The sequence below is a fragment of the Equus caballus genome, chromosome 24, assembly GCF_041296265.1.
Source record: "Equus caballus isolate H_3958 breed thoroughbred chromosome 24, TB-T2T, whole genome shotgun sequence".
Taxonomy (NCBI): Eukaryota; Metazoa; Chordata; class Mammalia; order Perissodactyla; family Equidae; genus Equus; species Equus caballus.
The window spans coordinates 55,484,500-55,624,551 of NC_091707.1; the positions used below are offsets into that span (position 1 = coordinate 55,484,500).

At 54.3% G+C, this 140,052-nt stretch overlaps 2 protein-coding genes and 9 non-coding genes across 16 annotated transcripts; 10 read left to right on the forward strand and 1 right to left on the reverse strand.

Moving 5' to 3' along the window:
- The first annotated feature begins 51,223 nt into the window (after nt 1-51,223).
- On the forward strand, nt 51,224-87,899 carry LOC100629324 (uncharacterized). Of its 6 annotated transcripts, none has more exons than XR_001379746.3 (7): nt 51,224-52,970; nt 55,494-55,596; nt 55,813-56,528; nt 58,199-58,312; nt 62,915-63,083; nt 71,707-71,782; nt 87,528-87,899. XR_001379746.3 is itself a non-coding variant. In XM_070249451.1 (6 exons), exons 3-6 carry the CDS (start codon nt 62,773-62,775, stop codon nt 87,645-87,647), a joined length of 414 nt encoding a protein of 137 aa, XP_070105552.1. In that variant the 5' UTR covers nt 51,224-52,970; nt 55,494-55,596; nt 55,813-62,772; the 3' UTR covers nt 87,648-87,899. The 6 variants fall into 6 exon arrangements, 2 of the variants coding, with proteins under 2 accessions (XP_070105552.1, XP_070105553.1); XR_011431965.1 differs by lacking the exon at nt 87,528-87,899 and adding an exon at nt 72,125-74,040; XR_011431966.1 differs by having other exon boundaries at nt 52,859-52,970; nt 55,494-55,634.
- Nucleotides 78,973-79,067, forward strand: MIR770 (microRNA mir-770). Its single transcript, NR_033045.1, has one exon. It is a non-coding gene; the product is annotated as a microRNA mir-770 (primary transcript).
- Nucleotides 87,900-96,278: 8,379 nt separating the features above from the next.
- Nucleotides 96,279-96,367, forward strand: MIR493B (microRNA mir-493b). The gene has a single exon (NR_033034.1). It is a non-coding gene; the product is annotated as a microRNA mir-493b (primary transcript).
- A 10,707-nt stretch (nt 96,368-107,074) lies between these two features.
- On the forward strand, nt 107,075-107,166 carry MIR337 (microRNA mir-337). Its single transcript, NR_033011.1, has one exon. It is a non-coding gene; the product is annotated as a microRNA mir-337 (primary transcript).
- A 5,067-nt stretch (nt 107,167-112,233) lies between these two features.
- RTL1 (retrotransposon Gag like 1) lies at nt 112,234-117,118 on the reverse strand. Its single transcript, XM_023628401.2, has one exon. The coding sequence runs from the start codon at nt 116,680-116,682 to the stop codon at nt 112,633-112,635; it is 4,050 nt and encodes a 1,349-aa protein (XP_023484169.1). The 5' UTR covers nt 116,683-117,118; the 3' UTR covers nt 112,234-112,632.
- On the forward strand, nt 112,941-113,029 carry MIR431 (microRNA mir-431). Its single transcript, NR_033028.1, has one exon. It is a non-coding gene; the product is annotated as a microRNA mir-431 (primary transcript).
- MIR433 (microRNA mir-433) lies at nt 113,816-113,939 on the forward strand. Its single transcript, NR_033030.1, has one exon. It is a non-coding gene; the product is annotated as a microRNA mir-433 (primary transcript).
- MIR127 (microRNA mir-127) lies at nt 114,926-114,995 on the forward strand. Its single transcript, NR_033004.1, has one exon. It is a non-coding gene; the product is annotated as a microRNA mir-127 (primary transcript).
- On the forward strand, nt 116,406-116,494 carry MIR432 (microRNA mir-432). The gene has a single exon (NR_033029.1). It is a non-coding gene; the product is annotated as a microRNA mir-432 (primary transcript).
- Nucleotides 116,606-116,667, forward strand: MIR136 (microRNA mir-136). Its single transcript, NR_033006.1, has one exon. It is a non-coding gene; the product is annotated as a microRNA mir-136 (primary transcript).
- Nucleotides 117,119-128,728: 11,610 nt separating the features above from the next.
- On the forward strand, nt 128,729-128,807 carry LOC111770508 (small nucleolar RNA SNORD112). Its single transcript, XR_002803779.1, has one exon. It is a non-coding gene; the product is annotated as a small nucleolar RNA SNORD112 (small nucleolar RNA).
- The last annotated feature ends 11,245 nt before the right edge of the window (nt 128,808-140,052 follow it).

The following is a 140,052-nucleotide window of genomic DNA, read 5'->3' on the forward strand; positions in this document are numbered from 1 at the left end:
AAGAGGGAATCTCTGTCAGGCTGCCTCTAGACGTCACCTGCTCCCTCGGATCTCCTGGGTCTCCAGGCTGCCAGCCATCGGACTGGAACTATAACATCAGATCCCCTAGGTCTTGACCTCGGGTTCACACTGCAAATTTGGACATGGACGGCCTCCATAAGCATGTGAGCCACTGCCTTACAATAAATCCTTTTTTGTGTATATATGTGTCCTATTGGTTCTCTTTCTCTGGAGAGCCCTGACTAGTGTTCGGGACGTATGAATTCCAGTCAAGATGAATCACTGCCTTTTCCGGGGTAGAAGTGTCCCATATATAGTCAATTTGCCACCAAGTGGCTGGCAGCCTCCTTGAAGGATGAGCTCAGTGTTGGTCTCTGTTGCTGGCAGGTTGAGCAATCAGCCCTGGTCAGTGGGAGGCCACGCTGCTGGGACCACGGCTACTCTGGTCATATGCCCTGTCCACACCGAGGCGGCCAATGACAGAGGCTGGCTGACATCAGCTGTCTTGTCCCCTCAGGGATGTGTTGCCTCTTCTGCTGTAGATGCTCTCAGGTGGTGTCCACCTGCCACACGCAGAGATCTTCCCACAGCATGCCATCTCCTCGAGCCTGCCCCACACCTCTTCCTCGGGTCTTCTCATCTTTCTCTTTCTGGGTCCCTGAGAAGCCAGTCACACCATTTGTCACCGCTCAAGAATCCGTATGTATTCTAACCTTGAGCCATTATTCTTTCCATACAAAGTGGATGACAGGGTGCACCTCCTGACCTCCGTCCTGTGGGAGGCTCTCCCCTCGCCACCGCCTTAACTGATGTGGTAAGTCATCAAGGACTGGCTTAGCTTCCACCTGGCTCTCTGTCTCTTCGGACACTTGCTTTGGAGCCCTGAGCCATCATGTAAGAAATCCACCTACTCTAATGCTTCTTGTGGGATAGACCACATGGAGAGACACATCAAGATAGAGAGAGATGCCCAAGAACACCGGCTGTTCCAGCGCCCAACTGTTTGCCTTCCCAGCCCACGGGCCAGGCGTGTTAGTGGGCGAGCCTGCAGGTGATCCCAGTCCCGGCCCTGGCCCTGACGTACCGGATCTGCCCAGGTTCAGAGCTCTACATCCTTATAATTAAGGCCCGGGCCAGACCCTCAGCTCTCTCTGCCCTCCAGCTGCAGGAGGTGAGAGTCTCTAATTTCCATGGTGCTAAGGAGACCTTCTGGTTGTCTTAATTAGCCTTTAATTGGTGATTAACCACCCTCAGCCTTTGCTTGTCTTCCTCCAACGCTTCAGTTGCCCCCAGCAACAGCCATCCAATTCCATAGGCAGTAGGATGACTATTTCCCTGGTTCTTCTCAAATACCTGATGCCTTCTGCTCTCCTGGGCATTCTTTTCTGATCGTCTTAATTGCTCATCTACCTCATGCCAGGAGCTCTCAATGCTCCCCTATCACCAGTGATAGAGTCCTCATTGCCAGCCATCTGGTGGCTGAGCCAGCTCCAAAATCCCATTTCAGAGATACTTGGACCACTCCTGGTACCATCTGTTGCAGGTCGGGTCCCTGGCATCGCATCTCAGAGATGAAAATTTGCGTGCAGGAAGTCTATTGGAAGACCAACCGATCGGGGGTGGGGGTGTGAAGGAAGTGGGATTTGGCAGAAGAGGTTGAGCCGCAACAGAGTCACGGCAAGGGCCTCAGTTGATCCCACAGGGGTCTCTGGCTTGGGGATGGCCCGTCAGAGTTGTCCCACATTAGAGAAAAGGGTGCCAAGCCTTTTTATCCCCACACCCACTGGTCATTATCTCTGGGCTGCCCCTGACTGGTAAGGGCGTGTGACCGTGGGTGACGCAGGTCTGTTTGGATGAGGGCAACCCGCAGGGAGGATCAGGTGAGAAATACATGCCAACAACACCCTAGCAGCTGGAGAATGAGTGCCCCAGGCCTGGGGTGGTGGGCGGCGAATCTGGCCAGTGCACCAGAGCAGCTGCGTTCACGGTGAGATTCTCTCTCTACACCTGATATTGGGTTAAAACCCAAGTTTGGACTCTAGGCTAGAGACCTGAGATACATTCCTGGAACTCCTAGAAGAAACAATCATAAGACCACCCACTTGGCCATCAGTCTTCACGGGCTGTACGTGCCATGTTCTGAAAGTTTGAAGTTTGCAGTAATAAAGGCTGTGACTTCTTTTTAATGCTGGGAAAAATGAAAGTCTCAAAGCTCCACATCCAGGGGCACCTAAGACAGGAAGAAATAGGGGATTCCTCTTTTAAAATAACACTGTACACATTGCATTTATCAAATTCTATATTCATTCACTTGTTTATTAGCCAAGACTTTTAAGTACCTACCATGCACCAGATACTATACTATGAGTTGAAAATACGCTTCCCGCGGGGTTGTTTTGACAACCAACCATCCAGCTCTGGGGAACCACTCAGTGAGAGCTTGGTGGGGCTGTCAGTCACAGGTCTCTGCTCCCTCCCCCTCTGGATGGTCATGGAACACGACCCCCCAGAAACAGTCCTAAGCTGGGACAGTCCATGTCCTTCCCTTATGTTGATAGGCAGAAGCAGGGAGAAAACAGACCCCTTCCACTGGAAATTAACCTGAAAAAATACGAGCATAGGGTTCCTAGAGGAAGCATCTGTGGTAGGAAGGAAAAATGAGGGAAGTCCTGAGAGAAGCAGAGATAAGAAGGAAGGAGTAAGGAGAGATGGCAGGAGGGAGAGAGAGAGAGAAGAAAGAGTGTTTGAGCCCCTACATTTCACAACTTTGTAAATTCTGAAATTCTCTTTCTTTCTTAAGCTAGTTTGAGTTGTATTTCTGTTGCTGGCAATCCAAAGGGTCCTGTCTGGAGTCTGGCATTAGGGTCTGCAGCCCATCCCGGCTGTTGGCTTGTGCATGGCACGCACTTTCCGGTTTACCAAGAGCTCTCTGCACAGGATCCCTTCGCCCTGTGGGGTACAGACCACAGAGCATTTCTCTCCCTTTACACATGAGGACACGGGCTTTATGAGATTTTCAAAAGTGTGATGCTTGGGAAAATGTGTTATAAGCTGAACAATACTGTTCACATGGGACATTTAATTGCTGCTCGTAGTGAATCACTAACGTCACCTGCAAAATGGACATCTCACTCAGGACGCCTTCTGTGCCCTGGGCTCTTCAGGAAATGGCATTGGGTGCTCAAAGGCAGGGGTGGGGAGCCGGCCCAGTGGCGCAGCGGTTAAGTTAGCACGTTCTGCTTCGGTGGCCTGGGATTCGCTGGTTCAGATCCCGGGTGCGGACATGGCACCACTTGGCACGCCATGCTGCGGTAGGCGTCCCACATATAAAGTGGCGGAAGATGGGCATGGATGTTAGCTCAGGGTCAGTCTTCCCCAGCAAAAAGAGGAGGATTGGCAGCAGTTTGCTCAGGGATAATCTTCTTCTTCAAAAAAAAAGGCAGGGGTGGGTTTTCCACCTGTCTCAGAGGTATGTACGGTGAGGACTGTTGCATTTGCTGATGAAGGACATCCGATCCAAACAGCTGAAGGAAAGAGAGAGGAGATTGATTGACTTGTGTACGGAGGAGCCCAGGAATGGCTCAGCCAAGAGCAGCCCCTCTCTCACTTCTTGTGTGCCCTTTGTGCCTTCATTCTGTGTCTCCACTTGTCCCTCAGCAGCCCTGGGCACACGACCTACCAGCTGCAAGTTCAGAGAGGGATGATGTCTGCTTCCCAGGGGACACAAGTCCTAGCATCGATGGCCGTCGGCTTGGCTTGGGTTCCTGGACCTCTCGCACTGGCCAGGGGATGGACATTCTCCAGTCGGCTGGGCCCTGAAGTTGGGGCAGGGGGACTCAGCAAGGAGAGGGTTGTTCCCCTATAAAGAAGATGGAGGTGCTGCCAGCAGAAGGAAGGAGATAGTGGTTGAGTGAGCAAAACCCACCAATGCCCACTACAAGTCCTTCAGGACGGAGCATTTGCTCACTGGTGTATTCAGCATGTGCTCCCCAGCCCCCACGGAGCGCTGGACAGAGAGACACAAAGCTGGCACAATCCAGCTTGAAGACCCTTGTCTCTGGGGAAGACATGTGGCAGAACAGGACAAAGACAGCCTTTGGAGTTGGGCAAACCCACGTTTCATCACAGCTCCCCCACGTCCCAGGCATAAGTGCTCTGAGCCTCAGTTTCCCTAACTGTCAAACGGGCCATGCCAGAGTAAGCTGAGCTATCAAGGGTACAGTTCTTAATTCTGTGCCCGACGCACGGCTGGTGCTAGGCCACCGTTGTCCCTTCTTTGCTCCCTTCGAATTTTGTGTTTGGTTTTGCGTTTGAAAAGAACGGAAGCAGGGTGCAAGCGAGATTTCCAAATGCATGGCCGGTGGGTGAGGGGGGTGCGGGCCCTGGCAGTGCCCTCTCTTCTGGGACGCGTGCCCGCTCTCTGCCTGACGCGCCGTCACATCTCAGGCTCTGTCTGTCATGCTAGGTGCGTGTCCCTCTCCTTGACAAGGCAGCGTGATGGTGCTAACGAAGCTCCCGCTGCGAGCTCCGGTGCAGACCACTGGGCGCTCCCAGCCCCACCCGCCGGGCTCTCTCTCCCTCTTGCAAATAACAAGCACTGAGATGCTCTGTTCCTGTCAGAAGAAAATGAGACAGTCTTTATGTCCATTTACATCCAGGCTTTTAAAATTGCTTGGGGCACTCCTGCTCAGACACCCTTGAGTAAAAGGGGGGAAAAATTAGTGAAAAGTGGAATAATTTGAAGAAATTAGACCTAGTTTGTCCAAGATTAAGGATAGCTCTTAATGAAGTGGCCTGATCTGTCTTGCTGGGGGAAAAAAATCACTTCAGCCCTTAATTTTCTTAAGCATCCCTGTAAGAATGTATGTGCAAAGGCTTCTGGGGCTGTTTATTAGGTCGCTTTATTTTAATCACCCACGGCTGGGCTTGCCAGGAGAAATTGCAGGCGTTTCACTGAATTCTCAATCAGCCACTTGAAGAGCTCACCAGAACCTTCTCCAGAAGTCCACCAGATTCTCCAGAGGGGAGGAAATTTCCATTCTCTTCCATGACTTTGGACAGGCCAGGCCCAGGCGGCCCCCCTGAGAGGGGGTCCAGGACCCTCCCTGGCTGGACGCTTGGGGGGGGTCCAGATCCCTCAGAGACCCTATAGTCCCCACAGAGTGTATTTGCTCCCCAGTTCCATGAGACAGTGGGAAGGGGACAGGTGAGGGGCTCACGAGGGTCTGGGAGCAGGGAGAGGGGAAGAACATTCTAGAAGCTCACAAAGAAAGGAACAGGAGGCTTGGAGTAGCTGTGGGGTTGGGGCAGACATCTCTGAGGAGACGGCAGGTTCGCAGACATGAGGATGGCAGGAGGTAGCAGGCATGAGCAGGCGTGGCCCAGGATGGGAAGCATGGAGGGTGAAGGCCCAGGAAAGGCAAGTGCAGAGCCCTGTGGGGGGAGGCAGGGAGCGGGGGCCAGACCAGGCTGGAGAAGCCAGCGGGGCCTGATCCTGCAGCGCTCATCAGCTGGTTGATTTTATTCCTGGGGTTTTAAGACTCGCTCTGATTGACGGTTTTCAGGGGTGTGTTGACAGCTGGGTGGAGCCCGTATCCAGGAGGTGGGAGCGGAGGCTGGCTGGTGTGAGGGGGTTGTGGCTGCATCCACGTGCAGGACCTGGCTGGGCGGGGGGACAGCGACAAGTGGGCAGACTTGAGAGCCCTTCCATGGAGGCTCGTGAAATTGCCATGTTCGAAGGCAGCAATTACATGAAGTCAAACCCAGAATTTGGGACGTGGAATGAAAATGTTTGGTGATGGACAGGTGTGTGTGTGTGTGTGTGTGTGTGTGTGTGTGTGTGTGCTGGGTGCCACTCAGGTGGTTCATGAGAAGATCTGACTAGAGAATGATTCACAAGATGTTAAGATAATCAACAAGAGATGGTATAGCACCTGTAGCTGACCAATGGCAGGGAGTTGTCACACTCACGCACGAACACACACACAGCCCCCTGAACCACCTGAGTGGGATTCTGCTTTCCGTCAGGACTCTGGTACCCTCCAAACGTACACCTCAGCACATGCGCGCACACACACACACACACACACACACACACACACACACCTGTCCATCACCAAACATTTTCATTCCACGTCCCCAATTCTGGGTTTGACTTCATGTAATTGCTACCTTCATGGTCAGAAGGGGCGTGCAATCCTCACTGCCAGGACCAGGAGCAGGGAAGAAATGCCCAGCATTCTGCCCTGCCCTGTCTCCAGCTGGTGCCTCCACCAGGAAGTCCACCAGAGTCCACAGAAGGGCCCGGACCACCCAGGCCCACAGGGCAGCCCGAGGGCTCAGAGCCCAGGGGAGGGGTGGCCTCCAGCCTGCGGAGTATTGCTGTGCTGCGAACATCTGAATATCCGTTTCTCTCTCCGACTGGGGGCTCCATCCCTATCCCAGCCTGGATGAAGGACGGCTGCCAGGCCATAAATCAACACGCCGCTTCCTGCGCGAGCACGTCTCGCTGCGGGAGAAATGTCAGCCGTGCGCTGGGGGACATCTCTGCTGATTACACCCGCTTGGGACTCAAACGCCACTCAGACCCTGCTTTGCAGGGGGCCCACCCGCTCTGGGTTCACTCCCCTTCCTCTTCACCCTGCTCTGTGCCCCGGGGTGTTCATGAGGCTGGCACACTTATTCCTCCCCGCGGGGTCCTCCCCAGCACCGGGAACTGTTCCCTTGCTGGCCCTGGGGTCCCCGGTGGAACACACTCACTGGAATTGCCCCTGGCGGGGGCAGAGGGAACACCTTCCCTGTCCCCTCCCACACCTTCCTAAATGGTCCCTCTCATTTCCGATTCCTCCAGTATGCGTCTGCTTTCTGCGGGACCCTCACTGATCCAGCGGCTATAGTTTTTAATGAGGTGGATGCTGGAGAGAGGGATGTGGCTGCTGGTGTGGGAGGTGAGGGGCAGCCCTGGGCAGGGGACCAGGACATGGGAGGGGGTGCTGGGGAGAGGCAGTTGGCCGTGCAGACAGCCTGGTGAGTCTGGGGCCAACACAGCGTACTCCTCTCTGAACCCTGCTGTCCCTATGACCACGATGCCCCTGGGAGGGGCAGGCGAGAGGAGAAGGTCGGGGTGGCCCGGTGTCCACTGAGGAGAGCATCCTTCCAGGATGAGGAAGCAGAGTCCACGGGCTGCCAAGCCAGGAGGGACTGAGCAGGCCAAGTCTATGTCCAGCCTCCAGGCCAGGCTGCCCCCCCCCCCCCAATACTGTCAATCTTCTTTGAAAGGCCCCGGGATTAGGTTTGCCCATTCAAACCAGCTGCCTGCCCTCCTGCCCCTGGCCCCGACTCTGGGCCCCCCGGGATGTGGCAGACCAGTCAGCCTCTCTGCCAAGGCCATCTGGGCCCAGTTAGGCCTGCAGCCTGGGGCCAGAGGCGCCGTTGCCAGGAGAGGGTCCCAGTGGGGGCCTGGGGGTGTCCCGCAGCTCTGGGAGGTCCCGGCTGGGCCTCCACACGATGGCAGCATGCACGCACTGAAGCCCGCTGGGCTGCCTGGTCTGGGCCGGGACCCAGCACCACCCTCGGCTCTCTGGCCCTGCTCCCCGCTTTCTGCGGCTGCTGCCACTCAGACATCATCCCACATGCTGTCTGGGAAAGCTTCGCAAGGCATCTCCTCCATCACCTGGTGCCCCTGGGCCCACCAACACCTCTCAGGCCCCAGGCCCTTCACATGCAGCCTATCCACAGGGAGGGCACCCCCAAGGCGGGCAGGGGGAGACGCGGGGATCGAGGGCCTCTGGTGCCTGGCACAGGCTCGGCTGGGGCACTGTCCACATGGCCCAGGGCCTCCCCAGCCTGGCTGGCCTGACCTCCCCATCCCGAGGCCAGATCCAGGCCTGAGGGCACTGGTCGGGTTGCCCAGGGAACAAGTGTCTCCCTGAGAAAGGTCATGTGCTGGGGGGTCCAGTGGGGGTCCATCCAGGAAGAATGGGTAGATCTGCCTGCAGGGCAGACGGGAAGGAGACTGGCCAAAGAGCCCCACTTGGAAGCTACATCCAACCAGGGCCGGCTCCCCGGAAGCAGCCCGGCCCGCGGGCCGCGCGCGGGCTGTCTTGCCCCAACCTGCTTCTCCATCTCCCTTCTGGCTCCTGATCCCCACCAGCTTCAGCATCTCCTCCTGGCTCCCTCGAGAACTGCACGTCCTCTTTGATTCACTTCTCCTCCTTCCTGTGGTACTTTGCACCCCAAATCCCCTCTGCCCTCTGTCTCCCCCACCATAAGCACCTCCACATCCTGTGGGACCCAGCACCAAGGCCAGAACCTTCTGCAGCCTTGGCCAGGACATCCCGCCAGCACAGGGAGACAGCAGCTGGACCCCAGAGCCTGCAGGTGCAATGAGAGGGGTGGGAAGGAAGGTGGGGGCAGCCGCAGGCACCTTCCCCAGACCAGGCAGGGACATGTGCGGTCACCAGGCAGGCAGTCCCGTGCTTCCACAGCGGGGTTCTCAGCCAGGAACGATTTTCCTCCAGGGGACATCGAGCAATGTCTAGAGACACTTTTGATGGTCACAACCAGATGCTACTGGCCTGTGGTGGGTGGAGGCCAGAGATGCTGCTGAACGTCCTGCACCGCACAGGACGGCCCCCACAGCACAGATGATCCAGCCCCAAGTGTCAGCAGGGCCAAGGTTGGGAAACCGCGCGGCACAGATGTAGAAACTGGGGCTCAGAGAGGGGCGTCCAGGGCCTTCTCTGCGCACTCAAGCTTCTTGGTCCAAAGGTCTTTCCTGTGCTCTGAGCCTCTTTTCCTCTTCGGGGCCTATTCTTAAGAACCAAAGACACGTCCCCATCCGGCCAAACTGGGCACAAAACTTCCTTCCCACCTGGTAGCCTTCAGGGCACCCTGATTCCCGGCCTGCTCAGCTTCTGTTGAGCCCAGAGCTTGGCCAGTGGACGCGGCGGGCAGACACCTGGGTCCCTGTATCCCTGTGCATCTCCCACGACCTCTCTGGGCTCAGTTTCCCTCTCTACAAAAGAGGTGGCTGGGGTCCAGGCCCTGGAGCTGGCAGCATGGGTGCAGCAATCCGTCATGCCAGGCTCACATGGGCGCTGACATCAGCCCCCCTGCTGTGGCAGCCACGTGCTCTGCTGATCTGGGAGTGAGCCCCACGGGCAGCACCTGCCTTATCGATAACTACCAGGCATACACGGGACACCGGGAATGTTTCAATGATCAGGTCGGTTCTGTTCCAGAAGATGCCTTACACACACCGAGGCTATTTTAGGGTGCCAGCGGGGCCCAGCCGGAGGGCCGGGGGCTCTTTACTGATCTGGTTACAGCCACGTGCAGGGACAGCAAATGCCACCGTTTCTGTTCCGTGCTGCAGCGGTAAGAAGGGCAGGTGGCACGACCCATATGCAGTGTCCTCGCTGCAGGCCCAGGACGAGGACGGAGGAAGGGTGCAGGGACAACCGGCAGGGGAAAGCTGAGCCCTTCAGAGCCACTCTGTGGTTCCCCTTGAGCTGCGTGCTCCCCCACACCCATGACAGCCTGGGGAAGATCACCCCCACAGCCCCCGGGGGCCTAGACGTGGGGGCCGTGGGGCAGAGAGGGAGGCATGTGGGGCCTCTCCGTTGGGCTCTCTGAGGCAGAGGCCATCTGATGCTTGGTCCCCTGCTTCCTGGCCCAGCCCGGCCCCTCCCTCTCTGCTGCTTCGTGGTGAGAGCAGCAAAGCCTCCCCCTTGGAGGGCTCTGTGAGAAGGTGCACTGAGAATGTTTGCATGGCAGAGGGGTCCCCGTGCCCCCTCCTGGGGGTCCTGGCTGTGGCATGTGCTCCCTGGAGCCTTCCCTCAGGGTGCCCCTCCCCACACCTGCCCACCGCCTCCATTGGCATGATCTAAGATTTCTAGAGGACTCTGTAGGGACAGCTGGAGGGTGAGGCAGCATTAGGAACTCATTGGCCCGTTACAGTGGGGTCTGTGTTGTCACATGGTGACCGGGGGCCTCTGTGCCAGGGCATCGGGCCACCGGGGGCCCTCTCCACCAGCCCGAGCACCGACTTCCCGCGCACCAGCCACCCGCAGTCTTCCTCCCAGCTCCCCTCTCCTTGCAGTGTCCCCGTGTCCTTCTCACACTCCAGTTTCAGATGACAAATTGCCCATTTTCCTCTTACAATGTGGGGACATGAGGGGCTGGAGGTCGTCCCCTCCCATTTTGTGGACACCTTGCTCTTTTCTCCAAGAGACATCCTGCCTGGACCCATCTAAATTCACTGGCCCTGAAACACCAGGACACCATGCGGCCCCACCCTGCTCTAGCGGCCTGGACTTTTCTCTCCGTCCTTCTCTTTGCCTCCAGCGGACTTTCGATGACCCCGAAGTTTCCCCTTGGCTTTCCTGCCGTGTCCCCCGAGTGCACAGGGGCGTGGGCAGAATTGGACGCTGAGTCCGATTTCCACCCCGAGATGCAATCAATTCGGGAAGCAGCCCAGAACGAGGTCACCCGTCCCAGTCACGAAGGCTGTGCCTCTTCTCCACCCAGAGACATAGTCGAGGCTGGCTTTCATCTATTTTAATTTGGTTGACAGACATCAGACCTAAAACAGATCTGCAGTTGGAAGGGGAAAATTCCTCAATGTTTTAATTTGCTCCATCCGACGTGAGCCAAAGAGGCCACCGGCTTACTTTTTCCAGCTCCCACCCCCTGGAGGAGAGCTTGTGTTCAAGTTGTCTCTGATACAGAACACCGCCTGTTCTCCGCGGCCCCTGGAATGGCTTGGCTCAGCGCATAAAAAAAGATCCTGACATTCTCTGTCCTCTTGACTCTTCCCAAAGTAGCATCTCCTGTGGGACAGTATCGCCTTGTAAGGGCAGCGAAGAGGCAGGGGCCGACGAGTGTGTAGTCAGATCACGGAGGGCATGGACAGCGGCGGGGACGGTCATAAACGGCCGGGGGATTATCCTCGGCTCTCGGAGAGTTCGGGAGTGGGGAGGAATGAGGCGAGGGTGCCAAGGGAGGGAGAGGTGTTGGTGTGTTTTTTGAATGCCAGAACTATAATTAAGGAGTGAGAGGATTCATGCTCGCCGTAACCAAGGCTGCAGGAGAAACCATGAAACCCAATCCCCCCAGGAGGCCGGGCTTGGACCCGCATGTGGCACCTCTTTGAAGCTTATTTCAGAGTCGAGCACATTTATCAAGGGTGCTGGGGCTCTGACAGCGTCAGGTGGCGTGTGGCCGTCTCGCGGTGCCCAAAGGAGCGCTCGCTCTCTTTCGTGCCACCTGTCCCGAGACTACCTCAAAAGACTCGAGGGACTTTCCAGAGTTCCGTGCGCGTGTGTGGGAGGGTCTGGTCTGAACAGAGGGCTTTCCAAGGGTGGGGGCCTGGGATACGGAGAAAGCTTCTAGAAGAGAGCTGACCAGAGCGGGGGTGGGTGGGAACTTCTGGTGGGTGGGTCAGACTGTGAGGGGAGGGGGTGCTCCTGGCCCTTCCCGTGGGTTTCAATGTGGCCTCCAAGTGGTGCAAACTCTTATGCTGTTGAATCCGGGTGCATGGGGGCTCGTTCATTCTTCTCTCCACCTTTGTGTCTGCTGGACACTTTTCATCATTAAAAAGTGTAAAAAGGGGCTGGACCGGTGGCGCAGTGGTTAAGTGCGCACGTTCCGCTTTGGCGGCCCGGGGTTCGCTGGTTCAGATCCCGGGTGCAGACGTGGTACCACTTGCCAAGCCATGCTGTGGCAGGCGTCCCACATATAAAGCAGAGGAAGATGGGCACGGATGTTAGCTCAGGGCCAGTCTTCCTCAGCAAAAAGAGGAGGATTGGCAGCAGATGTTAGCTCAGGGCTGATCTTCCTCAAAAAAAAAAAAAGGTGAAAAAAACCCCAAGTTGGCCCCGTCTTCCCTCACCCTGGGTGAGTGTCCGCGCTTGCCTTAGGCTCGTCAACCGCAGACCCGATCCTTGGAACGAGAAGTCAGAACTTCCGCCTCTTCCCTCCATCTCTGACCACATCCTCTGAGACAAATGATTCCTGGAGAATCCCACACAGACAGACTCGGTTGTGGCCAAGCCATGTGGTCATGCTGTTGCCACAGGCGTTGGCCAGAAGCCTTTCTTAGAAAGCCACGGGCTCGGTGTTCCCCCCATGCGAGGGCGTGGCCGTGCCCGTCACTGCGGCGGGACTGCTCTCTTCTGAGTTGCATCTGGAGGGAAAATGGGGTCCTGGAGTCCCCGCCAGGATGGCTGGAGCGGGAACCAAGCCGAGGGGGTTGCTTGTCTTTAAATGACCCCACTGTAGTCAACAGATGAGAAGAGCCTTTGAGCCAAATTTAGGGCAGGCCCCATTCTGCTCACGGGTATCCATGTTGCTCACAGGCACAGGCGACGGCACGACCTTGCAAAATCTCGGCTTAATTCCTGGCGCTCTGAAGGCCACCTCCTCTCTGAGGCTGGTGGTTACTGTGCTAATCAGCGAGGCCACAACCGCAATTAGACGTGACCGCTGGGGGAGCCGTGCCAGCCCAGCGTCCCCACGGGCCACCTCGAGCAGGCTCGCCGGGCACCAGGCACTCCCAAATGCCCTCGGGCAGGCTGAGTAGCGGAGTCTGCGCTCAGAGGGCAGGCCTGTTCCCCCTGCTTCCAAATTCAGGGGTCCCAGGTGGGGTGCCCCGTCTTCACCATGCCACAGATGGAGGCAAGGAGGCTGGCCCATGCCAAACTGTTCCCTCCCTGGAGCCTGGGGCCTCAGCAGGGGACCAGGACTAGCAATGTGGATGTCGAGAGGATGTTTCAACCTGGCACCCGGCCTTCCTCTCCCGGACTTTCGCCTCTGTTCATCTAGTGTCCCCTGGCAGGGCTACACCCAAGGCCCGCTCCAGGGCCAAAGCCCTGCTCTGAACTGTGGCCACACCCTCCAATCCTGCCCCCCAAATGGAGCAGATGTTCACACCTGCGGCCTCCTGACCCTGGTCCCCTCTCGGCTTCCCTTTGGGAGTCAGAGACTCTGGGCTTGGCAAGCACCCACTTTCTCAGAGGTATTTCCAGCAAGAAGACACTGCTCTGTATAAGGCCACACGAGTGCCTTCCAGCACCTTCTGGAGAGCTGGGCCCTTCTCCCTGCTCCTCCTCAAGATTCAGGCCAAGTCTCCGTGTCCCCTCCCAGGAAAGGCCTCCCCTGCTCTCCGTCTCAGCTGGACCCTCCAGAGGGGCTGATGTCCGTTCGCCTAAGGTTCCTCTCCCCTCCCTTGCCCTCCTCTCCAAATTCGCCAAAGGATACATATTCACACAGTGAACACACCGTGTAACCCACCCCTCACCCGGCACGTTGCTGCACCTCAGAAGCAGTCTCATGCTCTTCCCGGTCGTGACTGCTCCCCGAGGGGTGACCACCATTCCGACCTCTGACCCTCTAAGTCTGTTTAACCCACAGCTCAGTTTTGCTTGTGTGTGTTCCTTCTCTAAATGCATCGTGCCCCGTGCTCTCCCATATTTGTGGGACTGTCCGTGTGTCGGGTGGATGTGGAACCCTCGTCCTCGTCGCTCCGTGGTGTGCCGCGTGGGATCGCCCCCTCCAGCGCATGTGTGCGTGGGGCTGGGTTCTGGCGAGGCTGAGTCTGGCTGCTGTGACCGTTCGCGCCCGTCTGCTGGCAGAGGCTGGCAGAGTGGATGTGTCTAAATGTCCACCGAAACGGCTCTCTCGCGGCTCTCAACTGGTCTGACAAAGCGTTCGCCCTGGAGCTCCTCGCTTCCTTCGCGTCTCTGCACTGGACCCTGACCTCCGTGGGCTTCTTCGTGGCCCCGGCCCGGCGCTCGCCACGGTGCTTGCTGGGGCCAGAGCCCGGCAAATTGTAGCAACTGCTATTGTTGTCATCATCCCCTGTCAACAAGCATGTGGTCCTCATTTTACAAAGGGGGAAACTGAGGCTCAGTCCGTCTGACCCCAAAGTGCCTCTCACCCTGAACAGAGGGGAAATCAGGAACACACAGCATGACCTGCCCAGCACAAGAATCCTGGTCTAGGTGCCCTGAGACACCCTTGCTCTGCCCCAGAGGGACCTGAGAAGGAGGGACTTGTGGGTTGAGGGGTGGCCCAGACCTGGGGGCTCCGGCCCCAGGACTCGGCCCTGAACCTCAAGTCCACTTGCCCCTGCCCAGAAGCATGGCCATAGGGGCTGCTCAGAGGAGCTAGGCGGGGCCTGGAAGCAATAAAAACAGAGTAGACCATGTGGGGGTTGAGGGGCCTGTAGAGACTCAAGCGTGGCTCCTTCCTGCGCTAGCTCACCCACATTACAGAGCGCTGTGTTGCTATGGGGCGTTACTGGACCTGCGGGGGACGCAGAAAGAGATGGAACAGGTCCCACACCCCGGAAGGTGCTGAGCAGGCAGATTGAGCTGGTGGGGAACAGGGAGCAACTGAGGCAGAGGCAGAGGCAGAGAGCTTGATGGGGAGGCGGGCACCTGGGGGGGGGGGCGGGCAGTGGGAACCGGGGGCTTCGGGGTGAAGGTAGAGCCTGGGCTCGAAGGCCTTGCAGGAAGGAGGGCTGGGCAGGGGGCAGACTCAAGGGAATTTGAGGCCACTGGAGTTTTTATTAAAATTTTATTTTTTAGGATTTTAAAGAATTGTAGTAAAATATGCATAACTTAAAATTTACCATTTTAGCCATTTTTAAAAGTATAGCTCAATGGGACTAAGTACATTCACATTGTCAGGCAACCATCATCCCCATCCATCCCCAGGCCTTTTACATCTTCCCAAACGGAGACTCTGGCCCCAACTCACTCCCCGCCCCCCCAGCCCCTGGCCCCCTCCATTCTGCTCTCCGTCTCTATGAATGTGACCCTTCTAGAGACCTCTGGTAAGTGGAATCATACAGGATTGGACCTCTCGTAGCTGGCTTATGTCATTTCATATAACATCTTCAAAGTTCATCCATGTTACAGCACGTATCCGAATCTCATTTCTTTTTAAGACGATAATAGTCTATTGTATGTATAGACCAGACTTGTCTATCCATCCTGCCACCCACGGACGCCTGGGTTGCTCCCGCCTTTTGGCTACTGTGAATAGTGCTGCCACGAACACGGATGTGCACAGATCTGTGCAAACCCCTGCTTCCAGTCCCTTTGGGTGCACACCTAGGAGCGGAATGACATTTTAAAGCACAGAAGTTTGTGTCTTGTTTTGCCTTTCAGAAAGCCCAACTTGGGGCCATTTTGGAGGGTGGGTGACGCTGGAGGCAGGGCCTCTGGGATGGAGGCCGGGCACAGGCCCAGGGAAGAGACAATGAGGCCCGAGCTGGGCTGGGGGGTGGGGGAGGTGGGATGGGGTCTTTCTTTGAGCCAGCCGGGATGACACGCTGGCTGGGGGCGGCTGTGCGAGCAGAGAGCCCGGACTGCAGCTGGGCGGGCTGAGTGGCTGATAATGACTCCACGGTCCCAGATGCAGGGTGCGGGGCCTCCCTCGTTGGCAGGGAGGAAGAGGGAGATAATGAGTTCAATTTGGCCGATTTAATAATTTCTTCTCTGGTGAATTCAACAAACATTTCTGGCGGGGCCATTGTGAGCTCAGCGCTGTGCTGGATGCGCGGCTGCCGGCCGAGCGGGAGAGGTTGCTGCCCCCACCCCCTCCGCAGCTGGGGCCGCCCTGTAAACACACGCTTAGGACGCACCCGGATGGCAGGCGCCCACCGCACGCCTAGAGGAGGGGGACAGACGTGTTTCCAAGGAAAGAGAGGGAAGAATAGGGCTTTGCTGGGCAGGAAGAGGCTGGGGCATTGAGATCTGGGAAGGCCATTCTAAGCCCAAAAGGCCAGGGACGAGCATGGTGGTGACAGAGCACGTGTGTGAGGCAGGGAAGGGGAGAGGGGGTAGGAGGGAGGTGGGGTGGAGATCCTGGGGCCTTGCAGCCAGGCTGAGGGTTTGCACCTGACCAAGGTGCTAGGGTGTCATGGATTGTTCAAGTGAGAACATCACTTGAACATTTGGGTGGATGTCAGTGCTGTGGTCCAGTTGGTGAAGCTTTATGAACGGGCTAGTGAGAGGCGACGGGTGGGCCCAGGCCACAACAGCAGAGGGCAGGGGGAAGTGGGGCAGGAGAGCCCCCGGAAGCTCTCTGGGCTCAGTGGTGCAGATCAGGGTGGGTCAAGGGACCCACCCCCTCCCCTCGAACAGCTCAAGCAGGAGGGCCTCCTGCCAGCTGCTTGCAGCCCCTTGCTGGCTCTCCGAGGCACGGGCCCCATGTTGGAGAGAAAGCTCTGATAGGAGGCTGGCTTCAGCCTCCCCATGGGGCTCGTCCATCTCCCCAAGGGCCACGGGGCCCCAGCCTCCCCTCCGTGCTCGGGGCAGAGCAGTGGGGACAGCAGAAAGGCCCATCGGGGCGCTCCAAGTCCAGCTGAGAGGAGGGAGCGGCCACACAGAGCCCCGGTGGGGTTGGGAGCTGGGGTGGTGACAGAACACTTATGAAGCCGGGGGCCTGTGACCCGGACTGGGCCGGGTCAGCAGCCCCACGCGCGGGGCCATGCACCTGCTCTGCGCGGGCAGTGACCACGGTGTGTGGAGGTGCGCGGGCTCACTCTGGGCGGCGGAGGATTAGCGTCCATTCAGAGTGGGTCAGGTGCACGGGGCCTTTGTTCCGACCTGTGTGCCTTTTGTCCCCGCCTGCAGAATGCCCAAGCTGCATGATGTCACTTCAGACGCATTAAGCTGGAACAGCTCAAAATTGAATAATTAATTACACTCAGCTTCAATCGCAGTGACTAATTGATCAGGGCTTGCCAGCAGACACCTGGACGGGATTAACTGTGCACAATGAGGGCTGCAGGCAGGTGGCACAGACCCTCCGGACCCCAATCCCTGTGCGCGACTTAATTAAGACTGACTTGATTTCTCTATTCTTGCTGGAGATCTCGGGCAGGCCCCATCCCAGGATCAGGGGCTGTGTGTGGGCTGGGCGCTCGACGTGGACACACGGGTGCTGCCTGAGGTCTAGAAAGATGCTGGCCTCGGGGCCCTGACCACTGGGCATGTCCTCTTCTAGGTCCAGGACCAAATCCTGGCTCCACCCCAGGGGAAGCATTGACTCTCACAGAACCCCCTCATCTGTCAAATGGAGGCTGTCACTACCATTGTGCCCAGCACCGTGCACGGCCCTGAGTGTGCGCTGCTTCTGTCAATGGGATTGCTGGGCCCCCTGGGAAGGTTGCCCCTACTCGCACCAACCTTGTTTGGCTGCAGCCAGAGCAGCAGTCATCCCAGCTGTGCAGACCCTTGTTCACCCCCTGGAGAAATCATTTCTCCTTCAAGGCTCCCCTTGCGGACATTACTGCCTCCTCAGCTGTCCTGTGTCACATTCTCGTGTACACAGCAGCATCTGGCTATTTGGGGGCCTGGCTCACAGTTCTGTTTTCTGGAATTCACAGCTATGTGAATGGCACATCCAGCTCCTGCAAAGCACCAACATGTATAGTTGGGTAGGTTGTGCACTGCACAATTCAGACTTTGCCATGTGCGGTGCGATGCATGATTGCACAATGGGGCGGCCCAGCCCGTGTTTGCCCTGCAGAGTTCCCTGCTCTCTGTCTATCTCCTCACTGTTTCCTAGTCTTCTTAATTTCAATCACCTCTGTCTCCGTGCCATCTCAGCCCTATTCCCAGAGCCGTATCCCGAGGTGGAACTGCCGTGCAGAAATCACAAATCCCACGCCTCACTTTCCGCCCTGCTGGCTCCCAGCGTGCCTGCTGGTCCGAGTGGAGAGCCCTTTGTCTCCTGGGGCCTCCACTTGTTGGCATGCCCTCAAGCCTTGTTTCCACCCTTGGCCCCTCTCACAGCTCCTTTCCCTCAGCCTGGAGACCTTGGGAGACTCCCCCGCCCTTCAGGACTCAGGCTCCTCCCTCAGCTGCCCCTCAGCCTCATCTCTCAGGTGGGGTCTGCGTTGCCTTGGTTCAACTCCACATGGCATGCACGTCCCCCGCTACCTCTGCTCCCCCTGTTGCGCCAAACAATCTTCTCAGGCTCTGTGGCCAATCCAGCCGACACTCTCCATCTTCATCACATCCGAGGCACCTGTGGCCTTGGACACTGCCACCTCCCTGACCCTGCTGACGGTCTCTGCTTTCCTCGAGCGTCACCCGCCTGGCCTCCAGCCTCCGCCCGCTCTGCTCGTCACTGTTGTGATTGCCCGAGCTCCCGCCCTTGGCCTTCCACACTTGCCAGGTGGCCAGCCAGCAGTCGACCTCGACTAGCTTATTTTGTTTCTTGCCTGTTCTTTGTCATAATCAAATTCTTCTCCCTCTGAAGAATGGGAACCTCCGGGTATGTGGATGGCAGTGTCTTTGCCCTCCCTTGGGGTGCAGAGAGTTGCTCCGGCCATCCAGCTCTCTCAGTCTCCCCTCCTCCTTGCCTTCACTTCCGGCACATTCCACAGCCCCAGGGGCCCAGGTGCTGGAGTGCCCAGTACACTGGAGCAGGGATTTGCCAATCTCCAGGACCAAAAGCCACATGGGGTCCATGTCCCTTCTCAGCCTCCAGGCCTTGTGTCAGGTGGCACCACGGCGGTGTGTGCCGCTCCCCCACACCCGCAGCATTGCCCGTGGAGCGTGTCGGTACAATTTCCCCTCGCTTTCCTGGCAAAAATCAAAGGTGGCTGGTTGTGAATTTCTTAAGACAGAGGGAGGAGGAGACCTGAGAGTGAGTCGTCCTTTAACTGTGTGTCTTTGTCACGATTGCAGCCCCTATGGATCCCTGAGTGAGAGCTGGGGGCAGACCAGGCATCCGCTGATCCACAGACAATGGGGTCCATTATCTCCCTCTGGGGGCACTTTCGGAGGCATGTGCCCTGCCGTCCACCCACTTCCAGAAAGAAAGGAATGGCTCTGCCAATCTAAACAGAAGCCGTCCCTGGACAATGTCCTCCCCGGTGCCCGGCCTGGCTGGCAGAGAGAGGCCGGCTGAGCACGCGAGTCTGTGTCCAGCGTGGTGGGCATGCCGTCCAGCGGGCAGGCCACGTGCTGGGGGCGTTCCCAACCTGGATGTGCAGATGCGTGGTGATGGGCACGTGGCCAGAGCCCACAGGGTAGGGAGGGGGCACTTTCCTGGCTCCAGGATTTTACCCAAAGGTAAGTAACTTGTTTCTAATCTCTATTTCCATGTAACAGAAGTGGCACTGGCTTGTTGTAACAGATTCAAATAGACAAGAATGTTTGCTCCCCAAAAGGAGTCTGGTAAACTGGCTGCTGTGGCACTTCCCAAATATTTTTAGGCATATACAGTCATTTAACTAAATATGTGCATATGCGCACTTTTTTCTTTTTTAACAGACGGGATCATCCAAGCCGCACAGCTCTTCAGCTCGTCTTCGCTCTTGACAACTCGCGCAGCGTTTCCCAGGCCCGTACACGCCGCTCTGCTTCATCCTGTCTATCAAAGGAATAGTAAATAGTCTTCCTTAAATGGGTGTCACGACGGTTCACCCAGCCATTTCTCTAATGATGGACAAAGAGGTCGCTGCAATTTTTTATAATTACAAATAGTGCCAGTGGGGAAAAAAAAAGGCCCCGCACACTCTATGCGTTTCAGCGGAACCCAGCGAAAGGGCATTTGAAATGCTGCTTCTCAAAAGGTTACACCAACCTACACCCGATAATGGTATGCAATTTTAAAAAATAATATTAAAACCAGTGAGGCTATGGAATGGCATTCAAAGCAAAATTCACATAAATTTTTACACTTAATATCAGACCAGGAGGGAGACGCGCTGCCTCGCTCGCTCCCCTCACCCTCAGATATTCTCTAGGGGGCCGAGACTGCTCCGCAGTGTGATGATTCTGGGGGGAACATGCCCGCCATCTGTCTGTGTCCGAGGGTCCTGCGTGGCCCTCTGACTCCTCAATTATCAGTACCGGGCAGAGCTGACCCCACTGGGTGGTTTGTTGTGTTTCTTAAAGGACCCTTTTCAGGCAAGGTAACGTGCCTGAGGTTTCGGGAGGTGGGTTCTCTTGGACCAAATTCCATCTCCAAGGGGGATGCTGCTAAGCTTCCCAGAACAAACCAAAACTTTCTCCACTTTTCCTCTCCTCTACTGTCCCCACTCCCGAGGTACGTCCTGGGGGGCTCCCTGTGGCAGGATCAGTGGTGCCCCAACTCTTTCCAGCTCTCCCTCTTTGGTGGGAGTCCGACCCACCAGGACGGGCAGGAAGAAGGTTCTGTGTTTCTCTAGGTGGCAGAGCCCCTCACAAAGGATGCCTCTGCCGGGGTAGAGAGACGCATTGCAGACACGCGGTTATGTGGCTGGTGGCCACCTGCCTGGGCTCGTGGGGTAAACTTCTCTGCCCTCGGGCCACACTCACAGGGTTTTAAAACCAGGGTCACCAGGCCACTGCCCTGGACTGCTCCACTCAGGAGTCAAAGGTCATTCCAACACCTGCCGTGCTAGTTCTGGGCCGGCTGGGGCCCGGCGGTCCTGAGACAGTGTGTGCGTGCGGATGGAGGGCCCAGCACCACCATGCGCACACAGATGCCCCAAGAATGTTCTTCCTCTGGGAGGAAGTATCTAGTCTCCACTTGGTAGCACCAGTTTATCATGCTTTCTGCCTCAGTTTCCTCACCTAGAAGGTGGAGTTGATGACACCCATTCCACCTACCGCAGCATCTGGCACAGGGAAGGGGGCTCCAAATGGAGCTCAGGGCCAGTGTGGAGAGGACGTGTCTGCATCTCATTTTCTAACGGTTTGTCACTCAACCTGAATGAGAGCACAGACCTTGTGTGTCTCGGGGCCACCTCGCCTCTGCCTCCCAATACTTCCTGGAGCCCGGCTCAATCGCCCTTTGTAAGGGTATAGAGAAAGGAGCCCCGACCCACCTACCTCCTGGCCTGCGGGAAGATTAAATTCCTCATATGACATCTAGACAGTGAATGTCTCGGTCGGTCACTAGAGCCATCAACAAACACAAGTCTTTCATGACTGTGGCTGAATGGGGGTGCGTGGGAGGCCCCCAATGATTGACACAGAAGAAGCATTTTTACTAATTCGGCACGAAGTCGTGCGTGTGTGGGTAGGGGCACTGTCTTTTAGCGTGAATAGCACCCACCCCCCGGGCAAGCCCAGTCCAGCCCCAGGATCCAACTTTCTTATGTATTTATTTAAACCCTGCCTCATTCCGGAGAGAATTTAAGGCCTCGCCATGAATACCATCTTTGTGTGGCCTTCCAGCACCAAAGACCGGGAAACCCAAGCCAGGCACGTCTGGAGGTGGGGCCGCCATATGGCCTGAAGGCCCCGGCCCATCCCCCTGGGCTGCCACCCTACCCCCAGGCCAGCCGACCACGGGAGAGGGCCTCCCACAGCACCGTGTGTCCTGCTGTCCTTGGGAGCTCCCCATTCTGTGCTGCCCCAAACCTCCTCCAGGGCTCCCCAATCCTAGAAGAAGCAATTGCCAGGTTCCCTTTACTGGACGATAAAACAAACAGAAATTCTCTTTAAAACCCGTGGATGAAGCAAGGGCACTTTGGGGTCCGTGTACGTGCACACAAAGGCGCACTTGGGGCCTGGCGCTCTGAGAGGTGTGGCTGGGGGAGAAGGGGCTTGGGGGGACCTCCTGCCCAGGCTCTGTGCATGTCGTGTGGTCACTTGGAGGGAGGTACAGCCCGGCCCTTCTCCACGCGGGGTGTGGTGGATGGGCAGTGTCTGCACGCGGGGGTCTCCCTCACTGGAAACGTGCCTGGTTTTCAGGACGGTGATACCTGACCTGGAGCTGTCACTCCCTCTTGACTGGTCAAGATGTCCCATCGTCCTACCATTAGCTGTCCTCTGGGATCTGGAGGGTGGCACTTTGAAGTCTGAGGGATACCTGGAGCTGAGGAACTCAGATTCCTTTTAATAGCAGTTGGGGTGCACAGCCAGGATCTGGCATATTTGAACACGGATGGTCCTGCGGGGAAGATGGGAGCCGCGGCCGCCAGGGACCTCCGCAGGGAGGTGTCAGGTCCCTGGACAGGCTGCCCCCAGCCCCTCACCCCCAAATGAAGCAAGGGGCTGTGAGCTGGGGGCAGGCGGTGCCTGGAGACCTTCCCTTCCACCCTTGACCTCAAATCTGACATGCTCCGATCCCAAGACCTGCTGCCCCCAGGAGAATGGTGCAGCTTTCAAAGACTGTTCATGGGGAAAGAAGACGTCTGGGGACCGCTTGGCCTAGATGACTTCCCCCAAAGGCTCCCTCCGTGATTGCGCCCCCTACAGCTTCCGTGAGAGAACTGACGGGCGGCTGCAAGAACCAGGACTTTTTTGGGCCCGGTGTCGGCCAGTTATTAGGACAATAATCGTATGGGTTCAGCAATGGAAGGCAGAGCTGAAACCAGACCGCAGGCACACGCACATTCCATCCAGCTCTGTCCACTCCCCGCGGCGCCTGCACCCCTTGAGGCGGGGGACGTTTGGGTGGTCCCGCCACCTGTTGGAAGTGCTCAGATGCCTGTAACCCAAGCAGGGCCTGAAAATAGCTCGGGACATGGCACGCCACGTTGGCACTGCCCTTGGCCATCTGCTAGGAGGTCGCTTTGGCGTGGGACTTGAAAGGAGGACATTCGTGAACCCCAAAAGAGAGAAGTGATGGATTTTGGACAGAGACAGGCCTGAATGCAAAGACTGTGGGCGGGGCTGGTCTCCTGGGAGCCTTGGTACCAGCTTCTCTGGAATGGGGTGGGGACCTTCCTTGGGGGGTTGTTAAAAGCATCAGGGACGGCCCGTGTGGAGAGCGCCACTGAGTCCCCCGTGGGATGATGGTGTGCCCTGAGTCACATAGGGCGGTTAGAACCACCAGGCTTCCCAGACGGAGGACCGGCTACTTGGCCAGCTTCTGTGGTCTAAAGAAGGCCACCACTTTAGAGAAACCTTCTGGCGCTGTCCAGAGGTTTCAGGCCTTGGGCAGAAGGTCAGACGATGTCCACAGGTCCTGGGCTTTGGGCCGCCTGACTTTCTCCAACGACAGTGGTTTTCAGGCAAGGACCCTCACCTCCTACCCTTGCCCACCAGGGATGAAAGAGGCTCTTGGGGTGGGCTGAGGAGTGCTGGCAGAGCACGGGAGACTCCCCAGTGGTCCTGGCCACAAGTTAAATGTGCATGAATTCCTGTCACCTAAAATAGCCTGGGACATGGGACACGGCGCCAGGAAGCTCTTGTCCGACATCTCGGCAGCTGGTGGCTTCAGGCTGGGAATAAGCAACCATTATTAGCAGTTTCTATGGCCCTGGAGGGGAAGAGTGGGCACTCTGGATTGAGACAGTACTGGGCACCAGGGTGAAATCGGATCATTCTTGGCTGTGTGAACTCGAGCATGCAATTCCTAGCTCTGTGCCTCAGTTTCCTCAGCTGTAAAAGGGCAGTGAGCTGCCTTGTATGATTCTTGTAAGAATCAGGCACAACACGGATATGCAGTCTGCGATTGATAAAGGCCGTGCCCTGCCTCCCACCCGATGAAGGCCCTGCCAGGCCCCCCGAGCTGCAAATCAAAGAGGTCAGATCGTGAGCCCCACCGGGAAGAGCGGGCTGAGTCAGCTCTGCCACTCATGCGTCGGCTGGGGACCTTTAAAATCCGACGGAGGACAGCGGCTTTAGGCAGAAGTAAATCACAGGCTTCAGAGCACAGGGTGAATTTGCACGTGACAGTATTCCGGGTGATCTGGGTGGATGGGAGAGAGTAAGTGACATCGCGGGACTGTGGGAATGAGAAGGACGGCAAATTAGGGCACGTAGGAGAAGGGCAAGTCTTAAGGCCCGACGAACTGAGGAGCAGAGAAACGTGAGGCTCAGAGGACGTCGGTGACTTTCCCCAAACCCACGGTAACCAGTAGCTGAGCAGAAGCACAGGGCTAGGCCTCCCTGGTGCCAAAGCTGCCCTCATGTGCCACGGGCTTGGGACCCTGGAGGAGGCAGCCCCTGAACGTCCGCGAGGAAACCCCGCGGCTCCTCCTGGAGAGGCCGGGCCCTGCGGCGGCGCTGTGTCCTGTCTTGGTCTATTTTAGGGCCTCTGCTGAGGGCACAGGAAACCAGGCACACGGGCCCCAGGGCTGGGACCACCTGTCAGATCCCTCCCAGCTGAAGGCAGGGAGTGGATGATCCAAGGCCGGAAAGAGTCAAGGCCGCCGAGGAGCCTTCCCGATTTAGACCCACACGTCTGCAGCTCCAGGGCACAGTATCCTGCTGGGGACTCAGCGTGACCTATTTAGGAGGGACCCTTGCTGGAGACCCAGGCCAGCATCCCCTCAATCTTTCACTAAGCATCTCCGATGCCAGGAGGGAACGCGGCCGTGTTTACTTAGAAAGCCTGGAGGGAGACGGAGAGCTCTTTAGGGGCCCCGCTCTGTGCAGGCACGCCGCAGGGGGCCAGAAGTTAGGGGCTGGAGTCCAGGACACCCCTGGATACCACTCAACCAGGGAATTTGGGGAGCAGAGGTTTCGGGCGCTCAAGGGCGGCGAAGGGGACGCTTGCGGCTGGAGCACAGGCAGGCTCCGGGCCGGCCCTGTCGTTTGCTCCATCTGTCAGCTGAGTAATCAGGAACTCTGGCTCCTGATCTGTAAAATGGGGCCAAGAACCCACCCTTACCGGCCTCTTGAGGGGATTAACTGATACCCTGGCAGTTCCCCGGCTGGGGCAGTGCAGGTCCAGGCCGCGTGAGGCCCCAGTCTGCCCTGCCTGGGCCCCAGGCTGGCCCTTCTGTCCTGACAGGCTCCCTCGAGGTGGGAGCCCCCGCCCTCACTGTGGTGCAGCAGCAAGGGGGAGCTTCAGGAAGGACTTCTGCCGGGGAGCCTGGCCCTGCTGTGCCCCTCTCATGGACCCAGGCCCCCTTCCTGGCTAGAGGAAAAAGAGCAGTGGGTGAAAGCAGCATGCTGCAGGCAGAAACACCCTCCATGTTCCTGTCATTCTCCCTGAGCCCTCACCCACAGAGCTGCTGCCTCCTGCACCGGGGGAAACCTCTTTTTGGGGGCTGCCCTTTCCCTGCTGTCTTCACGACCACCACCCTCCCAATGCGGTTAGGATCTCCACACTTCTGTCCCTCCAGTCGTGAAGGCCATTACTATTGGCTGACTTCTTGGCAGTTCTGCCAAGCTGGGGTTTGTGTTTGTGATCCCCCCAAACAGTTTCTTGGTTTTCTGGAGAAAGTAAGGGGGCAAGCTATGGGGGTCCCCCCCACTAGTAGGTTTTGTCCTTCTTGGCAGGCTGGATGGAATCCTTACAATGGAATCTGTGGGGACAGTGGGTGGGTAGGGGGCCCCTGAGGAGGTGAGAAGTCTTCTTAGAAATGTCCTGCTGAACTGCCACTTCTGGTCAAGACAGAGTGACAGGGGACAGCTTTACTCTCCCACCTGAAGCCACCAAAAACAGTAGACAAAATATATGAAATGGGCTTTTCAAGGCATTGGACACAACTGAAATTTGGGAACAAATGAGATGAATCCCAGGATTGCCCCAGCTCACTTCCTCAGGAGATTTCCAGGGGGCGGTACAAGGATGGAAACTGAGGCAGGACCTGGAGGATCGGAGTGCAGGAGAGGGAGCTGAGGGGCTGGGGAGACGAGGCGGCTAGAGCTCTGAGGACACAGCACCAAGAGGGAGAGAAAGCCCCGGGGGTTGCAGAGGGTCCCCGAGTGTCCAGCAGAGGACTGAGCAGAGGCTGCCTGGGAGAAAACCAACTCAGGTGAGGAAAACCAACTTGCTCAAATCCAGGAATAAAAAAGAAATCTCAAACCATCCAAAAAAATTAGAGGGAACAGCGCCCGGCACTCACATAGAGTTGGGAATAGTATCTGTTTCTACCAACTGGACTGGAAAAACTCATATTCACAGTGTATTGAGTAGAATTCTCAAGAAAGTATTGCCGCAGCAGTTGGAAATAATTGGCCCTGGACTAAATGCTTTTTCAGGCCGGCCCAGCAAATCATAAGAAGAAGATCCGAAAGGATCAGGCTGTTTCCAGGTAACTTGACTGAATCTCAGAACAAAGCTCAGAATATTTATCAGAATACAAAGATATGCAGCACAAAAAGGTAAAACTCATAATATCTGGCATCCACCCAAGGTTTACCAGCCATTCAAAGAGGCGAGAATACACCACCCACAATGAGGACACTATTTAATTAACTGAAACCGACCCAGAACTTACACAGATGCTGGAATCAGCAGAAAAGGACACTGAAATAGTTATTATAATTGTATCCCATACGTTCAAAAGGATAAGTAGAGATGGAAGATACAAAAAAAAAAAAAAAAAAAGAAGAACCAAATTGAACTAGAGATAAAAACTACAGTGCGTGAGATGGAAATTTCACTGGGTGAGATCATTGACAGATTAAACATTGCAAAAGAAATGATAAGTGAACCTGAAGATTTTGTAATAGAAACTAACCAAAGTGAAACACACAGAGAAAATAACCCAAAAAGTTAACATAGTATCAATGAGTTGCAGGACAATTTCGAGCAGTTTAATATACAGGCAATGGCAGACCCTAAAAGAAAGGTCGGAAGAGGTGGATAGAAAAAATATTGGAAGAAATAGTGGCCAAAATTTTTCCAAATTTGATAAAAACTATAAACCCCCAGATCCAAGGAACTCAATGACGTCTAAGCACAAGAACAAGAAGAAAGCAACAGCAAAGCACGTCATAATCAAATTGCTCTAAACCAGTAATAAAGAAGAAAAGTCTCAAACCCAGTCAGAGGAAAAGACACGTTACATACAGAGGAACAAAAGTAAGAATGAATGCAGAGTTCTTATTAGAAACAACGCAAACAAGAAGACAACAGAGTGATGAGATTTAAGGTACTGAAGGAAAACCTGTCACTCAGAATACCTTCCCTGATACACCTGGGGAAAATATCTTGCAAGAACAAAGGTGAAGTAAAGCCTTTTTCAGATATACAAAAGCTGGAAGAATTTATCACCAACAGAGCTGCACCTCGAGAAATGTGAAAAAAGTCCTTCAGACACAAGAAAAATGGCATTAGTCAGAAATTTGAATCTATACAAACGAAAGAATACCAAAAATCATAACTACGTGGGCGAATAGTCAAGACTACTTTTTATTCTTTAAATTTCTTTAAAAGGTAATTGACAGTTAAAACAAAAACATTAACAATGCAGTGTCGGGTATATAGTACATGTAAATGTGAAATTTATGACAGTGATAGCATAGAGCTCTGCTGGGAGCGGAGTAATGACGTCTAGTATGTACGGTTCGGACGCTATATGTGGAGTATTTACTGAAGCTGGACTGAATACCATAAACGCTAAAGAATGACTAAAATAACAAATCTAGGAGTTATAGCTAATAAGCCCACAAAGGCGATAAACTGGAAGAATCAAAATAACAATTAGTCCTGGAAAAAGAGGAAAAAGAGAACAAAGAATTGATGGATCAAAGAGAAAGCAAATAGTAAGATGATCAGCTTACACTTAAGTAAAATTGCTAATCATATTAAACGTAAGTGGTCTAAACAGCCCCTTAGTAGACAAGCAAGACCCAATGTTGCTTACAACAAACGCATCTCAACTATAAAGACAAACAGGTAAAAAATAAAAGGATGGGAAGAGATATACCATGCTCACACTAATCTAAAGAAAGTTCAAGTAGTTATATTCATATCAGACAAGCAGATTTCAGAGCAAAGACTATCACAAGGGCTAAGAAGACTTCATTTGATAACGATAACGGAGTCATTAATCAAGAGGACACAGCAATCCCAAACATTTATACATCTAATAACAGAGCTTCAAAATACGTGAAACAAAGACTAAGACAACTACAAGGGGAAATAGCCAAATCTGCTATTATAGTTGGATATTTCGATATCCCCCTTTCAGTAAGTGGTAGAACAGTTAATAGGCAGAAAGACAGGAGGTAGAAAATCAGTAGGCATGTAGCAGACTTAACAGCACTATCAGGCAACTTGACATGACTGACATTTATAGCACACTCCACCGACAGCTGCAGAATACACATTCCTTTCAAGTGTACATGGAACATTTACAAAGATAGATCATATTCTGGGCCATAAAACAAGTATCAGTATGTTTAAAAGGATACAAGTCGTACAAAGTATATCCTCTGACCACAGTGGAATTAAATTAGAAATCAATTACAGAGCCATCTCTGTGAAATTCCTAAGCACTTGGAAACGAAGTAACACACTTTTAAATAACTCATGAGTCAAAGAGGAATAAAAAGGGAAAGCAGAAAGTATTTTGAATGGCATGAAAATTAAAATACAAGGTATCAGAATTAGTGGGCTGTCTCTCAAGCTGTACTACGGTGGGAATTTATGGCACCAAAAAAAAAAAAATGCCTTTATTAAAAAGAAGAAAGGTCTCAAATCAGTGACCTCCATTTCCAAATTAATAAGCTAGAAAAAGAATAGCAAATTAAATTCACAGTAAGCAGAGGAGAGGAAGTGATTAAGATCAAAATAGAAATCAGCGAACGATAAAACAGAAAATTGATAGAGAAATTCAATGAAAACAAAAGCTGATTCTTTAGAAGATCGAAAAATTGATAGTCCTCTAGCCAGGCTGATTAGGAAGAAAAGAAAATACAAATTACCAATATCAGGAATGAGAGAGCTGACATCACTACACAACTGTGGGTATTAACAGGATAACAAGGAAATATTATGGACAACTCTGTGCCTATAAATTCTGCAACTTATATTACATGGAAAAATTCTTTATAAGAAACAAACTATGAAAGCTCACCCAAGAAGAAATGGATAATCTAATTAGCTGGATATACATTAAAGAAATGGAATTTGTAGTTAAAAATGTTCCCACCTCAGAAAACCTCAGGCCCCAATGGCTTCCACAGAGAATTCCATCAAACATTTAAGGAAGAAATAATACCAAATCTACACAAACCCTTTGGAGAATTCGGGAGGAAGGACCACAGCTTAACTTACTCTATGAGACCAGCATCAACCCGATATGAAAATCAGATAAAGATATTACAGGAAAAGAGAACTATAGGCCAATATCCCTCATTAACACAGATGGAAAAATCGTTAGCAAAATTTGAGCAAACTGAATCAAACAACAAATACATAAAAAGGAAAACATTCGCGACCAAATGGAGTTTATACCAGGAATGCGGGACTGGTTTAACAATTGAAAATCAATCAATGTAATTCACCACATTAACGCACTAAAAAAAGAAAAACCATTAGAACATCTTAATAGACACGGGAAAAGCATTTAATCAAATTAAACATCCATTTGTGATTAAAAAAAACTCTCAGCAAACTAGGAATAGAACAGAACTTGCTCAACGTGACAAAACGCATCTACAAAAATACTACAGCTAATATGGTACTTAATGATGAGAGATCGAATGCTTTCCCCCTGAGAACAGTAACAAGAGAAGGCTGTCTGTTCTCACCATTTACACCGAACATCGTACTAGGGGTTCTAGTCTCTCCATTTGGGGAAAAAAAAAAAGAAAGAAAGAAAGAAAGGCATTCAGATGAGAAAGGAAGAAGTAAAACTCTTTATTCGTAGACGGCATGATCATCTATGTTGGAAATCTCATGGAATCTAGTACAACAAAGCTACTAGAATTGGTAACTGAGTTTAGCAAGATTACAGATTGCAAGATCAATCTAAAAATCAATTGTTTTTCTATACACTAGAACAAATAATCAGAAATTGAAATAGAAATGTCACTTACAATTACATTAAAATATATTAAGTACTTATGGATAAAGCTGATAAAAGACGTGAAAGATCTGTACAATGAAAACTACAAAACCGTTGAGAGAAATTAAAGACGTAAGTAAGTGGAGAGACAGCCCTTGTTCACGGGTTGGAAGACTCAATGTGAAGATGTCATCTCTCCCCAAATTAGTCACTAGATCAATACAATCGCAATCAAAATCCTGGCAGGATTTTAAAAAATAGTCATTGATAAATTCATTCCAAGCTGATTTTAAAATTCACGTGGTAACGTAAAGACCTCGAAGAGCCAAAGCAACTGTGAGAAGCAAGAATCAAGTTGGTAAGCTAACCGACTCGATTTCAGGGCTCCTGATGAAGCTATAGTTGTTAAAACAGTGTGACACTGGTACAAAGAGAGACAAAATAGACCAGCGGAACAGAACAGAGAATCGAGAAACAGACCACGCATAGATGAAGTCCTGGTTTGTTTGTTTTGTTTCGTTTTGCTGAGGAAGAGTCGCCCTGAGCTAACATCTGTGCCAAACTCCCTCTATTTTTTCGTATGTGGGCTGCCAGCACGGCACGGCTGCTAACAGAACAGTGTAGATCTGCACCTGGGAACCGAACCTGGGCTGCTGAAGCAGAGCATGCTGAAACTTAACAGCTAGGCCAGCGGGGCTGGCCCTGTGGGGTCCTGATTTTTGACAAAAGCGTAAAGTCAGTCCAGTGAAGAAAGGACAGTCTTTTCCACAAACGGTGCTGGAACAATAACATATCCATGTTCAAAAAGCCCGCTAATACACAGTGCACAACAAGTGCAAAATGCAACCTAGACCCAAATGGAAAACCTGAAACTATAAAACTTACTTTTTTTTTTTTTTGAGGAAGATTAGCCCTGAGTTAACATCTGCTGCCAATTCTCCTCTTTTTGCTGAGGAAGACTGGCCCTGAGCTAACATCCACGCCCATCTTCCTCTACTTTCTATGTGGGATGCCTACCACAGCACGGCTTGCTGAGCGGTACCATGTCTGCACCCGGGATCCGAATGCGTGAACCCCAGGCCGCCTAAGCGGAACATGCGCACTTAACTGCTGAGCCACTGGGCCGGCCCCTATGAAACTTTTAAAAGAACACATAGGAAAAAATCTTTGTGAGCTTGATTTAAGATTTCTTAGTTCCAACACCATAAAAGAACAAATTGATAAACTGGACTTTATCAAAATTTAAAACTTCTCTTCGAAAAACACTGTTAAGTCACAGACCAGGAGAAAATATTTGCAAAGCATATATTTGAAAAAGAACTTGCATCTGGACTATACAAAGACTCTCAAAGGGGCCGGCCCGGTGGCTAAGCAGTTAAGTTCTTGCGCTCTGCTTCAGCGGCCCAGGGTTTCGCTGGCTCAGATCCTGGGTGCAGACATGGCACCGCTCATCAGGCCACACTGAGGTGGCGTCCCACATGCCACAACTAGAAGGACCCACAACTAAAATATACAGCTATGTACCGGGGGGCTTTGGGGAGAAAGAGCAATTAAAAACAAAAAGATTGGCAACAGTTGTTAGTTCAGGTGCCAATCTTTAAAAAAGGAAAAAGACTGTCAAAGCTTAAATAATAAGAAAACAAACCACTCAGCTGAAAAACAGGCAAAATATAGGAGGATACACTTCACCAAAGAAGATATATGGATGGCAAATAAGTATGCAAAAACCTGTTCAATATCATTATTTACTAGGAAAGTGCCAGTTAAAACATCACAGGAGGCTATTACACAACTATTAAAATGGCAGATATTACAAAGACTGACTATATCAAGTTTTAGTGAGAAACTGGAATTGTCGTACACTGCTGAAGGGCATGTGCAAACATTGGAAAACAATCTAGAATTTTTCTTTTAAGTGAGAGACATGCACCATAGCCATTCCACTCCTATGTATCTGCCACCCACAAGAAAGGAAAGCCCGTGTCCACACAAAGATTCCCACATGAATGTTCAGAGTAGCTTTTTTACAATTGCCTCAAACTGGAAATAATCCAGATATCCCTCGACAGGTAAATAGATAAGCAAATGGTGATATAGCCCTAGGATGGAATACTACTCAGCAATAAAAAGGAATGATGTATTCACAGAGGCAACAACACGGATGAGTCTCAGAATGATTATGCTGGACGGGAGAAGCCGGGCTAAAATGAGTCCACGGCATACGATCCCATCTCTACAAAACCAAAGCCATAAAACTCAAACGAATCTACACAGGCAGAAAGCACATCGGTGTTGCCTGCGGAAGAGGAGTGTAGCAGGGAGAAATCACAAACTTTCGGGGGTGATGAATCCATTCCCTATCTTGACTGTGGGGATGGTTTCCTGGCTGTGTACACAAGTAAAAAGTTATCACTTCGCACAATTTAAATAGGTGTCAAGTCTACCTCAATAAAGCTAAAAAATGATGCTACAAAACCTCATCCTCTGGGATCCACAGGGAGGTAGTTCAGCACAGCTCCAGGCTTTCAGTGGGAAAGAAACTTCAGGAGTTACATTTAGAAGAGGCTCCTTTGCCCTCAGGAATTACATGCTGGGACTGGGAACTCTGGACCCTTCCACGCGCCCTGCTCCGCCCCTGACAAACACAGCTGGCTAAGTGTGGGTTCACCGGGGGATGGAAGGGTGAGTGAGGCCCTAGTACCTTCCACTGCCTCTGGGCTGTGTCTCCGTGGGGGCTCTCAGGGTGAGAGAGGGTCAGCATGAGGCTGGTGCACGTGTTTATATGGCACAGAAGTACCCAGAAACACTAAGAGACAAATATATACGTGCATCTTCCATCCACATCACTTTCAGATTCAATTTTGTCTGAAAATGCTCTGAAAGTCTTATAGGGCACCTGCCCCCAGAGCACGCTCCTGGCAGAGGGTGTCTCAGTGGGAAAGGAAACTCTAGATTGCCCTGTGTCTGGCTGTAAGGCTGTCCCCTGGAGCCTCTAACCAATGAGCAAACGGAGGAGTTTGCTGGTTCCAGAACCCCCTTCCTTTCTCCCCCAGGTGTGGACGGTAAGTGTGCGTCTCCATCCACCGGTACTGCGGGAGCTCCTGCTTTGCAGCTCCTTTCATGTTTTATTCACGAACTTCTCTAATGTTTAACTTTCTTGAGGACACAGGATGGATTACATTTGTAAAGTGTAAATTAAAATTGCACAGCTATTGTGAGGCCTAAACGGGGGAGGACTCCATCCAGGGCTTGTCTCCAGCTCCCTGCTGGGCCTGGTGCCTGGCCTGGGGGTGAAGCATCAACACGGGCTGGCTGCCCCCTGTCCTTCTGAGTTGGCAAAAGACTGGGGAAGCCACTAACCCAGGCAAGAAATGAAATGGGATGGGGAAAGGATGTGTCCCCAGGAAGCCCCAGGCAGTGCCCTGACCATACCCAAGCTCTGTCCTGAGCACAGGGCCTGGGCCAGAGGTATCCACTGGCAGTCCATGGGCTGCCCTTGGGTGCCATCTACACTGGCATCCTGCTGTTGGGGGGGCTCTTCCTCCTGACACCTGCCTCAGGGCCCACTGCTACCCTGTACCTACAAGGCCACCACCAAGTGTGACCTCCATTGCCTTCTTTTTTTCTTCAAGGATGTTGGGCCAGTGATGTCTGTGGGGTCACATGACTGAGTGGTGTCAGGGACTGTGTTCCATTGCTCAACCCCTGCTGCCTAGGCCAACCCTGACCCCTGGGCATTGACCCTGACACTGGCATTCCATTTGAGAAGCAGACACGTCTAGATCTCTGTGGCTGAAGAAGGTCAGAAGAAGGAAGTTCCCAATGTGAAAGTTCTGGGCCCTTGGAAAGCATGCCCTATTCTTGGCAGTTTGCAAGGGCCTAGCACAGAGCCAGGCCCAAGTCATCTTTCAAGAAGTCCCGCCTCCCTTCCCCCCTACCTCCCGCCCTACTTTCTTTCAAGCCCTTTTTGGGGTGACAGGGTCCCCTGGACCACTGGGGTTCACTGTCCAGAAGGAATCCTGGGGGCCCGGCATCTGGTGCGGCCCCCACCCTCCATCCTGCCCAGGAAGTCCTGCCTATGGCCTCCACCACCTCAGCTCCAGCAGAAACGCCACTCTGGGGAATTAGAATGTCCTCAGCCCAGACCGACAGGTGTCCGCCCGTGTGATTGGGGACACAAACTGCAGCCATCGGCCTGGGTTGCCAACCTTCCCCCTGAGACTCAAGGAAAGCTTGGGGCTATGATGGGGCCCAGCTCTCTAGAGGGCCCCGGGCAAATGGCCTCCTGGTCCTCCTTGGAAGCAGGGCACCTGGATCCCTAATCAGAGCTGATGGGGTGGGGGTGTGGGGAGGGAACCCGCTGGCCCCCTTCCCCGTCGACCATCCCCCCATAGTAGAGCCCAGGGGGTGAAAGAGGGGCAGGAAGTCATGTGTGGGGCTGTCGGGGGATCTGCAGACCTGCTCCCTGGATGCTGTGAGGCAAAAGCTGGCACCCAGGAACCACCACTCTGTTTCATTCTGGACCTGGGAGGGCCATCAAGCATTCCCCCTTCTCTTCGCATTTCTTGGGGGAGAAGACTGCAGGAGGAAGGGACAGAGAACCTGCATTAGGAGGGAGTCGCATCTCCTGAAGTCAGCAATGTCCCTCCTTCTCCCCAGCATTTCGGGGTTCGCCCTCCACCCTGGTCTCTGAAATCGACCTTCAGAGCAGAGCGGATCTGGGAGAGATAACTGCCTTCAGAAAACACAAAGGGGCTCCCTGTATCTGCCAGCACCTTCCCTGGTCTTCCCCTGAGGCCATGAGGAGACCCCTGGACCTGCGTAAAGTAGGGGGAGGGGCACCCTAAAACTGAGTGTGTCCCCTGCCCCTCCAGCGGTGACATGGAGCTCTATGGAGAAGCTCTACTCTCCAAGACCACCTTCCCATCCCATCACATCTGGAATACCAGAAACACAGCTGGCCCAGGGGTGCCCCAGGGGAGCAGGCTGGGGGAGGGTTAGAACTGGGGTACAAAATCGCGCTTCTCATGGTCACACACTCCTGCATTCTTTGCCTTTTGCATTGTGTTATTTGTTCTTGTCTTTTTTTTTTCAGTAACAAGAAACAAAAATTATTCTTGTAATTGTCTTAAAGGTTAAAATATTATGACAGTTCCCTGATTGGGCTGTTTGGAGAATTATGAGGCTCGAGGGAACATCAAAGTGGCTTTTGGGAGCTTTCTGACTGTGCAGGAAAAAGGACGGCCCTTCTGCCACCAGGTTCCTTTGTCTCAGATGTCCATGGGGAGTGCTTTGGTCCCCTAAGCTTGTCACTCATCAAATCCCTGCTACTGTCATCCTCCACGTGACAGACTCCTGGGAGGGCTCGTGTTCTGACGGCGTACTTGTCTTCGAGTGGAAGTGCTACTGATAAAGAACTTCAGGGGTGCGAGTTTTTTTTAGGAGATTCAGACTCTCCAGACCCGCTCCCACCCCAGGCACCCGCCTCCACCGGGGCTTGTACCCGCTGAACCCACCAGCTTCACATTAGTCCCTGAGATGCTCCTCACCCGTGCCCTCCCCAGTCTTGGTCTCTGGCCTCCCGTACCCCCCAACTTCACCTTCTCAGCGGCAGAGGCCTGGGACTGTCACAAAATGGGCGCACATCCTTAGCGCTCCCAGTGCGGGAAATCAAGCATCTTCTCTTTCGTGGTTCAGACATCTGCAATGTTGAAGAACAGAAGACGCCTCCCCAGGGACTGTCATGAGATTCAATGAAACAAATGCCGAGTAAAGACCCCTGAGATCGCAGCAGATTGTAGAGCAGGCGGCGACTGGGCGCACGGGGTCCCTGAAGAACTCTGCTCTGAGCGGAGCTGGAGGAGCGCCGCCAGCGCTGGGCCCCAGGAGAAGGCGGATGCTGCCCCGCTCTCAGCAGGGAGATTGCGGCCCCTCTCCCAGCCTGGGGCAAGGGCGGGGGCTTAGCCCAGGAAGTGGATGGAATTAAACGCCCCCAAGGGAGCAGGGTCTTTTGTCTGGGGGCAGCTCACTGCTGTTCCTTTAAGAAGGGGAAGAACTCACAAGCGCTCACCACAGCTTCCAACAAACAGAATTCAAGTTTTCTGGCCCCCTACCTGGTCGTGCTCCTTTGAAAATGTCTGATGGGGGGCTGGGAAGGTGGGGGCAGCCCTAGAGACATGTGGAGCCCTGAGAACTGGGGAATAGGGCCTCAGGTACCTGCAGGGGCCACCCCAAGACCGCCTGATGCCACTTGGTGCTTCTTGCCCACCACACTTACCCTTTGGGCAAATAGAGGGGGTCTTGATGCCCAAATGCGTAGGGGGGCTGCCTGGTGGCACTGGGGATGCAATGCACTGAAGGTCCCAGGCTTCAGATTGGCGGCTCTAATCGTTAGGAAGATTGTGAGAAGTGGCTCAGAGTGGCGGTGCTGCGGTTTGCTGCCGCGTGCCGCGGTACACCAGCTCCCTGGGCCGTGGGTACTGGCCACCCTCGCCCAGCTCGCGGTCCGGCATGGGTTGTCTCCCCACCATTCGTGGTGCCATGGTCACCTGGCTCCCATCACTGGCTGCGCTCTATTACCCACACGTTCTCGCGGTCCTCAGGATCCCTGTGACCTTGAGCGATCACGTGCCGTGGCTCCCCGCTTGGGAGACCCGCACCCTCTACAGTGCTAACACTGACCTCCTAGCTGCCGCCCTTTCCCCCATGCATTTGCTAAGGGGCAGGGAGGGGGGGTCCCAGAAATTGCTGTAGGCCTTTGGCCTGAAACTGTCCCCCGGAGGAGAGCCTGGCTGTGACCTCTGACTGTTTTCCCCCAGGTTTGTATGGCCTAGCCCTCCCCATGCATAAGACAGACCAGTTGGGGATTCTACAAAACTGGAGACTAGAAGACCCATTTCCTAGGTCTGCATGTTAAATAAATGCCATGGTCCATGGAAGCACTATACGGTGTAAGAGTGTGCCCCCTCAGGACCCCCGAAATCACTGATAGACGGAGTGGAGTTACGGAGGGACACTGCCCTGGCCTCTCCCCAGAGAGAGAAAAGGATTATATAGCTAGAATGACTTAGTAAGCGTCACTCCGAAAATCTGTGGATCCTAGTCTGTGGGCCACCATCAGGGAGAGTGCAATAAATACGTGCACCGCCCGCTCCCAGGCTGAATTTGGTAATTTCAATCTTAAACGGCCCCTTTAAGCCCGCCTGGAGAGACTCTGCTCCTTTAAGAAGAGACAACCCACCGGGTTGGAAAAGACCACACTGCTAAAAGAATTACCGTATTCCTGCCTTCCGGCAGCGGCTGCTCGGTAAATGGCTCTGTCTGCCTGAGGCCAGAGCACTGGGAGGGGCAAAGCACCTCAAAGGAGGATGATGCACCCACCACTGGGTCAAAGAGAGCACAGCTGCCCTTTTTTCAGCCCTGGGGGCTGTAGCATTGAGCTCTGGAACTCCTGATGAGGTTTGGCACCTTGTTCCCCTGGACCTCGAGAGCGCTGAGTCCAAGGGCAGCACTGGGCTGCTAGTGGCTAGCAAGTGAAGAGGGTTTTCATGCCCCAGGCCCTAAATCGAGATTGCAAACTTTGCCGGCCTGTGAGGCGTGACTTCCTGTGGGCTGTGGTTTGCCAGTGGCACGCGGTCCGGGGTCTGCCGGCACCCAGGACAGTAACCTGGCACACGGGCTGAGGCTCACTGTGGTTCCTCTGGTCTCCCTGCCCCACCCTGGCCAGACTGTGGTTTGTGTCCACAGTTTACTGTGGTTTCCCAGTATTCACTGGCGTTTGCTCAAATCTCAGATACTTGGGATGGCATGTGACCATTCCCCAGGTCCGGGGATGGGTTTCCAGCCGCACCAAAGTGCCCAGGGTCAGCTCTGTGCGTCTGTCGCCTAGGGTGAGGGAGCAAGAACAGTAGCAACCGCACGTCTCTCCAGGGTGACCTTGGTCAATTTCATCCCTAGAGCAGCTCCTTAGAGCCTGTTGGGGACGTCCTGTTCCTTTAAGAAAAGGAAACTCAAAAGCCAGCTGAATTCCGGAGGAGACTGCACTCCCCTTACTGTTTTGCAAATGACTCTCTCGGAAGGTGGTGAGGGTCAGCCCTGAAGTGGAGATCTGCAGCATACTTCTCCACTTTGAGTTCTGGGGTCCAAGGAGTTGAGTTTGGGGTCTCTCGGGAGGTTTGGCACCTACAACTTCACCCCAAGAGCATTAGCTACCCCTGCGGGCAAGCGCACAGCCTGCTGTCAGGCTGGGGTCCGCCAGTTGCCCGCGGTCCACAGGTTGCCCACCGCCCGCCAGTTGCCTGCGGTCCGCCGGTTGCCCGCGGTCCGCCGGTTGCCCGTGGTCCGCTGTCCTGTCGTCCCGCAGTGCTGTAACTGCCATACGGGGTTTGCCCTGACCCCCTGGGCTTCCCAGCCCTCTTTTGCTTGGTGGTAGTTCTCTGCAGCACAGCTCACTGCATTTCACCACCATTCACACTGGTTTGCAACTTCCTGGGTCTCTGCGATTGTCAAGTGCACGGGCGGGTTCTCATTGAGAGGTACCTGCCTGTAATTGCGCCAGCCCCAGTGGTCCTCGGGCAACTCTGCACCCTCTTGAGGATTTGCTGAAATTCTGCAGTCGAGACTGCTTCAGGCTTTTGTTCTAACTTGGGGAAACTGTTTGAGATGTCCTAAAGATCCAGTTCTCTTGCTGAGAGCCCATCTGGAGCCCCCATTCTTTTCCCTTAATGGTTTGTGTGGTCCTGGTCCCCCCCTGGTGAGTAAGACGAGCCAGGCTGGGACTCTCCAAAACTGGAGGACAAAAGACCCACTTCCTAGCATTGTTATATTGAATAAATGAAATAAGCATCAAGTTAATAGTTCCTGAAAACACTGAATCGTATGAGTGTGCCAAAACCAACCCCCTCAGGAACCACAAAACCCCTGATCCACAGATGGGGTGTGGCTGACCACACTGGCTTCTCTCTGTGCCTGAGGAGGGCACTGGAAGCAGACTGGCATTGCCTGGGTTGCTCCTAAAAGTCTTCCATGTGCTCTGTGGGCCCCTCACGCAGGGTGAATGAGAGGACAAGAAGTGGCAACTGACCTCCCCACCCAGAACTCGGTAAATTTCACCCTCAGAGTTGTTCCTTATACAGCTCTCCTGGGGACACACTGTTCCTTTAAGAAGAGAAAGACTGGCTAGAGTTGAAAAGACCAACTCTTCTGAACTCCAGGGTGGAGCTGCCCCCTACCAGGTCCTGCACTTTTGCAAATGGCTCTTCCCTGCAGTGGCCTGAGCAACTGGGGTCTGCCCCGGTCTGCCCCGAGGATGAGATCTGTGGCACCATTCTCCTTCAGGACTGGGGTCCGAGTTACCGAGTTTTGGGGACTAAGGAGATTTGGCACCTGTAGGTCCACCCTTTGAACAGAGAGAGCACCAGCTGTGCTGAGGGTGGGCCGCTGGGTGACTTGGGAGCCAGCACGATGTTTCATGCCCCAGACTGAAATCAGAGATTGCCAGGAATTGGCAGGTCTGTGAGAGGAGACTGCACTTGCCTGGCCCGAGTCTGCCAGTTGCCCGCAGTCTGCCAGTTACCCGCGGTCTGCCAGTTGCCCGCGGTCCGCCAGTTACCCGCGGTCCGCCAGTTGCCCGCGGTCCACTGCAACGTAATCCTGCAGCGCCATAATTGCCACCCTGGTCTGCCCTGACACCCTGGCTTCCTTGCCCTTCTTCGCCTAGATGTGTTTCTCTGCAGCACAGCTTGCTGTGATTCACCACAATTCGCCATGGTTCACGATTTCATGGGTCTCCACGACTCTCTCGGTTTATCTCATGGGTCTCCACGACTCCTGGGTCCTCGGTTATCTACGGCCCTTGGGCAACATTGTGCACAGTCTCAAGTATTTGCTGAAAGGCTGCAGCAAAATTGCTCCAGGCCCTTGTTCTGCACCTCCCCCAGCTGAAACTCTGCATTTCAAGAGGAATTGATACTTGACTCTCGGGTGACCCTCCCCCAAGGCTCTTGGTTACCAGTGAATTACCAGCCCTGGTGGGGGATGGTGGAGTTGGATGGTGCGCAGCCTCACCTCCCATTCCCAGGCGGACTTCAGCCCTCTGGGCTGCCTGAGCAGTGGAGGAGGAGATCCTGGGGGTCCTGTCAGTGCTTAGACATGATGCCATGCTGGGCGTCGTGCTCTTGCAGGCACAAGCCTGAGCTGTGTTGTGTGCTGCAGCCAGCCTCACTCTCCCCCCAACACACACGCACATGCTTGCACGCTCACACCACTCCATCCCTGAGATGGATCTCTACTGTTTCCTGGACCCCGAGGGGCAGGAACTCAAGTCCTGTGTTATTCTGAGGACGAGCAATTCTTGTTCCCCAGCACTGGGCAGAGCCCTGGGTCCTGCTTTTCTGGAAGGGAAGGCAACAGGCTGTCTGGAGACAGAGAGGCTGGTGAGGGGGAGGAACCGGGGTTCACCAGGAAGAGGGTCTGTGCCCCCGAAATTCCTGTCTCACTGGGATGAGGTTTTCACAACACTCGTGACTCTCGGTGAAGAAGTCACCCTTGAAGAATTCTCTGCCCCAGCCTTGCCCCACGCCCCGGGCCTCTCTGCAGCCTCCGTCATGACCTTGGTGGAGCAGACCTCTGGTCCTACGCACACAGCAAGCACAGGAAGTGCTCCAGCTAGCTGAGTGGTGCCCTTTTCCTTTTGACATTTGACCACTGACATTGGCCTGTTGCCAGTGACGCCAGGAGATACTATCCTGCAAGCCCCAGCACGGTGGGCCCCGCCACTCCCCGCTGTTCCCAGGCCCAGCTGCTACGCTCCTTATCTCCTGACATCTCCTTCTCAAGCCAGCGACTTCCTTGGGAGGAGTGAGGGAAGCGGCCTGGCTGTCCGCAGACTGGCCCTCATCTTAGTGCTGCCACATCAGAACTGAGAATTTGGGTGAAACTTTGGGCTTCCCGGGACCTCCGCTAAGGCATGCGTGAAAGGGGAGCATGGTAGCTCTGTTGCTCGGGATTTGGGGGTCAAAAAAAGAACGCAGGACCATACTGTGATCCCCCAAATCACAACAAATTGTAAGAGGAGGCCTGTGCTGGTTCCCCAGGGACCCCCACAGAGCCTTCCTCGCAGTGGTGTCAGATGGGCAGCCCCCCCTTCCCAGGCTCCAGGGGGCAGCATGGAACCTGCACGGCCTCTGGGATCTGTGGGCTTCTACTCCCAGCCTGGAGCAATTTGGGGTGCCACTTAGCCTGGGAGGTGATTGGATACGAACAAACTCCCCAAGGAGTGGTGGTCTCTGTCTGGGGGCTGCTCCCAGCCGGGGTTGCTCTGTTCCTTTAAGAAGGGGAAGAGCTCTCCAGTGGGAGTTTTCAGGCCCCCACCCGGGTCTTGTTAACTTGCAAATGACTGGGTCTGCGGTGGGGGTAGGGTGAGGCTGTGGCTGCCCTTCCCCCTTCCCCTGCTCAGCCCCAAGGACGGAAGAACGGGCTTCAGGGTCTGGGACTCTCAGAGGAGGCTGGCACCTGCACAGTTCACCCCAAGACCGCCTGAAGCCCCGTGGGCACTTCTTGCTGGACACGCTCATCCTCTGAGAAAATGGAAAGGGGACTTTGGGACGTGCCAATGCATTACTGGGCTGCTCGGTGGCCAGAAAATAGGGTAATTTGAATGCTATAGGCTCCAAATCAGTGATGAGGAACCTTTCGTGGGCCCCTGAGAGGCTCACAGTCGGGGAATGCTGAAACCTGCTGCAAGTTGACTTTCACAGATGCCGACAAAAGACGATGGGCTCTTTACTCTCATTTTCTGGCGCTGCTACATTATATTTGTCTCCGTGTTCAGCATCTGCCCCAATCAGACGATGATTCTCCTGGGCAGCCCCAGGAATCCCAGCCCCTCAGCCCCTTGTCCAGAGGTCACTTGGCTGGAGTGCTGTGGCTTGCTGGTCGCCCTCCTTGCATGCCACGCTGTGGCTCAGCAGGATGGCTGTCGCCGCCCATGGTCCCACGGTTGGCGGTGTGTGAACACCTGCTGCCCTTGCCGTGGGGCCCTTGTGTACACCCTCACAGATGCTCAGCTCCACAGCATTGGACACCACTCGGATCGCCAGGCTGGGGTTCACCGTGCATCACCGTGACTCCTTGTGTGCCGCGCACCTCACAGTGGCTTGGTCAATGACCCCAGGGCGACGTCATGCCCCCCCTGGTATTTGCTGGTGACTTGGGGTACGAACGGCTGCAGGCCTTTCTCTCAAGCTGGGAAACCGAGAGACCCAAAGTTCCTCTACGAAGGGGCACCTCAGACTGACTTCTGTGTGGGGCTCCCTACCCCACAATGCTGGCCAGGCTCAGAGTTGCCCCTCTCCCATGCCAAGTATGGGGGCGGCGTGTGGGCCTCATCACATCTGGAGGGAAGAGATAGATAACTCCCAGACTGGAACATTGCACCCGGGTGACCCCCCAACCTCCTTGGAGTCCTCTGTCACCTGCTTGGCTTAGAATGTGGCCAGAATCGTGTGGCCCTGAACCTTTGCGTGTTCTCTGCCTGCCTAGTGAGGGTGGGGGGCGGGAGCCATGTGAAAACAACACAACAGGGCCAACAGGTGCCTCCTGGCACAAATCCCAGGCGTGCTTCTCACTAGCTGTCTCTCTGTGCCTCAGTTTCCTTGTCTGTAAACAGGCATATGGAGTACCTTCCTCTTGGGTGAAGATTAGATGAGCCATTAATTGGTACGAAAGCCCTTAGCCCTGCACCCGGCACACAGGAAGTACACAGTCAGCCTTGTTTTCAGTTTGTGGATGGACCACAGCTCCATACCAGATACCCTCTGTTGCTCTGCCTCCTCTTATCCTTGCGCAATCATTTCTGCAGGAATCATTTCTAGAAAAAAAAGGCTGCGCTGAGACTCACGTGCATTTAAATGCTTGGTCTGTACGGCCAGAGTGCCTTCCAGAGAAGTCGTGCCTGGTTAGACCGCAGACACAGTGTAAAGCTGATGTGAGAACCTGTGTATGGTGGGGTGGGGGCGGCATTCAATGGCACGTCTTTCAATAGTTTAGCAAAAAGAACGTAGATCTTAAAAAACAAATGAGAGTCCTGCAGGGTCATTTTGATGTGGTCCAAATCAAGCATTATCCTTTGTACCTTCTGCAGAACCCCCTTGGGGGGATGCTGGTCTCTAGGACCCAGAGTCCCACTGGCCATCACCCCTGGCTGCAGGTTGGTGTGAGGGATGCTGGACAGTCACAAAGCTGAACTTGACCCAGTGAGAAAGGAAAGCAAAGACAGCCTGAGCACACGGTCTTGCTGGGGGCAAGCAGACCCTGGTACAGAGTAGGAGGGATGGAATCTTCACTTTATTTAGAGGGAACAAGTGTTCAAGTGTGAACACATCTCTGCACCTGTGCTCTGCTCAGCAAGGACTTCTACCTGAGGGCTGCCAGGTGGCGTGATCCTGGATCCTGCTTCGGGGACCCCTGCCCCAGCCTGCCAAGGGTGTAGACTTTGGGGTGAGGCCATCTTGACTTGAATCAAGGGGCTCCGGGAGCAGATGGTAAAGTCCTTCACATCTTGCTTCTGCCTTGCATTGCCTTCTGCTGGGGTTCGAACTGCAGGCCCAGCATCACCTTTAACATGTGGCAACGTGGCACCTACTCCTGCCAACCGCCCAGCCCTGTTTCCCTGAGACCTGCCGTGAGGCTGGGGGCCTGCCCTGGACTATCCCCAAGAGGCTGCGGGGTGAGCTGCTTCCTGTCTTCTGGGCCAGCACAGACCCTCACGCATTTCTTGGGTGGGAGGGACACAGCAGGTCCTGGCTTTGGGGCCGCCTTCCTGGATGCCAATCCTGCTCTTAACTCACAGGATGTGCAAGGACCCTGGGGAGGCCCGGAGTGACCAGGTTCCTCCAGCTGTGTGGGTCAGGGCTCCCTTCCTCTGTGCCGAGGCAGCCTTTGTTGGGGTATGTGACCCCAGGCCCCGGGACCGCCTTTTCTCCCAGCCCATGTTGCCCACCGGGTGGGACGTGGCACACGTACGCACGAGGGCAGCATGTCCACCAGGTTCTAGAGCAGCTGTTCCATCTTCTGATGTATTCATTTGGGGGTGCATTTGGGGGTGCTTGGTCTGCCAGCGAGCCCTGCTTTATGGACCACATGGACCCGACAACGATGTTCTAACAAGAGACGGCAATGATTGGAATGCGGAAACAGAACGGGCCTCTCTCAGGAGTTAGGGCCTTACTTCTGGCCCCCTTGATGGCCCAGATTTCCTCAGCCATGGTCATTCCCCGGTGGGGCTGGTCAGCATGTCCTCAGACAAGGCCGTGAGATGGGACAGGAAGGAGCCTTCCCATTCCACACGGACTTGCTCTTTCCTTGTGGAAACCCGACCCAGAGAGGGGACTTCAAGTGGGCTTGCCAGTGAACACCACCCCCTTCCCTCTTCTCTTCTCTCCACCTCCTGCCCCCACCCTCATCCCGGCTTCCTTTCCAGCTTGGTCGGACAGGGCAGCTCATATACAGCCCCCGGCCACTTCCTGACCCCCTCAGCCCAGATCCACTCAAATTTCTCCACATTAGAGCAGAGATCTGGGCTGTGGAAACCAGCCTGAGGCCGGGCCTGGGTCTCGCTGGCTGCCCAGGTTGTGTGTGAGGGCCCCGGGCGAACCCCCAAAGCAGAGGGCCAGGGTATACACTGAGGCCTTTCAGGGGCAGCTCAGGAAGGGCAGCCAGACAGTTTTGCTTGGATCCCCGGGGTGGCCACGTGGCCATATGTTCAATGCTCTGAGATGTCTGTGCCCTGAGCCCGCCAGAAGGTGACTTACAGCCGAAAGCAGGATTTGACCGGCTTCTGCTGTGGGGAGGCCCCTCAGAGTAAACAGTGAGAATTTCTGGGAAATGTACATAAGGCCAGACTGTCGGGAAAGGACGTGGGCCCAGAATTCCTGATACTCAGACCAGGCGAGAGGTGCCAGCCTTTCATGGCAGCCCAGCCCCCACTGGGCTCTCTCTTCTGGTTAAGTGACAATTCTCCACTTGTTGAATCCTCCTCCCAGGGAGGACGGGAGTGGCTCCCTCATCTCAGGGCCTGGACTGAGCATGCTGTCCACCTGAGATCCTGGAGCTCAGCCCGGCACACAGTAGGTGTGCAGCCCAGCTCCCCTGAGCTCTGGGAGGCAGGGAGCTTGTCCATCATTGTTCATTTTATTTCTAGCATCTAAGACAGTGCCAACCCCAGGCACCCAGTAAGTGTTTCTCGAGCCGAATGACTGAATGCATGAATAAAACTATCTAGAATTTGCCTTTTGAAGTTGACACTCAGTCTAAAGATGCAAAACCTGAGCTGGTATGTTTGGGGGTCAGCCCGTTCTGAGTGTGCTGGGCCTGGCTCCCCAGTCTGTGTGCCACCTACAAGGTGACTGGCCCAGAGAGAGCCTTGATGCCCCCAGCCGTGGATGTGGACCCTCAGGGTCCCCCGAATCATGCGGAAGGCTTTGTGGGTTTAAAGCCTGTTACCCTGTCTTATTCTGTGTTCAGAGCAGACCTGCAGCCTGAGTCCTGAGTTTCATATTTTTGCAAGAGGGAACGGGAGGCGCAGGGAGGCAACATGGGCAGGACCCTCCTCAAAGGGGAGGGGCAGGGGTCCCAGCGGCCTTCCTGAAGCCCTCCGGCCTGAAAGTGCACAGAGGTGAAGGTGTCTTCAGGTTGGGAGCCGGAGGCAGCAAGCAGGCCTCGGAAAGCTGGCTTCTGTTTGCTTTTCTTTATCCCAAATGTGCAAGGGCGGCTCCATTTACCTAAAGGCAGGCGCCTTCGAGCTCATCCTTTCCGCAAACACCTAAAGGGTATGTTGAACATCCGAGCTGTGTCTCGGAGGGCAAAGCGTTTGCAGAGTGTAAGCCTCAGCAAATCGGTAGACGGAGGCGAGGCCCGGAGACCCGCGGTGACTGGCGGTGGCCTTCTGGAATGATCCTCGGTGACCCAGTCACCCCCAGCGACCCGGATGGTGAAGTTGCCTCGAAGAGGGGGAAACAAAAGTCTTTGGTGGGCTGGGGCTGCATCGTGGCTCTACAAAGGGCACGCGACAGGGTACCTGGGTATCTGGGCTGCGCTCAGGGTCTTTGCTGCCGTCCCTGTCCTGGGATTCCTGGGACCAAGAGGCTCACAGCTCTCCTCTGCCAGGCCCAGAGTTGTTTGTCCTGAGCCAAGAGGCAGGGGCAAAGATTTTGTGCTCTGCATTCCTGCGGAAACGGTGGCTATTAGATCTATCAGATCTGGCCTCCCTGGGGACAGTGGGGCCATCTGCCCAGGGTGAGAGGATGCTGCTGGTTTCCTGAGCATCTGCTGGGTCCCAGGCACTGCTCTGAGGGCTTCCTGCCTGTCTCTACAGCCCTGGGAGGCAGGTACTGTTACTATTCCCATTTTACAGATGAAGAAACTGAGACACAAAGAGGCCTAAGGGACTCACCCAAAGTCACGCTGCAAGTAAGTGGTGGCATGAGAATTTGAGGGGGGTCTGACATCACAGTCTGCCTCCCCAGCCACCTCCCCTGCTGCCTCCTCGCCAGATGTTTGACGTCAGGCTGTTTGTGTCCTACCAGGTACAGGAGAACGGCAGGAAAGGGGGGAGGAGGCAGGCAAAGAGTTCTGGGAATATTTTTATCTTATCAGGAAGATCTGTTTTCCCACTGAGCTTGCAAACTGCATCTCACATTCCAGACTTTAAGACAGGAAGTCATACCAAGGAAGAGGGTTGGCATTTGTCGGTGGGGATGGGGGATGTTGGGCCAGGAGGCTGTGGGAGGGTGGCCAGCCCAGTCCACAGAGAGCCCCTGGGATTGTGGGGACTGGCAGAGCCCACGCCCAAAACTGCGAGGGGCAGCAGCCAAGCTCCTGACATTTTGGAGAAACCAGGGTCCAAGACTGTCCCACCCACACGAGAAGGGCACAGACGCATCATGGGCAGGGCAACAGGGCGTACACAGCACGGGCCTTTGCTCACTGACCTAGCATGTATATTGGATGTACTTTTTAAAAAAATTACAAAATGAATTTATGCTTCTTATAAAATAAATGCAAAGAGCTCGAAAAACAAAGAAGGTCTCTTCACCCACCCTCCATGTCCTATAGCCGAGGACCCATAGTGAATACAGCACACATTGCCATCCCCCACCTTTTATTGTCTTTTCCCTCCACTTTACAGATCACGAAAATGAGGTTCAGAGAGGTTAAGCAATTAACCCAAGGCCACACAGGTAGCAAGTGGACATGCACCTGAGGTCTGATCTGAGGGCCTGAACCATCCACCACCAGTCAAGACAGCTGGTCTACCCATGAGCTGAGAAAGGCGGCCAGCAGTCAGTGTTGTCATTACGGGGCTGTCATTCCCACGATTCAGGTGCCGGGTGTTACCGACTCGAGGCAGCCAGGGCTGCTGCACAGAGTGGCACCCGTCTGCACGCCCTGCTCTGCCCTCGGCTGGTTGCTCCTCTCCTTCCACCCCCAGGATAGCACCAGGAAGCATCGTCCCATCTCTTGGTGAAGACACTGCCCCCGTCCCCCAAGCCCTGGTGGCCTCTCATTGGCCGACGAGCTTCTGAGCCCTGTCTCAGGCAGGAGTGTGGGTCCTTCTGGCTTTTTGGTGAAAGCTACGGGGCTGGGTCCCATGTTTGCGGGGGGCCCTCCTCTGGGCACCGACTGTGACGTGGACATTGGCAACCTAGGGTGAATTAGGGAAGACTGCGTGCCCCCTGGAACCCCTGCCCACGGCCTCTTTGTGCATGGGGCCTCTAAAGGCAGAGTCTCCTGGGTGCCCTTGACTCTCCACAAGTCAGCTCGTGGCTTCTGGGTGAGCGCTGAGACCCAGACATCACCAGGCTTGGCCCAGGGAGGGGAGGCCGACTGTGGGCTCTGGAAGGATCCAGACCTCGAATGTTGAAACTGAAGGTGTGCTTGAAATCGGCCCCTTTCCCTTTGCCATTAAGAAGACAAGTCCTTGCTGGAGTCCTCACTGAAATCTGGTACAAATGTCTTCTCTTGGAGCCACTTGGGAGGGGAGACAGTTTTTCAACCGTCAGCGATCTTTTAGTTAAAAAAAAAAAAAAAAAAAGGCAAACTTTCCAGTCCTGTTCTACCTGGAATACATTTTCTCCTGGGGGGCCCCTCCCCAGGCTTCTGCAGTTCTCTGTCAACACGGAAAAGCCAGCCCCATCCCTAGCCGCAGGCAGCTGAATGGAGCAGTTCTTTGCTCCTTCGAAGGAAATATTTCCATGGAGTTGGGCCAAGAAAACCCCTCGCGTGAATCTGGGGCTAGCCCACGCCCAAAGCCGGGGGGGGGGGGGGGCGGTGGTGGTGGGCAGGGCCGTGCCGTGTGGCCACCTTTTCCTGGTGTCAGCATGCGACTTTCAAAACCCAACTCGTGGCAGTGGCCTGCCTCGTCCCCTCGTCAGTGGGCTTCTCTTGGTCCCTCCCGGAGGAATGAAGCCATTACAGTTCACTCTCTTACCACTTTGGAATTAGCTCGCCTCTGGGGTAGGTTGAGGAGAGCGCTTCCAGAAGGCAGGCGTGGCTTTGGGGCTGCCCCCGGCCCCTGTGCCCACCCCATGCTTGAACGTCCCTGGCCCCGGACTGTGCCTTGAGCTACTTGGAAAGGGAGTCCTGAGTCTCTTGATTTTTATTTACTTATTAGAAAAATATTTCATGTTGGAGGTCCCTAAGGAAGAGGCGCAGCTGGTTGGTCTTCTTAGATTGCTGCATTTTTAAAAAATGCACATTATAAAATCAATACATGCCGGTAGAGATTTCCATAAACGCAGAAAAAAGAAAAATTGCCTGAGATCTATTCACCCAGAACAATGAATGGTTTTCGGGGGCACTTGGGGGTATTACCTTTCAGCTCTTTTTCATTGGCTTTCGTCATGAAACGTATTCGTGAAAAGCAATGCCCACACTGTGTCCCCCGTACCAGGGACCCCCAGAGTCAGGCACATCCACGTGCCTGGAACCCCAGCAGTCTCCCAGGAAGTAAGCTTTATCCTTGGCCTTCTGTGAAAGGCGCTGAATTTTATTTGTCTTTGACATCTACAATTTGACAAAGTCCTCCATGAGCCCGGAACTCAGGTATCAGGGGAGCAGAGCGCTCCTGACACTGGGGTCCTGGGTAGGAGAAGTCTGGAAGAGCACAGCCAGCCACAGGGCTCCCCACCTCCCGACCCCAGGATCACAACACACAGCAGGGACCCCCGGGACATCAACCTCGCAGGTAATGTGGTAATGAACTGTGTTTGGATAAGTGACCAGAAATAGAAGCGAGCCCCTTGCCCCAGTTCTTAAACAACAGACTGAAAAGCTTAGACTTTCTTTTGAAGGCAAAACTGAGTCCCAGAAGGGTTGTTAGCATGGGAGCGCCAGGTCACTGTGCATTCTGGGAGTCACTATCAAGTATGGGACCCCAGAAGATGGGACTGTTATTTATTCGATCATTTCCCCCAAATCCTCGACCGCTCGGCACCCAGTCTCACACCTTGTAAGAGGAATAGCAGTTGTACCTGATGATGCCAGGCTCCCCCCGCCAACAGCCTCACAGGAGGACCCTCTGTATACCCCGCTGCTTCTCTGACTGTGGCTGAAGTCTATGGGGGGATAGAAGGGGGTTCAAGGATGTGTGACTTTGGGGGTTCCCATTGCCAGAGACTGGCACTGGAACTAGAGTTTAAGAAGACCACAACATCAGCCATCACAGCTGCTACCCGGGAGGAGGCAAAAGAAGAGAGCCTGGAAAGATCTCTGGGGAATGCTACCATTTTCGGGGTACCTGGAAGTCTGGGAAGGCCTCCTTAGAGCGGCAGGCACCCCGGGGATGCTGTTTTGTAAAAGCCCTCAGTATGGTTTTTGAGAAGAGAATGCATTTCCCCATGCCTGGGAGATGAATATAGGACCCTGTCTTCATTTCCTAGCCAAATCTTAAGATGTTTGTATACTTGCCCACAAGTATGTACATGTGGATAGGAGACTGCTCACACGGCTTGTGAGGGTTCCCAAGTATGAATTAAAAAAAGAAGAAAAATGTGTGCTTTGAATTATATCTACGTAAAAAAAAAAAAGAAGGCAGCATGCTAAGCCGTGTGTCTGGGACCCTGGCTCTCCTCCAGGGTTCTTCAGGAGAGCTGGGTTTCAGCATGCACAGAGAGAAAGCGAGCCACTTCTCAAACCTGGATTTCCTTGTCTGTTTTGCCCTATAGATATGAATCTGAGCCCTCAAATATCCTTCTCGAGCAAGGAAAACACGCATGACATCGCTCAGACTGAGAAACGAATTGTGTCCAAATATTACCACGGGTTTGGCTCTTTCAAGTTACTTCTTCCATCACTTTGGACCAATAAATATTTAAAAAGTTAGGTTCTGAGCCCCAGAAAAGCCAACGGAAACATTTAAACATATGGATTTTTTTTTTTATTGCGGTTAAACCCTGCTCAGTACAGATTAGTTTACAGCAGTCTTTTCTCTCTTTGGTTTTTTTTTTTTTTCCCTATCTTTTTCTTTCTTTCTTTCTTTATTTTAGGAAGCCAGAAGGATAAACATGTTGCTATGGAGTTCTGTTTAAAATAAAATACAATGGAAAGAAAAGCAGCATGAAGTAACCACATGGACTGCAGGATACACCTGATACTAATTACTGTCATGCAGAATGTTCTGGAAGACATTTGACTCGCCTGATGTATACATTCAAATCAAGCAGAGCAGGACTGGAAGGCTCCTTGGGGACCATCTTGTCCAACTCTTTCCTTTTTCCAGATGAGGAAATAGGGGCCCCCCGAGAGAAGGGCCTGGACATCAGCCTCCCAGCTAGGAGGCAACGGAGCTGGGATACAACCCCGCGGCGCTATTGTTGGAAGCACATACTTTCCAGGGTCCTTTACCTTGGCCTTGTCAGTAAGACCTTGAAAAAGGGGAGTTGGGCTTACTGCTTAGGAACCAGGAAGCCCAGAAAAAAAGCTTTCGATGGGAGGCGCAACCTTCCTCATGGGGCCTGACCTTGAAGAGAGAGCGGCCCACTGCAAGCCTGCAGTTTCTCCTTGCAGGGCCTCTCAGGGGCCCCAAGCAAGGCCGGGGGCTCCTCCGCATGCCTGGAGTTTCTCCTTGCAGGGCCTCCTAGGGGCCCCAACCACGGCAGGGGCTCTTGCGCATGCCTGGAGTTTCTCCTTGCAGGGCCTCCCTGGGGCCCCCCAACCAAGACCGGGGGCTCCTCCGCCAGCATCAGCTCACGTCCTTTCGCGGCTGCAGGGCGGACTCCAGGAGGCACCGTCTCTAAGACAGCCCCCAGGGACCCCGAGTGCGTAGCTCCTGTCGCTCTCGGGTGGCCACCTCGGCTCCCACGCATGCCGCCCACGCGCGGAGGGCTTGCGGGAGCCCCCGTGACAATGGGCACCTCTCGCCTCTGCCCCCGGCAGGCTAGCAACCGGGCCTGCCCGCGTCTGATTGGCAGCGCGGGCTTGACGACAGGGGCTCCTGGCCGCTGATTGGTCCGGGCCCGCTTCGGCTGTTTCCTAGCTATTAATACCGAGGCTAATAAACGTCCTCCTGTTGACTGGGATGCTCGGAGCCATGATTTTTTGAGGCTTTCTTGACGTCGGCGGCTGGTGCGGGCCTATCAGCCTCGCGAGCCCTGCTGGGGGCCTCTAGTCTCTGGGGCGCCTCGCTTGCTCCCCAGCTGCAAATGGGGTGTTCTTTTTTGCCCTCACATGATGTGACATGTTAAGGGTGCCCCTCGCGATGCCCCCCAAAGTCCGCTTTCTCTACATCTCCCCAGTAGCGCACCGGTGCATCTATAAACGAGGCTCTCGCCCACGGCTCGGGGTCTCGCGTGACCTGGTGGTCCATTTTCGTCTTCTTGTCACTAGCTGTGGGGTTACAAATAGCCCTGGAGTCTCCCGTCTATGTTCCAGCCCCCTCACAGGATCTCTGGGCATGGGGGGCTCGCTCTGACGCTGCTTTGAACCGCCCCCCCCCAAGAAGTGCGGGGGAACAGATCTAACTTGATACCCCCGCGGGGCCCCTCTGCCTTTCCCCTTTGGGACCCATCACTCATTCTCACCCCTCTTCTGTCACCAGGCGCTTCATCCTTGCCCTCCCGGCTGCCACCCACCTGTCACCCTAAGATAGATCCTTAGTCCCTTTCAACAGCATTTTGACCTTTGCGAGAGGACATTTGATTGACGGCCCTGCTCGCTCTGCCACTCAGTGCCCGGCAGAGCTGCCGAAGGCGCCACCTGTGGAGGATTAACTCTCATGTGCCAAGTCCCGGAGCACGAGGCCACACAGCTATGCTCTGCCGCCACATGTGTCGCTGCCCGTTTCCCCGAGGCGGTGCGCGGGGTGGGGGTGTGGGCGGGGGAGCGGTTTTCAAAGCATATGAGTGGGGGGATCATCTCAGGTTGGGGGTACCCCATGGATCGCTATATGGGACACAGTCGTCCTCAAAAAGTACTTTTCCTAGAGGGACACGGCTCATTTCTCGATTCTTTTTACAACCTCCGTTAGGGGGTGCCCCCTTCTTATCGTGGAGGAAACGACCCCGTGGCAGAGAAAGGGACCTTGCGGGGTCTGGGTACACAGGTTGTCAGCGGCAGAGCCGGGAACTCAAACCCTGTTTTTTTCTGACGCAAAGATGCTGTGCCGAGTCTGCCGTGTCGAAGAGAACCAATCAGAAATGGACGGGTGGGCTAAAAGGGGGGTGCCAGCCGCCGACTTACATTTGGATACTGGTTATCTTGGTTGGGGCATTTTATTTTCCAAAGAAAAGCAGAAAGCATCATTTTCTTTCCCTAAGCCGCATCCTCGGATAGAAGTTCCGAAATAGCCAGGTGTGTGGCTCTGCGTCCCCCAGCGCCCCAGCTTTACCCCGGCCCGCCTGGGGGAACCATCCCCGGTGCCTTTCTCCCGGCAAACTGTGCACACCGATCACCCTGCTTGGCGAGCGGGGCTCACGTAGGGAAAAAGCACCAGCGAACACAGGGTGTTGGTCATGGCGGCGAGGGGCACTGCGGCAGAATTTTTTCCTCTTCTTTGCTGCAACCTGGGTGCGGCTAGAGCAATTTGTCATAGAATCTGGGGGGCTCATTTTTCCGGCCAATCACTTTTGGAGAAATGAGCGCATTGCAGCAGAATGCGCTGACGTCAGAGACCACCCCTTCTGCGCCTCCATATAAACCCCACCCAGCCAGCCCCTAGCGCAGACGGCGGAGAACTGGGATGGAGCGCGCCTTGGCCCGCTGGCCGTGGCTGCAGCTCCTCGGGAGAACCGGGGCGCCCACGCGAGAATCTCCCCACCTGGTGAGTGGTTGGCCATCCTTGCCTAAAAGGATGTGCAAAAGGATGACTACACCCCCTTCTGGGTTGGGCTCTGTCCTCCTGGACATGCTGAAAGGCGGACGCCAGACGCCGAGGACCTTCTCCTGAAGGCGGCCACCTCGCCTGGTCCCCGAGGGTCGGCACTGAAATTCTGTCAGGAAGAAAAATTTCGAGGCACATTTTCCTGGGTGGGAAATCAGGGCCCCTTACTTGTCCAGTCGTCGCGGTAGGCTGGGTGGTAGGGGCTTAAATTAAGATGAGTAGGAGGAATCGGATCCAAACCCTCTCGGAATCCAGGGTACCGCAGTCGCTGGGGTCCAAAACCCAGATTTTCTGTGTTTGAAGCCACCGTTAGAATCACGAATGGTGGGAGATATGGCGCCGGATGCACTCTGCATGCCCCACGAATTAGGGGGGGAAAGCACCCGAAAAAAAGAGTCTCCCGGACATACTTCCCTCTGGTTTTTTGGCCGGATTCTTGGTGGCCCGTAGGCGTGAGGAGCTGAGGCTCCCGTCCGCGAGGGATCCCTGAGCCGAGTCCACACAGGTTCAGTGCAGAGGAGAGTCCGGCCACATTCCAGAGTGAAATTGCTAACTGATGTCATTCGGCGTCACCCTGATCTACCACTTTAATATTGGGGAGATATGGCGCCCGAGTGCGGATCTGCCCGAAACCCCCTAGGATCAGTTTCACAGAGAAGGACGGCTGTTAGGGTCAAGTAATTGGGGGCGCAGGCAAAACAGAAGTAAGGGGTGGGTTGGGGTGGACAGAAGGCCGTGTCTTTGCGTCTGGGAGAGACGAATCCAGAGGGAAGAGAGAAATACAGAAAAGGGGGGCGTGCGGGGGGCATCTGGGCGCTGGGAGCTGGAACTTGGGGGTCGAGGGTCTTTTCAGCGTTGCGTGATGGTCGCTGGAAGCTTCTGACGTGTTGCAGCTTTTTGACGTTTCATAAAGTTGCGTTTTGCTGTTTCCTTTGTCCCTGTCAAGCCCCCCCACGCCGCCCCCTCCCCACTCTGGGCCGGCAGGCTTGGGGAGGGGGGGTGCGCGCGCGCGAGCGGGTTGCTACGTGGCAGGTTTCTAGAAGGTTTTCTCGCTGGCCGCCAGAGGGCGCTGGTGGCACTGCGGAATTTTGGGGGGCGGGGTGGGGAGGGGAGGTGGCCTTTGTTCTCCTGCTGGAGGGGGTCGTGCGCGGGATTTACTGGAGAATTCTGGATTCATTTACCTAAGGGGGAAATGTTTTAAGATGCCAGGGTTCACGGGGAAGAGAGGCTGCAGGATTCGCGCTGAGCAGAGATGCCGTGATCCGCGTTGGTTGCGCGACTTAGGGTGTCGTGGAAGAGCGTGGACGCAGATCAGTTTATTTCAATGGATGATGGTTTAGGGGGTCTTAGGAAGACGTGGCTCATTTGAGTAGGCTGAAGAGGGCTGGTAAAATGGTTAATTAGGCGCTATCGTGAGGGGTCTTGGCGAAGAATGGAGGCGAGATTTGGGGGGGGGTCGTTGGTTGTCTGGATGATATTAGACGATTTTGGCCGTCTTTATATTTTCTAAGGTTGTCATATTTTGTATCATGTGTCCTGAGACCACAAAAGTGAGTGAAAACGGTGTATTGAGAACTGGCCCTTTATAATTTTAATTAATTTATCTTTAATTGGATTTACCGAAGGTCGGGACCAAGATCTCTCTGTTTTTGCTTATTAAAAGTGGAATCGTGTTCTGGAAAGATCCTTCTGGCGAGTGTCTCTCTGGTGTAGGTTGACCCCCCCCCCCCACAGTTAGGGGGGCGCAGAAGGCCCCCTGGGCTTGTGAGGTAGTGCTGCCCGAAGTCCACAGGTGGATTCTGGCTAGTGATGGCGGGCGTGGCGTTTAGGGGACATGGTGGCCCTGCGTGATGGGCTGGGGTGGGCTGTGCCCCCCCCTCCCGGCCAGAGACCTGTTGGGCAGCCCCCCGCCCATCCTACGCCAGCTGTGTCCCTGGCAGCTGCGGGCCAGGCGCGGGCGGGGGCGCGGGAGGCTCCGGCGAGGCGCGCGCCGCAGGTGGCTGTGCTCTTGGGCTCTGGATGCTGGCCGGACGCCCCCTAGCGGTCTGTGCCTGCAAATGGCTCTCGGCCCGCTAAACGGGCCTTCAGGTTGCGCATGCGCACACAGCTAACACTTGTGCCCTGTCAGTCAAGTCTTCCTTACCCCCTCCCACTTCTCTCCCTCCTCCCCCTTCCGCTTCTCTCCCTCCTCCCCCTCCCGTTTCTCCTCTTCCCCCTCCCCTCCCGTTTTCCTCATTCCTACTTTCCCCTCCCCTTCCTCTCTCCCGTTCCCTCCCCCTCCTCCCTCCTGCCTCCTCTCTCCATACCCTTCCCTCTTCCCTCTCAACCCCTCCCACCTCCCTCCTCTCTCCTACTCCCCCCTCCCTCTCCCTCTGACTGTCCCCTCCCTCTCTCTGCTGTTCCTGTGCTGGCCGTTAGAGGTCATTAAGATGGTTTCTAATCTGGCCCCCTCCGGTGCCATAGGGCCTCTCTTCAGGGATGACATCATCCGTTCGCCTTGTCTTCAAGGACCACCTCTCCATGCCAAGCTGTTGCCAAGCTGCTTGCGGCTCGTCTCCACCTCATGGTACCTAACCCCTCCTGTGGCTGTTTATACCCAACATGGTGGGCACAATTCCCCATCCCTGCCACCCTCCTTGCACCGCCCCCAGACCCATTAGCAATTAAAAGACAATGTTAAATTTTAACTAATTAGTTTTAGTTGTGATTAATTCATTTAAATTTTAATTAATATGTAGACTTGGGCTTTTAAGTGGCTCCTCTAACCTTTGATCAATTGCAGAGGACACTAGGAGCACCGATTCCTGGATCCCCCCAGCATACAAAGCAGCCGCTGGCAGAGACCCCCAGGACCAGGACGACGAGGGATGAAGAGGACCAGGACTGACAAGCCAGCTGTCCCTCTTGGCTAAAGGCTTGAACCAGTGCCCTAGTGAGGGGGCACTGGCTGCTAACCCCTGATCTTTGCTACGCTTGTGCTTGGTCTCTGTGAATACTTTCCCATAAGTCTCTGCTGTGTTAATGTGCCGGCGACCTGGAGCGCTTCCCTCAGGGTGGCGTCAGTCTTTCTCCACTGACCCTGCTGTTGCCCTTATGATGTCCTGAACGGAAAGATCCCTTTGGGAACTCCTCAGGAGGGGGACCTAGGCCAGAGGCTCCTCTAGCATCTCACTGGCGATTCCAAGGCCCAGGGTGGGCTTGTGGAATGAGCATGAGCCCTCATGTCATGCTACTGAACTGCCAAAGGCATGCTCCCCTCTTTCGAGATCCCCCGTCCTTTCTGGGCAATGGGGATGAGAAGTGCAACCTCCTAGGGTTGTTGTGAGTATTAAATGAGAGAAGGCAGCCTTGGGCAGGGCTGGGCATAGAGGATGCGGTCAGCAAATGTTTGTTGAAAAAATTTGGCAGGTCAATCCATTCCTACCTCTCTCACTTGTCGTACTTGTTCTCCCACAGCACTCCGGACAGCCCCTGTCCCCCAGGCTCTCCTTGCATCAGGTAGGGGCTCCACCAGAGGGTCCTGGGCTGACCTGAAGGAATACGAATTATGCATGCGGTCATTTCCAGAGCACTTTCTATGTAGATGAATGTTCTTTCTATGTCATAGGAGTATGTGTATGAGGCGGCCTCATTTACAGATGAGAATGAATTTGTCATTGATTTGAGTAATTTTCAAAAGGTGGGTGGGGAAGAGGACTCATGAAAGCTGAGTGCCCCTCCCACGGGATAGGGGTCACCCACGTTGGCAGTGAGGATGGACGCCGAGGCTGGAGGGATGTAAGTATTTTGTCACACTGCTGGCAAGAGAAGAGGTCATAGTTGGATCCTGGGTGCCATTGTAGCCGCCCTGTACCCCCTAGCCCAGAGTTATATTAAAAGCCCTTTGACGTCCAGTCAGACATTTGACAAAGGGACAGTCTCTTTGAAATCCCAGCTGCCCAGGGTGGTCTTGGGGTCTGGGTGGCCCCAGAGCTGGTACCCTGTGCTGGCTCCACCTCCCAGTAACAGTGTGACCTTAAACAAGTCGCTTAACTTCTCCGAGTCTCAGTTCCTTTCATGGTCTAAATGGGGATTAAAAAAAAAAAAAAAAAAAAACCTCCGCGTTTATCTACCCCACAGGGCGCTTTTGAAGACCAAATGATGTAACTGCTATGAAAGTGCTTTGTAAATTGCTGTGGAAATTGCGAGATACTTATCCCCCGGAGGCTGTCCTCCGTCCTTCACATGCCCAGCCCTCTTCTCCCGCAGTAGTAACAGCCAGCACCCAGTAGGTGCTGTGTGTGTTTGCACTCCATAAGTAAATTCCAGAAGAAATAAAAACGGAATTAATTCAACAAACATTTTCTGGAACCCTGACAATATGCCCAGCACACCAGGCCTGGGATGTGATACAAAGATGATGAAAACAGTCTCTTGGAAGCTAATTGGGGTCCTCATTTGACCAGCACTTTCTTTCGTCCCCTTTTAAGCCAACCAGTTTTGTCCGGACAAGACAAAAACAACTCAGGCCGCCTTGCAGAAGCCCAGCTTGGTGTGGACAATAGCTCCCAGGCATCTGAAAGGGCCTGATTGGATTATGTGGCAAATGAAGGTGGAAGGATGACTTGGAAGGTGACAAATGAAGTGGGCGGAGATCTGCTTTGAGTTAATCCAGGCTATTAGGAGGCCACCTTTTGTCTTCCAGAGGCTGGCAGGAGCTTTTACCACTGGTTTTTACATCCTTAATGTAAGGACGCATAATTTATGGTCAGTGAAAGTCCAGGCCCCGGTGAGATTGGAGTGGGCTGTAAAATTGAGCGTCCCGCTACCAGTGAGTAATTACGGTGCCCGTTTCTGTCTCCTGTGTAGTATGCAGAGCCCTTTCTGGCAACCGACAATTCATTTGAACCTCACAACTCCCTGTCCCGGCCCGGGGCTGGCCTGCACCTTCTAGGGGAACAGAGCCATCAAGCGGCCTTTCAGATTGGGGTCCCACCGTACATGTGTACCCCCATCGCCTCTCACCTTGTAAAGGAAGGGGTGCCCTCTGCTCTGGTCCCTCCTATCTCAGCCCTGGACCTCCCACCATCGGTTATCCTCTGAATTCCTAACTTTGCTCTCTCCACAGCCTCCCAGGTCCCTTCTGTCCTCCTTTCTAGCCACTACCGTTTCTCTCTTTCCTTTCGCAGCCAAGCTTCTCGAAAGGCCTGTCTTCACTTGCTGTCTTCCTTCCTCACCTCCAATTTCCTCTTCAACCCACTGCCTCCTGACTTGCTCTACTCCATCGAGCGGCTCTCACTAAGGTAATAACTTTTCTGGAGCTTCACCTTGGCCACGTGTCTGGCTCTTGGACACAGGGACTCATTCTTTCTCTTACATAGCTTTTCGGCTCCGGTTCACTTCTGTTGACACACTCCCTGTAGACCTCACGGGGACACCTGCTCCTGGCTTCCCTCATTTCTTAGTTTTCCCAGAAACTTGCATATCCGGATCTCCTAATGTCTGGAAGCTGCCTCTTGCCATCTCGCCCTGGGTTCGAGCCTTGGCTAGCCCACTTAGTGCTGGGGCCTTGAGGTAGGTCAGTTTTCCCAAGCCACCTTTTTCTCAGTTGTAAAATAGGGTTAATCGTCTTTACCTGGCAGGTGAGGTGGGCTATCTTGCAGGTAAGAACCAGAGACGATTTGAAAGACTTAAAATAAAGTCAATCAGGTATTCAGGAGAAAATATAATTGGAGTCCCCATTAGATTTCCTTACAGGTTGAAACCGTTCCCATGGGGAGGACCAAAGCGAGAAGAAAGAGGTGGAGAGGGGCGGGGCGGGGGGGGGGGAGTGGGAGAGAAAGAAGAAAAGAATTTACAGAAAAACCCACTAAAGACAAAAAAGTAGGGGGGAGAGGTTTAGAGAATATTAAAATCTACCAAAAAAGACATCCAGAGAAAGGTTTTCAGTTTCGGCTGAAAGAAAGTAAACAGGAAAAAGGTTTTAAATTGATTATCCCAGTGACAAATCCCAGGAAGCTTTCAAATCAAATTGCCCCATTTTGGGTTTTTAACTCCTTCTATCAAGTTTAACCTCTTTACCTCCTGCATCCTGGTTAGACCCCCCTGCCCCCCCTTTGCTGGTGATTAAATCCCCAAGGTGCACAGGAGTCTTTCAATGAATGAATGGCTGACAGAAAGAGCCCACCCCTCCCCCCAGCTGTGTTTTTCAGTTTTATTCCACTTTCCGCCCTTTTCCCTTAATGAACACAGGGCTAATCTTAGGCCCTGTCAAGGAGGAGGCTGCAGACGTTAATGAGGTAGCCGCTGGATTCCAATATTCGTCTCATAAGGAGCCTTCTTTGTCTGCAAAGGAAAAACACACTGATTATCATAATGAGGTGAACTGGCGTCCACAGGGCAGGGCCACTCGCTTCTTCGCCCACACTTCTAATTTTGGGGCTGGAGCTGAGGTTTCATTTGCTCCCCCTTTAAGTCTTTGCCTCCATCCCTGCGAGCAGTCCATTGAGCGGGGTTGAAAGTTGAAGGCAGCTTTGGGAAGCGGGCTGCAGATAGGGCTGCTTTGTGGAAAGTTTCTTTGTTCGACCCTATACCCAGGGCAAGGGCGAGTCACACCTCTTGGGTTCCTTCTCCGAGGGCTGAGGACTGAGAGCACACATTTCCCCGTCCGGCACGCACCTGACTTGTTCCAGGACCACTGAACATTCACACTTACTCAAGATTACCAAAGGTAGAATGGTGCCATGTCATAGGGGTAGAACCGGTGGAATTATCACAAAGTCAACACCCATGGGATGCTCCACTTAGGTCAAGAAATGGATGGATGTTGGTGCCCCAGAGGGCCACCCCCTGGAAGGGTGTGCTTTAGGGTCCATGTTTGGCTCCCGAATGCTGTTAGAGAGGTTCAGAGTCCAGCAGTGTGTTAGGATCACTCAGCGAACCAAGTGCCAGAGGGAACATTACAGCTCAGATCGGGCATCAGAACCTGTAGACGCTCCTTTCACGCCCCAACGTCGCCCTCTCCCATGTGTCCTGCAGCCCGCCTGAATCCCCCTTCTGTCCTGACCCTTGAGCTCCCCAGAGCCCATTCTTGTCTCTAGAGCAGGTGTGCCTCAAGTCTGCCCTTATGTGTCCCGAATTGTGGACATTTCTCACCCCAAGGCAGATCAATCAAGATCAGATCACTCCAATTAAACTTTAATTCCAGCTTTAGCCAGACTTTCAGCCAAGTGGAAGAAAACTAAGGGAGAAGCGAGGTGGTTGGAGCCAGAAAATTTTATTAGTAGAAAACTTCCTCCCTTAACTTATCTCTTGGCTAAAGGTTCCCTGGCATCATGGGTCAGAATTAGACATGTTTTCCAAGTTAGCAAAACCAACTCTTGTCCAACATCCCCAAAAAATCTCGAAGGATGTCTAGGTGGCTGGGTGGGGTGATTCCACCCCTTTGGGTGGAGGTGACCCAGAGGTCGCCCGGATTAGGAACCAGGATGAGGTTGAGCACCTCTGAAAATGGTGATCCCACAGAAACCTACCCCACTACCCCACGCAGTCATTGAAGAGTGAAAGAAGAGCAGTTCTGGGGGTTGCTAAGTGAGGACTTTTAAATAGGAACAAAATCACAGGACCCTTCCCACCCTCAAACACCACTGATAATTAAAAGATGAGCCCCAAAGCCATTAATATGCCAGCATTTGAGAACCTGGGGAGGGGGTGGAAGGCATGAGTCGGCCAGGATCTTCAGGGTGTGCTTACTCCCAGGACCCTAACAGCGCCTGCCACATGGTGAAACTCCCAGCCGGACTCCTGCTTGGGTTTCTGGAAAGCAGGCAGTCGTCTTAAACTTTCCTGAGGCCACCAGCAGAGAATCTGAGCTGATTGCCTCCTTGAGTGGGGGGGTTGCCCCTTTTAACTTGCCTTCTTGGTTCTGTGGCACCCCTTTCATGCCTGGGATGGACGCGGCTCTCAGCTGCCTGTGGACTCAGGACCCCTGCACCACATCTCCAGCCCACTGTAGGCTTCCCGTGTTGGTCACCTGACCCCTGGAGCCCACTGGTCTCAAGATCCGTCATTAAGTCAGTCCTGGAGGCTCAGGAGATGTGGGAGGAGGCAGCTTAAGCAGATGGGAAACCAGAGGAGTGAGGCCAGGAGATGCCCCCAATTCTGAGTTTCTGTTTTTCTGCTTTTCCTGCCTCCGTTTCTGTTCTCCATCTCCCCTTCGTCTCCCCTGCTTCTCCATCATGTCCTAACCCCATCCTCTGGGGGTACCCTAGGCCAGCCCACACCTCCTTGGGGTGTCCCAGTACCAGCTTGGCAAAAAAGTGGGGCTCAGTAAGAGTATGTGGGATGTCTGTTTGGACAGGTGAGTCAATGAAGGAACTCGGCCACCACACCTGAGCTGCTAGACGGGAGGCATCGGGGTGCAAGGAGTTTGAGGTCAAAAGGGTGGAGGGGCCGTTTGCTTTGACTGCGGAATGGGTGTCGCCCCATCCTCAGCCCCGTTTGAGTGGGGTCTTGCTGGTCTCACGCCTTCATTCACTCATGCGTTCATCCCGTCATTCAACAGTTGATCCTTACTCAGCAAGCCCACAGCCCGGCACGGGCTGGGCACCCGCCACGCTAGCGCGTCCCTTGATGGCCTCTGCCACCCCTGGGAGGGCAGGCCGGGGGGTTGCTTCTGCCACAGGCGGCCTCACGGCTGTCCCAGGCGCTGGAGCGGTGGATTCCCCGCTCTGTAGTAGGCATGCAGGACGGTGCGAGGGGCGGGCCTGGCTGGACTTCCTTTGGAACCTTTAATTCAAACCCCAGAGGAACCTCAGACTGCCTGTGCTTGCCGCTGGTCCGAGCCAGCCCCGCCTGCTCTCTCTGCCTCCCGCACTCCATCCTGTCGCTGAGTGCTGATGACTGTCCTGGACCCCTGGCCCTGAACTCAGGACCAAGGTGGGAATATAGGACAGTGTGGTGTGTGTCCTTTCGGGCTCTGGCCACAAAGGTCTCCCTCTTGAGTTGAGGTGTGTGATTTGGACCCCTCCCTCCAAGATGCCTTCCTTCACTGGGGCTAAAACCAGCTCCTTTGCCCCCCAGGCATTGGCTGGGGCCTGTCTCATGCAAAGGACAGATGGCTAGGACCCTCGGGGGAGCTCTGCAGGCTCCGCTTCTGCCGGCTGCCCACCTGCTCTGTTCTGCTCTGCCTGGCGGCCCCTCCCCTGGCTCTCCACCGGTCAGGTGGACTGCCCACCTGAGGCTGCTTGCCATAGTCTGTTGCTCAGCCTGGCCCACTTCCCCCTCCTCTGTGCCGAGTCACCTGGCTCATGCCCTGGGCTCCGCTGTCTCGCCCTCTGCCTAACGGGTTGCTTTTCCTTGCTGAGCCCACGTCTGTGGTTACCTGGCCTGCCTGCTGCCTTGCCACCTCCCGCCTGCTGGCCTTTTGCCCTGCTATGGGTCCAAATGCCCCTCCCCTTCAGTGCTGCCCGGGGTTCCAGTGGGTCCCCAGTGTCCATGGGACAAGCTCTTGCTGTCAGGCCACCTCCCCCAGCCATCCTCAAATGCTTCCAGCCGTGGGACTGACTTCCTAGGGTCTAAGTGACCGTGGGATGCAGCGAGACCTGTCCTGTCCCCTCCCTCCGTCCAGATCCCTTGTCGTCATGTCCTAACAGGAGTCACCCATGGCCTGCCCGTATTGCCGCCCTGTCCCTGTGAGTCCTGGGCTGTGCCCTGCCCCAGGGCTCATGGGGGCTGCCACCTGGGCCTGTTGCATCCCTTGCCCATGGCCCGTCCCCACGAGCCACCTCCCTCCACTGACAACCACACCACAGGTGAGATTGGGCTCTGTGCTTTTTCTTGGGGTGTTGGTGGTTTTTCTGGGGTGCTTGTCTTTCGATCTTTCTAACTTTCTGTCCCTCCCCAAGGTCGGCCCCGTCCTTGGGACATGGGCTGCAACTTGGTCGGGTTGGCTGAAGAACTGGACGGAAGGGATGGAAGAACCCCCGGAGGACCCCCACCCTGGACCACGTCCTTCCTGATGGCCGCCTGGCGCCTCACGCCCACCCTGTGCCCGTCGCCACCTCCTGGTTTGGGGTGAGTTTCTTGCGTTCTTGGGACACCACGATTCTGTTAGGTTGAGCTTGTGTCTCTGTTCAAGAATGTGCACATTTAACCTGGGGAGGGGCTGCTGCCAAGGGTGACTTCTTCTATACCACCGGGGGGTCTGGGGGTCTGGAAGCTGCCTGGAGCCCAGACCCTTGCCTCGCCAAGCCAGCGAGTGTGGGGGCCACCTGGGGCGACGGCATACTGCAGCCCGGCATGGTAAGTAAGGCGCCTCCTTGAGAACTGACCTATAACTTAGTAGGTCGTCAACAAAGCTTTGCTGAGCATGTTAATAAAGTGAACTGGGGTGCATTGCCCTGCCCTAGCTAGAAAAACATTTCTCCCAAAGCCATGGCGATGCCAGTCCCCGAGAACGTGCTGGTTGCTCCCACCTGGGGGTTTCACGATGTCCTTTAATCAAATAGTGGTTTCTGAGTGGGTTCTTCTCTCGGCCTCTTTCCTCACCCCTGAAATGGCAGTGAGATGGCAATGTTTTTGTTTGTTTAAATGAAATCACTAATGGTAGAGAAGAAGAAAGCCAAGGGTTACAGCCACACGCTTCACCCCAGGACTCGTCGTTTGTCTGTCTGCGGTTCATTTAGTGAAGATGCATCCATGGGGCCGTGGGGACTCGGGGTTGGCTCTTCTGGGGTGCCTAAGACCAGCTTTGCCTTAAGGACCAGAGGGTCTAGTTGGGTGCCCTGGGAGGTCCCACACAGTGATGTGGCCTGTGCGGCAGCTACGCAAGGTGGAAGGAGAGGAGGCTCAGCTGAGGTACCTTCCTTTCTGGGGTCCCAGTGGCTGAGCCCGTGGCAGGGTCCAGCCCTAGTTTCTTGGAGGGGCAGAGGGGTGTCCACAACTGGGTGGGGCTGTGCTAGTGTGTGGCTGGCTCTGTGTCTGACGTGCCTCACATCTGATGCTCCTGGAGTAGCGACTAGGGTGAGTGAATGAGTGCAGGTAGGCTGCCAGGCTGGTCCAGGGGAGAGAGAAATCCCTGGAGGCTGGGGACGAAGCTGATTCAATTCCCCGGACATGTGTGGAGCCTCGAGTGGGCCCCAGCACTTCCCTTGGTCCAGTGCCACGTCCCCCCCTCGACACTCACACGTGGGGTCTCTGAGACAGGAGGTGATGCACGAGCTCTGTGCCAGAGCTGGGCCCCTGCCCCCGGGTGCTCAGCCTTTCGCGGCCTGCTGCCCGGGGGGCAGAGCGGCTGGACCCCTGCCCTCCCCGGGGGGTCTTGGGTTTCCAGTACAGCTTCCATGATGCTCTTTCATCAAACGGAGGTTTCTGACACAGCTCTTGCACGGCCCTGCCCTTCTCCCCTGAAATGGAAATGCGGTGGGGATCTGATTTTTAAACAAAACCCGTGAGTGCAGGCAGAGAGGGGCCGCGATATCCAGACCCGGGGCTTCGCCTCTGTCTGCTGGTTTCGCTCTCTGGAGAGCTGGTCGAGGTGGGGAGTGTGTGCCCAGGGCTCAGCCTAGGAATGGGCACCGGGAACGCTCTGCCCTGTGATATTTACTTCGTAGCTGGCATTTGCTGAGCCCCCTGCAAACACAGTGACGTGGGAAGAAGCCTGGGAGGGGAGCTTTACACAAGGCAGGATGCGGGACGCCTGGGGGGGTGTCGTATCTGGAGCTTACCAGAAAGATCTGTGCAGCTAGTCTGCACAGCTTCTAGACACTTCGTCAGGGGCAGCTCAGGACACGCTCAAGGTGGGCTGAGCCGAGGAGCAGAGTCAAGGTGAAGGCGAGACCCCAGCCCGTCCCAGACGGCTGACCCCCACGCCTCCCCCTCCTCAGTGGATGGGCCGGGCCGAGTTCTATTTCAGAGACACTTGTGAATGTTCAGTCTCAGGCAAACAACGTATTTCGGGTTTTGTGTGTTACTGAGCAGAAAATAAATAGAAATAGATCAAGTTCTCAATTAAAGAAGTCGAAACGTAACATCATAAATCAGCCTCGCAGTTGATCATCCCAGGAATTACAGAAAGGCCGTCCTCAAGTGATGAAAGAAATGATTGTTTTCAGGAAAATTCTTTTTGGATGGATTGGCCCATCCCTGAGCAGGAAGGGGTGGAAATGAGACCCCGATGGGCAAGACAGGCAGGAGGCCTACATTGAGCTAGGCTGTTCCCTGGGGCCCGCCTCCAGCTGGGCGCTTCTGGGTGGGCACAGATGTCGGGGAAGAGGTGGTGGTCTTGTCTGAAAGCTGGCCGCCTGTCCCACCTGCCTCCACCTGGGTGGGTGGGGAAGGGAGCCGCCAGCACAGCTTCGCCTCTGCGCTCATGGGAAGGAAAACCCGGCCCCTTCGCTCCCCCTGCATTTTCCCACCTGCAGGTGGCTTGTGGGGCTGATGGCAGCTTTTAGGGCCCTGACCCTGTGTCTCCTGAGTTGTTATTCAAACCCCAAATGTATTTGTAAGCACATTTCTCCAAATAATGTCAAAACCTGGCAAGACTTGAGGGCAACACGATGCACGTGTTTCTTGTTCATTCATTTACACGAAGTAACTTAAATGTGTTTTTTATGAGCAATCTGACTTCCAGAAAGAAAAAAAAGGGCCCATCTTTAATGAGCTTGCTAATGAATTTTCCCTTCAAAAGAGAAAGGCGGCTTTACACAGAAGGTGATGCAGAGGGAGGCGGATTGTGGTCCCAAAGGGTTAAAGGACAGTGGACAGTGTAGAAACTGGCATTGTCAGCTGAATTGGGAAAGTCTGGGGCACTGGGAGCATCTTCTTTTTAGAAGACTAGAATTTAACAAGTGAGTGAGTCCCAAGAACGAGGTCCCCCTCCCCGCTGCTGCTTGTCACCCTGTCCCCTCTCCTAAAGAAGGAACAAGGAAGTATATCCTGGTCTCCCATACCCAGTTTGAGCCGATGGAAGATTCTGGAAGAGAGTTGTATCTTTTCAAATGAAGCCATCTCAAGTGTGGGGTTCCTGTCTTGAAAGAGAGAGACGAGACTAGGTGGGGAAGGCTCTCACTACAGTGTCCGGTGCCAACAGGCAACCTCGAGGCCTGGCAGCCAGGTGCTTTGGGGCACCTTGAGGGAAGGGATGTCACAGAGGCAGCCTCGCCCCCTTGGCGTGGAATGAGTCCGTGTTTCAGAGCCAGGGAAGGTGCGAATGGAGGGAGCCCTTGAGACTCTGTTGGGAGGAGGCCTGGCCCCAGCAGTGTCCCCTCCTGGGCACCCTGCAGGCCTGGCAGCAGAACAGAAGTGCCAGGGAGAGGGGTCCCGAGTTCAGTCGGATCCAGAAGAGGTGTAGGGACGCCTTATCTGTGCCAAGGTGAGCTGCCCGGTGCCCGAGAGGCCCAAGTTTGAGGTGCCCATGCATCCTGGAATTTCTAGTGCCTTCTTGGTTTTAGACACTTGGTCCCGTATCATAATCTTCACTGTGGAAAGCCGATCCCCCTAGCCACGCTTTTGGGAACTGACTGTGGTGAGAAACTCTCGGGACATATCTATATTTGCCTTCTCAGCTCCCTTCGCAACAAAGTCCTTGGTGATCGTGGAGCCCAGTGGGCAGAGCAGGTGCTGGGGAGCTGAGTCCCTGGGAGGCCCCACCTTGGGGGGATGTGTGTGAGAGAGGAATTCATTAAGGGAGAGGAGGATGGTGGAGGGGGTAGTCGTGACTCTCCTAATTGCTCTCCAATTTCTTTGGGCTTAAAAAAAAATCCAGATGGAGAGTTCTTAAGTCCCCCACCCCGGGAGTCGGGAAAAGGAAGGCTGCCCCCCACCTTTTGCCTGGCTTCTCGGCACAGTGAATAGGGTCTTTGGCAGGGGCTTAAGGAGGAGACTCTTAGCCTGGGAGCTCCCAGGGCCGTTTCAGATGGAAACAAAGACGCAGGCAGAAAGGAATGTGGGGGGCCCCCATGGAGTCCAGCCACCTGGGGATAATTGGGAGGGCTGAGTGCAGATGAGTTTTCCCAGGTTCTGTGAATACATTCTTTCAATAGAAGGTGCCTTTTCTTCAGATGAAAAGACGAAAACCTCAATTACCTTCCTCTGAAGCGGAGTGTGTGTGTGTGTTCCCTCCGGGGCTGACGCGGGCCCCTTGCCCTTGTGTGCGTGTCGGGAGCGCCGAGGCCCAGACAAGAGGCTGCACAATGGCGCTTAACCAGCCACCCCGTCAGCGTGACCCTGGACCTGCTCGTGCTCCTCCGTTCTGGGGCTTTCTTTCTGCCAGTTTCTCAGGAGGAAGCGTCAGAGTGGCTGTGCCTGTAAACAAGGGTTTGATCAAACTGGGCCTGATGCCCGAGGGACGGCCAAAGAGACAGAATGGGGCCAAGGACACAGAATGGGAAGTTGGGGAAGGAGGACAGTTAGAGGGCCAAGGACTGACCGCACGTCTGTGCTGGCCGTCCAGGGCCGCAGCTGTGTGGCTGCTTCTGCCTTTCCGGCCCTTTCTCTGGGCCATCCTGTGGGTGGAGACAGAGTCGTTCCTACCAGGTTAAGAAATGGGGGCTGGGGGCTCGGAGATCCCCGGGGCTGGTGGTTTTGGTTAGAGAGGCTGAGCGGGGCGGTCAGCACAGCCTACAGCGTCAGGGGCAGCCCTGAGCGACCCCACTGCTCCAGACTGCCTGGAGGGCTCCTGCCCCTCTGGAGGAACCACGGCCAAAGTCCCTGCCATGAGAGGAAAGAGTCCCAGTTCTCCGTCTTGGCCAAAAATCTGTGTTACTGCTGGCTTCTGGGCCTCAGTTTCCCCATCTGTAAAACGGGGCAGTAGCCTGTCAGTTCTGCGTATTCTGTGAGGCAGGAGAAGCACAGGATGTCAGTGCTGGGAAGGCAAGGATCCTGTTTCATCAGAGGAGGGGACGGAGGTCCCTAGGTGTCCAGCTTGGGCCCCTATTAGCCTCCTGGTGGGGGGCAGGGCACACTGTCCACTCCTTGGGCTTGTCAGTCAGAAGAGAGAGTTCTCAACGAGTGCTCTGGGCCTCGAGTCAGGCAGCAGCCTTCTGGAGACCTGGCTCCAGCCCCCGTTCAGCCCCAACGGTGGGTGTGACCTTGGCCCCTGTCTCCAGCCCTCAGGGCCTCAGTTTCCCCATCTGTGAAATGGGCAGTGCAGGATCAGGGTCATCTGAGGGCCTGTGGAGCTCTGGTTCCTTCTGGCTGCCTCAGTGGTCATCTGTGCTTAGTTGGTTGGTTTGTTCGCTAGGTTTTTAGAGTGGGTGGGGGGTCCCGGAGATCACTGGTCCACTGCCTTCTAACCCCCTCTCCTTCAGAGATGAGGAAACCAGAGACCTAAGAGAGCTGGCACCCCACCCCGAGGCAGCAGGTCCTGGCTGTGAAGCCCACTGCCTGTGGCCGGCTCCTGCTTGACCGGCACGGGCGCTGGGCTCGAAGTCATTAGCCAGTCCCCATGGCTAGCTTTTTCTGAACACAGATCCTACAGGCGCTCATGCCCCGAGTGAGCGCCAAGGGGCTGCTGCGTGCGGTGGGGCAAGGATCGTGTTTTATGGGGTATTCTTTTAATGAGGCGGGCCGCCGGCCAGGCCTGGAAAACCTTTCTGGGCTGTGGAGCGTTCACTGTGTAATGAGACTGGCCCGTGGCCGCAGTCCCAGGAGGGTGTGGCTGGCCGCACCATCCCTGGTGGCTTCACCCCGTGCCTTTTGGTCACGAGACCCTGGGCAACACCTCAGTTGGCGCCGTGGCCTGCTCGGCTGAGAATTTCCTACAGGAGCCGTCAGGGTGGCAGCTTCTGGAAGAGTGATCAGTAACCAGGCCTGTGCTGGCTGCCCGGTGCAGCCCCGGCTTTGAAAACATCTCGAGCTCTCTCTTTGTGCTTCAGTGTGCGGGAATAAATAGCTCACAAAACCCTCGGTCAGGCCTGCACCCGGCTGTTACCACGGTGGGCTGCAGCCTTTGTTTTCTGACCTTGGTTGCTACAATACCTGCGAGCTGAAATGAGGAATCGAGAAATTGCCAGCTTCAATTAGACCAGCAGCCTGCCTTTCCTGGGGCTGCCTCTGCCACTCTCTCCATTAACGGTAAACATACGCCAAATAGGCCCTAATTCTCTCTAATTGCCCACTCCTGAAGCAAAGAGTGAAATTCCAGGAAGAAGCATATGTAAACATCCTCCACAGCCCGGCCAACTGAAATTAGAGGGCTGGTGGGGCTGGCAAGGCGGAGGGGACCTGATTTCAAAAGATGTCCCAATTACCTCTCCCATTTTCATAAATGGCCCTGTAATGTCCAGGGCCCCGGCCTTCACAAAGGTACAGGAGATTAGCTGCGCAAAGAGCTTGCATTTGTGGGGGGGAATTTGTAAGAGGGTGGTCTTCGCTCAACAGGTAGGAAGCTCGAGATCTGAGGCTGATTACTTCTGTAAACTACAGGCTCTATTTCTGGAAATCACCATTTTATTAAAAATAATCCTTTTACGTTTTTCCAAACATCCCTAAGTTATTTGTACCGAAGACAGGCCAGATCATTTAGGCCCTGTTTTCCTCCAGAAAAGAGAAACTTTTGAAATCTTGAGATGCAGAGTTAGAATTTTCTATTCTTGTAGGCGGTGGAGGATGTTTTTGGGGTGCCCACCAGCGCTTCCTACGTGGATCATGAGCTCAGTGCACGCGCTTATGAGGTCTTTGCCGTTGTTCCTCTGGACCCTGTAAGGAGGCCTTGTCAGGTTTTCCTTGGGTTCCAGACAGTGACTCATCTCTGCAGGTTTGCTGAGATCTGTTCCGATTCCAGCCCGGCACTGTGTTCTTAATACATCCCGGCCAACCCAGGGCTCGTGCACGCAGCGTGGAAACCCAGGCACGACTTTGCCCGGGCTGTGTCTTCCCAGAGCAGCCTGTGGTCTGCACAAAAGTTCATCAGGGACAATCAGGCACTCCAGGGCTTCATGGCGCCCCTGGGGCAGAAGCAGGCAAACCCCAGATGCCCCGAGCTGATTTCCCCAGTCCCGTTAAAACAATGAAGAGAACCAAAGCAGAACGACACCCCAAAGTACTTTCCCAGCCCTTATTCCCTCAGGAAGTGGCGGAGCCTGTGGTCTTGCTGCGTTGTTCAGGGTCTAGAGTCCCCTTGTCACCTTAGGACCGTGGTGATGATGAGAGGGCCATGCCAGGCACTCCCGGGCTCCGGGGAGGGCTGGAAACTATCTCGGATGGTATCCAGAACGAAATGGGCATCTCAGAGCTTTTAGATAACCAGAGAGATCCCTTAGTCCCCCAGGAGCTGTTAACTGCTTAATGAACACTTATTTTTTACAGACTTTTTGTTTCTTGATTATAAAGTCAACCAATTAGGGGAAAATGGTATTTGGGAAGCTCAAGGCCAGGGAAGGAAGTCTTAGGATTTGGAAGCAGGAGGTGTGCCCTGGCCGGGTCTTGGGCGCCCCGGTGAGTGACTCGACTGGGGACCGAGGGGCAGAGGTGGTGTCAGGATCCCAGTGGCTTAGAACAGGGCGGGGGTTTGGAGCGGGCCTCTTCCCTCCTTGGCGTTCCCTGGAGGCCCGGGGGCAGCCCGTGCCCTCCCATTCTTGCCCAGGTCTCTGACTCCGCCCCTCACCACCTTACAGTGCTGTTCACACCTCCGCATCTGCAGACTGCCTTTTGGCCACACCTACTTACATGTGTTCAAAAAAATGGTCAAACTGTACATTTGTTTAAAATCAACTCATTTTTTAAAAATATTTTTTCAATGAACAGGCTTTTTTTTTTTTTCTGAGTAGTTCTAGGTTTACAGAGAAAGTCAGTGGCAAGTACAGAGAATTCCCATGTCCCGCCACCCCATTCCTTTGTCGTTCACGTCTAGCATTAGTGTGGCACCTTTGTACAATTGATGAGCCAGTCTTGATTCACCATGAGATGAAGTCCATCATTCATGTCAGTAGGGGTCACTCTGTGTTGCACAGTCTGTGGGTTTTGACGGATTTGTAGTGACATGTGTCTACTATTACTCACCTCAGTTTTTCTAGATTTGAAGGCAGATACTTGAAGTTAAAAGCTTGGTGCGCCTGGTCACGGCTTTTCATGGTGCTGATTAAAATTTGTACATAATTATTGAAGTGAAGATGTCGGCTCAGGCACCGTTCTCTTCCATCTGATGAAACGTGTGCTGTGGCTTCAGGACACGGCGTGTGAAAGACCCCACAAGCATTAGCGTGGCCTGCAGCCCTCTTCTCTAGTCTCAGCTGCGGCCAATTGCCCAGCAGGCCCACGCTTGCACCACATCGCACCACTAGCTTCTCCCTGAGCACTTGTGAATGCTGGCCTGGCTGTGCCTCACAGTGCCCTTCCTTCATGGTGGAATGCCCTTCTAGGGAGCCATCTGCCCACCCTTTGGTGTCCAGCTCAGCTCTCACTTGTGCTGGGGCCCTAAACCTTTGGGTTCCATGAAACAGCACTTAGCCTCATGGGGAGCACCAACCCTAAACTCTTGAGTGGGGACCCACGTTCGATGCCTCTGCACCTGCCCCCGGCCACTCCACCTGTAGCTCAAGCTGGGGCGGGGAGCTTGGCAGGTGAGTGACTGCGTGAGCCAGTGTGTTGAGAAGAAAAACCCTTGGTTTCGCCAATTCCACACTTGCTGAAAGTTGGGGAGTCCCTGCTTCGTTTGGGGGAGGTTCTATTTCAGTGACCCAGTGCTTTCTCATTCCAGCCGAAGCCGTCGTTCGGAATCCTCCGTGGGAAGGGACCTCGGACGCGTGATCCCAGCACTGTCCAGCTTTCCAATCGTAAGTTTCTGGGGTGTGGGCAGCACATCTGTGGTCTCGTCCCTGAAGGTAGGGAGCTGCCACCTGGAGCACACCGCCAGGCGAGCCTTGTGGGAGGGACTGGAGAACACTGGTCAGTGGTCCGCTTGTGGGGAGGTGGGTGCCCGGCGAGCCGAGCTCACTATGTTCTAAGTGGGGCTTGTGTTCTAAGGCAGGACCCCCAGCATCCTTGTGTTGTCTGTGTCGCAAAAGAATTCTATAGGCGGCTTCGAGTGCCGGACCCCCAAAGAATTTCTTCTCTTTCACTTCTCTAAATGAATGGCCCTTTGATTACCGAGTCTCCCTTTGGCTCTTGTGCCGCAGGGCAGACTAGGATGGAAGTGCCCTTGTGAGCTGGGGGGCCCTTCAAAGGGCCAAGGAAAAGCGCGGGCCGAGGGACCAGCCTCTCAAATGGGCTTCGAGCTCCAATGACCTTCGCTCACCCCCTTGAAATGTCTGGAAAACAGAATGGGCAGATTTTCTGTCTTCAAAGTTTCCGGCTAAACCTCTTCAAGTTCTTTATTGTTTGGGACTGAGACACTCAGCAATGGTAATGGGTCGTTTCTTTTGTATTTGCCTTGAAAGGCCAAAATATTTTTATATTGCTACAGACAAAGCCGTCTATTTAAAAATGAACTCCATGTCCGTCGTTTCCCACCGGGGAGACCGTGTACAACGTGTGTGTCTCTGTGTACTCAAGGGTCTTGAAACAGGTTTCTCATGGGATGGCCACTCACGGGGGTCCAGGGGGGAAGCGCCTGCCCTGCCCTGGGGTCTGGGGAATCTGGCCCTAATGGCAGGTCTGCCCTGCTTTGTCTAGGATGGGAGCCCCGGGAGGGTCTGGCTGCCCGAACATTTACTCTGCCTGTGCCTGCATCTGTCACGTGTATGTGTTTAAAGACTGTGGGTTGTGCACACCTTGGTGGTTAACGCAGTGAGAGGAAGCAGGAGGGTCTAAGCTATTGTGAATGTTCTATTTTTCTTGGCAGGAGGTCATTTTGCTGGTATCTGTTGCACGGTTCACATAGTGAATGAATGAATGAATGAATGAAAGCATGGAGGAATGGATAAATAAATAGGTAAAGAAGTAAGCAAGCACGGATGAGAGTGTACACTGAACAGGAGCCAATTTGGTATATAGGAGATCAACATATAAATCAATAAAATATGGAATCAGTATGTAAATAGGGCCACACAGGAAGCAATATCAGATCATCATGGACCAAGGAACGTGTTATTCAAGTATATAGCACTTAAAGTTTGTCAATAAAAGAATAAAACCTAAGTAAAAGAAAGAATAAGAAGTATGCCTAAACCCATGGTGACGATAGTGTACTGTATACTTAGTCTGCTAAGAGGGCAGATCTTATGTTAGCAGATCTTATGTTAAGATCTATGTTAAGTGATCCTATCATAAAAGATGGTGATGATAATAAGAGAAGAGAGGGGGAGAAACTTGTGGAGGCGATGGATGAGTTTGTGACGTGGATTGTGGTGACGGTTTCACAGTGTAAACTTACATTCAGACTCATCAAGTTGTCTGCATTAATTATGTACAGCTTTTTGTGTGTCAAAAAAGTGAAAATTAAAAAAATAAAGAGGAAGTAACTGTGAAAAATCCACAAACCAATGGTGAGGATGAGATTAAAAGGCACACTGAAATGAAAAGATGCCAGAGAGAGGGGACGAGTGACTGAAAGGGGGAGGCAAGAAGCAAAACCATAAATAGAAAGAAGAAAGATGACTCTCTTAAGATTTCTTTTAAAAATTTTTCCTTTTTCTCTCAAAGCCCCCCGGTACATAGTTGTATATTTTTTTTAGTTGTGGGTCCTTCTAGTTGTGGCACGTGGGATGCTGCCCCAGCATGGCTTGATGAGTGGTGCCATGTCCGCGCCCAGGATTCGAACCGGTGAAACCCTGGGCCGCCGAAACAGAGCGTGTGAACCCAACCACTCAGCCACGGGGCCAGCCCAAAGATGACTTTTTTAAAATTAGGAGATAAGTAAATATATAAGGAAGGCCATGCTGGATCATTACCAGCTAAGCATTAGGACTGACCCAAACACGTGCTCCTGGCATAGAAAAATAAACACAGAAAAAATTCAAAGGAGGTAAAAACGAAAGAGGACCAGGGGACCAAAGATGAGAGTTAACTTTAACCAAAAGTTTTCTAACTCTGGGCACACGTTAATAAATAAATACTGAAATGAAAGAAAGCCAAAAAAAAAAAAAAAATAAAAGGGATGGGTGAGCGAGCAGTGGAAATACCTGGACCTAGATGGGAGCACGCCATGAGCTGAAGTCTGTTACGTGAAAGGATGAAAGAAAGAGAATAAAATATCTAAATAAAAATTGAGAAATATGGGAGAAACAGTAACAAAGGTTGTCTAGAAATACATTCATGAGTGAATAAATAAATACATAAAAGGAAGTGACGGTAGCAGTGGTGGTAAAAGACTGTCATGGGTCAAGGATATGGTTAGTCCAATTCTCAAAATCACAGAACTATCAATAAATAATAAGTATCTAAATAAACACATAATGAGAATCTAAAGTGACAAAGCCAGGATGAGTAACGGGGAGGAGCCTGGCCCGCAGGCGCTCCTGATGAGCATGCTGGGAGGCTTGTAATTAATCCCATCTGGGCACCGAAGCTCCAGGAGAATGAAGGAAGCACTGAGAAAGGAGGAGATGTGGAAAGCTGTAACAAAAGAGAGAAAGGAATGATAAAAAGGGGGTGAGGACTGAATGGATAGATGGGTGGTTCTGCGGGGAGGGTGAGGCTAGGACTGCTCGTAAGGGACCCTCACAAACTGGGTCGTAACTGGTCAAAATCTGAGCACCCAGTTCCATTAATAGAGGAGTAGATACCTAATTAGAAGAAAGAAAACAGGCAGGAAGAATAGTAGGAAGGAAGGAAGGAATGAATGAGGCATGGCGCTGCAGGGGCCAGGGGTGGGTGTTGGCAAGTGGCATTAGGATTCATCAGTCCATGGCCACTGGGCTCCAAAGAATGAAAGGATGCAGCAAAGAAAGAGTGAGAGAGTGGGAGAGAAAAACAATGAGAATTGGAAAGAAGAAGAAAGGTAATATATTGAGAAACAAACAGATAAATACAGTATAAGAGAGAGCTGTTCTCGGAATGAGGAGGGGTGGGAGCATGAACCAGGCACACTGATTAATTCACATCTGTGCCTCTGAGATGGGTGACCACCCGCCCAACCAGGACACAGTTCAGAGCTGAACTATGGAATGGCGGACCTCAGAGGGGCCAGGGAGGGGAGGACCCATTGACTATAGATTATCATGTATCCAATTAGGTGCACCTGCCTGCCAGCTAGAAGTGTAAAAATAATTATTTAAATAGAAAGAAAGACTGAATGGATGCATGAATGCCTGAATGAAGGAATGAATGAGTAAAAAGAGTTGCATTGACTGACGAGGAGGGTGTTGCAGATGGGGTCAGGGTTCATCAGATCCCGGGTGCCTGACCTCCAAAAGAATGAAAGCCAGAAAGAAAGAAAGAAAGGTTGAAAGACTGGTAGGAAAAAACAATTAAGATGGGGAAAGACTCAAAATAAAAAAAGAGAAATAAAAAAGACAATAAATAATAGGTCAGACAAGTGTATGAGAGGGGACTGGTTTAGCACCGATAACCCATATTCATTAAAATCTGTGGCCTTGAAGTTTATAAATAATAAAAACAATACCATCAATAAAAGGCTGAAAGAGTAAATGCATGGGTTCCATGCAAACACAAGAAAAGGAGTTTGAAATGTTGAAGAAAAGACCGGGAGAAAGAAAGATGTAGGAAAAGAAATTAAAATAGACATGCAGAAGAAAAGGCCCACACTGGATAAGTATTTAAATATAATGAACAATATTATTCATTACATGCAATAAATAGTAAGAGCTAAGGTTCATCAGTAAAAAAACCACATACCTAAAAGAAAGAATAGAGGATGGCTGTGTGAATGAATGAATGAGAAACAGTGATTTTAATTAATTCTCTTCTGCACTTGAGGCTTGTAAGAATAAAAGAATGCAAAAAAGAGACAGCAAGGAGGGAGGGGACACAGAAAATGATGACAAGGTGGACATAAGCAATGAAAACATATTGAATGGATAAATAAATACATGAATATACGAGAGAGAGAGAGAGAGAGAGAGCGTGCGTGCTACTAGCAAAAGACGAGAAGGCATCATGAGCCAAGAATTATGATGAGCTCAAAACTGGGCTCTTGAGAGAGTTACATAAATCCTTAATCAATCACCAGTACACGAAATTAACGAACAAAAGGGGGCCCCGCATGGACTGGTGTTGAGGAGGCTCCGGCAACCACAGATTAGGGTTAATCCAGTTCTGTGCACCTGAGGTCCATAAATAAAAGAATAAATACTGAAATAAAAGGGTGACAGAAAGAATGAATGGACACATGAATGACTGAATTAGAAATGGAAATGCCTGGAACAGCCAGGAGGGGGTGGCTCATGGGATTGTCAGTCATCTCACTCCAGGCACCTGAGGTCCGTGCATGTGAAGTGCTGCAAGAAAAAAAGCATCACAGAGTTAGAGAAAGAGATGAAGAAAGGCAGGCTGAAGCTAAGTGAAAGAGAAAGGGGAAGAAACCCCACCCAATGAAGAGGTGACCAACCCCGGGCGTGTCTGAGAGCAGGAATTTAGGGTTGGGAATGAGGTCGTCGTGAATTGGAAAGATGGATGAGGTCATCCAGTCCATGGGCAAGGGCAAATGGAGAGAATAAAAAGAAGCAAAAACGGAAAAAGGAAAGATAACAAACACCCAAAGTGATGAATGGGTAGTTAACAGAGGTCTTCTGAACAGCGATTATCATTAGTTGACATACATACTCCTGAAATAGGTGAATACACCTTTCAAAGAGTAAATGAAAAACAGAAGAAATACCCGGCCCGGTAAGACAAGGCTGCATCTTCCAACACTGTAATAAAATATATGCAATTGAGGTCCATAAATAAAAGAATAAATCCTGATGTGTAAAAGGTGACTAAACGCAGGGAAGAAAGATTCTAACTGCAAATAAATAACGGGCCAGTGATGTTTATTGGGCACGTGGGGTTTTGGCTAATATAATGATTTCGCAGGAGACTAAAAAGTGAAAGAATACCCAAAATAAGAAAGAAAGGACAAATGAGTGAGTGAATGAATGAATGAGAGATGGAGCTGCACGGATGAAGGACGAGGATGTCGCATGTGCTAATCCGGATTCATCCTTCTGGGAGCCTGAGATGTAAGAATGAGAGAATGTAAAGAAGAATGAGAGAAAGGGAGAAAGATGAAATCTGGGAAGAAATAAAAAGAATACACGAAAGAATAAATAGGACTTGTGAAGGGAGATCTTCATGAACCAAGGGCTGTGATTGGTTTAAAGCTGAGCGGAAGTGCGTCAGTAAAGGAGTCAAATCTAAGCGAATGAATGGGTGAGTGACAGGAAGAAATGGATGGATGACTGGAAGGAAGAGAGGGAGAGAAGGAGGAGGGAAGGAGGAAGGAAGAAGGAAGATAAGAAGGAAGGAAGGAAGGAAGGAAGGAAGGAGGGCTGGATGATTGGAAGGAAGAGAGGGAAGCAGGGGTCTTCCTTCCTGTTTTGTGGTCCCTGTGTTCTAGCCAGCTGAAGGAAGTGGGTACCGGAAGGGACGGCTCTTGTCGTCTTGTGTGCTTGTTACACACACATTACCTGGCAGGGAGAAGCTGGTTTAGGAAGACCCTGGCCTTGGAGCGCCATTGTCACCTCCTGGCTGTTTGGACCGCATCACTTGCTCTCTCATGCTCAGTTTCCCCACCCACAAACCCGGAATGGCATCAGCTCCCCGCTTGGACTGGTCATGGGGCAAGTGGTCTCCTGCCTCTTGGCAGTGCCCTATCTATAGCCCTGGACAGGTGGACGAGCTCCGGCCCTGGGCTCTGCAGAAGGTTGCATGGACAAGGGGTGTTGGGCCAGGTGGGTGTCTTGGCCCCTCCCTGGGCGTGGGTCACCTGCAAGGGAGGCTTTTCCCGCCAGGGGGCAGCAGAGGGCAAGGGAGCAGGAGGCCCTGGGTGGCGGGTGGACCCCGCCCGCTGCGCTATCCTGGGTGTGGTGCCACTCCCATCCAGGGGCCTTGCGGGAGGAAGGCCGGCAGGCCAGAAAGTGGCTGGGAGGACCTGAGAAAGATGACCCAGGAGCCCAGTGACCCAGGCGCCCAGAGGCACATCACCGGAAACCTTGTTCCTGCAACTTTCTGAAATGTGCCCGGGCGCCCCCCACCCAGCCGGGTCTTCTACAGGGCGGCCGCCTGCCCTTCACAGCTTGGGGGGCCCGGGGCAGGGGCACCTCAGCCCGGGTTTGCAGAAGTGGTCTCGGGACCCAGCCCCCTTGACATGGCCTCCCCAGAGCCCGTTTCAAGGCCTCCTGTCTCCTCGCCTGTGTTCCGATGTACTGTGTATTTCGGTGGCAGGCGCGTCTGCCCGTGTGTTGAATTGTCCTCTCTCCTGACCTGCCCTCCCAGGGCTGCGGGCGGGTCTGGGGAGCGTTTGTACTGGCGTTTTGGACCCCACGGACTCCCTGGTTCTTCTGTCCAGTCTCTCTTCTCTGTAGTGGACAGGATTTGTGCAGTTGTGTGTGGTATGCCTGTGTTTGTCTGTAAAAACGAGGACCAAATTTCCACTCAACTTCTGAATTCCTGTGTGGGACATTAAATAAAAAACTGGATTCTTAGCAAGTGCCCTGAGCAGGAGGAGACAGTTTGGCTGGACCCAGGATCCGTGGCTGGGAGCACGTGGAGCCGAGGGAAGTTGGGTGGGGGTGGGGCTAACCTCTCTGGTGGGCAGGTGGGAGGTGGGGACACTATGTGGCCCGGGGGAAGGGGGGGTTGCACTTGGAGTGACGTTGGACCCTGGGTGGGAACAGGGAGTGTCGGGGAGGGTCGAGGGCACAGGCAGCAAGGTGAGGCAGTCGCTCTGGTCCCCACCAGCGATGCTGAAGGTGCATGCTGAGGGCGTGAAGTGGGGGCCACAGGCATCAAAGCTATAGGTTTGCAGACAGGATTCGAGGAGGGAGGGAGAGGGCATCAGGAGTGACTCCCATGCTTCTAGCGTGGGCCCCGAACCAGAAAACGGCATTTAGAAGATGGAGGACACGGAGTTCACGTGTCAGGAGCCGCCCTTCCGTGCCTCCAGCACCACGTGTCTGGGCCATGTGAGCAAGGTCACATGGGCCCGATGTGGTGCTGGGGGCGGCAGGGCTCTGCTCTTCTCTTCTTTTGGAGTCTGGGGGCTTCGCACTCTGCCTTGGCCAGCCGGAAGCCTGGGAGTGTACTTATTACCCGTGGGGATGCCTGCTAACACGGGGTCCCTGAAGAGCCCCCCCCCCAACCATCCCCGGTGTCACTGTGTGGACGAGGGTGGGGGCGGGAGGGGCCTGGGGCAGAAAGAGACTGGGAGGGTGTTTCCTAAGAACCCTCTGTGGTTGGTTACGAGGTCCCCTGGGGCTCAGGGAGACTTAACATTGGGTATATAATGGAGGGAGGCCCAGCCACATGTGCCTGGAGGAAATCTGGAGGAACAGGAGCAAACCAAGGGGGGCCTGCTCCCAACGTTTGAGGGGCTGTCGACGGGTCACAATGGCTGGAAATGGGCCAGTGGGAGAAGCTCCAGGGAGACCGACCGGTGCCCTGATGGGTGGGTGAGTTGGGGTCAGATGAGTTCTGTGTTCTTGCGAACACCGAGGGTATGAGGCTGTCCACTCAGGGCTCTCAGAGTCTTTGGCTCTGAAGAGTCTGGGATCTGACGTTCTAGGGGTCTCCATTTCTGGGATGCTGAGATTCAGGACAGAGTTCCTGATGGCCGCAGAAGCCAGGGTTAGAAGCCAGGCCCCCCCCAGTCTGGTTCTGCCTGTGCCCCACCCGCGAGGTCTGTGTAGGGGTCTCAGTGCTCCACTCTGCTCAGGGCCTATCTTAAGTGTGGGTTTCTTTCTTTTAATTTTTCAAAACAAGGACAAATTTTGTCTCTTGACTTTGACCTTTGCATGCACCCCAAGCACAAATCCTTCCCCTGGTGACACCAGGAGCTACAGATCTCCTTGGATTCCCCTTGACTCCAAACTCCCTCCTCTGGAAGGTTGGCCTCTGGACTGACCTTCCAGAGGGTGGAGGACAGAGCCTGGGTCTCTGGGGCCGATGGGCCAAGGGCCCCCTTGTTTTCTTAATGTAAATGGTGTGGATGGCACGTGCCCTAGAGCAGGAGGTCACCCATCACCCTGACATGTCACCCATCTTTCACCTCTTCAAATCCTTGTCTGTGGGCACACTGATTTTTCAGTGGACATCTATTTTTTGTGTGTGTGAGCATCCATTTCTTGAACCTAATTGCCATTCTGCACCACATGCACTTTTTTGCGTCTTGCCTTTTCCATTTACTGCTCTGTTGTCAGCGTTTTTCTTTCTTCCATAGTCATCATCTCACTGGCTGCGTTGTGTCCCATTGAGTGGCTCTGCCATCATTTGCAACACCAACCTGCTATTGTTATGCATAACTCATCTTTTTAATCTTATAAATTATGCCACAGCTAATGGCTTAGCACACCCACTTTTTCTCCTTCTTACAAATTACTTTCCTGCACCCAGAAGTGATCATTGCTTCACGGCGTGTCAGTTTCTCCTGCTAGACTGTGAGCCCCTTAAGGGCAAGGAGCCTGTTGAATTGATCTTTGTATCTCTAATGCCCAACATGTTGTAGATGTTAATAGATGCTTGCTGGGTGAGTGGATGGAAGGATGGATGAAGATGTGAGTGGGTCAGTGGTTGGCTGATGTGTGCGTGGATGGAAGGATGGATGAAGATGTGAGTGAGTGGGTCACTGGTTGGCTGATGGATGAGTGGATGGAAGGCTGGAAGGATGGATGAATAAATGGATTGGTGAATGAAGGAATGCATTAGGGTTGAGCTTCTTGAGTGAAAGGCCAGTGATTCCTGTATGAATATTGACTAATTTCAGAAGGCTTTCAGCATTTTACAATGTCCAGCAATGTATTAGCATTTTGTTAAGATATGGCTAGTTTATCTCTGTTAAAAAAGTATTTTTGTGTCATTTTAACTTGCATTGCTTTGATTACTAATGAAGGTTGAAATTTCTCACATATGTTTGTTAACAAATTGTATTCTATTTTCTGTGAACTGTTTGTCCAAGTCCATCGGGTCATGGCTTTCTGATGAGAGTGGTCAAGGATGGAATGGGTTTCCTTGGGATGTAGTGAGCCCTCCGTCATTGGAGGCATTCAAAGAGCAGGCCAGGCAGACACTTGATGAGGGTAGTTTTAAGGAGATTCAAATAGTGGGTGTGGCATTGGCTCAGACAGCCTTGCTTCTCCCTGGGAAGTGGGTTGGTGGGGATGACATCTTCCATTTGGCATACCAGTGACATTTTAAGGTCCCATCCCTTGGCGGGGCTTGTGTATTGATGATTTATAAACTCTAACCTCACCCTCTGTAACTCTTGTGGGACAGGAATATCTCTTTGGCCTGCCAAGGTCTGGACAGCCGTGCCCAGCGTCTTTTATAGTTAGCTAGTGGACTTCCCACCAGCCCTGTCACTCCCCACCCCCCCCCGACCCCCGCATTGCACCTTGAGGAAGCCAGAACCATGCGCCACCATTTATCACCTGTTAGGGCAACCAGGTGAGGCGATCTGCTGCCCTTTGTGTTCCCGGTATCCTGTGATGTGTGAGCAAATGTCCCCGAGGCCTCCGTGGTGGTCTTTGGGGTCTCATTGATTAATGGGACATGTTGGATCAGGACTGATGCAGAATCCTCCTTCGGTTTTTTTCAGCTGGGCCAATTAAATTCTGCGATCCCAGGAGCAGAATGCACCCCATGCTGTTCTCAGACTTCCCCTCATGCCCCACTCCAAAGCTGGCAGGGCACGAGGGTCATCATGGCCATTTGGGAGGGTGCATTACCCATGGAGGACTAGCCCCTGCTTTCTAGAACACCCTCCTCTCTCAGCAGAGGGCTGCTGCTTGCCGCTGACCCCTCTACTATAGCACTGAGTGCTGTTTGCCTGCATCAGAGTTACTCACCCACGTGTTGACCCCAGCATCGAAGCTTGGGAGGCCAGCAATGATGTCCAGCATTAATTTAAGCCATCCATCCATCCTTGCCTTTGGCCTCCATTTCTTGACCTGGTGCGTTTGGCCTCTCCTTTTCCTGAAAGCAAACCCTTCCATCTTGGGCGGGCTGTGTAGCGCCATGGGCTGTGGTCATGAGGCGAACGCCCTTATTTGTAGCTTTCTCCTCCGGGGTCACTGCTCTGAGCACGTCCCAGCTGGATCTCATCTGCCACCGTCACCCACATAGCTTCCTCCCCATGGCGCTTTCCCATGCATCACGCACCCCAACGGATCCAGGCCAGGGTCCGAGAGCAACCCCCCCACCCGTGAGCGGAGATGTCCCCCCAGGCCACCCTGCCTGGTGCATGGTCCCTGCCATGAGCTTTGCCTTCGGCCTGTCCGCTTCCTCCACCAGATGGCAGTGGTTGTAACTCATCCGTTCACCCCTTCATCCCTTCATTCGTTCACTCACAGTCAACATTTCTCGAAATCAACTAGTGCTATCCTAGAGCTGGCTCACAAGGACTCGTTCCGACATCTCCTTTTCAAAGAAAAGATGAGCATGTTTGCAAGCGGCCATGTTTGTGTGTCAGGAACAAGGCAAGACCCTTGATTCAACTGCAACTTCTAGATGCGAATTCTGTTCCAAGTTTGATTGCCCTCTCTCACTTTGTTCCTTAGAAAACTAGGTTGATTAGTAATCAGCAAACTGTGTTCCTGGGTGCTCAGAAATCATAGCCCATATCCTCAAGAGGCCAGAATGAGAGCTGGGAGGTATGAGATGACAGCGGATTCTGGCCGAGAGCAGGCTTTCAAGTCGTTAGAACGCCCTGATCTTGCTTGGAGGCGGTCTTAGAGCCATTCCTGTCCCTTTCGAGATTAGTTAATGCTGGGCTCTACTTAGAGAAAATTGGGGGAGATGATTGCCCTTGTGGATGACAAAGATCATGCCTGGTGTGGGGGTCTGCACAGAATAATCCACTGACAGACCGTGGTGTTCGAGGCGCATGGCACTTTGTAACCTCTGGAGGCAGCCCTGAGCATCCATGTGGGTCCCGGGCCAGGCAGGGCCCTCGTTTAGCTCACTGCTGCCTGCGTGGGACAGGGCGTAGTCTTGGGGGCTCCACATTTTATTCATCACACTGGAGAGTGAGTGTGGTGGATAAAGTCAGGACCCTGGAGTTGGACAAACGTGTGTGGTTTGAACTTGCGGCGACAGCTTGAGTCTGTCTTGTGGGGGGACCATAGCACCCACCTCGCAGGGCTGTTGTGAGGATCATGTAACCAGGATTTTGAACTGTGATGTTGGAAAGGCGGGCGCGTGCCCCTGGGGGAGTGCTGGGGGCAGGATGAAAGGCCAGGAGGGGCAGCCTGATTTGGGCAGGTTGGTGGGAAATCATTTTGCCAAACGTGCAGGGGGATCTTGGGGGACAGAATGCTAAATTTGTATGACAGTGTAAGGTTAGAGAGGAGTAATTTTGGCATGAACCTTCATGCTGGGGCATGAGTTCTCTTTGGGCAGCGCCCCTGGACCCCCTGGGGTACGCGTTCATGATCACCTTTGTGAAAGGTTGGAGGCACCTGGGTCTGGCCTGTAGGCAGCACTTAGGCACGTCCCTCCACAAGAGATACCCCCTAGCAGTGTCTTCCCCCCAAATCTTAGGCACCAGTCATCAAAGGCACTGCACAGCCCCTCCCCAACTAACAACATCGGGGCTCTGATGCCTGCAGCCTGGGTGCCTGACACAGTCCCAGGCCAGTGGCAGGGCTTGCCTTCCACTTTTGTTGAATGGATAGACTTGTGGATGGTCAAATAATGAAACTGTAACCAAATGCGGCGGTGGATGTTTATGATCTTTACTAAGAGATTGTATTTTGCTCCTGATGAACCTGTTATCAATCGTTGTATTGTATCTTATGGACTTTTGTATGACGTTTGTTGTTTGAAAACCAGGATTCTTGTTTTGGGTGTCATGCGGTGCAACTTGAGCTGTCTGATTAACGAGTCAGTTTTTTGTGTTAGAAATTAGAATCCGGCAGACCCTGGGGCCACTTGACTAACTGTGCGGTGTTGGGCAAGTCACTTCTCCTCTCTGACCCTCAGTCTTTTTTTCTCTAAGCTGAAGGTCACCAGAAAGCTCACCTCACAGGGTTGTTGTGAGGGTGACGGGCTGGGTAAACTTTAAATTGCTAATGAAATGCTGGCTCTTATTGAGAATGGTCAGATGTCAGGGGTTGTCTCTAAGAGAATAAAAAGTCAGCATGTAATCTTATGCTAAGATTGTATTTCCAACGGTCACTGGACCGTGTAAGACAGACGCTGAGTGGTCTACAGTGTTTAGCGATGCGGGCCCAGGGTGAACGCTGGTTTGACTAATGAGTGATGGCTCTTTCTCCTGGGAGCCTTCCCTCCCCTCCCTGGGCTGCTGGCTCACATGTGCAGTTTGAAGCGGCTGGGGTGACTGCCTTGGGTTTGCCGTACCTGTTGGTGCCCTGTCTGCTTGGAGGCGTTTCTGCAAACGTCTGTAGAGGCCCGGGTGTGGTTTGTCGGGGCGGAAGGCGGGGCCGTTGAGAGAGCCTGAGGAGGGGCTTCTGGGTAACACCCCAGGGACTAAAACTCTTTCTTCTGCCCTGTAGGAGGGAGGCCTGCGCCCCTAGTTTCCTCTCACCCCTCTTCCTTCTTTCCCTGGCTGTGGCTGAAGGAATAGCCTTCTGCCCCGCCCGTGGGCCTGGAACCCAGTGCGAGGCTGATGACACTCTCCCCCTGGGCTCCCTGCTCCGTGGCGTGGGAGCCCGCGTTAGAGACCTGCAGGCTGAGAATCAGGGACAGCGGGGGTCAGAGCGGGTGTCAGAGCGGGGACTCAACGGTCTTGCATGGAAAGCCGGTGTTGTTTCGACCCCACCCAACAAGCCCTCCCAGTTGCTGTTGCCATCCGTCCCAGGCTGTCCCCGTCCCCACCGTGAGCCTGACAGTGTCAGGAGGGGTCGCACTCCTCCAGAGCTCAGCAGGGTCCGAGGTGAATGTCGGAATGTGGCCGCCTTCCGTAAGGTATTGCCCTGGCTCTGGCAGAAGTCTCGGGAGACATCCCACAGGGTCAGGTGGATCGGGGTCTCTTCCCGAGACCCCTGAAGTCCTTTCCTGGCCCTTGTCTTGTGGGTGGGGGAGCAGCATTCTACCCTAACGTCCCCTCCTTATGTCTGAGGTGGGGTTGAGCTGGGCATCTGCTCTGCCCCCTCCTTCCCTCCCTGGCCTCCTCGTTTTGCCTCTGGCTTTCACAGCCTCTGTGGGCAGGCGCTGGGCATCTCTGTGGCCCACACTCCTGTCTGCCTGCATCCTGAGTGTCACTGTGATGAGCGGCCCTCACCCCTTTGCGCCGGCCCTGCCTGCCCCTGGAGCACCAGCACAGCCTCCCTGTTGCTCCCTCCCTTGGGCTTTGCTGAGGAGGCCTTTCGCTGTCCCCTTTGGTATCTACACTGTGGCCATCCCATGTCCTGGGAACTTGTCTGAAGCAGAGGGGGCCTCACTTCGGTGCTCCCGAGGGGCCCCACTGGAGGACAGGTAGTAGGGCCCTCCTCCCAGGGGACGGTGAGTCCATGTTCAGGTGTCTGCTCCCCGAAGGCCCTGGGCTCCTTGAAGGCCGAGCCTGTGTGTGGCCCGCAGATGACGGACTCTTTCAGGTGCCCAGTCTTTTCACGTCGGTGTCCCCTTGACATGGGCAGGGCTGGGTCCCCATCTCCTGAGGGCGGGTGAGAAAGTGGAGGCTCGGTGAGGTCACGGCTAGGCTGCCCTTGAACCCCATCGCTACTCTGAGCCCTGTGCCCCTCGGACCTTTTACAGCCCTGCTTCCTGCACAGTAGGCGCCTAATAGATGCTCACTGACAGATGAGGGTGCGTTTTTAGTGGGTGTGCAGAGGTGGATTGACGGTTGGCTGAGGTATGCGTGGAGTCCACACATGTTTCTTTGAGAGGAAAGGTGTGTTTTTCCCAGCAAAGCCTCCTCAGGCCAGTCCTGAGGGCCTCTGCCCATAGCAGGGCCTCAGCCCAGGGCCGGGGCCGGAGGGCAGCCCCAAGAGGGCCCCTCCTGGCAGAAACATGGGTCTTCTGCACGTTTTTGGAAATATGTATATCTGAATAAAACTTCGCTTGGGCTAAAATGTTTGTGTTGTGGCCCAAGAGATTCTGATAATGTGGCATTTGACATTTCCCAAGGTGGCATTTGACATTTCCCAAGTCGGAGGGCCATCTGGTCACACCCACGCCCTCTCTGAGGCCGGCTGGGGCCTCAGGAGCCCTTGTCCTGGGGAGGGGAGGTCTCCTACCTGAAAAGTCTTTGTCCCCACCGTTCGTGACAATCAGCACTGAATGTGAGGCACAGGCCGAGTCTCAGATGCAGCCATGGGCACCCAGCAAACTAGGGGAGATCGGACCCCAGACCTGGGTCCTTTTCATCCCTTCTTGCCCCCCCCCCCAAAGAACAGTGCGTGGGTGCACGTTGGGGTGGGGCTCTGGATGTCTCGCCCATTTGACTTCAGGTCCTGGTGTCACCATTTGCCAGCCTAGTGGCCTCAGGCAGGTTCCTTGAACCAGCTGAGCCTCGGTATTCCCGCCTGTAGAATGGGTGCTGACTGACAGAGTCCACTCAGGGGATGGTGGTGAGTGCTGACCATGCCAGCGGCGGCGTGCCTCACGACACCCCATAGGCTGGCTCCCGAGAATCAAGGTCTGCGTTCGAGGCCACCCTGCTGCCTCCGTGTGCGTGACCTGGGCGAGTTTGCTCACCTGCAACCTGGAAATAGTCACATCTACCTGGCCCAGTTATAGTGGGAGATTGTTTCTGTGAGGATGAGTGCTTTGTTACCTGGTACACAGGTGCCCTTGTCCCTTGCCCTCCCGGCGGGCCCTGGGGCTGGCCACGTGCCCTGCAGCCTGTGGGCGCTGGTCACAGAAGCCCTGTGCTCCCTGGAACTGTGGTGGCCCAAGTGGCTGTTGGGTGGGGTGGAGGGCGTCAGGGGAGCACCCGGGACCAGCTGCGGGGAGACAGCGAGGGAGGGTTTGCTTGTAAATGCAGACATTTAACGGGCTTGGAGGGGAGGGGGTTGAGGCCGAAGTGGGGGGACTAGGGGGGAATTTTAGGAACCCCCAGAGGAGGAGGAGGCTGATATTTTAGAAAACACCTGAGTTGACTTGGTTGTGGGTTTGGCAGGCGAGCTGGGGTGCTTTGCACAAGGGCCAGGAGTTTGGGATTCTGGGTTAGCGAGGTGAGACCCTTCAGAGGTTACTGCTGCAGGAGGGTGTCAGGACTAGGGTTATGCTTCCAGAAGTCTCTGCAGGTCGGGGAGACCAGGGCAGGGCTGAGGGTGGGACACCAGAGGTTGAGGGGTGCTAGGCGGATGGGCAGGAGCTGGTGGCTGGGTGCTCCCCTCGCCCCATGGCTGCTGGGGAGCCGGGGACTTCTCCCCGCATTGCCCAGCCTCTCGAGTGCCCCGTCTCCTCAGCGGATGGGCTCTCTCCTCTCCTTGCCCCCGGCCTGCCTGTCTGCATGAGGACTCTTGTCAGCCAGTGCGACCAGGAGCAGGGGGCCTTCATGTGCACCTGTGTCTCTCTCAGCCTCCACAGCCACGGGGACGCCCCGCACACGTTCCTGCGGGACAGGCTGGACCCAAAGACTCTGGACCCGGGCCGCCCCCTGCGAGGAGGGGCACACCCTCCCCGCCTCCCCTCCGGTAGCCACCCGTCTTCTGACTGATGACTTCACTGATCTGAGGGTCAGACACACGAGTTTGACCCCTGCCTGCCCCTCACGAGCCCTGAGACTTGGGGGAGCCACCGAGCCTTCGTTGTCCGCATCTGTGAAGTCTCCTCGGACACCTACCTCACAGGGTTGTTGTGAGGAGCATGTGATGTGGTTCAGAAGGGCCCAACCTGGGGCCTGGCACACCCGATTGTGCTCTCAATAAATGTGTTTCTTGCCTTAACCAACACAGTGATGGATGTGCTACTAATATGAGCAGGGTGAATGTCGGGTGTCCTGTCTTGCTGGGGCTTCCCCTCACCTCAGGCAGTGTGAGGGCTGGGGGTGGGGCCGGGGGAGCCAGCTCCTGTCCCAGGAAGCCGCCTGTCCCCTATGCAATGGGCAGGCTGGTGGGATGGATGGTTGCCCGAAGCAAAGCTGGCCCTGGAGGTTGATGCATCCGGTGAACCACCTCGGGCTGGTCCCCCTCCTACTCCTATGACCGGTCGTGGGATGCCAGGGTTCTTTCCAGAAAGGAGTGCAGTGGGAAGGTAGAGGAAGTCTGAGCTGAGCTCACCGCCCCCAGGGCGGCAACTCTTCCTCTCCCTCCTCACACGCTCCCTGACCCTGGCCTGGGCCTGGCCCAGCACTCGCCATGCTTGAACGGATAGTGAGGGCATGGTGGAGAGGGTCCAGCCTGGCTGCGACAGGGCCGACACTCATCCCACAAGATGGTTACTGAGCGGGCCCTGAGGGGGCTGCCAAGGTAGAGCCTCTGACCCAGCCCCCGCCTCGTGGGAGGGGGCACCGGGCCTTGCACCCCCACCCCCCAGCTCAGGAAGGTCAGGCTGTGGCCAGCTGCATGTGGCTGGGGCTGAATGGGCCAGAGGGAAGGACAAAGGAACTTCGGACCTCCGTCCACCTGGAGTCCTGGGGTCGGCACTCCTGGCTTTGCTGGAGCAGATGAGCTGGACATGCAACCAGTGGGAAGGGAAAGCTGCTGTCACCACCACCGTCACCGTCAACGTCAACGCCAAAGCCACCACCATCACTACCGCCATCTCCTCCTCCTCTTCCCTGTCCTTCCCCCTTTCTCCTTCCTTTCTCCTTCCTTTGCCTCCTCCTTTCTCCTTCCTCTTCCTCCTCTCTCCTTCCTTTTCCCCCTCCTCCCCTCCACACCCTCGGGGGAATGCCTCAAGAGAACTACAGGTGAGTCCACTCATGAATGTATGGGGCTGAGCATGGCCACTTTGTGAACAGAAAGAACCACCTTGAGGACCATGGCCATGTCCAGCCAAGGAGGCCTGACCTCAGCCCTGATGGAGTTGGAGATGTTATGGTGCTGAGTGATGGTCCAGGAGGCAGTGAGATGAGGAGAGGGCCTCCAGAGTGTGCCCCACCCAGATAAGTCCATGCTCAGCCAAGATGGTGCTGAGGGTCCAGGAAAGTCCTGACTCTGGTGGGCAGACCCCGGGCCTCTCATGAAGCTCAGGCATCCAGAATGAGGGCCCCCTTGAAGTTCCAGAGCTGAGGTCCCAGCTCCAGCCCTTGATGAAACTTGGACATCCAGAATGAGGGTTCTCTCAAAGTCCCAGAGCCAAGACCACAGCTCCGGCCTCCGGTGAAGCTCAGATGTCCATGATGAGAGCCCTCCTTGATGTTCCAGAGCCGAGACCCCAGCTCCAGCCTCCAGTGAAGCACACATGGCCATGATGAGAGGCCTCCTTGATGTTCTAGAGCCAAGACCCCAGCTCCAGCCTCCAGTGAAGCCCAGCTGTCCATCGTAAGAGGCCTGCTTGATGTTCTAGAGCCGAGACCCCAGCTCCAGCCTCCGGTGAAGCTCTGATGTCCATGGTGGGAGGCCTCCTTGATGTTCCAGAGCTGAGACTCCAGCTCCGGCCTCTGGTGAAGCTCAGATGTCTATGATGAGAGGCCTCCTTGATTTCCCAGAGCCGAGACTCCAGCTCCAGCCTCCGGTGAAGCTCAGATGTCCATGATGAGAGGCCTCCTTGATGTTCCAGAGCCGAGACTCCAGCTCCAGCCTCCGGTGAAGCTCTGATGTCCATGATGAGAGGCCTCCTTGATGTTCCAGAGCCAAGACTCCACCTGCAGTCTCCGGTGAAGCTCTGATGTCCATGATGAGAGGCCTCCTTGATGTTCCAGAGCCGAGACTGCAGCTCCAGCCTCCGGTGAAGCTCTGATGTCCATGATGAGAGGCCTCCTTGATGTTCCAGAGCCGAGACTCCAGCTGCAGCCTCCGGTGAAGCTCTGATGTCCATGATGAGAGGCTTCCTTGATGTTCCATAGCTGAGATCCCAGCTCCAGCCTCCAATGAAACTCAGATGTCCATGATGAGAGGCCTCCTTGATTTTCCAGAGCCAAGATCCCAGCTCCAGCCACTGGTGAAGCTCAGATGTCCATGATGAGAGGCCTCCTTGATGTTCCAGAGCTGAGACTCCAGCTCCAGCCTCCGGTGAAGCTCTGATGTCCGTGATGAGAGGCCTCCTTGATGGTCTAGAGCCAAGACCCCAGCTCCAGCCTCTGGTGAAGCTCCAATGTCCACGATGAGAGACTTCCTTGATGTTCCAGAGCCGAGACGCCAGCTGCGGCCTCCGGTGAAGCTCAGATGTCCATGATGAGAGCCTCCGTGATGTTCCAGAGCCGAGACTCCAGCTCCAGCCTCTGGTGAAGCTCAGATGGCCATGATGAGAGGTCTCCTTGATGTTCTAGAGCCAAGACCCCAGCTCCAGCCTACGGTGAAGCTCAGATGTCCATGATGAGAGGTCTCCTTGATGTTCTAGAGCCAAGACTCCAGCTCCGGCCTCCGGTGAAGCTCAGATGTCCATGATGAGAGGCCTCCTTGATGTTCCAGAGCCGAGATCCCAGCTCCAGCCTCTAGTGAAGCTCAGATGTTCATGATGAGAGACCTCCTTGAAGTTCCAGAGCCGAGACCCCAGCTCCAGCCTCTGGTAAAGCTCAGATGTCCATGATGAGAGGCCTCCTTGATGTTCTGGAGCCAAGACCCCAGCTCTGGCCTCTGGTGAAGCTCAGATGTCCATGGTGAGAGGCCTTCTTGATGTTCCAAAGCCGAGACCCCAGCTCTGACCTCCAGTGAAGCTCCGATGTCCATGATGAGAGGCCTCCTTGATGTTCCAGAGCTGAGACCCCAGCTCCAGCCTCTGGTGAAGCTCTGATGTCCGTGATGAGAGGCCTCCTTGATGTTCCAGAGCTGAGACCCAACTCCAGTCTCCAATGAAGTTCAGATGTCCATGATGAGAGGCCTCCTTGATGTTCCAGAGCCGAGACCCAAGCTCCAGCCTCCAGTGAAGCTCCAATGTCCGTGATGAGAGGCCTTCTTGATGTTCCAGAGCTGAGACCCCAGCTCCAGCCTCAGATGAAGCTCAGACATGCAGAACTGCTGAGACAGCCTCAAGACCGTGGACTTGGCTGGACCGTACTGGGTGTGGCTGAGGTTTGACTTGAGAGTGGAGATGGCAGAGGACACTGCTCTCCACCCATGGCCTGCAGTGCTCCTGACTAGCATCCCCGGAGGTAGCATTTGACCCCTGCATGAGGCTGGGTTCTAGATACATAAGGAACAATGTGGAGTGGGGACTCTTGGCTGGAGGGAAGAGTCTTAGGGAGAGCACAGTCGTGGATTGTGGGTGGGGCATCGCTGATGAAGCCTGTCCATGAGTATGTTTCTCTGTAGCAGAGTGCTGTTTTATGCCTTTTAGTTGTGCTGGACTCATGACTGGCTGCACACCAGCCTTGATCCACGGGGCTGCCAATTGGCTGGACCCTGGAATGTAACCCAAGCTTGTTTCTGCGGCTTAGCTCCTCTCCCAGGGGAAGGTGCTAACCGCCCACTCGCCAGCCCGGCGTGAAGCCGCGACCTTGGGGCTGCTCAGATCTGGTTGCCTCTTTCCAGCAACGGAAGTTCATCGAGGTTGGGACTGGGAGAGGGCCAGGCCATTGCGACATGAGTGAAGATGGTACGGACGGCAAAGGAGGCCCTCAAATAAATGGGGACAAAATGGCAGCTTCCGAGATGCAGCCGCGTCTTGGGCTGGGACCCTGCCCCAAGCACCTTGACTGTATCTGTGGTCTTTCAGGAACTTGGTTGACACCAGACCATCCACTAAGCCAGATAGAGATAACAATTAAAGAAATAAGGCCAAATATATTGACTTGCTCGGAAACCATAAGAAGGTCATGGGTAGCTAGCGTCAAAGCGATGAAAAGTATAGACTTTGGGAGGAGAGGCTGCTGAGTATTATTCTGGATGTACTGACTCTGAAATCTCGAGACCAGGAGGTTCTGAGAATCCGATATCATCAGTTATGCCATTCAGGCACACAGCTACAATAATACATCCCAGAAACTGACTTAGTTTATGCAGTTGGAATCTGCAGGAAAAGGGAGCAGCTAACGAGTTCTTGAAAAACACATCCTAGCAATGCCAACATCATTTTGGTGACATTTCCTGGAAATTCATTAGAATTTGGAACTATGCACACAAAAACTTCTTTGATGAGTAACTGGAACTCGAGACCTGGGGTGGGATGGAGGAGAAATTCATCTTAGAGGACTGCCTGGCCTGCCTCGCCCCACCCTCATTTGGCCAAGTTATTTTAGGAGATTTCCAAGAACAAGCAATTATTAGACTCACTCATTGCTGATTTCCTAGAAGCCCTCACAACAAACTCTGAGGCCAAATGCAAAACGGGTGAGCTGGGCTTGTGATGTGTGTGAAGAAAGTGTGAGTTCTGCTCTGTAAAGACATCAGCCTCAGGGAGCTAGGCTCAAAGCAGAGCCACAGGAGTGGCAGGAAGGATAGGACGGAACTTCTGGATCGTCAGGCAGAGCCCCCTGACTTGAGTGAGATAGGTCAGAGGTTGTTCTCCAGCCCCTTCCAGGAAGGTCGTCGAGCTCTCACATGTTTCTGACGTGTGCTAGGCATTGTGCTGAGACCCAGGAGGAAAAGCTGAATTCGATCCAGCCCCTGCCCTCCAAGTAAGAAAGACTAAGTTCCAGGTGGGGCTGCTGTGGTGGCAGCATAGGGCCCGAAGTGGTCTCCCAGTTGGCTCTCCCATTTTACAGATGTGGACACTGAGGTCGAGAGATAGGTTGGTTCCTTGATGCCCATTAAGACCAGACCTCTCTGGAGGCCACGGCACTATTCCCTACTCCACGCTGCTTCCGATTTTACCGAGATTGAAGAAGAGCCAGGACAGCTGAGCGGATTGCCTGCGGTCACCCGTCAAGACAGCAGAAGCGGGAAGGCTTGGCACCAGAGCTCCTGCCTCCGTGTGCAGACTGTGGTGGTACCCATTTGCCAGGAGCCCAGTCCAGCCCCAGCGCCATGCTAGAAGACCAGACCAGAGGGAGCAAGGATGCTCTGGAGGGTGTGGGGGTGAGGTGGTAGGAGGGACCTTACCTGGGAGTCTGGGGAGCAAGGCCCAGCCAGTTTGTCTCTGACTCTCCCCCTCAGGGCCTCATTTTCCCCATCACTCACTTTGTTGTCCTCCTGTTTGTTGGAGGGACCTTTTCTGATGGGGGCACCACTCACGCTTTGTGAGTACCTGCCACTTGGCAAAATGGATCAGTGGCAGGGAGGGGGCAATCGGTGAGGGGAGGAAAATCATGGTCTTCTTCATTCCCAGGAGGGGCTGAGTGGGCCCCAAATTTCCCTGACACTCCCAGCTCAGCTCTTAGAGGAAGCTGGGAAGAGAGATGCCTTGGGCTGCAGTTTTCTCCGGATGACTGTTATTTTCCCCTCTTGGCCTCACCCATGGCCGCCATTTGGGAGCTGGGGGCTGGAGTGAGGCCGAGGCGGGCGGGCTGTGGAAAGCTTGCTCTCCAGCTCTCCTCACCAGAGGGTTGTTCTCGTGAGCCAGCCATGGGAGACAGTGCCTCCCTGTGCTTCTAGGGGGACACTTTGGGTTCTGCCCCCTCCCCTGAGCCAGCAATCATGTAGGGCCCCTGGGGAAGCCAGTCCCAATAGCAGCAAGGCCCTCTGTGGGGGCTGAGCCCACCCGGAGGTGGGTGGGAAGATGGATGGGCAGGGCAGTGGGGGGCAGGACAGCAGCCAACTGGCCCAGAGAGTCAGGCCAAATTCAAGCCAGATGTTACTGGAATAGTCAGCAGAGGGGGACCCCCCCATCCCTGGGAGACATTAGGCTGATTTGATAGCTGTACATTTCCCAGACAGCCCACAGCTCCCTAGCTGCCTTCACCTGCACTGAGGGTTCTCAAATTGTCCTGGGGTGGGCTGGGTGGGGGGCAGGGTGGGGGCTGGTAGGGTGTTGTGGAACATTGCCTATATACCTGCACTTTACAAAGCACTTTATGTTTGCTTGGTGTCGGCTGATGGTGCAAGGAATGGATGAAAGTGTGCCTGTCGGTGGGTCTGGGGGCTCGTCAGTCACCCCATGTCGGAGGAGGAGACCCTGGGCTCGGAGCGGGTCAGAGGCCATTCTGGGGACATTCGTATGCCCATGGGGTTCTGGGATTCAGCCTCCTGGGGCCAAGAGGGGCCTTTCCTTGATACCATGGTCCAGGGCCTCAATGCCCAGGAAGCAGAGGCCACACTGCTAGGAGGAAAGCCCCCTGGTGCACCCCAGACCCGGCCTCCTGGGATTATTACTGGGGCTGGAACTTGCCTCCCTTCACCTAGAATTGACTGTGACTCCAAAGGGCCAGGCCTTAGCCCAACCGCCCCCCCCCCGCCCCCACCGCGACAGCTTGTACTCATGTCGCCTGCAAGCATAAGGCTTCCAGAGGGTTTCTGCAGCTTGGGACCCCTGGACCAGGGATTAATCTGCACCCCTTCACCACGGCTGCCACATAGCCCCCAGTACCAGGTAGATGCCTGATGTTGGTATTGGGTGATTGGCCCAGGTTAGGCTCCGGTGTTGTCCTGGCCCAGGAAGGGCTCAGTGGGACGGGTGTCCCTAGCCTGGGTCAGGGGGTGGCTGTGTGCCTGTGCCTGCCTGGATGTGCATGGGTGTGCATACCTGTGTGTGTGTGCATGTGTGAGTGTGCATGCACGTGCAGTCTGCGCCTGTGTGTGCATGCATGTGTGGGAGAGGCAGCTGGTGGAGAGCGACTGGAAGTGAGAGACAGAGTGGGTTTCTTTCTGACCCCAGACACCCTGAGCACGGATTCACCTCTGCTTCTCCTGAGACCCGCTCCCCGTAGTCACCTCTGCCACAAGCCCCCCGTAGTTTGTGCTCCAGCCCATCTTTGTGTCCAGCTCTGCCGCATTGGGCAGAAGAGTGGCAGCCTTGGTTCCCAACCCTCTACCCTTTACTGTCCACCCCCATCCTCATTTCCTCTCCTTGGCAGTGCTGTCACAGGTAGGGGATCCTGCCCCCGCGCGCTGCCGACACCCCCTCTCAGCAGCTCTGTCTGGTCTACCCCGTCCTGTGTCTGGAGTGGAGCCTTCCCCTCCCACGGCCCCCCATCTCCTACCCTCTTCCCTGGGATTCCGACCAGCCCTGCCCCAGCCCTTAGACCCCAGCTTCTGGGGCAGCTCACAGTAGAAGCTCAGCCACCTCATGGAGAGGGACAAGAATGGGTTGAGCGAGGGTCCTTGTGCCCAGCCTCCCCAGCCTCCCTTGCTGCTGCCTGGGGCATCTCTTAGCTGGTGACGATGGCCGGAGACCTCAGGACCACACCGACGACAGAACCTTGGACCTGGAGGAGGCCTGTGCCCCCGATGGCGCTCGGCCCAGGTGCTGCCTGATCCAGGTCAGTTCCCACCGTTGGTCTTTGAAATGCATAGGCACAGATGGATTGGATTGAAAAGTGCCCCAAATGGCGTCAGACTTTCTCTGATGAAACTCTGTCACGTTCACTTGGTTTGCCAGCGAGGTTGAGAGTGGACAAATCGAGTGAGCTTCATCTGCAGCTCTGAGGTTTTGACAAAAGTAGACAGTTTTACATGTCACATATGTATTATGATATGCAGGAGGCTGTATCATTGCAACTCTTTAAGCTTGATATGAGAGCTTTGTTGCCTATTAAAAAATGGACTGTGGGAGGGGGAGGTGGGTGGCTTTTCAGAATTCCTGTATGGGATGTGCAAGCACAGATGTTTGCTGCCCCTGTTCTGGGGCATCCACGCTTCCTCGCTGGCAAGGTTCTTGGGCTTGGTAGTTGTTCTCTGAGCTTCGCACATGTTATTCTGTTATGTTCTGGATATTCTGTTAATGCAAGTGGGTGGGGTGGGGGTGTTGAGCTGGATGCTGGGCTGGGCTGCGACTGTAAAGGCTCTTGATTTATGTCTCCCCTTGACCCTCAGAGGTGTCCAGGCCCAGCTCGTGGGTCCTGGGTCCCTCTTTTTCTCCCTCTAGACTTTGGGGGTCCATCTCATGCATGTCTGTCACCATGGGCTCCATCATCATGGCTTCCATCACCCAGCATTGCTTCACCGTCACCTGCAACTACTGGGTCCCAGGACCTGGTCCATCCTTCCCCCTGGGCTGGTCATCTCCGGCTCCCATCACGTCCGTCCAGTCTGTGTCATCCTGGGCACAGCATCTCATCTCTATCACGGTGGACCTGGCCATCACCCATCCATCATCTGCCTCACCTCCATCATCCTCGCTTCGGGGCTCCCTCTGGCCTCCAGGGCCTTGTACATGGTAGGCTTTCATTCATTCGTTTGCACATTCGGTGAAGGTCTTCCGTGTGCCAGGCTCTGTGCCAGGCATCAAGTAAAGGGACGTTGCCCTTGGGAGCGCACGCCTCGGGGAGAAGCACAAGAGCCGGCGGATGGCAGAGAGCCTGGCCCAGGGTGACTTGCAGACATGGTGCAGAGAAGGGCAAATCTGACTGCATGGGGGCAGGGGGTGGCGGTGCTCGGTCAAGGTTCTGCTGAGTGGGGTCTGGAAGGAGAGGTCACATGTGCCCTCTTTCTTACCTGCTGGTAGCTGACATCTCAGAAATGGCGCCAGGAGCCTAGGGCCTCCCAGCTTGCCCACTGGGACCTTGCCCCTGAACCCCTGACAGGTTCCTGCACCTCCAGAGCCTGGCTGCTTGCACTCTGCACCCCATGCTCTGGGTCAGTCTTCTTGCTGTCCCCTTGTTTGAGATCATCCAGTCCTACCCAGATCCTTTGATGTCATTCCCTTTCTAGACGAGTAAAACTGATGCTCACACAGGGTCCCTGAGTGTCACGTGTCAGAATGCAGATGGAGGGTAAGGACCAAATTTTGTGCTCTTTCCATTAAAGTTGAAATGAATGAATGAGTGACGTGACATGAAAGAGGGCAAGTTTGGGGAGAAGAGGACCTTACTTCTCATTGTTCAGGCCTGGAGTGGTTTCAATGCAGAGTCAGACCACATTGGAGGAAGAGGAGTTGCTGGGGAGGAAGGGGTGGGCCCAGTCTGTGAAGGAGTGTTCATGCTTCTGGGGTAAAATCAGAACATAGCGGACAAGCCAGTGAATTTTGTGTAAAGCAAAATTTATTCCATTGTAAGAATCTGAGCTATGTCTTTTCTACTTTGGGGCTATTACAGTGAACTTCTGCTCTCTAAAATGACGGTGGTCAAGGATGGGAATTGCTTTGTCTATCAGATTTAATGTTTTTGGTTGGCCAAGTGTTGGTTGTCAGATAACCATTTTGGAAATTTCTAGGTCTTGGAGAGCCCAGATATGGGACCCTCTAGTGTCCATGAAGACCCTGTGGATGTTCGAGGGAGAGGGGGTGTGGACTTGTTGGGTTTGACGGTGCCTCAGCTGTCTTAATGGTCCCCTTCACGGATTGGAGTAGACTCAATTTTAGGGGACCTTGGTGGTCTTCAGGAGAAGTTTCAGGTTAGCTAATTGGAATTGTACTTTTGGTGCATGAACTTCTGTAACTTTTGGGATTGTTTAGTTGCCTGTCTTAATTAGATTCTGAATCAGAATTAGCGTGGTGTGTGCAGACTGCCTTGGGGTCTGGTAGGATGAGGTGGCCCCCTGGGTGTCCCACCTTCACCCCAGGATGCCCATCACTCTCAGTGGGATGTTCATGGGATGTTCCTGAGGGTGAAAACCACTGCTAGGTTCATGTGTCAACCAAGCCCCTCCTTGAACATGTGTCACACTGAGCCCCTCCTCTACTTGTGTCCCATGGAGCCCCTCCTCACTCATGTATTACACTGAGCTCCTCCTCCACTCATGTGTCACACCTGTGTCCATTCCCTACTCGTGTGTCACCCTGAGCCCTCTCCCTGATCATGAGTAGCACTGTCTTCCCTCACTCCTGTGTCTCATGGTGCCCCTCTAGTGCCTCCACCGATGTGTTATACTGAGCCCCCTCACTCAGGTGTCACACTTGAGCCCATCTCCCACCCGTGTGCCACACTGAGCCCTTCCCAGGTTCATGGGTCACATATAGCCCCTCCAGCACCCTTATGTCATACTGAGCTGCTCCCTCACTCATGGGTCACACTGAATCCATGTGTTATGTGGAGCCCCTCCCCCACTTATGTGTCACATGAAATCCCTCCCCCACCTATGTGTTTTACTGAGCCCCTGTGAGACCCATGTGTCACACTGAGCCCCTCCCCTACTCATGCATCATATGGAGTCCCTTGCCTACTCATGTGTCGCATAGAGTTCCTCCACCACACTTGTCTCATACAGCACCTCCGTCACCCATGTGTCTCACCAAGACTCTCCACTCATATGTCACTCTGAGCCCTTCCACTAACCTGTGTGTCACACTTAGTCCCTTCCTCACTTGTGTCCCGTGGAGACCCTTCACTTGTGTGTCCACCAAGAGCCCCACTCATGTGTCATGCTAAGACCCTTTCCCACCCTTGTGTCATCTTGAGCCCCTCACTCATGCATCATTATGAAGTCCCTCCCATTTCATGTGTCACACTGAGCCCCTTCCTCCACCATGTGTTACATTGAGCCCCTCCTCCTCTCATGTGTCACATGGAGCCCCTCCTCTACCCATGTGTCACACCCCCCCCAACTCATGTGTCACCCTGTGCCCTTCCCCTCATGCATTATATGAGCCCCTCCTCCACTCATGTCACTGAGCCCCTCCTCTACTCATGTCACTGAGCCCCTCCTCTTCTCATGTGTCCCATGGGGCTCCTCCTCCACTCATGTGTCACATTGAACCTCTTCCACACTCATGTGTCATACGTAACACAGAGCCCCTCCCCCTACTCATGAGGAGGACTGAGCCCTTCCCCACTGATGGTGCCCCTCTTCCACCCATATGTTATACCGAGCCTTTGCATTCAAGCATTACACTTAGTCCCTTTCCCATCCATAGGCCACACTGAACCCCTCCCCTACTCATGTGTCACACAAAGCCCCTCCAGCACCCAGATGTCATACTGAGTCCCTCACCTCTTCATGTGTCAACTGAGCCCATCCTCTACTATGTCATATGGAGCCCCTCCCCCACCCATGTGTCACATCAAGTCCCTCCCCCTGTGTGTCACACTGAGCTCCTGTGACATCCATGTGTCACACTGAGCACTCCTCACTCATGTGTCGCACTGACCCCATCCCCCACTCACGTATCATATGGAGTCCCTCCCCCACTCATGTGTCACATTGAGCCCCTCCCCTACTCATGTATCCTGGAGTCCTTTTCCCAACTCATGTCACATAGAGCTCCTTTCAAACTCGTGTCACACTAAGCCCCTTACTGCACTTGTGTCATACTGATCTGCTCCTCCCTTCCATGTGTCACATCGAGCCCCTCCTCCACCCATGTGTCACATGAAGTCCCCCCACTCATGACACCCTGAGCTCTTCCTCCCCCCATGTGAAACACTGAGTCTGTCCCCTACTCATGTGTCATGGGGCCCCTACTCCACTCATGTCACACGTATGTTCCTCACTATTGTGCCACATCCAGTCTTTCTTCCACCATGTGTAACACTGAGCCCCTCCCCCTACTTATCTATTAAACTAAGTCTGTCTTTCACTCGTGTTACACTGACCACCTCCCCTATTCATGTGTCATACCTAGTTTCTCACTCATTCATGTGTCACATGGAGCCTCTCCCCGACTCATGTCACACAGAGCCCCCTCCCCCACCTATGAGCCACACCTAGTCCCTGTTCCACTCATGTGTCACACTGAAACCCCCTAACCTGTGTGTCTCACTGAGTCCCTTCCCCACTTATGTCACATTACATTGAGCCTCTTCTCCACTCATGTGTCACATAGAGACCCTCTGTCACATAGAGCCCCTGTTTCACTCATGTGTCACACCAAGTACCCTCGCTCATGTTTTATACTAAATCCCTTCCCTGCTGTGTATCACACTGTGTTTCTCCCCCATTCACGTGCATACTGAGCCCCTCACCAACTCATGTCTCATATGGAACTCCTACCCGACTCCTCTGTCACACTGAGTCCCTCTGCCACTCACTGTCACACTGAGACCTGCCATTCATGGGCCACACTGAGCCCCTTCTGCACCCATGTCACACTGAATCCTCCCTGACTCATGTGTCATGCTAAACCTCTGCCTCCAATCATACAGTCCCCCTCCTATTCGTGTCATACTGAGTCCCTATCTAATCACGTGTCACACTGAATCCCCCCTCAGTGTCACACTGAGACCTCTGCCACTCACGTATCATATGGAGTCCTTCTCCCACCCACATGCCACCCCGACTCCCTCCCTCACTCCTGTGTCACATTGAGCCCCTCTTCCACTCTCATGTGTCGTACTGAGCTGCTTTCCTCACCCATGTGTTACAGTGAGCACCTCCCTCATTCATGTGTTATCCTGAGCCCCTCCTCTACTCATGTGTCATCTGGAGCCCTTCCCCACTCATGTGTCACACTGAGCCCCCACTCATATGTCAGATGATCCTCTCCCCACTCATGTATCACACTGTGCCCACTTCGACTCGTGTGTCTCAGAGCACCTCCTTCATGCATGTGACACACCAAACTCCCCACTCATGTGTCACACTGAGTCCCTTTCCTACTTACGTGTCACATGGAGTCCTTTCTCTGCCCATGTGTCACACAGAGCCCCTCCCCTATTCATATGTCACACTGAGCCCCTTCCCTCACTCATGTGTCACACTGGATCACTTCTCCACTCATGACTCACATGGAGCCCATCCTCCACCCATGCGTTAGACCCTGTACTCATGTGTCATACTAAGTGCCTCACTCGTTCATGTGTTATATGGAGCTCCTCCCCACCTGTGTTACATTGAGCCCCTCCCCCATTCATGTGTCACACAGAGTCTGTCCTCCCACCTTTGTGTCACACCAAGTCCTTTCCCTATTCGTGTCACATAGAGCTTCTTCTCCACCCATGTGTTCTGCAGAGTCCGTCCCCTATTCGTGTATCACATGGATCCCCTCCCTGACTCATGTCTCATCTAGACCCCCCAACCAATGTGCCATATGAAGTCTCTCCCCCACCCATGTGTTATACTGAGCACCTCCCCCACTCCTGCATCACACTGAAAATCCCTCCCCATTCATGTCTCATTTGTGTCACACACAGCCCCCCATTCGTGTCACACACAGGCCCTCTCACCCATGTCCTACACTGAGTCCTTGCTACACTCATGTGTCACTCTGAGCTCCTCCCCAACCTGTGTGTGACACTGACTCCCTCCCACTCATGTTTCTCCACACGTGTCTCTTAGAACCCCTATTCCACCCATGTGTCAAACTGAGCCCCGCAATTCATGTGTCACACTGACCCCTCCCTTCCTCCCTCCCTCCTGTGTCCCACTGAGTCCCTCCTCCTCTTAGGTATCATACGGAGTCCCTTTCTACTCGTGTCACATAGAGACTTTCCCCAGTTGTGTCACACTGAATCCCACCATTTTTACATCACACTGAGCCCCTTCTGCACCCACATGTCACACTGATCCGCCCCCCGTCTATGTGTCACATTCAGTGTGTCACACTGGGCTCCCTCCTCCACTCATGCATCACACTCAGTCCCTCCTCAGTCTTGTGTCACCTTGACCCTCACCAGCTTAGGTATCATGGGGTCCCTCACCCACTCATGTGTCACACAGACTCCCTCCTGCACTCGTGTATCACATAGAATACCTTTTTCACCCATGCGTCACACTCAGCCCCTCCAACACCCCTGTGTCACACTGAGTTCCACACTCATGTGTCACACTGAGTCCTTCCCCCACCCATATGTCGCGTATAGCCCCTCTCTCACTCACATGGCTCACCAAGTCCCACCAAGTCCCACTGCTCATTTGTCACATGGAACCCCTCCCTCACTCGTGTTACGTGAAGCCCCTCCCCCAACCTGTGTGCCACAATGAGCCCCGTTCTCATTGCAACACCTAGTACCTCCCCCATTCATGTCACATAGAGACACTCCCCCAGTCATGTGTCACTGAGCCCTTATCCTACTCATGTGTTACACCAAGACCCCCCCCACCTATTTGTAACGCCAGATCCCCCACTCATTCACGTGTTCCCACTGTCCCCCATCATGTGTCTTACTGAATCCCTCCCCCATTCATTTGTCACATTAGCCCCCCTCACCAGCTATGCATTACACTAAGCCCCTCCCCCACGTGTGTCATATAGATCCCCTCTGACGACAGTATGTCACGCTGAGCCTCTCTCTCTCATGTGTCACTCCCATATCCTTGTGTCACCACATGCCCTCTCCTACTCATGTGTCACATGGAGTCCCTCTCCCACTCATGTGGAATATGGAGCCTCTCCTCCACTCATGTGTCGCACTGAGTGTGGCCCACAACCCTGTGTCACAGTATGCCCCTCCCTTACACATGTGTCACACTGAGCCCCTCCCCTAGTCATGTGTCATGTGGATTCCCTCTCCCACTGTGTCAAATAGAGCCCCTCCCTCACTCCTGTGTCACACTGAACCCTTCCCACACCCCTGTGTCACGACAGGCCCCTCCCACATCCCTGTGTCACACTGGGCCCCTCCCACACCCTTTTGTGACAACACGCCCCTCCCTCACTCATGTGTCACACTGAGCCCCTCCCACACCCTTGTGTCACAACACGCCCCTCCCTCACTCATGTGTCACTCTGAGCCCCTCCCCTCATCGTGTCATATGGATTCCCTCTCCCACTGTGTCATATAGAGCCCTTCCCTCACTCATGTGTCACACTGAGTCCCTCCCAGACCCTGTGTCACAACACGCCCCTCCCTCACTCGTGTGTCACACAGAGCCCCTCCCCTCATCATGTGTCATATGGATTCCCTCTCCCACTGTGTCATATAGAGCCCCTCCCTCACTCATTTGTCACACTGAGTCCCTCCCACACCCCTGTGTCACAACACGCCCCTCCCTCACTCGTGTCACACTGAGTCCCTCCCACACCCTTGTGTCACAACACGCCCCTCCCTCACTCATGTGTCACACTGAGCCCCTCCCATAGCCGTGTCACAACACGCCCCTCACACACCCTTGTGTCACAACACGTGCCTCCCTCGCTCAAGTGTCACAGTGAACCCCTCCCCTAATCATGTATCATATGGATTCCCTCTCCCGCTAATGTGTCATATAGAGCCCCTCCCTCACTCGTGTGTCACACAGAACCCCTCCCACACCCCTGTGTCACAACACGCCCCTCCCTCACTCATGTGTCACACTGAGTCCCTCCCTAACCCTTGTGTCACAACATGCCCCTCCCTCACTCATGTGTCACACTGAGCCCCTCCACACCCTTGTGTCACAACACGCCCCTCCCTCACTCATGTGTCACACTGAGTCCCTCCCACACCCCTGTGTCACAACACACCCCTCCCACACCCTTGTGTCACAACATGCCTCTCCCACACCCCTGTGTCACAACACACCCCTCCCACACCCTTGTGTCACAACATGCCTCTCCCACACCCCTGTGCCACAACATGCCCCTCCCTCACTCAAGTGACACAGTGAGCCCCTCCCCTAATCATGTATCATATGGATTCCCTCTCCCACTAATGTGTCATATAGAGCCCCTCCCTCACTCATTTGTCACACTGAGTCCCTCCCACACCCCTGTGTCACAACACGCCTCTCCCACACCCCTGTGTCACAACACACCGCTCACACACCCTTGTGTCACAACACGCCCCTCCCTCCCTCGTCACACTGAGTCCCTCCCACACGCTTGTGTCACAACATGCCCCTCCCACACCCTTGTGTCACAACATGCCCCTCCCTCACTCGTGTGTCACACAGAACCCCTCCCACACCCCTGTGTCACAACACGCCCCTCCCTCACTCATGTGTCACACTGAGTCCCTCCCTAACCCTTGTGTCACAACATGCCTCTCTGTCACTCATTTGTCACACTAGCCCCTCCCACACCCTTGTGTCACAACACGCCTCTCCGTCACTCATTTGTCACACTGAACCCCTCCCACACCCTTGTGTCACAACACGCCCCTCCCTCACTCATGTGTCACACTGAGTCCCGCCCACACCCTTGTGTCACAACACGCCCCTCCCTCACTCATGTGTCACTGAGTCCCGCCCACACCCTTGTGTCTCAACACGCCCCTCCCTCACTCATGTGTCACACTGAGTCCCGCCCACACCCTTGTGTCACAACATGCCCCTCCCTCACACATGTATCACAACACGCCACTCTCCCTCAAGTGTCACACTGAGCCCCTCCCCTAATCATGTATCATATGGATTCCCTCTCCCACTAATGTTATATAGAGTTCCTCACTCATGTGTCACGCTGAGCCCCTCCCACATCCCTGTGTCACAACACGCCCCTCCTGCACTCATGTGTCACACTGAGCCCCTCCCACACCCGTGTCACAACACGCCCCTCCCGCACTCATGTATCACAACACGCCAGTCCCTCACTCAAGTGTCACACTGAGCCCGTCCCCTAATCATGTATCATATGGATTCCGTCTCCCACTAATGTGTTATATACAGTTCCTCACTCGTGTCACACTGAACCCCTCCCACACCCGTGTCACAACACGCCCCTCCCTCACTCGTGTCACACTGAGTCCCTCCCACACCCTTGTGTCACAACACGCCCCTCCCTCACTCATGTGTCACACTGAACCCCTCCCACACCCCTGTGTCACAACACGCCCCTCCCGCACTCATGTGTCACACTGAGCCCCTCCCACACCCGTGTCACAACACGCCCCTCCTGCACTCATGTATCACACTGAGCCCCTCCCATACCCTTGTGTCACAACATGCCCCTCACACACCCTTGTGTCACAACACGCCCCTCCCTCACCCGTGTCACGCTGAGCCCCTCCCACACCCTTGTGTCAGAACACGCCCCTCCCACACCCCTGTGTTACATGCCTCTCCCTCACCCATGGGTCACACTGAGCCCCTCCCACACCCCTGTGTCAGAACACGCCCCTCCCTCCCTCATGTGTCACCCTGAACCCCTCCCACACCCCTGTCACAATACGCCCCTCCCTCACTCGTGTGTCACACTCAACCCCTCCCACACCCTTGTGTCACACTGAGCCCCTCCCCTCATCACGGATCATATGGATTCCCTCTCCCGCTGTGTCATACAGAGCCCCTCACTAACTCATGTGTCACACTGAGTCCCTCCCACACCCCTGTCACAACGCGCCCCTCCCTCACCCATGTGTCACGTTGATCTCCTTCTCTATTCACGTATCGTATGGAGTCCCTTTCTTACTCAAGTATCATACAGAGCCCCTCCCTCCCTCATGTGTCACACTGAGCCCCTCCCCTCCTCATGTGTCACATGGAGTCCCTCTCCCACTCATGTCACACTGAGTCCCTGCCTCACTCATGTGCTGCACTTATTACCCCTGACTCGTGTCACATAGAGCCTCTCCTCAACCCATTTGTCACACTAAACCCTGTACCCGTGTGTCACACTGAGTCCCTCCTTACTCATTTGTTATATGGAGCCCCTCCCCCACTCATGTGTTACATGTAGCCCCTCCCCACCCTTGTGACACATGGAGCCATCTCCACTCACGTGTCACATGGAGGCCCTCCCCTACATATGTTGCATGGAGCTCCTCTCTTACCCATGTGTCACATGCAGCTCCTCATCCACCCATGTGTCACGTGGAGCCCTCCCCCAACACATGTTACATGGAGGGCCTCCCCAATGTGTATTGCATGGAGCCACTCCGTTACCCTTGTGTCATATGGAGTCCTTTCCCCACCCATGTGTCACATGGAGCCCTCCTCACTCACGTGTCACGTGGAGGCTCTTCCTTAAGTGTGTCGCATGGAGCCACTCCAATGCCTGTGTGTCACATGGAGCCATTCTCTACCGTGTGTCACATGGAGCCCCTCCCCCAGCCATGTGTCACATGGAACCCCTTCCCCACCACGTGTCACATGGAGCCCTTCGCCCCACCACGTGTCACATGGAGCCCCTTCCCCACCACGTGTCACATGAAGCCCCTTCCCCACCACGTGTCACATGGAGCCCCTCCCCCACCACGTGTCACATGGAGCCCCTTCCCCACCACGTGTCACATGGAGCCCTTCACCCCCTCCCTCGCCTTCCCCCCTCCTGTCCCCAGTTCTCCTTAGGGCCAGAACTCCGCACCCTGGAGCTTTTCTTCCATGTGCTGTTTAGGGGATCTTCTGTCATTAAGTCATTAATTCAGCAATAACGGTGTTATTGAACACCTACCGTGTGCCAGGCCGTGCATCTGTGGGAGAGTGTGTTGATGGTGCTGGTGGCTGCTGAGTCTGTGGCGAGGCCTGCAGCAGGGGAAGGCGGGCACGGTGGTCAAGAAAGATGGGCAGGGACCAGGGAAGCTCTTTATTTTTTAAAAACAACTTTATTGGATATCTGCATGCACGCAGTCCAGCCCCTGAAGTGCACATGTCCGTGGTTTCAGTTTATTCACAGATACAGGCAACCATCAGCAATTCGGTTTTGGAGTCGTTCTGTCATTTATCCTGTAGCCTTTACCTGTCACCCCATCTCCCCCTCCCCCATCCTCCGACCCTGAGTAACCCCTGGCTGCTTTTTGTCTCAGGGAAACTAACCTCCTCTTGGGCTCAGTGACACCTCACTAGCTTCCCAGAGGTGTCCTGACACAGACGGTGAGGCAGGAAAAGTGGCCGGGAGTAGAAAGCTGCAGAGGGGGGAAATCCGAGCCCCTGATGCCCACTCACAGCTCCTGTGCCAGCTCAGGTCTGCTGCCCCTGGGGTCCCCAGGCTCCATGCCCTAGCCTGTCTCCACAGCCTCCTGAGGCCTCCCTGTGGAGCCCAGCTAAGGGAGACCCAGGCCCTGGCCAGAGGAGGCAGCGGCAGGCCGCGGTCGGGCGAGGCACGCAGGCACCACCGTGCTGCAGGTCCCCAGCGGCGGGCAGTGCCGCCTGGGCTGGCTGTCCCTTACCGTCACTGCTGTCACCACGAGCAGCTGCTAGTGGCAGGTCCCACCTGCCGTCCGGGGTGCACACAATGCTTCCGGGAGGAGGGTCGCGGCCGTAGTCAGTAGGTGGGGGGTGAGAACGGCTTCATACAGGAGCTGATGCGCAGTTACCCAGCTCCTATGAGATGCCTTTCCTCACCCCTTCACCTCGCGCAGCCCCCGGGCCCTCCTCGGCACCCCCGGCTGCACAGGGGTGCGTCTTCGAGCTTGCTGCTGCCCCGCCTCCACCTGGCGAGCTCCTCTCTCTCTCTCTCTTCTGCAGCTCCCCAGCTCCTGGAGGTGAGGGCCGGAGCCCCCGGGCCGTCTCTGAGGCCCCCCTCTCAGAGGGAAGGCTGGGTCCCCTGTGGGATACTCCCCAGGGCTGGGCACTTGGTGGCCATGAGCAGACAGGCCAGAGATGGAGATAGGGCCGGCCCTGGGGCTTTTGCCTGCTGTTGATGGGGCTGCGGCTGTGCTCCCATAGGCAGCCCTCTGAGGGGACCCAGCTCCCAGGACACATGGGCAGGCTTTGCAGGGACGTGCCCTTTGTTCCCAGGACTGGGGGGCGCGGCTTGGACAGAGCAGGCTGACCCTTCCCACTGCCACAGGAGGAGGGTCTCCTTGAGGGGCCTTAGCCTCTACCCAGGATTCTTTCATGACCAGGAGGCTGAGGCCCCTCACAGGCGGCTGCTTACTCTCTCCCTAAACCGGGTCTGGAGACACTCCCAGCTTCCCATGGATTCCCGACTCTGGGTCCGGCCTCCCTGAGCCAGAGGCTGTCAGCAGGTGCCCCCTTCTTCCCCTTGTCCTGCCCTGCCCAGGCTGGGTGCCTGAGGGCACTAGACCAGTGTCCCCCTGTGCCATGGCCCTCGTCTTTTGTGTCCCCCACTAACTCAGGTCCTGTGCATGGTGGGAGGTGACCTGTGCCAAGCCCCTGTGCTACTGGAATCATTAACCCATTGACCAGCCATGGCAGCCAGCCCAGGCACACGCATGGGGTGGCAGCGTAGGGGGAGGCCTTGCCCACAGCGTGATGCCCTTAGAGTGGGACAGGAGGGGCTGGATTTCCGTCTCCCTTCCCCTGCCTCCTAACTCTTGACCCCTTCTTTACCCCCCATCCCCCACCCCGGTCCTGCACCTCCCCCCTCTGCCCATCTTCATACCTTTTATCCTTCACAGCATCAGGAGGTCCTTGTTGTTCAGGAAGGCCTTTCTGACCAGGGAATAGCTTGAACAAAGGCAGGGGGACTTCAGGAGTGGTGGGAGTATGTTGTGTGTGCCCTTGTTGGGTCAAGTGGGTCAGAACAAGACATGACACAGGGAAGACTGAGGTCCTGGGAGGCCTCAGTGTCAGCCAAAGGAAGGCCTTTCACCTACTCAGGAATGCCCTTGGGGATATATAAGAGCTCCGAGGGGTGGACAGTATGTGACACACGGTTGGCGGTGGTTCTCCAGCCTCCCGGGCACCAGGGCCCTGAATCTCCATGTTTGACAAGCTCCCCAGTGACTGCCCAGGGCCGCGCTTTGAGAAGCGCCTGTAGGAAGTGGTCGGAACACGGCGCTGCCGTCTCCGTGCTCCTGCCTCCACTAACCTGCTGGCCCGCCACCGCCGAGGCCGGCCACACTTGCTCTGTCCTCTTTTCTGGGGCTGCTCTTCTTTACCCTTGGGCTTTGGCTGCCTGGGTAGCTGTTGAAATCTTAGGTTGAAGGCGTTTCAGAAATGTATCCTCTGTTGTGGAAGACCCTGCGTAGGGGCCAGGATGAGGGTCCCAGTTAGGGCCCAGAGCACCTCTTAGTGGTGCCCATCGGCCCGGCAGCAGGGCCTGGGTGTGGGGGGCAGGGTGTGGGGGGTGTGGGAATGGCGCCCCGGTGGGCGAGGAGGAGACTTCAGGTTTCTGCTAGCCTAGCTCCCCCCACACCCCCTAGCACAGGGTGGGGCAGCACGGCGGGGGGCTGCATCAGAGGCCCCTAATTGGACCTGCGGCCGCCAGCGGGAGGGATGGACACACCTGGACCTGAGTGGTGAGTAGCCGTCAGCTGCCTGGGAGTGTTGCATGGCCCAGAGACAGGCCCAGCGTGCTCCAGGCCTGCGGGCTGGAGCGCTAGGGGCATCTGTGGGGGTGGGCCGGGCGGGGAAGGGAGGTGGGAGAGGGGTTGACAGCCTCACCTGGGCTGGAACTCGGGGCTGACCCGGTCCCTGGACGCCATCAGAGCTCCCCGGATGCCGGTGATCTTGGGGGTGGGGAGGAGGTGGATGCGGGGACCGCTCAGCGGCGGCCTGGAGTGGGCCGTGTGCCTGTGTCCGGGGACCCTGCTGTCCAGAGGAACTAGGTGCTTGTCTTGATCTTTCACCTTTTTTGTGGCGTGATGTCATAACCCAGTATGTCATTTAATGCTAAGTTTCTCTTTTTTCTTTCAGAAGAAAAAAGGTTTGTATTATGTTTTTTAAACTCTTTCTAGGAAGGTGGGGACAGCATTGATGGTCATTCTCCTCAGCCTGGGGGCTGCCTCTCTTCCCTGTCAATGGAGATAAAGGACCTCTGGTTGGATTGGGGCGGGGGACCCCGTGAGGCACGTGTGTGTGCGTGTTGACTGTGCGTGAGCGTGTGCGCCGTCATGGGCCTTTGGAGTCCCTGCTGTAGGGCAGGCAGATTGTTTGGTGATGAATTCTCCATTTGGCCTTAGCTGAGAGGTCATCCCTTTGCCCCTCCACTGGCACTGGCCTGGCAGGTGCTGGGACACAAGGGGTCCTCCGTCCATCCTCCAGTCGCCCAGGGTAGCCCCTGCCAAGCAGGCACACAGGTTTGCCCTGGAGGTCTAGCCTGTGGGACCCCCAGGTGGCCTGAGCAAGGGGCCAGTGCTGGGAGCGGCCTCCCCACCATGACTCCAGGCTCCACCACAAAGGAGTTCACGCCAAGAGTGACATCTGGATTTGGGAGCCCCCGCAGACAATGCCATCTGGAAACGAAGGAATTTTTAGGAACCAGGGGCCCTTGGAGGTTGTGTCCTGTTGCCCCCGAGACTTCTCTTTCCTTTCACCATGTCCCCATTTGACGATGGGAAAGCGTGCCCGACAGCCACCAGCCAGGGTCACCCAGCAGGTTGGGTTTGGGACTACTAAGCGTTCTTGCAGCTGAGCCGCTGACCCATGGGACCTGCCCTTGGTCTCTTGGGGCTGCTGCTAGGTGGACAGACAGACAGATGTGTGCCCTGGGCTCCGGGGCCACAGTAAGGTGTATGTGGGGGTCGTTCCTGGGTCCTGCAGCCATAGGTGTGCAGAGTGGGCGTGGCAGGGGTTGAGTGGCCCAGGGTGAGAGGGCAGAGGTCAGCAGGACAGGCCCCAGTCGTGGTTCTGTTCCTCACTGCTTGGTGGCCACCAGCAGATTGCCTGCCCTCTTGGGGCCTTGGTTTCCCCAAGTTGATCCTGAACCAGAGGTCTGAGCAGTCCATGCAGGGGTGGAGGTGGAGGACAGGAGCCTGAGGGCTGATTGCGCCGAGCTCTTTCTTCCTGACCCTTTGAGTCCTCACAGCAGCCCTGAGGGGTTCGAGCCACAGATGAGGAAACTGAGCCTGGGAGAGGGGTGTGCAGCCAGTCAGCAGGGGGTAGGTGGGGGTGAGAGAAGCCCAGGGGTACGGCTGAGCCCCTGGCTTGAACCTGGGGATCCTGACCGTGATCTCTTGGTGCTGCCATCAGGGGTAGATGCCTTGGACAAATGGATGGGTGGGCGACGGCCTGTTGCCACTGGGGACCAGTGAGGGCACAGGGTGTGAGCCTGGTGGAGGACACGGAAGTCCAGGGGTCAGTGAGAGACATGGCTTCCCATAGGGTGGGGCGAGGCGGGGCGGGCCTGTGAGGGGGATGGGAAGTCAGGCCCCTGCAGAGCCCCCTGACTTTTGAATGAACCTGAGATCTGCTTAGTGATCTCACGGTGCCACCGTCGGGGGGCAGATTCCAGTGCTAAGAGGGCAGATCTGGGGTCCATGGTGCCATGTATGAGGGTCCATGTGCACGGACCTCAGTGTCAGGCCCCCTCTCCCAGTTGAGGTTCCAGGTCACACCAGGAGTGGTCCCTGTCCGGCTACTGCCCAGTGTGGAGGGGCAGGGGCAGTGTGCCCTGGGAGGTCAGAGGCCGCTGCTGGATGGGTGGCCCCTGAGGCCAGGCAGAGGGGCCCCTGGACAGCGTGTGCTGGACTGTGGGATGAGTGAGCCCTGAGTGAACCCTGAGTGAGTGAGTGCTCCCTCCTTGCGGCCCTCGCCCACTTGGGACCCCTCCCCCTTCCTAGGTCGTGCGCCCTCAGAACGTCCATTCTGCCACTTTTCTGGCAGTGTGACCTCGACCTTCCCCCCAGGGGGTGTTGGGGAGAACTGCTTGAAGCCAGGGCTCCTGGTCACAGACCCTCTGAATTAGAGGGGTCTGCCCCCTGCCCTTCTCTCACTTCTTGTGTGGGAATAAGACCAAGGCCAGAGGTGGGATTTGGATTTCTGGGGTCCCTAGTCCAGACCCTCAGGAAGAGGCAGCTCCCAGTGTCCCCCACCCCCAGCTTCTGTGCCAGGTGCCAGGTGGGGCTTGTCTCAGGGGGGAGCCCAGCCGCCCACCTGCCCCCTTCCACCCTCCGCCCTGCCTGTCCCCCACCCTTCACCTTCAGAACAAATCACAAAGTCAGAGAATCTTTTATTCTGCTTTATTTGGGGGTAGAAAGGTGAGGGAGGGGGGAAAGGGGCAGAAGGGTCTCCTCCCCGTGGCAGGGAGCAGTGGTCTGGTGGGAGCACTCTCAGTTCCTCGGCACAGTCTGCTGAGGGTCTCGGGCCTTCCTCAGTTTCTCTGGAGCCACCTCCCCTTGTCATGGGCCTTGGGGCCCCTGTGCCGTCAGTGCTGGGTGTGGGGAGGGAGGCTCGGTGTCCTGCAGAGTCACGGAGACTCTCAAAGCTGCACGTCCGGTAAGTCCTGGTACGTCGGGATGTTCCGTGGAGTAGCACTGTCCAGGTGAGAGCCCAGAGCGCAGGGTCAGGCAGAGTCAGTGTCGAGGGAGCTGAACCAGACTTGGGGGGTGGGCGGCTTTGCAGTGGGTGGGGGGAGGGGGCACACGGCACAGCACGAGACGTGGGGAGGTGGGGTTGGGGGCCCAGGGGAGCAGGAGCACCGGTGGTGGAGGTAGAAGAAGTCAGTGGAGCACCCGAGGTCAGTGTCCCAGTGGCACATGGTGGCCACTTGTCACTCGGGGAGGGTGGGGGGGTGGTCCCTGGCATCTGCTTGCTTGGCTGTGCCTGCTGTGCCTGATTTCTCACCTGCCCTTGGGTCATGGGGTCATCTGCCCATCACTGCTTCCTCCTCTCATTGATCTCACTCCCAGTTGCAGGCCTGGGACCTAGAGAATTAAGACGGGGGTTGTGTAGCCCTGAGGTTGCTCTGGGTCTCTGATGGTTGGATAGTCCTTAGCACAGATGACGTTGCTGGTTAATGAGTTGAAGAAAGTTTTGCCCTTCAGAAGTAGGTTCCCCTTGGGTCCGGAGTAGCAGGAAGGGGGCACTGGGTCTGAGCGGAGCAGGCTGAGGCACGGGGAGGCTGGAGGAGATCCTGTGGGCTGTTCTGGGGCAGAGGAGTGGAGGGGCTCCTGGCTGGCGAGGAGGCGTGTTCAGTTGAGGTCTGAGTCTTCCTCCTCCTCGTCCTCCTCGGGTATTTCCTCCAGCCTGGCTTCTTCCCTGGGTGGGGTCACCCGGATGATGGGGAGTGGAGCTTGTGCGTAAATGCCGGTCAGGAAGTGGGTCAGGGCCCTGGCCATTGGCCCCGGGCTGGCCACGCTGGGCTGTCTGTGGGTGCTGCGGACGTAGAGTTGGCGGTTGTTCAGGATGGCAAGGACTTGGGAGTCCCCGGGGACTCGTTGGTGGGGTCGCAGGGCCAGGGTGGTGTCGGTGGCTAGGGCCTCCTGCACGTCGTCCTGCTCGTCCTGCGAGGTGTCTTGCAGGCCGTCATGCAGGCCACACTGACGGTAACGTTGCAGGTCGTCTTGCAGGGCTTCTCGCAAGACGACATCTTCATCACCAACGACGTGCAGCTCCAGGTAGCGGTTCTCGAGAAGGAGGGGGCTGGTTCCCTCTTGCAGGGCAACTCTGACACCGAAGAACTCACGCAGCGTCAGCCAGAGCCTGGGCATGAATGGCGGGCCCCGGCGGGTCTGGGGGACCAGGGCGGTTTGCTGCCGGTGGCCAGGGCGCAGGAATAACTCAGCCAGCTCCTCGGCTGGGATGGTGTTAGTGCCCATGAGAGGCGGCATCTGGGCGAGCAGCTGAGTGATGGCAGGGGCGATGCCACTGCCTGTGAGGAGGGACGTGTCCAGGATGAGTCGCAGCGAGCGCCTGGGTGGGGGCTGAGCCACCTCCAGGGTGGGCGCGGGCAGCAGCGCGAGGGGCCGCCGCAGCTTCAGGAGTGCGAGGAGTGCTGCCACGGCCAGGATGTTCTTCCAGAAGAGGAGGCCTCGGAAGAAGTGCAGAATGACTGCCCTGATCTGGGCTATGCTGAAATGGGCAAGCAAGCTGCTCAGTATTTGGTCAGTTGGTATCAGAGCCAGGAACTCCTGCTGGAGGGTCTGCCCATTTGTCTCATCCTGGTGAGGGGCATCTCCATTCTCTTCTTCCCCGGATTCTGGTAGCTGATCCCTGAGGGATCTTCTTGTAGCCAAAAGCATTAGTGACCGAGTGGCAGTGTTGTGCTGGAGAGCTCTTTGGTTGAGGTTTCTCACAGGTGGCAGAGATCGGCCGCCATCTTGTTCTGGCCGCTCCATGACGTCAAAGTTGAAGTGGGAGAAGAAGAAGACCCAATGCCCGGGGAGAAGTACGGTGAGCCTGTCATTATTCAGAGAGGCTAGATCCTCTGTGTTAAGAAGGATCATGATGGGCTCCTCGGTGTTCTCCAGGTAGCGGCACCACACCATGAAGGCAGCCCTTATTGGAAGAATCTTCATCTCCAGTTGAGAGTAGTCGACCTCAATAGGAGAGATGTTTCGGGAGTAGAAAGCGCAGGAGACTCTCTTGCCAGTTTGGTTGTCTATTTGGATCAGGGAGGCGTGCAGAGCCGTCTTGGTGACGCCTGTTTCCAAGTAGAACGGGTTCTGGGGCTTAGGGTGGTGGAGAAGGGGCGCCTGGCGGAAAGCCCGCTTCAGGCATTCGAAGGCCTCTTGCTCCTCGTCTCCCCAGAAGAACGGTTCGCTGGTCAGCAGCTGCCTCACCAGGGCCTCCGTGATGATGGTGAAGCGCTCCACAAAGTGCCGGTAGGGGAAGGTGAATTCGATTAGGTGTCGCAGGGACTTCTTAGAGCCAGGGACGGGGTACCCTGTCACAGTGGTCACGATGCTCTTGTTTAGCTTCACCCCTTTGGGGGTCATGACGAATCCCAGGAATTCGACAGTATGTCTGTGGAACTGGCTCCTGTCCAGTGAGCAGTAGACGTTGTGATGGCGGAAACGGACCAGGACGTGGCGGACGTGTTGGAGGTGTTCCTCCTGGCTCATGGAGTAGATCAGGACGTCCTGCCCGTAAGAGAGCACAAAGTAACCCAGCATGTCCTTTAGGATAAAGTGAATCACCTTCTGAGGGATGACAGGGTCTGAGGATAGCTGAAAGGGCTTGTAGCTCTCCATCTCTTGAAGCTCCAAACCAAACGCTGCTCTCCATACATCTTCCGCTTGGCATACGTTCATGCTTTCCTCCACAATGGTCCCACGCAGCTCCAGCTTTGTGAACCATGTAGCTCCGTGTAACTGGTCGAATAGTTCTGGAATCATCTGTATGTAGTCCTGTCTGTTGGTCAGCATGTCCTGCAGATCCCAGAATTCATCCCGTAGCCTGGCTCTTTCTTGCATCCTGGCACCCACAGGTTCCCAAGGCGCGGTGGAGGGACATTCGTAAAAGGTCTCGCTGTGATCACTGTCTCCAGCCTGCTGAAGCTCAGAGGGCTCTGATTCAGAAAGATCATCGGATCCGTCTGAGCTTGGCTGGTCGGAAGTCTCATCATCTGCTTCCTTCGGGTTAAACACGTCGGCCAGGTCGGAGTACAGGGGCGGCAGTGCGGGCAGCAGGCGGATGGCATGTCTTTCCAGCGCGATGCATGGTTGGGGTGGGCGGAGGCAGTTCTTCAGGCAGTAGGGAGAGTGAAAGGTGCAGCGGCCTTTGATCCAGTCGACCTCGGGGGCGTGGACTTGGAGCCACTTGGTGCCCAGTATCACGGAGAAGTTGGGTGAAGGAACAATGTCGAATTCGAGGGTCTCCTGGTGGTTCTGATGAATGCACACCAGGGGTTCGGTGTAGAGCCAGACCGGGTGGTCGCCGATCAGTGAGCCATCCCTGGTTTGGATCGACTGTGGGTAGGGCTTCTCATAGAGCTCCACGTAGTGCTCTTGGGCAAACCGCTCATCCATGAAGTTGGCGCCTGCCCCTGAGTCGACCAGGGCCTGAACCGCGACGCTGTGGTAGGGGTTCACTCTCACCATGAGCAGCAGGAAGAGATGGTCGCGATCGATGGTGGGGTGGACTTCGCAGGGAAGCCAGCTGCTGACCTTCCACCTCTCTGGAGCAGGTGAGTCAATCCAGGTCAGGTTCCGCGGGCGGGCCTCTGGGGGCAGCCTGAGCATTGCCCTTCTCTCTGCCAGTTTGTCTTCTATTTGCAGGACGAGCACAATCAGATTCTGCAGCGAATCCGGCTGAGGGACTCGGAAGAGATGATGCCTGATCTCTTCGTTGAGCCCGTGGCACAGGTGGGCTTGCAGGACTTCATCTGGCCAGCCCAAGGTGGGTACCAGGCCTTGGAACTCATTGATGTACTCGATGGCGGGGCGATCCCCCTGCCTGATGTTGAACATGGCCTCTTCCGCCACGCGCAGTGCCTGCCGGTACTCAAACATGTCGGACATGGCCTCCAGGAAGGCTGGGAAGTTGTTAAGCAGAGGGCTGTCTTCTTCCACCAGAGCATTGGCCCATTCTAAGGCTAAGCCTGAGAGGTGGCAGATGACGTACCCAACTCGCAGGCGGTCGCTGTAGAACATTCTTGGGCAGCTTTGTAAGATGAGTTGGCAGAGCACGATGAACTCGCGGTATTCTCTGCGATCGCCCGAGAACTGCTTCGGGAGGGGCAGTTGGCCTGCGCTGATCCCTCTCATCAAGATCTCTTCTGCTACTCTTTGTTGTTCTCTGAGGTCTTGCATTCGGAAGTAGAGAGAGATGATGGACCTCACCTTGGCCATGGTTTCTGCAGTCGAGATCTCGGTCTGCTCTTCAGGACCCCTCACTTCTCCCGATTTAGCCAGGTTGGTGTTGTCGCCTTGCCCTTCCTGGGCTCCCCAGGGGTTGACTGATGCTTCTTCCATTCTACCAGGTGCCTCACTGAATGGATCCCCCACTTCCTGATGTGAACCAATGCGTGACTCCTCCAGGTCTTGGAGTAGGTCATTGGGTGGATCCTTTATTTCCCTATGTGGGCCACTGGATGGCTCCTCCATGTCTTGGAGGAGATCAATGGGCAGCTCTTTCATTTCCTGGGCCGGGCCACTGGCCAGCCCTGCCGCCTCCTGCTCTCCACTGCCTGATGTCTCCACGGTGGTGTTGGATGAGCCCTCGGAGGACTCCATTTGTTTTGATGATGGATTCTTACGCTCCATCATCGTCTCAAATGAGTCTTCAGAGGGTTCTATCATGTCGTCGGATGGAAAAGAGGGTTCTCTGAAGACTGGTAAGATTGCGATGCGTCCGGTCAGCGACTCGGGCTGCAGGGATCAGAACCTGGGGGTGGGAACGAGGGTGGGGAGTAAAGGCAATAGTTTAGGATTTCGTGAGGTGAGGGTCAGGTTCTCCAGGACAAATCAGATGCCCAAGTCATGAGAACAGGGAGAAACTGCGGAAGGTCTCTTGGTGTCCATCTTGGGGTACCCCCAGGAAGAGAATATCTGTCAACCCCTGACCTTCTCGCCTCCTCTCCCAGGCTTACTCTGCCTGTCTGGCCTGCCCACTCCCTTGTGGCTGTGAGAAATTCACAGCCCATAAATTTTGTGGAGCGATGGGCCCAGAGCGGCTGCCATGGCAGGCAGGCACCTGGCAGGATACATGAGCCGCTTCATTTTACCCTGGCACATGTGTGCCTAGTCAATCCACTTTCCCTTCTCTGGTCACCCAGAAGTCACAGGGGTCACACCTCAGTGCTGTCCAGAGCTGTCCTTGGCAGGCTGGCTGCTCTGCAGCAAGCTTGGCCTCCTTGGTGGTGAGGCAGGGATCTCTAGCAAAGATGCTACCGTTTAACAGGTTCATGGAAGGAGGAGCAAATGGGCAGTTGGCCACTGTCCCATCAGTTGGGTCAGCGGCCCCAAATAGCTCTTATTTCCTCCCCCAGATTCAAAGTAGAAATTGCGGGGGTCGGATATAGAGATCTGGATTCTGGCTTTTATTTTTTCTATAAACATTTATAAGACACCTACTATGTGCCAGAGAATTTGTGACTTGATTCTAACTCTGAATTTTTGATGATCTTTCTTCCTCTCTTTCGTCTCCTTCCATTGCTGTGTTCTCCGCAGCTCTGAGCTGTTAGGAGCTCTGTAAATCACCTCCTCGCCCCTCCTGAGATTTCCCCTTTCCCGGGATTGCCCTCTTTGTTTGTGGGGGTTTAGGAACTTCAAACATTTGGCCTCAATTCCACAGGTGCCAACGTATTTATACCCCCTCCAGTGTTACCAGGTGGGGCTGGCCTCTTCAAGCAAGCAGACACTCCCTTCCCTGTTACTGGTGGTCCCCCCAGATTACGGATGTGTCTAGAAGAGTTGGGATGTTGAGTAAGGGGTGGGGGGAGGGCATGACATTTCTTTGACGTCTGATTGTCTTGGGGTGGATTCTTGAGAATCTAGTCATAGGTGGTTCTAGCGGGCAGAGACTGTATTTAAAGAGATGTTTTGGTTGGGGTTGTTTGCACATTTCTTCTCATGGGGGCAGAGCAAGTTTTGTTCTGATTATCCGATAGATTCGCTCTGCGGTTACCTCTCTCTATATATTTAGCACCTTTGTTACTTTTCAGTTTTCTTCTTCGCCACTGGGCTGATCTATTAAAAAAACGTGCATTGTCTTACATAAAACTTCTCATTGGCTCAAATCCAACCTTTCCAACAAGACGCAAAATTCTGATCTGTTGTTTGTCAAAATTAAGTACATTCTTGTTAGCATGACAGTTCAATCTGATTCTGCAGGCCCTCTGATTAAAACCGTTTGCTGTTTATTTACTGTCTACGATATGAAATTTAAACCTTCTACCCATAAAAATTCTTGACATATAAACTCACCAAAGTCATTTTCTGGCTAAAATTTAAAGGCCTTAGTATCATAAAAAATTCTTATCATGTCATTCCTCAAAGCATGATGTCCAAATTAGGTAAAATCATCACCACCATCACCATCATAACCATCACCATCTCTGTCTCCATCATAGCAACATATACATAGCACATTGCATAAATTAACTCATTCCTTCTTCGTAAATGTCCTGTAAGGTTATATTATTATTGCAAAATTCCAAGTCTCTAATATAATGTTCTAATTGAAATACAAAATTTGACTACGTAATTCATTTGCAGACTCATCTGTTAGAAATAAAAATCTCAGTATGTCTCTTAAAATTCTTAAAACCCTGTATTAGCTAAAATTTAAAATTTAAAAGTTTTAAATTGGCTAGAATTTAAAAATTTAAGTTGGCTAAAATTTAAACTTTAAAATCTCAACTTGTCTCTTAAAACCTTTTATTGGCTAAAATTTTAAAGATTTAAATTGGCTAAAATTTAAAATATCTCGGTGTGTCTCTTAAAACCTTTTATTGGCTAAAATTTAAAATAAACTCCTTAACAAGATGATTTACAAACTAGATTGTAGCCCCTTCTTAATATAAAGTCTCCACTTCTTCACATATTTACAAATCTGATGTAACTGATCAAATCCTTCAACTTTGCTGTCTTCAACCTAAAATCTAATATCCTCAGCGTGTTATAAAAACCTCATCTTAATATTCCTTGACATCAAGGTTCAAATTTTAGCAGGATGCATAAAAGTTATCTGGTAACTTTTCTATTTAAAACTTCGAAAAGTTTCTTCTCATTGCCTATAATGTGAAGTTCCAGTCACTTAGCATAAAATAAAAGTTTTTGTCATGTAATTTGTCTGCAAACTGATGGGTATAAAACTTTACCAGGCCACTCCTGAAACCCTTCATTGACTTCATCCCAAACCTCTAAGCATGATCTAAAAATCTGAGTATGTTATACCTCAAAATAAAAAGTCACACTTCCTTGCAAGATAGATGTAACTTCTGATTAAAGCCTTATAATATCTTTTATCACCTATGAGATAAGATCTAAACTCCTTAGCATAAAATACACATTTTACTGTATAATCTCTGTAGATTGCTCTTATAAATACAGAAATTTTGCCATGCCACTCTCTTAAAATCTCTTAAAGACTGAAGTCCAAATTGCTTAGCACGACACAAAATTGCGATCCTCTCGTTCCTCAAAATAGCGTCCACGCTTCTTAGCATGCTCTGTAAATTCGGTCCTAGCACCTTTGCTTGCGACCTGCCTGCCTCGGTATTACTTGCTATCCATGATCCAGTTCCTCAGCATACAGAACAGACAGGGTGCACTTATGCCAAAGGCTGCCTCCTCTGAGCTGTCGATGCTGGTTCGATATCTAGTTCATCAAATCCAGACACCTTACCACAAAATATGTTTTTTCCAGCTAATTCCCCTGGAGACAAAACTCTCATCAGTCGCTCCTTAAAACCCTTTCCTGGCTAAAATCCAGATCCCTCTGCATGAGGGTTCATCCCCGAGCTCATATCCCTCCCCAAATGAAATGCTCGAATGCCTTCCACTCTCACGTAAAATCATATCTCTTTGGCATGTTATAAAAATCGGATCATATTATCTTCACCATAAAAATCCACTCTTGTAGCCAAAATGTCTAAGTTTGATCACGTAACTCCCCTCTTTAAAACTTTTTAAGGTTTCTTCATTTTCTGTGACGTCAAGCGCCGACTACTTAAGATAAAATGCAGTGTTCTACCATGAGATTTATCTTCAGACTGGTCTATAAAAACTCAAATATCTCACTCCATCATTCTTTTCAACATTTTATTAGCTTAAATCCAGACTTACGAGCATGATATAAAAATTCGATCTTGTCATCCCTTAAAATTCACATTTCCTAGCACAGTCTATAAAATTGGATCTTAGAACTCCACCTTAAAATCTTACAGTGTCTCTTAATTGTGGAACTGTGGAATAAGAGTCCCAATTCTTAGCACAAAACATGAATTTTATTTTCTTATTTCACTGCATACTATTTATCAAATTCAAATAAACTCAACCGTGTATCTCTCTTAGAACTTTTTATTGGCTAAAGTCAAATTCCTAGGCGTGTGCAAAAATCTGTGATGTCAGAGCCTCAAAATAAATTCCGAATTTCTTTGCATATTCCCAGTGTTGATCATGTAACTCCTCTGATTAAAGTCTTTCAACTTTGGTATCAACATCAGTCAAATCTTCTTGGCATGCTCCGCAAGTCAGCCTTTGGCATTCTCTCAACATATAAGGTCCAAATGTTTTAGCATGAGACTGAAATTTGTGGCTGTTAGTTTTCTATTTACAATTTTTCAAATCTTTCCTCATTGCCTGTAATTTAAAGTCCAAAGCTGTTAGCCTTCAGCTACGTTTTATCATGTTTTCCTTTAGACTTATCTCTGCGCAAGCAAGAATCTCATCCTTGCATTTCTTAAAACCCTTTGGCAAGACTCCAACATCCTTAGCATGATATCAAAGTTTGACCCTGTCACTCCTCACAATAAAGTCCAGATTTCTTCCCTCAAACACCAAATCTGTTCACGAAACCACCACTTAAAATCTTGTAACGCATCTTCATCACTAACGAAATTTCTCAACAACCCAGCCCAGCACCCACATTTAATCATTGTGTTCTCAGTTTAAAACCTTTCACGTTCCATGTCCCCAACGTAAAATCCAGGTATCTGAGCATGAGATGAACATCGGACAAAGTATTTGTTTTATTGAAAAGTCTTTGCGCTGCTCTTCGTTACTTAGGAGAGAAAGCCTCGGTCCTCTGCAGGAGACCAACATTGTTCACCATCTACAATTTCTAGGTCCGGTTCCTCGTTCCTCTCATAGTTCACCCCTGGAGGACTGGGTTTCTGATTTCCTGCCCCCAAACACATCTTGATTTTATCGTCCCAGGTCTTTGTAAGTTTAAGCTCATCTCCTGCCTGTCATTCATTAATTCACACAGCAGCATGTCCTGGTTGTTTTTTCTGGGCCAGGCGCTCTGCTGGATGGCCAGTGTGAAGAAATGGAGGCAGCCTTGCCTTGCGGAACATCCCCAGCCAGGAGAGGAGGACCACACCCTCGTGCTAAATGCTGTGCTGGAGGTGAGCGTGGGGTCTTTTGTGGGCCACGGCCAAGGGGTCTCCTTCTCCCCCTGGTGAGGGTCTCCTTTGAGGCTCGGCTGGGCTCAGCTGTCTGTCCCTTTGCAAAGACTTTGGGCATTGCCTGAGCCCTTATCACACAAAGTGCAGGTGCCATCATCCTCCCCCGTCTCGCTTTAACAATCACTCTGGGCTTCCTTTCTGACTCCCACCCCTCCGTGCCTGTCCACCGCTGCCCCTGCCTCTTCTCTGGGCTCTCTGGCAGTGATGTTCTCAGTCCTGCAGATGCAGCTGCACCTCGATACATGTTGAGGTCTCAAGCCTCATGACAATTTCTTGAAGAAATATCTACTGGTTTGGATATTCTTATCCCCCCAAAATTAGGATTTGGTGTACCTGGTTTAAGGTCTTTGAGTCGGACCCTCTTCCCCCCAACATGCATAGACAGACACCCCGGCCTCACCACCTTCAGTGCCCAGAGCCTGCTTGGTCTGGTCAGCTCCTTGCTTGCCTCTGAGCAAGTGGTCCATTGGGTCAGGGCTGCCAACGTGTGTCTATGAAGGGTTGGGTGTGGGGGGGGCCTGGGGGGGCCAATCCCTCAGCAAATACCTCTCCCTGTCAGCTCACTCATACAGTAAAGGAAATCTGATTTTAAAAATAGAGCTTGGAAGAGGAGATGAGAGGATATTTAGGAGCAGAGTTGAGCCTGGGGCAGGGGGCGGGGGTGGAGGAACTAGGGGAGAGGTGAGGACAGGGGAGGAGGGCGGGAGGCCCCAGTCGTGAGGAGGAAGGTAGAGACAGAGAGAAAGGGGAGGCTTGAGGGCAGAAGGGGAAGGAGGGAAAATGGGGGCTCCGTGTTCTCCTTCTCTGATCTCTTGGACACTACGCCACACCTGAAGACCCTGGCTCTCTGGGTTGCCAGGATGGGGTCAGGGCCAACATTGGTTGAAGACCCCTGTCAGCCTTGGCCTGCCTCCGGGCCATACTCAGAGCCACTTGGATGTGAGGGAAGTGGCCACCAGGTTTTAGGGGCTAAGCGATGTTGGAATGAACATCCCCATTTGCTCCCTCCACTGCCCACATGCTGCTTGTGACATGGACAGGAGTTGAGCATCACGATGGGTGTGGGCTCGCAGGGACACTGGGAGGGCCGCAGGTGGTTAGTTATTCTGTTAAACTAATGTCAGGGTCAAGATGTGCCCTTGGAGGCTAGGCTGAGGGTCCGTCTTGGTTTCCTTGTCTGGAGCAGTGGTGTGGTCACTCTCCTCATTCAGCTTGCTAGTTGGGATCAGAGAAGGAGGGTGAGGGGACTTCTGAGGGTGGCTCCCTGAGGGCCCCTTGAGGAGCTTGGGTTGAGTCATGGGTCCCAGTGGACTGTGGTACCTACCGGGCCTGCTGGCCTGGCACAGCTCGCGTTGAGGGTCCCTTCTTCCCGGTTGCCCACTCAACTCTCTGACGTGTGGCTAAAACCCACTAGGGCCTTCCAGATGGGAGATCTTTTGTATCTTGACCCAGAGCGGCCAGACTCAGTTACTCCCCTCTCCTCCTCCCACTGGACCTTGGACATCATTGGGGAGACTGAGTCTTTGGAAGGGGGTTGCTGTGGCTCAAGACAGACAGTGAGTTGTGGCAGAGCTGGGGCTGCTCCTCCAAACCCAAACCAGGCTGGGTGGGGGGCCTCCTGGAGAGGGTCCCGTAGCCCCTGGCATCCCCAAGCTGTCGAGGTGAAGGGCAGAGCCCCTGCCCAGCAGTGTTCCTGCGGCTGAGCCCCTGCCCCCACCACTTGACTGGCAGCTCCAGGGGCAGCTGGATCACTCTGCCCAGAATAACCCTGGGAGGGGGAGAGGCGCGTGCCGGAGGGGCTGGAGAGGGGTCACAGATGAGCGTCCTTCTTCCTCGGGCTGCCCGAATGGCCGAGCCAATCAGCTGCTCCGCAGGCTGCTCTTGCCTTTCAAGGCAAGTGGGCCGGGGCAGGGGCAGCAGCCCGCGCAGGGGCTGGCTGGGGCCCACGCTGGCTTTCTGCGTGCCCTCCTCTTCCCAGGCCCTCAGTTTCCCCAGATTTGTGAGGAAGGCTTGGGCGGGGGTCTTCTCACTTTGCTCCTGCTGCTCTGGGGTCCTGAGAGGTGCCCGAGGGGTGAGCCTGGGGGGCAGTGCGAGGGGAGGGGTTTGGCTGAGCAGGTGGAGCTCAGGGGCGCCACCCCTGCCTCAGTTCCACCAACTGCTCTTAGAAATGGGGGTCCTCATACTCTTTCACTGAAACAGAGGTCCCCACGTGAAGCCATGGTTGGGAGGCAGGCTGGGTGGTTCGTTCTAGAGTTTGTCCCGGTTGACAGCCGGGCTGGGAGGGTCTCTGATGGGCTGCCTCCATGCCCGGTGTTCTGTTGCTGCAGGGACAAGCCAGGAGCTGTAGGCCTAGGAGCATAGGGACTTCGAAGTAAAGGAGGGGGGCTCGGCCTTGGTGCCGGTGGGACTAGGGTCGGAGTGGGAGGCCAAGGCTGGCCTCAGTATCCCCATTTGCAAAATGGAACGAGCCCCTCCTTCCTGGGGGGAGGTGGGCGCCTCAAGCCCCTTGTGAAATGCTCTGAACAAATCAGGGCCTGTTATTATCATTAGGACTCTTAGGCTTATTACCTTTAAAACACTCCCTATAATTGTCATGGTCAAGACTCAGACCGCCTTTTCATGCATGGTGTCACTTTAGTTTTCCCATTCACCTCACGAGGTGACAATGCCTCTGCTTGAATGTGAATGAACCGGAGTCCAGAGGGGCAAGCCGACTTGCCCAGGAGATGTAATTAATGGTGGCGGGGGGCGCTGGGAGCCAGACAGTTGAACAGCCACTGCGATCAGCTGCTGATGGCTGAAGCTAGTGAGGGATGGGGTGTGGAGATGCAGAAGTTGCGTGTCTTCCAGCCAGGGACAACTAGAATTTATTTATTAAAATTGATGTTTCCGGAGGCTCTGCTCTGTGTCAGGTGTGACCCTAGCCGCGCGGCCCCTGATACTGATCTTGCCCCTTAACAGGTAGGGCGCGTCCCTGTTTCACAGCGCTCCCTGGAGAGTGCGAGGGCCCCGTTCAGGAGGAGGCAGAGGCAGCCTTCAGAGCCAGGTTTTCCTCCCTCCACGGGTGGATGGAGAGGGTAGGGCAGATGCCCCAGGTTGGGTAGGCAGTGGCCATTTTCATCCCATGGCATTCATGTGGTCAGCCCTGTGGCCCGACGGGAGGCCAGACCAGAAGAATGGGGACCTCAGTGTCTGCCTCTATCTCCCCAAAAAGCTCCTGTGGTCATTCCGACTCAATTTGGCTAATTTGGTTGTTGGCAGAGGGACAGGACAGCTGGCTCAGGACCTGCTAATTATAGCTGCTCGAGTATTTGAACAGAGGTATTGAGTCTCTCATGTCATGGTTTTTTCTTGCAGATAAACTAACCGTTTAACCTTTGTTCTGAGCGCCGGCGGACCCGCTGTTAATTGCCCTGGCCCCCTCCGTCTCCACCAACCTGCCCCCCAGGGGGGAGGTCACATGAGGACCCCCCCAACTCTTACCTTTGATGAAAGTGTTCAGTGGATCTGGTCCTGTTGCGTCAGCCGGAAGGTCGCTTCTTTCTAAAAAGTTATTAGATAAATTCATTTCTTTAATGATGGAAGTCCAGGCTTTGGTGCGTGCGTGCATCGTCCGCAGTAGCAATCAATCGGACACACCCGCAGCCTTCCCCTGTTTTTCCCACAGGACTCCATCCCAAGGTGCCTTTTCCCACGTTGCTGCATTCGGGTGCCCCCGTGATATTTCTTTGTACTGTGTGCCAGGCACTGTTTTAGTTCTTTTAATCCTTATATCAACATGTGTGTTACTTTTATTACCTCATTTTTCAGAAGGGGAAGCTAAGGCCCAGGGACAAACCTCAAACCACTCTTGGGTCCGACCTCACATCTCTAATGGGGACTGACCAAGGCGGCGCCTCCTTCAGGCCTCAGGGCCAGCAGGTGAACCCTGGTCCTCATGGTCCTCCAGCCTTTGCCCTGTGACTCCTGAGCTCTGGACAAGCCCCCGCTTCCTGCCAGAGCCTCATTTTGCTTCTCCAGCAAATGCACATAGGAATTCCTGTGAGTCTGGGGCCTGGGCCTCTGGTGCAACGGCAAGTGGATCTCTTAGCTCCCTGAGCTCCGGCTCCACCAGCAATTATGAGTGGCATCTTCCCAGGTGGTGGTCTGTCCTTCACCTGGGACCCCTGTCCTGAGGACTTCAGTAATATTTTGTCTTGCCCCTGGTGTCAATCTGCACTTGCCCTTCCCTCGTTTAGCACACAGTAGGGCTGTTGGCAGCAGGTGAGGCCTGAGGCAACAGCTCGGTGGCCAACAGCCCCATGAGCACTTTCTCCTCTCTCCTCCCAGGTGGCGTGGAGGTGCATCGGCGGCTTCCTCCTGGGAAGGAAGCAGATGCCTGGCCCAGGATCAAATCAAAGGTCTGGAAAATGATCTTTTTTTTCCCCTGATTTGTAAATTCGACAATTTGTAAATGTGTAGACTCCTCAGAATGGAACTAACTTGAGCCCTTCGTTCCCCAGCCGAGGCTCACTGCCCCCCGGATGGGCAGTGAGTCGGTGGGTTCCTGAGGCCAGGGAGCAGCCCAGCCCTGCCCCTCGGGATGACACACCTTCCCAGAGGGGTGTGGCGCCCTCCCAGGCTGACCTCCCAGCAGACCAGGTACGTATGCCCTGCTCTGCTACACTGATAGCCTCTTGGGGAGCTAGGGGCCTCGAGGAGTGGGGGTTATACAACTTTAATATAATTAAAAACCGGGAACAGTGCTGTGTTACTCCTGTCTATCTGTTATGAGTAACCAAGGGAGGTGTTAAAATCTCACCGTGATACGAAGAGGTGCCAAGAACTGGGACAGCTATGAGAGGGTCTCGAGGGGTCTGCTCTGGGGCTGGAGAGGGCAGGCTCCCCTGAGAGGAGGTGGGGGCCTTGGACAAGTGATGTAACTCCCCCCGCCCTCTCCTGTGCCGTGAGGACAGCAATCTGCATGTGTTGCCTTGATGCCTTCAATGAAATAAAATAGAAAATGCCTGGCACACAGTGGCCATGTCACGTGCATACATTGACAGTAGTCAATGTTACATGCAAATGGCTCTTATTTTAGGTGGATCTGTCCCATAACTGTCCCTTTGAAAGCCCTTCTTATTTTGTAGAGTCCAGAGGGAAGACAGGGGACAGGGGCAGGGAGGGTCTGCACTGGGTCCTTAGGGCCTTTATAACTTTTATTGGCACTGCCCGGCTTTAGGTAGCCTTCCGGAGGAGCGGATGTCTTCACGTTGAATTACCCCGGCCCGGAGGTGAGTGCAGGTAATTTCAACCTGGGTACTGCATCTTATTTTTATTTCTCATGAAAATATTTTCTATCTGAAAAGCTATGACAAACACTTGAAAGTATTCACCAGGGCTAAACCCAATCCCGAATAAAATGCCATGCAATAAACAGCAGAGACTCAAAGGCAGGAAAGGCAGTTAAGAGCTGACCACGCTGGCAGGGGACTGGTTAACCTGTGCTCACATTTCTTCTGCACAAAGTCATGGTTGGAAATAGGTCTCTGCCTGGCAGAGGGGAGAAAAGTTCTAGAAGTTTCCTGTGTGCATTAGCTTAGTGAGAGGAGAGACTCTAACCAGTTAGCCAGTTAGTTGATGTCTGCAGATGGGGGTCAGGACCAAACTGGATGGGGGTTCTGACTGCTGGGGTTTTACGTTTGCTAAGTGTTGTGTTCTTGGGATCCCAGAGCCTCAATGTCTTTATCGGTCCATGGTGATAGCATCATCTCTGTGGCTCACCTAGCCCCGTGCCTGTTCATGGATCCTGACAGCCTGTGATCCCTGGAGGGGGCCTGGGGAGTTGGGTCTGAAGGTTAGTGTACGACCAGGAGTTGGGGTACCTTGGGGAAGGAGGGGGTTCTCATGGGAGCAGTATGCTACCCCGGACATGCAGGGGGGCAGGAGGAGACTGCAAGGTGGCTCCCCATTCTTGTGGAGCTGACAGGTTAGAAATGCCCCTGTCCTTCAGCCTCACTCTGTCTTGGTTGGAACTGAGGAGGAGGCATGGCAGCCGAGGGTTCCGCAGGGGAACCAAGCTGTCTGTGGAGGAGCACGTAGCCAGGCCCCGGCTCTTTGCCAGCAAGCTGAGCGCGGCTGTTGACGCATGTGAGCTGCGGGGCCCCGGCTCCCCAGAGGCCCGTGTGTCCCCTGCGCCCACGCCTGTCTCATGTCACATTCTCCCCGAGTTCTCATTCCAGTGAGCTAATCCCCGAGAAGACGGGCCAGGGCATTAGCTTTCGGGGCCTCTCGCAGACCGAAAAGGAAAGTGCTCCCTGACGGGTACATTGCAGGTCCCTGCTGTTGGCTCGGCAGGGATTTGGGGCCTGCGGTTGGTGACGTGGCAGCCAGCAGGCACACACCTGCTGGCCTCATGTCACTGACACCCCACTCGGAGGCCCAGGGCTCCAGCTCTAGGACATATAAAATTAAAAAAGGAATGATCTTTGGGATAAAATAAATCCCCCATGTCTGCACAACTTGTTTGGGGAGACGTGCCGGGTCCTGATCCATCAGCCAAATGCTCTTCCTTTTGCGTTTGTAAAAAAACAAAGCTCCCCCAAATAAAGAAACAAAAAATGCCCCGCAAACAAATAAAAACCAAAAAAAAAAAAAAAAACCCAAACCCCCAGAAAACGTTTATTTTAATTATGTAAGAAATGCATTGGTAATTAATACTCTCATTACTAAAAGTCAAACAGTGCAGATAAAGCTGACGCCATCTTCAACGCCCCCTCGGTCCCAGCGCCCCCCGCCCTGACAGAGCAGCTGCTGTTGTCAGTTTCAGGTGTGTAGTTCCACATATTTTTCTCTGCATTTGCATATGTATTTACCTAGACCTGTAAAATATATGATTTTGTTTATTTTCTCTATAAACTACATCATAGTGTACATTTCCTTTCGAGCAGCTTGTTTTTCTTCACTCAGGAATCTGCTTGGAGATAATTTAAAGATCGGCATCATTTCTTATCACAACCCCTTAGTCGCCTGTAATCCGTAAACACTGGCGTTCATGTACGCCCCTCACTGCTGTCTCGAACGCCCCAGGCCCTTTCTGGTGGGGACGGGTTGTCGAGGCAGGTGTAAGTCCTTGCTGAGATCTGGACTTGAGGAGGGGGCTCACGCGTGTTCCTGACATCATTACAGATGAATATGTGCACGCACAAATTAGCAAAATAAAAGCGGGGTGTGCCTGGACCCATGAGGAGAGAAAGTGTTTACGAACAAAAGATGGTGATTAATCCTGTTCTGCGCAAAGTACTGAGGTCCATTAAAAGACAATGGGCCTCGGCTGTTTGGTTCTTTTTAAGAGCTGTTTAATATTCTGGGGTGTGTGGGGACCATTGCTGGTTAGAGCCAGCTCTGCTGTTGAAGGTCCTAGCTGTAAGTGTGCTGAGGGAGGACGATGTGTACAGATAGATGCTCGGTTAAGGTCCTCGTCGCCGAGGTGGGTCACAGGTTTGTGGGTGCTGGTTATATTATTTAAGAAAATAAATAAAAAAGGAATACATAAAATAAAAGTGGTCCTCACGCAGTTAAATGAGGAGGGCACATCACAAACCGAGGTTTTAATTAATATGATTCTGCTCAACTGACGCCAGCTAGAAATGATCTAACGTTTTTTGTTATTGCTAACGACCCTGCAATGAGCATTCTTGTAGCCGAATCTGTAAACACGTCCCCGACTGCTCCTTTATCTAGCTTCTTAAAGGTGGGATAGCTGGGTTTTAAATGGTTTGGTTTACAGAGTTTATTCTCACTGAGTGATCTTTCTAAAATGCCGTTCTGCCTTGTCACTGTCTTGCTTTAAATCCTCCATCTGACTTCCCGGAGCTTCTGGGACGTGGTCCAAGCGCCTTAGCCTGGCATGTAAGACCCTTCAGGGTCCGGCTGGAGGCTCCCAGCCTCGTCCCCCTCCCCATGCAGGCACATATTTCCCCGCTAGGCACTGCAGCGCGACCTGCTTCTCCCTGCGTGCATCCTGCCTTTTAAGACCTGGGGGCTTCGGCCTTGCCTTTCTAGCCAGCTTCTCCTTGGCCCCGAGACCAGGCTTGAAATGCCCCCTGCGGTGAACCTAGAATTAGAGGCCATTCACCCCGCCCCCACCCGCCAGCATCTCATTCAAAAGTCCAGCAAAGCATAGTCCCCGGAATTGGGATGCCTTATTGACGTGTTTTCTAAGTTGACAAGTTTTGCATTTTTCTAGAATTCACAAAACTGGCCACATGTTAATCACCCCCTTTCCTTTGTCCCTTTCCAGTGTCCCTGGCTCCCGTGTTGCCTGCATCTGATGTTCCCTAACTGAAACCTGCCTCATGTTCCTCCCTGGGCCGATGGGCAGTTTCAGAGGACAGAGCTGTCTGCTCTGCGGCGCTGGGTGAGTCTCAGTATGCTGTCACGCTGAAAACACACACCTGGCGGGGTGCAGGCTAGCGTCGCCCATTGGCCCAGACTGCTCTGTCGCACCCTGTTGGGCACACAGCGCGGGCTTGCCCCTTGCCTGCCGGCAGCTGTGTGCAGGGCCCCAGAACCCAGAGTCCTGGGGTCCGGGGTGGGGGTGGTAGCATCTCAGGGTCGGGAGTGCCAGTGACGGGTTTTCAGGGCATAATTACAGCCTGGGAATGGTTGATTGTGTCCTTTGTGGCCTGTTCCTTGCCAGAGGGAAGTAAGCCTGGTCTGGGAACATGAGAAGGAGGAAAATCCTAGCATGTGACAGCAGGGCCACCAGCTGGGGTGATGGCGATGGCTCCGGGGAGAGGACAGAGTTGAGTGGTGCCTCTGCCTTTGGGCCGGGTCATGTTCTAGAAAGAGCACAGGCTTTGGGGTCGAGAGACTGTGATGCCAAGGTGGCATCATCCTTGGGGGCAGAGGACATCACCTGCTTGTAGAGAGGAACAAAGGTCACCACGGTGTTGGTGTTCAAGGTTTGGGTCCCCTTTCTTTCCCTGGGAGCGGCGGGGGTGAGGGGTGGGTAGGAGGCATCCCGAGAGGCCAGCCATCTTGAGCGCAGACCCAGCTACAGAGCAGACACAGAGCTGTGTGTCCTTGGCAAGTCCCCAAGAATTCCTCTGCCTCAGTTTCCTGATAATAAAAAAGGAATCCTAGACTCCCACACAGGTTACTGCGAGGCTCAGGGAGAAAATAACACAGATAAACCCCCCAGCACACGGACCCAGCAAAATCAGAAGCCTTTCCCTTCTCGTACCATCCTGGAATGCTTGACTGACGACCCTCCCTCCCTCCCTCCTGAGACACAGGTAGCTCCTTTTCAGAGCAGGGAGACCCACCAAGGAAAACAAAAAAACAAAAGGCTGAGAGAGAATGAGCGGGGCCAGAAGCCTCTCTGCTCCCCCCCTCCCCACCCCCCCCACCCCCCCCCGCCCCCGGGGGTTCGAGGGCCTTTTCTCCAACACCTGGGGGCCCGGGAAGGGGCTGCCCCCACCCGTTTTAATTGGGTTCTCCTAAAAAGTTTTGTGATAGTTTATTTTGTTTTTTTATAAATATATATAAAATGTCAGACTACTCTTCAGGCAGATTTTTTGGGCTTGTATTTTATAGACTTTGGCAAAAGCTGCTGAGAAGGAACAGTGGTTGCAGTCTCCAGAGGTTAATAATTCCTGGAAAAACTTCTGGCTAAACCTGACTTCTCCTAAATTTCACAGAAAACGCTCCCTGGGCCGGGCCCAGCCTAAATGAGGTTTTTGTGCCTCTGTGCAGCCTTACCTAGTGGAAGTGTGACTTGCTTTTTACACAAAAGTGAACTTCCTTGGCCACGGGGCACAAAGACGCCTCTCTCCTCAATTTTCAGTTTGTTTACTCTGGAGCGAGGGCTCGGCACACGCTCGGCTCGCCCCGCCCGGGCTGTTTCTCTGCAGCCGTTCATGGCGCTGCCGGTGCCCCCACCATGCAGCCCCTCGCTCCGTGCCGAACCCCCGTTCCTAACTTTCTCGCCATGGGCGAGGGAGCTGGGCTTTGTTTGTGTCTGGAGCAAAAGGAACTCTTAGTGGGAGGGGGGTAGCGCCCCCTCCTCTGCAGGAGCCTCCTCCGGCCAGCCTGCCCATCGGGGGCTAAGAGAAGCTGCCCCGTGGCCTCTGCCTGTCAGGGATCTGGGTGGGTGACTTTACAAATCCACACCAAAGTGATTCTGAGCGCCCCCCCCCTTTTTTTTCCTGCGCCACCAGCTACCCGTGACCAGAAACCTTATTTGCACCATTTCACATGTGCGTGACTTGTTGTTCCGCGCCCCGTTTCCCCCCCCAACCATGTAATGCCGCAGAGGCCGGAACACGTATGCAGATACCGCTTTACTAAACATTTTCAAATCCACAGTTTCAAAACAGTCCTTTAATAGATTAAGACAACAGCAATGACGAAAACAACGAAAAACCGAGGCTCTGAGAAAGCAAACAGTTTCCCCAAGGGCTCGCTCGCGGCTCCTAAGCGGGTCGGCCGGGCAGTCTGTCTGGCTGTCTGTCTGTCTGCGGGCACCAGCCTGCACTCGCCACCTGCAACACGATGCTGCCCCCCCACGGCGGGTTGGAGCAGCTGTTGGGACCCCGAGGCTGACAGATAGCGCCTGGCAGTTTGGGTTGTCGGGAGTGGGACAATTAGGCAGCACTGACAAGGGGCTCCGTCCCTGGGTCCCTGGGTACGTCTGTCCTCCCTGAATCTTTCAGCCCCATGGAGCTGCGTCCCTGCCCGAGGGTGAGCGAGGGCACCAGGGTCATTTCACAGACAAGGAACCTGGGCTGGCCCCGCAGCCAGCCTGTTACACACACACACACACACACACACACACGCACGCGCGCGCACACACACTTACACACAGAGTGCCTACACTGGGAACAAAGACGAGAAAACTCCTTTAGAAACTGCAGAACAGAGCCTCGTCTCGCGGGGGTCCCCTGATAAAGGCCCCGTCCACCCGGAGTTCCTGGGAACGGAGCCCCCGTGAATGGGCCTGGAGAGCCAGCGCCTGACTCCAGCGTGGGCTGCATTCATCAGCCCGCAGGCCCCTGGGCCCCGCCGCCGGGCGAGGGGGCTTTCTCCAGTCCCCAGAGCATCCAGCCACCGGCCAAATCTGTGGCTGCGGCCCAGCCTCCAGCAAAGGGCCCTGCTTTTCCCATGACCGGGCCAGCCCCACAACTCACCAGACCCCCCTCCTTCTACTTCCCCCCCTGGAAGGCTCCCCCCACCCTCTGCGCCAGCCTGTTGCCCCACAGAGGACCCAGGCCAGCGTTTCTGGGCCTGGGAGCCGGGGCGGGCACTTGGCCACTCCAGGTGGCCTGGCCCTTGAGATGGGGAGTTGGCTGCAGGACAGCCCCCCACCTCCCCCCGCTGGCCCCGAGCACTCACCCCCATTCTCCGCTCCTCTCCCTCACTGCCTCATTGTGACAGAAGCGCTCCGCCAGCCATCTCCGTGCCTCTGCCATTCAGCTCGGGGCAAGGTACACGGGGAAGTCTGCGCATCCTTGCTCTGACCCCAGCCTGCCTCCTCCGCAGCCAGCCCAGCTCGGGACTCAGCTCTGTAGGAGCTTCTCAAAGGCCTAGACGTGCGGGCTGCCAGCCCGGGCAGGGAGCCGTGCTGCAGCCTCCCGGCCAAGTACCGGCCTGCCTCTCTCTGCTCGGATGCCTCCCGTAACAGGGAGCTCCCTCTCTCCCCGAGCAGCCCGCTCGGGGCTCGCAGACGGAGCTGCCTCGCCAAGCCCTCCCCTGCTTTCTGCGTCTGCCTCCGCGGCTCCACAGCGGCCCCTCGCCCCCTCTGCCCTCGGCTCTTTGCAGGCAGCAAGCTCGCTCTCAGTCCTCCCTTTTCCGTGCTGAATGGCAAGCCCCCTATCAACCGGGAGGCCAGGTTTGGGGTCCCTGTCACCGTCCTGATCACGGCCGTCTACACCTGTCCCGGGACGCCTCTGTCCCTGCACCTTTGGATCTGGGACGGGGCCCTTTGCCCTGCTGTTCTGCAAAGAGCCCAGGGGAGGGCGCGGGTCTCCCCGCCTGGGTCCAGCTGCTCTGGCGCTATCTCTTAAGCGGCTTCTGAGCCCTGTCGGTTTTTTATGGCCCCTTTGCCAGTTGCCAGGGAGAATGCTCTCTATGCAAACCCCCCTGTCTTTTCCGCAGGAGCTGCTGGCGGCTGGGCCGGCCCTGGTCAGCCCGCAGCGGCGGCGGCAGGCGGCCGCGGCGGGGCTGGGGGCCTCCTGAGTGAGACAGGCTGGGCTCCACTCCCTGCTCCCTAGCTGTGAGACCACGGCAACCCCCTCTACTGTTCAGAGCCTCGGTTTTTCCTCTGTGAAATGGAGATAAGAGGGGCTCCCTCCCTGGCTTGAAGCGAGACAAAACGAGATACAAGTAGCCCAGCACACATCAGACACTTCATAAATGCTTGTGGAGTAGACAGGGAGACCCCGGCAGGGAGGCACGCGTGTAACAAGTGTCGCACCAAAGAAAACCGTCTGGCCTTTTGAGACCCTGCTCCAAATACAAACGGGAACTTTGCCTGGCAGAGACCCCTCTGCCGGCTTAATCGCACAAATCAAGTCAGCCAGAGGCAGCCCCTAGCCTGTGAGCTCACAGTAGAGGCAGCAGGCAGCAGAAATGACACGCAATCCCACATCTGCATTTAATAGAGCAAGAATTTGCATTGTCTATGACAGTATGAGAGGACCCAGGGGTAAGGCGTTAGAGAACATTTTCCCTGCCACTTCCTAGCAGGGCCAGTTTCCACAGAGGGCTTCTGGGGAAGGGAAGCCCAGTGGGTCCAGGCGTCCCACAGACTGTGGGATGGTCCATGCGCTCATTCTCCAGACCACCACAGTGTACCTACCTTCCCGGGCCCAGACCCGAGTGGGAGGCTGGCCACGGAGCAGTGCCGGTCGGCTTCCTGTTCTTGAAGCTCAGTCTGGTGGGGGAAAGAGACAGGGAGTAAGTCACTGTAAATCAAGTGATCGGAGGGGGGGGGTGAGGGCAGTGAGATTTATGCAGCCCTATCTAGGGGCCAAGCTCTGAGCGGGGCTGTTTGCCTAGGATTCACTCCGGCAGCAACTCTGAGCACTGGCCTTATCATCCCCATTTGATTGATGGAGAAACTGAGGCAGGGAGCCGTGAAGTTCCATACTCACCGTCTCTCAGCCGGAGTGAGGCCGGGCCGGGATGGAACCCCAGTCTGTCGGAGGCTCCCCACCACACCCTGCTCAGCTGACAGCTCAGCGAGGCAGTGCTGAGTGCTGGGGGGGCGTGGGTGGGCAGGGGATGGGTTGATTAGTTATAAGCACCTCCCAGCGGTGCTTGAGATCCCAGCTCCTCTGTGGCCCAATCCGTTTGAAGGGCAGATTAAAAATTAGGTGGTAGCACCTATGGGCAGAGGCTTCTGAAAATGCATTATTAACCTGATGCGTGGAGGGCCCTGCCCACCTCCAGGCAGATTGCAGATGGAGATGGAGGGGGCTGGGGCTTGTTTGTGTGGGTGATGAGTTAGAGAGGATGGGGCACTTCCGGGGGGCCCACTAGGGCTACCTCCTAGAGCAAGACTGGCTTCAGGAGGGATGTGGGCATAAAGGCTGAAAGGGACAAGAGGGGCCAGTCTTAAGGGCAGTCCCCTTATCTCAGGAGAATGACCCACACTGGAACCCACTCTTGGGAAGAGGATTCCCCAGCCCGTTCTCTGCCACAGACAAGGACTATGAGCCGCCCCGTGCCTCAGTTTCCCCATCTGTGAGATGGAAATGGAAACCCAACGTCATTGCATGAGACGCCCCTGTTCCCACACCTTCCCACCGGCCCCCTACCACTGTTAGTCATCAGACACCTGTCTGCGTGTCAGTGTCAGAGCGGTATTCAACAGGAGAGTTCCAGTTCCGGGAGGGAGGGAGCCAGGAGGGAGAGATGTCGCCGGAGAGGGAGCGGAGGAGAATGATGCCCCCGACTCAGAGAGACGCTGAGCCAGGTCTGCATCCGGTAGGAGTTGGGCCACTTAAGATTTGTGCCAACTCACGGTGCGGTGGAATCAGACGGTCTAGTGTTTCAGACACCAGTCAAGAGTCTGTGGCGCCCCCAAGTGCCACAAGGGGGCTGCCTGGGCCACATTTTTGAGCCCGGAAAGTGAGGGGGGGCGGGAGACAGGCAGAAGGGACCGTGCTTTTGGTTTTTCAGGGGCACTTTTCATCGCGGCGGATGCGTGAGGGGGCCAGGCCCTGCCCCAGCTGGGGGCGCAGGAACCCGGCCTGGGAGTGGCTGCACGCTGCGTCCCTCCCTCCCAGAGGCCTGTGCTGCGATGCCGCAGGCCGCCCCGGGGGGTCCAGCCCGGGGAGCTTCCTGGGGGTGGCCGGCTTTCCAAAGTGGGAAAGGAAGGATGAGGGAGGGAGCATTTGCAGGGGATGAGGGGTGGCGAGGCGCCCAGGAAGCCGGTTCGCAGGGAGTGGAAGCTGCAGAGGGGCCGGAAAGGGGGAGAAGTGGAGTGCATGGTGGGGGTCAGGGGCCCTGTAGGGGTTGGAATGGACCTGGGGTCCTTTGAGTCAGTCTGCAGCAATGTGACTGACAGGAAAGAGGGAGGCTGGGAGACATGGGGAGGAGAGGGGCTGAGGGTGGTGAGGGCAGCTTGGCACATGGTTTTAAGGCAGAAGCATCAACTCTTGTCCTCTCAAAAAAGCAAAAAAAAAAAAAAAAAAAAAAAAGGTACTTGACAGCTTGATAGCTGAATCCTTCCCGGCCTGGCCAGCTGGTCCCAGGGAAGGAGTCTTCAGGGTCTGCTCTACCTTGCAGAAGGGAGGCACCCTCAGGCCCTTTGAGAGCCAGGGAAGAGGAGGCATGGGGGCACAGGGGCCAGGGGGCAGCTGGTGGGGTCTTGCTGGCCAGCTCCCGCCCCCTTGCGCTTCTCCTTAATCACCCAACTCAGAACGGTCGGTTGCCCCGCCGGCTGGCGCCTTTCTAGTCCTCTCTACTCTGAGGCGTTTGTTGCCTATGGACCAGCTCCCCAGTTCCCCCCAGGATTTAGCGTGGACCCTGGGCCCTTTGCGCTGTTAAATGGCTTCCTCTCTCCTACCACCTCATCTCCTGCACTTTACTTTTACTTGTTTTAACATGTCAATTGTGAGAAATTTCAGCCAACACAAAAGTGGAGAAAACAGTACACGTTTTCATCACAATTTACACAGTTTTCATGTTGCTGTCACCTAGACCTGGTCGCCGTCAGCTCTCAGCCCCTCTTGTCCTGTCCTTCCACCCCTCCTCCTCAGACTTTTCTGAATCAAATTCCGGACCCCATAGCATTTCCTCTGAGCGTTTTTCAGTGTGTATCTCTAAAAGAGAAGGATTCTTTTCTGGTTTAAAACATAACCACAATGCCATGATCACAGTTACAAAATTAACAGCATTTCCTCAACGTCATCCAACATCTCTCTAGTGTTCAAATATGCCCGATTTATCCATAAATTTCTCTTACAGTTGGCGTGTTCCAAACACTGTCCAGATTCTTGCCTCTGCTTTCAAGGGGCGCTGGGACTCTAGAAGGTAAGTACAACTACACATCCCAAGGTTCAAACATCTACCCTCCCCTTATGTGAGTAACCCAACCTCGGCAAAGCTCACTTTTCTCACTGAGCCTGGGGCAAATTCTGGGTCTTCCCTAGGGTCGTTTAGAGGATTAGAGATAATATACATGAAACCCCAGCCCCGAGTCTAATACATCATAGACACTCAGCAAACGGTAGCTGCGAGAATTACTCTTTTTCCCAGAAATCTCTAAAGGGGAGTTGGTTGGGGTAGGCAAAACAGAGTTGGCCATCGTCCACAAAACAAAAGGCTCCTGGCAGCCCGGGCCCCTGAGTGATTAAGACAGTACGTGCACCGCATCCCGACAAGGCAGCCTGCGGTCCAGGGGCTGGGACCTCCCGGCTGGTGGCAACTCTGCTGCCCCACAGCACACAGCAGAGGCAACTCGGGAAGAGCTGGGACCCCACCAGTTGCCAGTCCACTAGATGGCACTCTCCGCTGTCAGTCCAAGAGGGACTGCTACCCAAATTGCTCGGGCTGTCACCCGTCACCCAGCTCCAGGGGCCGCAGGGGGTTGCACATTGCAGAAAATTTCTGAAAAGCATTTCTCACTATGTCATCCCATGGTTTTCTCCCTGCATCAGTCACAGCCCGACTGTGGAAGCAGAGGGAATGAATATTTAATGATCATTTGCTTGGGCCAGGCACTGGGGTGGTCCGCTCTCTCTCTAAATTCTCACCCCAGCGTCCTATGATTTAATTTCTCTGTATTTTACAGCTGAGAGGACTTTGAGAAGTTAGTGGCTTGTCCCAGATCGGCTAGGAGGTGGGACCCGGGATTCCAACCCAGGTTTGTCTGATTTCTCTGCCTAATGGAGCGGTGGAAGGATGGATGTTGGGGCTGGTGGATGGATGGATGCCTGCATCAAGATGCATCGGTAGGCAGAGAGATGGCTGGCTAGCTGGTGAATGCTGGTGGACGGGTAATGGATTGAAGTGCAGATGGACGGATGGATGGATGGACGAACGAGAGGGAATGGTCTGTTCCTCACCACCAGCAAAGGCTTACTTGAGCTGTGAAGAGAGGTTTCCTCTGGGTGGAGCTTGCTGAGAAGCTCCTGCCTCCTGTTCTGCCTCTCAGTGTACTGACTGGCTCAGGTGGCCCTGGGGCATCAAGTGGGACGCCTACTCACAGGGACCAAGTCCGAGCTGTGGGGCTGGAGCGCTCAGCAGCAGCTCTCAGTCCCAGCTGCTTGCGCACCATGCTGATTCTCCCGGAAGACTAAGCCCAGAGCTCCTCTGCATGCTCAGTCCTTTTCTGGTCACTTGGCATAATTTTATTTAATTTCATTTCCTCCAAATCATCACAGCCACCCTCCGTGGTAGGAATTACCATCCTCAATTAAGATAAAAGGAAACTGAGGTTTAGGAATGGGATGGGACTTGCCCCCAAATCGTGTAGGGAGCAAGCAACTATGGAACCAGGATCTGAACCCTAGTTTGCTTTCCTTCCAAACCCGTACGCTCTCCCCAGTTCCTTTTCCCTGTGACCGTGCCTGAGAATGCCCTGCACCCCTTGGGGTTCACTGGTGTCACAGTCACCCTCTAGTTGGTCAGGGAGCTGGACTTCTTAGCCCTGGACTCTAAATTCATTTCTACAGTAACACCTTCTCTAGTTTATCCTGTTTGTGACGATCACACACACAAGGGCCAGATACATCACTGGCATTCTGCAGTACCATTAAGTTAAATTGAATTTCTCATAGCTCATATTAGGACTGAACGCTAAGGGAAGCAGATGTGAAAATGACTGTAGAGCTTGGAGGGTGCAAGGCCAGGAGAGAGGGAACTGGACGGAGGCCGCAGTTCAGCTCAGCCAGCGGCCGTGCTGGCCGGGCTCCGAGGCAGCACACGGAGGTCCGTAGCTTGCCTATGCCCCCAGCCCTGCCACCCACGTCCTGGAGGCTCAGGTTTCAATCCCCGCTCTGCCGTTCACTAGTTTCATGAGTTCAGACAAAGTATTTAACCTCTGTGCCTCAGTTTCCTCAGTTGTAAAATGAGGATGCCATTAGCACCTTATTAATGGATAATTGAAGATTAAATGAGTCAAATATTTAAAGTGCTTAAAACAATGTTTCCTATAGGGTGAACACTCCATAAATATTTTATTATAATTAAAATTCTGACTGTTATCACTATTCTCATCGAGATGGCATTTAATACCTCTGACTGGTGGGAATCATTACCCACATTTTACAGATAGCTGAGCAGGTGCTTGGGGAGTTGTAGGAGAGTGCCTTTGGAGTGGGAGTCAGTGAACTAGAAACACAAGTATAAATTTAAGACCAGAAACCTTTCGTTCTAGTTCTGGAAACAAGAGTTACACACCCCAAATAGACCTGATCTGTCTAAAGAAACACAGCCCTGGGATGCGAAAGGTCCCCGAGGAATGTTCTTGGGGGTATGGAGGGTTTCAGAGAGGTTAGATGGGAGCAGAGATGCAGCTCGATAGGTGAAAGGCAAGATGGACGCTTAAAGTTCTCTGGGGTCAACATCACGGCTTCTCGAAGCAGTGGGTGTTTCCCGAGTTCTCATGTGTGCTCTCACCAGACTTCCTTCCCTACCTGTTTTTTTGGTGGTGGGGAGGAGAAAATAGCCACTTCAGAAATGTTTCGTTGTTTGCTCTTTTGAGGGCGGCCCATTGGAACAAAGAGTTGTTCCAGTTGCGTCTCACACCCTGTGGGGCGTGAGGACCCAGTGGGGGACTTCCCATTCCTAGGCAGGACGCTTGCAGCTTGAGTCTGGGCAGCGCGTGGCTGCCTGTAGAGGTGGCACTGGGCGGTGAGCGCGTCTGAGGGGTGGGAGACGCCTTCAGCATCTCCCTGACTTGCTGGGCTGTGTTGGGTGGATGCTGTGACCCCAGCGTGACCTGACCCAGAAGCAGTGCAAGTCCTGTGGGAGCTGTCACCACTGCGTCTCCTCCTGTTTATTTGGTATGTCCTGGGGATGCCCCGTGCTGCTGGAGCTGCCTGTG

Coding starts and splice junctions, on each gene's coding strand:
- RTL1 (XM_023628401.2), bottom strand. CDS start 116,682: ATGATAGAACCCTCTGAAGACTCATTTGAGACGATGATGGAGCGTAAG.
- LOC100629324 (XM_070249451.1), top strand. CDS start 62,773: ATGGCCCGTCCCCACGAGCCACCTCCCTCCACTGACAACCACACCACA. Junction 62,822..62,914: donor CACTGACAACCACACCACAG/GTGAGATTGGGC, acceptor TCCCTCCCCAAG/GTCGGCCCCGTCCTTGGGAC. Junction 71,783..87,527: donor CACTGTCCAGCTTTCCAATC/GTAAGTTTCTGG, acceptor TGTCTCTCTCAG/CCTCCACAGCCACGGGGACG.